The sequence below is a fragment of the Rattus norvegicus genome, chromosome 10 (genome assembly GCF_021556685.1).
Source record: "Rattus norvegicus strain SHRSP/BbbUtx chromosome 10, alternate assembly SHRSP_T2T, whole genome shotgun sequence".
NCBI lineage: Eukaryota > Metazoa > Chordata > Mammalia > Rodentia > Muridae > Rattus > Rattus norvegicus.
The window spans coordinates 40,349,234-40,489,661 of NC_141543.1; the positions used below are offsets into that span (position 1 = coordinate 40,349,234).

The 140,428-nt window shown below is 48.9% G+C and overlaps 6 protein-coding genes and 2 long non-coding RNA genes across 32 annotated transcripts in view; 4 read left to right on the forward strand and 4 right to left on the reverse strand.

Annotated features, from left to right (window-relative positions):
- Positions 1-26,767, forward strand: part of Rnf130 (ring finger protein 130) — a 113,571-nt gene extending 86,804 nt beyond the window's left edge. For 3 of the 5 annotated variants that reach the window (XR_015630997.1, XR_015630998.1, XM_087574225.1), the window contains one exon: positions 4,113-4,317. Coding sequence is in view for 3 of the 5 variants with exons in the window: in XM_087574225.1 (XP_087430351.1) it covers positions 4,113-4,117 (5 nt within the window). In the remaining 2 variants the exon portion in view is untranslated. 5 annotated transcript variants of the gene reach the window in all.
- A 3,862-nt stretch (positions 26,768-30,629) lies between these two features.
- Positions 30,630-67,734, forward strand: Tbc1d9b (TBC1 domain family member 9B). Of its 11 annotated transcripts, none has more exons than NM_001394243.1 (22): positions 30,630-30,840; positions 35,160-35,270; positions 40,148-40,266; positions 44,106-44,334; positions 45,143-45,401; positions 46,585-46,792; positions 48,258-48,470; positions 49,804-49,965; positions 50,404-50,554; positions 51,071-51,285; positions 53,484-53,601; positions 54,751-55,036; positions 56,461-56,590; positions 56,681-56,779; positions 57,490-57,558; positions 59,271-59,511; positions 59,872-59,937; positions 61,513-61,584; positions 61,850-61,900; positions 64,020-64,076; positions 64,481-64,587; positions 66,416-67,734. In NM_001394243.1, exons 1-22 carry the CDS (start codon positions 30,723-30,725, stop codon positions 67,124-67,126), a joined length of 3,792 nt encoding a protein of 1,263 aa, NP_001381172.1. In that variant the 5' UTR covers positions 30,630-30,722; the 3' UTR covers positions 67,127-67,734. The 11 variants fall into 11 exon arrangements, with proteins under 11 accessions (NP_001381172.1, NP_001381173.1, XP_087428989.1 ...); XM_087572863.1 differs by having other exon boundaries at positions 30,652-30,840; positions 64,023-64,076; XM_087572865.1 differs by having other exon boundaries at positions 30,652-30,840; positions 49,909-49,965.
- A 4,148-nt stretch (positions 67,735-71,882) lies between these two features.
- On the forward strand, positions 71,883-96,061 carry Mrnip (MRN complex interacting protein). Its single transcript, NM_001109030.2, has 7 exons — positions 71,883-71,955; positions 74,073-74,132; positions 80,658-80,746; positions 90,122-90,197; positions 92,891-93,048; positions 93,594-93,678; positions 95,457-96,061. The coding sequence occupies exons 1-7, from the start codon at positions 71,890-71,892 to the stop codon at positions 95,952-95,954; spliced, it is 1,032 nt and encodes a 343-aa protein (NP_001102500.2). The 5' UTR covers positions 71,883-71,889; the 3' UTR covers positions 95,955-96,061.
- Positions 75,111-77,769, reverse strand: LOC120095090 (uncharacterized). The gene is made up of 2 exons (XR_015631566.1): positions 77,448-77,769; positions 75,111-76,370 (listed from the first exon to the last, which is right to left on the reverse strand). It is a non-coding gene; the product is annotated as an uncharacterized LOC120095090 (long non-coding RNA).
- A 42-nt stretch (positions 96,062-96,103) lies between the features above and the next one.
- Sqstm1 (sequestosome 1) lies at positions 96,104-107,265 on the reverse strand. 5 transcript variants are annotated; one of them, NM_001393885.1, is given in 8 exon segments: positions 96,104-96,898; positions 98,438-98,519; positions 98,722-98,942; positions 102,940-103,020; positions 104,258-104,399; positions 104,502-104,728; positions 104,970-105,065; positions 107,033-107,265. In NM_001393885.1, coding segments are annotated over 8 exon segments (1,206 nt in total). In that variant the 5' UTR covers positions 107,232-107,265; the 3' UTR covers positions 96,104-96,740.
- Positions 107,266-119,961: 12,696 nt separating this feature from the next.
- Mgat4b (alpha-1,3-mannosyl-glycoprotein 4-beta-N-acetylglucosaminyltransferase B) lies at positions 119,962-129,799 on the forward strand. 3 transcript variants are annotated; one of them, XM_087571640.1, is made up of 15 exons: positions 119,962-120,357; positions 125,355-125,540; positions 125,637-125,777; positions 125,867-126,000; positions 126,401-126,447; positions 126,709-126,822; positions 127,018-127,093; positions 127,267-127,381; positions 127,639-127,769; positions 127,964-128,071; positions 128,161-128,354; positions 128,681-128,843; positions 128,923-129,010; positions 129,092-129,204; positions 129,289-129,791. In XM_087571640.1, the coding sequence occupies exons 1-15, from the start codon at positions 120,261-120,263 to the stop codon at positions 129,310-129,312; spliced, it is 1,731 nt and encodes a 576-aa protein (XP_087427766.1). In that variant the 5' UTR covers positions 119,962-120,260; the 3' UTR covers positions 129,313-129,791.
- A 1,254-nt stretch (positions 129,800-131,053) lies between these two features.
- Positions 131,054-133,127, reverse strand: Ltc4s (leukotriene C4 synthase). 5 transcript variants are annotated; one of them, NM_053639.3, is given in 5 exon segments: positions 131,054-131,294; positions 131,595-131,676; positions 131,762-131,832; positions 131,909-132,008; positions 132,998-133,127. In NM_053639.3, coding segments are annotated over 5 exon segments (453 nt in total). In that variant the 5' UTR covers positions 133,056-133,127; the 3' UTR covers positions 131,054-131,152.
- A 753-nt stretch (positions 133,128-133,880) lies between these two features.
- LOC148002847 (uncharacterized) lies at positions 133,881-139,039 on the reverse strand. The gene is made up of 4 exons (XR_015631567.1): positions 138,721-139,039; positions 136,211-136,288; positions 135,834-135,952; positions 133,881-134,082 (listed from the first exon to the last, which is right to left on the reverse strand). It is a non-coding gene; the product is annotated as an uncharacterized LOC148002847 (long non-coding RNA).
- Between the last annotated feature and the right edge of the window lie 1,389 nt (positions 139,040-140,428).

Below are 140,428 nucleotides of genomic sequence, written 5' to 3' on the forward strand. Positions count from 1 at the left end.
CTAATCTTATCTGTTGACAAATACAGGAAATACCTTCTGGCACCCATGACCCCATACATATTGAGAGGCTGTTGTGGATCACTGACATTCTTCACCCTTTAGAGGACTGCTCTTCACCTATGTATTAGGTTGGTCAGCAGCTAGCTACCTCTGTTGATGCTACGTCAGTACATAGTGTCTTACTCTAGAGTCAGACACGTAGATTTGGTGTCACTCAGCTCCTCCTCTCCAGTTGTGAGACGGGCATTTAAATTTTCTGAAGATTATTTTAATCATCAAAATAAACAGATGATTAGTCTACATCATAGGGCTCTCGACTTAGTATAGTGCCTCATTCGTAATAAGTGCTCAATAAATGTTAACCAAATTTCACTGAGATTCTGCTATAGTTTTGTGTAAAAGATGGCCACCTGGGGCCAGTGGGAAGGCTCAGCAGGGAAGCCACTTGCTGCCAAGCCTGATGACCTGAGTTCAATCCAACTTCTACAAGTTCTCCTCTGACCAACACACATACATACAAACACCATCAGACACAGACACACACACACACACACAGAGAGAGAGACACACACACACACACACACACACACACACCATGCACACAAACAGACACACAGACAAAAATAGATAAATATAATTTAAAAATTAAGACACGACCATTTACCTTTATAAAGCCAATTAATTTAATTTTATCCATGAAATCAGATACAGAGCATAGGAACTCTGTGGGTGCCCATAATTTCAAAAACACTTTCATTTAAAGTGAAGTCATTGTTTGGTCTGTAGCCAATTGTCTTGCTTATTCCCAATCAAGCTAGATAATAATATAAGGCCAGTTCTTAAGATTTTACCAGTGAGGGGGCCGGTGAGATGATTCAGTGGGTAAAGGCGCTTGCTGCCAAGCCTGACTTGAGTTCACTCACAGAATCTACCTCATGGAAGAAACAAAAAGAAGGTTTCTGCAAGTTGTCCTCTCACCTCCACACACATGCCATTTTACACACACACACACACACACACACACACACACACACACACACACACGTACTTCTGCACATAAATCTAATTAAATATTTTAAAGAATTCAACTCTAAGTAACAACCTGTACAAGTAATAAGTAGATAGTGGTGCTCTGGGCACTTGTCTAGAATTACTAGACAATTCAGTAGTCCTCTCACTCAGAGTCTTCCCAGATGCTAGTCTGTACATCAGATACTTTAGAGGACACTGAAGGAGCCCAAGTCCCTGGTCATAAGCTTCAGTTGCATGCATAAACCTAAGTCACAGGTCTTCATAGCCATGTCTTAGTCAACCCTTCTCCCATTACCCTTTGTAGATGGGTGATTTGCAATGGTTCATTTGACTGTTACTTCTTTGCCTTCAAACCATCCTAAAGGACAGTGTTCATAATCCCATTTAGAGAAAAAATTGAATGAGTGTGTGTGTGCATGTGCACATGTGTGTACACACCTGAGGGTACATAAAAAGATAGTCACCAAAATACTGGTGGTGAGTACCTTAGGTTCTATGTTTAGGATAATATTTTACTCTCCGTTGTGAGCTTCTGTAACTTGAGGTTTGTTTTTGCAAGCATAAGCTACTTGGTTTTTTTGGGTTTTTTTTTTTTTAAGACCATTTATTGTCACTCTGCCAATGTCTTTCTAACAGGTTTGTTGAAATTTCTAAATGATTTTATTCCAGATAAAAGGTTTTTTTAAACAATTTTATAATTCATTTGTGATTTTTTTTTTAAATCTACATTCTCATTTTGCCTTTTTCTATAACTTTACAGCCAAGACGTGGACTGTATCACCACAGCCAAGTCATTAGGCTTCTGTTTGAAAAGAACATTGATAGATGAGCAGAGTGTTGATGTATAGAAGGCCCTGAGAATGGAGGCATTAGATGTCTTGCAGGGTCTCAAGGACTGGTAGAGAAGAGAAGGGTTGCTGTGGATGTGTGCCCCTCTGTGTGCACCGAGGTTTCACACTGTACAGCTAGTGAAGAAGAGGGCAGTGTTCACTATAGTTCTAGAGCCTTGAGACACCACATAGAAATGGATTTAGTGGAAGCAGATAACTTTGTATCAGGCAGAGCTGGACAACTGGTAAGCTAATGGATTTGCCAGTTGTTGCCTGGCGCTTCACCCAGAACCTACAGTCTAGGGCTTTAAGGCAGGTCAGTCACCCTTTGAGTCACATGCCGCTGGGCAGGATCAGCCTATGTGACAAGGATCAGGCTGCTTTCTAGTTCCCATTTACAAGACTGAATTTCAAAAGCAAAGTTACCAGACAACTTTTTTGCCGTCTCCCAGAGTGAAAGCTGTTTTACCTTGCGACCTAGTAGTACTCCCTCTTACATGACTAAAAACAAAAGTTCACAAAGGTGGCTTTTACTGCCTCCCACATCCTGTGATGTAAACTGTCTTGTGCTTTATTTCCCTGTCAATACAAGCTCTAAACTGACCTCAGGAGCAGTTTGAGAAACACTTGTCAAGAATTTTAGATGTCTACTTTTTCAGCCAAATGCTCTTGGTCAGACCAGCATCCATCTGTGTTTTTTATGTTACCGTGAATACCTTTCTTGTGAACACAAAGATTTAATGCTACTTTCTGAGGTGTGTGTGGGCAATAAGTCTTCTTGTCATATTGATTCTCTATAACCAATCTGAGTGTGAGGCTTTAACCACAGAGGAGGACAGTGGGATTCAGGCCTGTGCCTCTGATCCCAGCTCCTTTCTTTACACTACTTGGCCCTGACTGCTCCAAAGAACAGTGAGGGATGCAGTTGTGACCAGAGAAGAAAGTGTAGTTTCTGAGAAGATGGTTCAGAAGAAGAGTACGAAGAAAGCATTAGTTCTGTTGGTCTTTGGCAGTAGCCATTTTCCTTTTTCCCAGAGCGCCTACCTAATGTTGAGGTGTTCCTGAAAAGCCCTCCTGTATCATAAGGCCCAGTTTTTCTGAGATTACTACAAGGAAGATGTGGTACCCTCCGTGGGGCCTACGACAGATGAGCAGGGGCACTTATGACAAGTGACCATTGTTCACATCAGAGCCTTATCCAGAAAGCGTTGGCTAGCTCCCTTGCTCATTTCAATCCCACATCCCAGTGCACGCTAGGCACCAGCCTCATGGGATCAGGGGTGAGCTTAGAGACCTGGCCCTTTCTGCAGAGTTAGAAGTAAAGAAAGAAGCAGAAAGGAGCTAGGGAGGGGGCACTGTGCACTTTGGGGCACACCCAAGAGTGCTGCTGCCTTTGCAGAGGAGCCTCGCTGGAGGGAGGAGCAAAGTGAGGGGAGGCAAAGCAGGTTCAGGAGTGTGTGGTCTGATGCTTCCACTGGAGGTGGTAGTGCTTGGGAGTGTCTTAAGGCTTTCCATGGTGGCTGTAAATTTGAAGGTACATATGGAGGCTGAAAGATAAAGTGGGATCACAGTGGAGAAGAAATGAAGAGGCCCTGCAGAGTTGTATGACAGCCACAGGTCTAATGGTTTGAAGCATGGATCCTCAGCACAGGGGAAAGCTCAGATTTGGGACAGTACAAATGAGCCAGATATGGTGGCAGGGAGGCCTTGCTTAGGGAATAAGTCAAGTACAAAGGGCCAGGAAGCTAGATAGTGTCAGGGGCTGCAAAGGACAAACAGGGTCCTGGGGCACCAGGGAACTTCCAGAGGACTGCAGGCACTTTTCAGCTCCTGTTAATAGAGGCTCTAAGGTCATATGCCATGCACCAAAATCTGAGCAAGTCTGAAACAGCGCCACATATCCCTGCAGTCTGCTCTTTAGCTCTTCCAAATAAGCCATAGTAGTCCAGGGTGATAAGAGGAGCATGCTCAACCAAGGCAGCCACAAACCCAACGTGGATAGCACTATCCCTGTGTGAAAAACGGGCACTGTTAGCCCATCTTCTCCCTGTATTCACTCTGGGAATATCAAAACACTTTGAAAGAACAAGCTGCTTAACTACTAGTGAGAAACTACTGGTCTCTGACAAATACTAGGGACTGGGGACAGTCCCAGGCCATCCTGCAGTTAGGATCACATCTGTTGTTTTAGAATGTTGACAACCTCCCTTTAACTAATTAATGACCTCTGTTTTCCCTTTTATTCCATAGGGTAGAATGGTTTTGAAGAAGGAAAACACTGCTTTCTGACTGATTGCCTTGAAGGAAAAAAGAACCTATTTTTGTGCATCATTTACCAATCATGCCACACAAGCGTTTATTTTTAGTACATTTTATTTTTTCATAAAATTGCTAATGCCAAAGCTTTGTATTAAAATAAATAAATAATAAAATAAAAGTACCGTGTTGCTAAGTATCCTTCGCCAGTGTGTGTTTCAGAGGCTGATTTTGATACATGACTCCATAAGAGGGTAGGGACAGTATGGCTGATGGTCTTTACCATGGACTCCTTATGTGCCTGACTGGCATGGCAGAGCAGGGACATCCTGTGTGGCACTGCCCCTCAGTGCCCAGCTGATTTACTCTTTTATTTTCAAGGACGCCTATTCACCTGGTAACCTCTCCTTCCTTTGTCTGTGTTCCTAGGACATTAGCTTCAGAACCGAGAACGTTTAGGTGTATCTCCCACACACACCTGGGAGTGTGCTTTGTATGTAGTAAGTGCTCAATAAATTGTGGGATGAAGGAATGAGTTATTAGGACTGGCAAACCAAGATACTCCTTTCACTTAGTGTGTATAGTACATATTTTTAAAAAGTAAACACAAAAGAATTATCCAAGAGCCATTTTAACATGTGCAAATGAAATATTTTTGCCTTATTGAAGAAAAGGTTGGGCTATTTTGTCCTATTGCATGTTTGAAGTATGGTCAATATTTGTAAACTATAGAGTAGTCAATTCTTGGCCTTTTACATTAAGGTCTCTGAACTGTCATATTTCTGTGGGTCTTCACAGGTCTCTTAATTCCAAAAAAGTTCATCACTCCACAAGGAAACCTCACACCCACTGACAGAACCTCCCAGTCATGCCAGCCCTGGGAACTGTAAAACCCCGTGTTTCTCTGTACCCTCCTGAGCACTTCATATGCATATAGTCTTACAGTGTGCAGCCTTTTACATCTGTGTCGTATCATGTAGCAATTCTTCATTCCGATAGAAAGGTGATTTATCTTTGCAAGCCGTTTTTGCAGATTTGCTGAATTTAACTAATCTTTAGTGTCCTTTAGGACTTTGTATGTACAGGATCATGTCATTTGAGTAGAGAGGTCTTTTGTGTCTTTGGTAGTCTGTTACTTTCCTGCTTGTTCATCCGTGGGTGGACAGTGAACACAAAGGATGTGAACTGATTTTCATGTTGTGTTGCAATCTTGGTGGGAGAAGGGAGATTTCAGTTTGTCATCATCAGTGGAAAGTTAGCTATAGGATTTTATACTTACTGTCCATCAACTCGAAAAAGTAATATATCCCTAGGTTATGGGCTGTTTCTACCACGGGACTTTTAGATTGTGTCAACTTTTCCCTGTGACTACTGCAGTGATCTCGTGACAATTTGTCCTATATTAACGTAGTCTATGATGTTGGTTTTCTGAAACAGGATTTGGCTATGCAGTTCAGAATGACCTCAGACCTACAATTCTCCCAAGTGCTGTCCCCAGCCCATGCAAATCCCAACAATAACACTTTTTCCATCTACTGAACCAGCCCACAGTCCAGGAGCAATCTCACTCATGGAGTCATTTTAAGCTGCTGGACCCAGTTAGCTAGGATTTTCTGATACGAGTTCAGTTTATAAGAGATCGATGGCTAACATTTCCTCGTCTGTTTTTCCCCTACGTTGGCATCATTGGAACGCTGATGTTCTGACCTCTGTGTTTGGAAAGAGTGCAAGGGCGGATGTAATTCAGATGCTGAGAACCTGCATGGTCCAGGCTCTTCCTCCTAGAGAGTTTTGAGTTTCTCTAGTGTTCCCACAACAGTCGTGTGCTCCTACACTGGTTGGGGCCCACTTGCTCGCCCACCCACTTGACCTCTCACCCTCTCACGTGGCTCTGATCGTCCTGGCACTGTAAATGTGACCAGGCTGAACTCACACCTGCCTCTGCCTCCAAATGTTCAACTACAGATGTGCACCACACACCTGGCTTGTTTCCCTCGGTTAGAGTGAAAAATTAGGTTGTTGATCTGAAGTCTTCAGGGAGTTTTTGGTATTTTAGGTTTGTTGTTTTGTATGGAAACAGTCCGTATGTACCAGGCTAACCTAGAACTCACGAGCCCAGTAACCCTCACTCTCAGTGGCCTCCGTAGGCAGGATTGTGCATGTTTCACTTCTGTTTAAAGTATACAAGTTTGTAGCCAGACCCTCCAAGTTCTACTTCTCCTAACCATATTTATTTCTATTTGCGAATTTCTTCTTTCCCCTGCGATTTCTTTGACACACTGATTATTTAGCAGTTATATTCTTTAAACCCTGCATATTTATAGATTTTCCCAATCTGTTACAGATTTCCAGTTTCATTTCAAATTCTTCCAGATATGTTGGTGGGAGTAGGTGGACCTGTGACCTTTACCCTGCTTAATGTACCAAGGCTTCTTTACTCGAGCATCGCATCTGAGGCAGGGGGCGCTCAGTGCGCACCTGGGAGGATTCTGCTGTTACTAAGCACAGGGCTGTGTGGGTGTCTGTTGTGTCTAGTTAGTTAATGCTTCTCGTCTGTCTGTTCTGCCTGCTGCAGAAGGTGAGCATTGACTCTTCACCTACTGTTGTGAAATCCTCTGCTTCTCCCTTTGATCCGATTAGGTTTTACCCGTGCACATTGGGTTCTTCTGTCATGCATATGGAATTGGAGAAATGCTTCAGCCACACAGTTTGCTCTTTACGTTCCCACACAGTGAGCTTCGCTGGTTCAAGGGCCCTCTTGGTGGCACAGCTGTCAGCTGACCTTGTTCTCCAACAGAAGAGTTTGTGGACCTGCTGTCTTCCTCAGTACACTTTGGAGAGTTAGAAGTAGAGTCCCTGCCACCTCATTTTATCCCAGTGAAATCAAAGAGCCTCTGCCTCTGCTCTTTCTTCTCATTTGTGATCAGCTGTTTTCTTTCACAACAGTCGTCAGAAGATGGATGAGCTCAAACATCAGTGTCGCTGCTTCTGCTAGGTCGATGTATGTCCTCTCTGCACAGATTCTAAGTCTTTAGCATCCCATACTGCATCTCTAAAAATAAGTACTGTTAAATTTGCAAGAACTAAAAGATAAAAAGGAATAAATGTATAGGTTGAGACTGGAAATGCAGGTCATCAGTAACTGAGCTAAGAATGTGGTATTTTGTATCTTTGATATTTAAGTGACATCAGGTTTTCATGTTCTAACCACGATCTCAGTAACCAAGAAAGTAGTGGAGTGGGTGTGTGTGCGTGTGTGTGTGTGTGTTGTACATTGGGCACCGTACAGAATTAGCATCAGAATGAAATTGTTTACTTTTTGTCGACATGATATGCATGATATGATTTAGTTAATATATAAAATCGAATGCTTTTGTTCACTTAGTATTTTAAACCTTAGAATGTGAGCATATTTAGGCTAAGTCAGGTATTTCAGCTCTAAATCCTTGGGGAAGTTTTTGTAATAGGTAAAGCATACGTTTTTACTTTAGTCTTTTTTTGTTTTTTGTTTTTTTTTTTACAAAAAAATGAATGTTTGTAAGAATACTTTGTGTCGGGGTTGGGGATTTAGCTCAGTGGTAGAGCGCTTGCCTAGGAAGCGCAAGGCCCTGGGTTCGGTCCCCAGCTCCAAAAAAAAGAACCAAAAAAAAAAAAGAATACTTTGTGTCAGGGAAGCCCTGGCACCAGTGGACCCAGAGTTGGTAAGTGTGTCTTGGTAAGGCAGCTGCAGCCACGAAGCCTGGAGAAGCAAGCCTGTTTCCTTTTGGCCAGCAAAGTTCTAGCTTTAGGCTTTTTAAATAGCAGAGAAAAGATTCCAAAGTGTCCTTAACGTACTTCCTTACCAGTTGTTTGGGTTTGCTATAGTAAATTCCTTATCCAGAGTTTAAGAATTGAATTTAACAGCACCAGACAACTCAAACACTGAACCTGCCATTGTCTACTCCCTCCCTCTACTTACTCTTGCAAGTGCTGCAGCTCAGCTTTGGTCTGGGACCCTCTTTCATTTGGAAATAAGGACAAGCAACAGAAGCCTGTGGCATTAGGCTCGTGTCCAGGCAGGCTTAAGCTTTGGACAAAGTAAACGGAATCTTCACCGTCTGTCCTGAGAGTTTCACCTGGGCCTAAAGCTGACCTGTCTGTTTTATGTTGACTCGGTCTGCATTAGAATGTGTAGCAGACAAGCATGAGACCCTTGCCTGACTCACTGAGCTTCATCTAGCCTCAGTCTCCTCACCAATGAGTAAAGGTTACCGTAGCAGCATATAGGGCTTGGAAGATTTGAAAATTTGTGTTAGTGAAGGTGCCTGGCTTAGTAGTTTCTGCATTTCCTATCTTTATTTAAAAAAAAAAAAAAGAGCTGATCCTGCAAAGTCTTTCCTGGTATTGAAAAGGGGAAAGACTTGTCAGGCATATTCAGCCCAGGAAAGACTCTGGCCACTGAGGTCTTACAGCTCATCTTCATTTCCTTCCTTCCTGTTCACAAACTGAACAGTGGGTAGGCTGAGCTGTTCACCACGGAAGAACAAGAGGGCCCTCTTTCAGGGAGAATGCATAGCCAGTGCTTAGAAGGCTCACTCTCACCTCCCACTGCTTTATATGAGGAAAGGTTTCTGTGGAAATCCTAGCGGTGCTGCTTTCCACCCATGCAGTAACCATGAAGCCTAAGACACAGTGACAAAACAGCCTTCACCTATGATCATGAACCATCACCTGACCTGGAAATAGGGCCTGTACCAGTATCCAAGCCTTTTTAATGTGAGAATCAGAGCAGATTTTGAACATTGTTTATTTAGTTTTTTAAAATAATATTCAAGACAATAGATTTGTAAGCCACTGTTAAATTTTAGAACACAGGTTCCCACAGTGAAGAGTTTGAGGGCTGTTTTTGTTGTTTTAAGACAAGGCCTCCAGTAGTCCAAGTTAGCCTCAACTTTGACAGGTAGAGAAGGGTGAGCTTGAAGTCCTAAACTTCTTGTCCTCTTTCTCCCAGGGATGGTGCTCAAACCCAGGGCTTCGTGCATGCTAGTTCAGCACTTATCAACTGATTATACTCTCCAGCCTTTCCAAACTAATTCTTAAATTTTATCAAATCCGAGTTATTTAGTGGGCTTATTGGATACCGCTGGGCACCGCTGCCTTCACTTTGTGGTAGTTTTTTTGTCTGTTTGTTTGTTTGTTTGTTTTTTGTTTTTGTTTCATAAAAAGACAGGATAACAACCTTGGATCCACTTCATCTAAAGACCCTGGAAAGCTGTTGAAATGCAATTAAGTTTTTGATGGTCTCAGAAGTGATCGTTACTAGGTCACTAGACTTTCTAGTGTAGAAATAGTTATGACTTAGGCTGAGTTAGGCAAAGTGGAGTAGGGAACCAGCGTTTGGGAAGCTGAGGTAGGAGGATCCTTGGCTACATAGTTGAGACCTCATCAAAAACAGAATATCCTTACACATAAGGAAAATAATTACAAATAGAAATTCAGGAGAAAATAGAGAATAGAAAGGGTAATAGTGTGTAATTTTAAGTGATGATTAAAATACTAAAAATGTCTTAAAACCTGTATGATGCCCCTTTTTATGTTAGAAATCTATGACCCTGAGTTTAGAGAGGCTAGAAGCCAGTGCTCTAGGCATTTCTCTCAAGAACAGCAAACTGAACTCAATGAACTGTCAGGAATGGAGAAAAATGAACAAATCAAGCACAAAGGCATTCCTTTAAAAAGATAATGAAATTAATGCCATTTCCTGATCAAGGAGGCACCAATACCCAATACTAAGAATGAAAACATATGACTAGAGAGTGCGCACATTAGGAACTACAAAGAAACACCGGAGAGAGAACAGTGAGATCAGTCCTGGGGAGGGGAATGGAGAGCTGTTTGGTGGCTTTAGCATTTCAGGCTTGCAGGTTGAAAAGCCCTAGAGACGCCCTTCACAATAACATATGTGAAAGTGCTCAAGATGTACTAATGTTTCTAAACGATGAAGATACCAAATGCTGCTAGTACTTTTTGTCTCAAAATTTTAAAAGTAGCCATGGGGGCTGGAGCAGCAGCTAAAAGCACTTCCTGTTCATCCAGAGGACCTAAGTTCAGTTCCCAGTAACCATGTCAGGTGCCTCACAACTGCCTGTAACTCCAACTTCAGGAAGTCAGTGCCATCTCTCGCCTCTTTGGGCATCTGCACTCAATGTGGCATACACACATACAGACCCAAACACATTAGTACAAAATAAAAAATTTTAAAGTAATGATAAAAATACTAGAATTTTGTCAGTAAATGCTGAAGATTAAATGTTGATAAAATGTCTCCCAATTCAAAATTGCTATGAGAAATAGGAAATTAAATTCACCAACATCTAAGTAATGCATTAAACCTATAAGTTAAAATCATTCCTCAACACCCTAAGATCCAGAGTGGTGGTTCTCAACCTTCCTAATGCAAAACTTTACTGCAGTTCTTCAACCTTACATAAACTTGCTACTTCGTAACTAACTATGCTACTGTTATGAACTGTAACGTAAATATCTGTGTTTCCCAATGGTGGTAGGCAACCTCTGTGAAAGGCTCATTTGACCCCTCAAAGAGGTCACGAACCCCAGGTTGAGAATCATTAATCTAGGGGCTTCTACTGGAGAATTCTTTGTGACACTTAAGGAAGAGTAGAAAAGGTAGAAACTTCCTTTCTGTGATCCACATATCATCGGTACTAATTAACTACAGTTGAAAGGGAAAGAAAGGAGAGGTAGGTTATTTTGCAAATATAGATGTGAATATTTTGGTTTTGGTTTTGTTCTCTCTGCATATATATGGGTGCTTTGCCTGCATACCTGGTGCCCAAGTGGACAGAAGAAGCCATTGGATCCCCTAGAACTAAAGTTCTAGCTTGGAGTCCCAGCTCCAAAGATACAGGGGTTTTAAACAAAATACTAGGGGAAAGAATCTTGATAGCATGTAAGTAGGAAAACCTAAGAGTTTATTGGTGGGCTGGAGAGATGGCTCAGTGGTTAAGAGCACTGGCTGCTCTTCCGGAGGTCCTGAGTTCAAATCCCAGCAACCACATGGTGGCTCACAACCATCTGTAATGGGATCTTGGCATCCTCTTCTGGTGTGTCTGAAGACAGCTACAGGGTACTCACATATATAAAATAAATTAATTTTTAAAAAAACGAGTTTGTTGGTATGTGTGTGTGTGTGTAACTGCATGTGTGTCTAAGTGTGTATGTCTGTGTTTCTTCTGAGACAGGTTCTGTTGATATTCCTGGCTTGCTTTGAATTTAGGACATCCCTGTCTCAGCCTCCCAAGTGCTGTGATTACAGCCATGTACTACAGACCTGGCCCTGGCCATCTTTGGGTTTGTTTCTTTGAAAATGAGTATGTTTGAACTAATTGACGAGCAGGGGGAGGGGAGTGGAAGGTTGTGTTTTTATCTTAATAATTATAGGAGAAAAAAAATTGCTAGAATTCCATGCTGTTTCATAAAGAGAATGAACCACAAACCCATGACTTCCATTCCAAAAGAGTGTATAGGATATACAGGAAGACTGAGGGAAAGAAACAAGCAGTGTACATCAGAAAGACAGTAGAGTGTTAGATCTGACACTTCTACTGTCCAACAGGCTGACTGGAAAACCTAGGCACCAAAGAGTCCATCTGAGTGTCCAACCAATGAAGATGGTCCCAGGCAAAGTGTCCTCTCCTCCATGAGACTTTCAGTCAGTTCTTCCCACGTCTGGCGCTCTTGAATCCCGGGATAAACTGTAACTGAGTCTTATTCTTTGTGCTGGACAAGGGGGCGGGGTGTGTGGCAGCCCCACCTCCAGAGCCAGTTTTTCCCTGAGCTTACATAGCATATGGCAACTTACTCAGACAACGTCTATCACTGATGCCAGATCTTGACCACAAGCGTGGAAAGAAGCATACTGACTATGAAATCTACCACACCATCAGCAGTGTTAGCTACTACAACAAGGCAAGAAAAAGAAATGAAAGGTATAAGTAAAAAGTAAGAACTAAAACTACCACTGTCCACAGACAACTTAGAAAATCCTTGGAGCCTACAAACCAGCTCTTAAAATGAATAAGCAAATTTAGCAGAATCAGTCACACATTGCGGTATCAAGCCAGGCCCAGTGGCATGAACCAGCTACACAGGCTGAGGGGGGAGGGCCATCTGACCCGGCAGCTCTGGACCCAGTCAGCAAGATCCTGTCTTTTAAAAAAAACAACAAAAACAAAAACAAAACACCAACAATAAGCAATTAAAATTAAATTTTCAAAATGATACTGCTTACAAGAGTATCAAGTAGACAGCCTGTGAAGGAAAAACTCTGAAAGAGATGTGGGGCTTCTATACAGAGCGCTACCATGCACTGCTAAGACATTTGAGGTGATCTCATAAAAGGAATTTCACAAGTTGGAGGATGGATAAACTCAGTATTATCTCATATTAATCTACAGATCCCCTGAAGATTCTGTAATATTCTAGGAGGCAAGTGTGAAAAGGCATAATTTTTAAAATTTGCTAAATTCTAGAATTTATGTGGAAATGAAAAGGGCAAGAATAGCAAGACCGTAGGGGCAGATAGGCAGAAGACTTACAGAGACTGCATAAACCAAGAACAGTTAAGCCCATGCAGTGCTAACTCAAGGACAGACTAGGAGCATCACAGAGTTAACTCTCAAACACTGCATCTAGGGACACTTTGCAGAAAGAGGCGATGGCGAAGGACGGTACCATGTCTGCACAGGTGAAAAAAGAATCAAAAGTCCTGCCATACTTGAAAATTTGGGCCTAAATATGAAAGGCTAAATAAAAAATGAAGCTTCTGGAAAGTAAAATTGAGTATCTTCAAAACTTTGGCTTTTGGCAAAGAAGCAAAGAATTAATTGTGACTTTTTTTTTTAAACAAGGCACAAATTGAGTGCTGGAGAGATGGTTCAATGGTTAAAAGCACTGACTGCTCTTCCAGAGGTACTGAGTTCAATTCCCAGCAACCACATGGTGGCTCACAACCATCTGTGATGAGATTTAATACCCTCTTCTAGTGTGTCTGAAGACAGCTACAGTGTACTCATAAATATGAATCTTTTTTTTAAAACACGCACACACACACACACACACACACACACACACACACACACAAACCAAGACGGACATGGTAGTGAATGGCTTTAGTATACACATTCAGGAAGCAAAGGCAGACAGATCTCTGTAAGTTTGAGGCCAATCTGGTCTACACAGTAAAGTTCCAGGACAGTCAGGGCTATGTGGAAAGAGCCTGTCTCAAAAAAATAAATGAATAAAAATGTAAAAAAGGACACACCAAGTGATAGATAAGTTGATCCACACCACAATTAGAAAATTATCAGAATATACTATGTTGAGAAAAGATTCCTGAAATAAATATCCATCACTAAAGATTCACTCAGTATAAAGATGGCCAGGGCTAGCAGGGTATCCCTGTAAGATACAAGGAAGAGTCTGGACGTGGTCCTCCCCAAGGAGAAGGGAGAGGCGATCATGCTAGAGAGCCCCAAGAGGACTCGCAGGGCACTGGAACTTACAGTAGCATTCGGCTTCCGAGGCCAGGGGTGTGCCGTCTGTGGGAATTCAGAGATTCACACATTTCCTAATAATATCATGTAGCCAATAACAACAGCAGCAAAACCAAGAAAGGGTTCACGGACACTCTTTACTTCCTTGACAAAAGCAGCCTCATACCAAATGTGTGTGTGTGTGTGTGTGTGTGTGTGTGTGTGTGTGTGTGTGTGCTTTCAGTGAAGCTAGTTAACAGATACAGGTTAGTGAACGAATTGTGGACATTCTTAGTTTCTATTCTTATTTTTTTAGATGTATTCATTTATTTATTATGTGTACACTGTTGCTGTCTTCAGACACACCAGAAGAGGGCATTAAATCCCATCACAGATGGTTGTAAGCCACCATGTGGTTGCTGGGATTTGAACTCAGGACCTCTGGAAGAGCAGTCAGTGCTCTTAACCATTGAGCCATCTCTCCAGCCCCAAGTTTCTACTCTTACTAAGTGCTAAAGTTTGAACGCAGAGCTTTAGCATAATAATCTGGCGCTCTACCACTGAGCCCCATCCTGACCAGCCAGGGAGGTGGGCAGGTCAAATGGTCTCAGCTGATCCTAACGGAAAACATTGACTCATCCGAGCTTCTGATGGCTTTAGCTCTTCCTGCAGAACAGAAAGCGTTCAGACTTAGCACTTTGAAACGTGCTGTACTACTTAGTACTGTTAGATTATACAGGTTGAACTGGAAACCAAGATTCAGTTGTCAGAAAACATGTAACTCACTTTCTGTCTGGGACCTGATGCTAAGAGGGCCACTTTGTACAGTCAGTAAGTATCTTTGAATTTGGTCTGGTTTTTAAAATACGATATTTTTTTAATTTTATGTGTATGTGTAGTTCGCTTGCATCTGTGCCCCTGCACCGTGTGCATGCAGGTCCCAAAGAGGACAAAAGAGGGCACCCGGTCTCCTGCAGCTGGAGGTACCGGGTTGTGAGCTGCCGTTCTCTAAGCTGCTGAAGCATTTGTCAGCCGTGACAGTAAGACACTGTATATAAAATGGAACTTCAACCTTAATCCACTTCAAACATTATAAGATGTTGGATGTCTTTCTCAATGACATCATAGGGGAAGAATCTCAATAACCTTGAAATTGGTGAAGATTTCCTTAATCTGACACAAAAGTGCAGGCTAAGAAAGGGGGAAAAGACAAAAAGAAAGAGAGATAGACAGAGAGAAGGAAAGAAAGAAAGAAGGAAAGAAGGAAAGAAAGAGAGGAGGAAAAGTCAATAAATGGGATTTTACCAAAATTTGGAGCTTGCTCTTCAAAATTTATGTCATTAAAATGAAAAGCTTCTCTTGAAAACATTTCAGAACATTTCTGACGAAGGGCTTGGATCTCAATTCTTTTTTATGTAACTCAAAAAACAAGAGCAGATGGCTCATGCCAGCACTCAAGGCAGAAGCAGGCAGATCCCTGTGAGTCTGAGGCCAGCCTGGTCTGTGCAGCAGATTCCAGGCTAGTCAGGGCAACATAGATCTCCCCGTCAAGAAGGAGGAGACCTGAGGAGTGGCTACATGGTGGAGCTCTAGTCTCATGTGCTCAGTGCCCTGGGTTCAAGCCCCAGCACCCAGCCCTGAAAAAGAAATAGAATTGTTGACACAAGCATGGCAGAATGCCTGGCTTGGTTAATCACCAGCAAAGGCCAAGTCAAAGCTGCAAGGAGAGGGGCTAGAAGGATGGCTCCATAGGTAAGAGCACTCACTGCTCCTGCAGAGGATCTAGGTTCAGTTCACAGCACCTTCATGGTGACTCACAACCATCTATAACTACAATTCCAGGTCATCCAGTGCCTTGGTCTGATCTTTGTAGGTACCAGCACATACACACACACACACACACACACACACACACACACACACACACACACACACACACACAGGCAAAACACTCATACACAAGAAATGAAAATAGAATCTTAAAAGCTATGAGGAGAGTTGGGTGGGGCGGTACATACCTGTGAGTCCAGCATTTGGGAGGTATAGGCAGAATAATCCTGAGTTCAAGGTTATCCTCAGCTACACAGCCAGTTCCAGGCTAGCCTGGGCTACTGAGACGCTGTCTCAAAGGAAGTGAGAGAGGAAAGAAGGGAGGGGGGAGAGAAGAAGGGTAAGAAAACAAGAAGACACCACTCACACTCTTCTAAAGGACTAAGATTTACAAGACTGGCACAGGGGTGGTGAGGAGCACTGGTATTCTCATACAGTCCTCAGAGGACCGGAAAGCAGCACAAGCGCTTTGCATAAAACAACCTGGGAGCCCCTTAAAAAGTTAAGCACAGACACTCCCACCCAGGCTTTCCACTCCTAGGCATTTAACCCAGGAGACATGAAATCATATAATCACACATAGCTTGTACATAAATGTTCATAGCAACTTTCAAGGATTCAACATTCTAGAAAGATACAAGATAGCCTGTTTCCTTGGTGATGGAGTAGGCTGGTAAGAGAGGAAGGGATTACTAAAAGATTCCAGGAAATTTTGGCAGGTGTTGGACATGTTCATGTTTTATTGTCTGGCTGTGTTGGTAAGTATACGCATAAAGATCTCCATTTTTCTAGATTTATTGTATTCATTTGTGTGTGAGAGAATGTATACAAATATGTGCTGGCGGGCTTGTTTGTGCAGATGCAGAGGCCAGGAGAGACCATATGAGATAGCTTGGCTTGGATAGCTGGACATGAGAAGCTTGGCTTGCTGTGTGGGTACTGGGATCTGAACTCTGGTCCTCATGATTGTGCAGCACACTTGTAACCACTGAGCCATCTCTCTAGCCCCCTACAGAAGTCCTTGGTGTTGTAAATTCTAATCATGTTCATTTTACTTTATTTCCCTGTTGCCTCAATAAAACCACAGCAACAAAACGGAGCCATGCAGAAAACAGGAGCGTGGCTTAGTTCTCAGCAGCTCAGTCAAGTGTATAACACTAAATGTATGAAACTTTCAAAAAGTAATTAATTGGACCATGGTTTATGGGAGAAGGAGGGGACAAAGATAGGGCAAAAATCCTAATGTTCCTTAGTGGGAATTCAAGTGAGAATTGGCATCTCATACTGGTACCTCTAGGCTGGCAAGATGACTCAGAGGAAAAGGCACCTGCCACCAAACCTGACAGCCTGAGTTTCAGTTTCTAGAACTGCACCCCCCAAGGTGGAATCTACTCCCGAAAGTTGTCTTCTGACCTCCGCACATGCAGTCACCATCCCTGACACCCACACAAAATAAAATCTGTTTTGTTTCTTTTTAAAGACAGGGTCTCTCTATGTAACTCTGGCTGTCCTGGAACGCGCTCTGTAGGCCAGGCTGGCCCTGAACTCAGAGATCTGCCCAGGATCTTTCATACTCATGCTGGGACTAAAGCTGTGTGTCACCACCACCTGGCACAAAATAAATTTTAAAAGTGAAAAAAATCAAGTATGTTATTTAAAGCATAAATTCTACAAGAGCCACTAAAAATTGTACACCCTGAAGAAGTGAAGTGGGAGGCTGTGGCCCTGAGAACACGTAGTTCAGCTGGTTCTGTAGGTCTGTGCGCAGTCACAGAGGCAGAGGGAGTGCAAGTTCGAGGCTTCCCTGGAAAACTTAGTCAGACTCTGTCCCAAAGACAAGAAGAGTGACTGGGACAAATGGTAGGATGATGTCATCACGCAGGTGTCGGCAGGTACAAGGCCTGTCATTGGATGAGAAGGAAGGATGGCGGGAGAAAAGTTTTAGAGGAGGAGACTGGAGGAGGCAGGAGAAGCCACAGAGAGAACATGGAGGCTGACGTTAAGATTCCTCTCAGCACATTTACAGGTTGTTATGAATGTTCTTAAGGGATGGATGTGTACAGGGCTTTGTATGCTTAGGTGGGCAATTATATCTTATCAATTGTATCAGAGGTTATTGTGTTGTGTGTTCTTTCATGTGGCGATTTAAGCTTAAGAAAATATGCGGCAGCCAGAGACACTAAGCTGCCACGGAATTGGGATGTATATTTCTGGCATGGCAGCAGCCTCCCTTTGGAACTAGACGGGTAGAGAGATTGCTGCCAGGCTCAGAGAGAAGCCATCGGCAGTGTGATATGGGATGGAGCAGAGCGGGTGAGAGGCTTTGCTGACTGAGATGTAGGAGCCAGACCTAGTGCAGGGTAAAAGAAAGCTTTCTTACAATTTTACAGCAACACAAACCCTAGCTAGCACAGAGCCTTTACATCAATCCCTGGTACTGGGTAGCGAGGGGCCCCCTGGAATCCCTGCACTTGGGAAATGGAGCAAAAAGACTGTAGGCTCAGGAGCAGGAAAGGTGGCTCAGGGCTTAAGAGAATTTGCTGCCCTTCCTGAGTATCCCACTTCTGTTCCAAGCCTTCTTGTGATACCTCACATGCCTTGGTCTGATCTTCATAGGTACCATGCACATACATAATACACACACGTACATACAGCAAAACTCCTCCAGTTTCTGGGGATCATGTAGGCAAACGCACATATTCATAAATAAAATTAATTTTAAAGCCGCTGGTGATGGCACATGCCTTTAATCCCAACACTTGGGAGGCAGAGGCAAGCAGATCTCTGAGTTCGAGGCCAGCCTGGTCTACAGAACAAATTCCAGGACAGCCAGGACTGTACAGAGAAACCCTGACTTGAAAAAAACAAAAAAAAATTAATTAAAAAAATTAAAGATGATTGCAAGTTCAAGGCCAGCATGGTTACACTACATAATGATATACTGCCCCCCACAAACACAAAACTACCTCAGATTTCACTTGTGATTAACCAAACCATGTGAAGGTACAACTTTAATATAAATTAAGACTTTTTCATTTGTTTGGGGTGCTTGCATGCTTGTGTGGGCAGATGAATAGGAGAGTGTATGAGGAGGCCAAAGGTCAGCGAAGGCACTGTTCCTTTGTCATTTCTTAGTAGTCATCCGCCGTATTTTGACCTGGAGCTCGATTCTTAGGCTATACTGTCTGGCCAGGGAACCCCTGGGTCTGCTGGTCTGGGGAGTGTGTGTCTTCCCAGACCTAGGATTACACTCAGCCTTTTATGTTACTGTAGGTGTGGGACTAGGGCCCTTAGGCTCTGGAGCACTTTTGCCTACTGGGTCCTAAATTAAAATTTAATTTTAAAAACTGTTTTTATTAAATTTGACTTAGTCTATGTTTCCAAGCACATACCTGCTATAACACACATATAGAGTTCTGAGCAGAGCTTGCAGGAGTTCGTTTTCTGGGCCCACCGTGATGAGTCCCAGGGATCAAACTCAAGGCACCAGACTCGACATCACGCACTTTTACCATCTTCTTCTGTCTACAACTTTTAGATGTGTTATCAGCTCCTCAGGACTCACCACCCAGAATCCCCAGGGTCTCCCAGCGGCTGGAGTGCTTCTGCGTACTCGCGCCTGCAGGCTAGGCTAGGACAGATGTTCAGGGGGTGGGGGAGGATTGGAGTTCTTCACATGACTGTGTCCATAAGAAGTCTTCAGATTTATCTATGGACTCCTGTCAAGAGCACCTGCAGCTGTTGTGTGAAGAGACACAGTGATGCCTTCGGGGATCCTAACCGGGTATACATATCTTGGAAGGCTTTTAAAGAGATCTATTTTTGTTTTATGTGTATGAATGTTTGCATATGTGTATGTGTGCCATCTGCGTCCAACACCCGTGAAGGTCAGAAGAAGACATTGGATCCCCTGGAACTGGAGTTATAGACAGTTGAGTCCTGATGTGGGTCACAGGAACTGGACTCCAGACCTCTGCAGGAGCAGCAAGTGTTCCTAACTGTTGAGCCATTTCTCCATCCCTGGGAATGCATGCATTTAAAGGAGCCCACAATGGGCTGTGGATGTGACTCAGTTGGCAGAGTGCTTGCCTAGCGTGCACAGGGTCCCGGGTTTGTACATCTCATAAACTAGATGAGGTAACACATGCTTGTAACCCCAGGACTCAGGAAATAGAGACCAGAGGACCAGAAGTTCAAGGCCAGCTATAGTGAGTTCAAGGCTAATCTTGACTACATGAAGCCCTATCTCAAAAATAAATAAATAAATAAAAAGGCAAAATGGAAAACCAAGTCAATCATGCTTACAAGGCCCAGAGGCGGCTCAAAGGTGCAGAACTCCTCGAGCACGTCAGAGGCCCTGCGTTCCAGCCCCAGCTCTCAGGAACAGATCCCCCATATTATTTTCATTCTAGTGATGAGAGACAGCATTTCAAAGATACTCAATGTCCTCCTCCAAGGCCCTACTGACCCAGGCTAAGGCCATACTAAGTCTGTTTTCTTGTTCCTCCTTCAGGTGGGCACGTCTTTCACCGGAACTCCCTGTCGCCTCGTAGCCTGGTGTATGAAAGTGAATTCTCCACAATCGAACCTTCTTTGGACATGTATGATGAGAACAAAACCTGATTTTTTTAAAATGGGCTATTGGGGGTCTCTCCTTTTGAGATTTGATTTGTGGTCACCTTTCTTACTTTGTATTCCTCTGTCATCGTCCATCTGGGAAGAATGGCAGTACCTCTGGGCGCAAGTTGGGGTTCAGGGTTAAATTACAGAGTTCCCCCACGGTGAGGTTTGAGGGCAGCGCTATTGCCCAAGTGAACTTCATGGTACCACCCAGAGCTGATCACTGAGCATGGGCACCTCAGGAGCCTTGCTGTTTCCAGAGAAGAGGCGGGGCCAGGGGTGAATGATGCGTTTGTTGCAAATGTGTCTGTGTCCCCAAATAGTCGCACGCTGTCTGTGTTAGGGTGGCATGGGGGTTTTGTAAAATACGTTTTGTGATCCTCACATGCACAGGAAAGCCTGAAGACAAAACATCCCACTGATACAAGGTATGAATCATGGCTCCCCGACCTCCTCCCTTTGTCCTCTGTCCTTACTGTATTTTCTGGTAAAAGGCCTCTTCCCATAGGGAGTCCTTCAAGAGAAGCTTCATCTTCCTTTCCCCCTGTGAGACTCCGACCTCCTGTCGTCCTCCAGAGCTTGGAGGACACAGGCCATGGGGCCCAGAGTCTGCCGTCACAGGATCAGTCATCTGCTTTGTCATCTGTTTTCCAGCATCTGTGATGAGCATGACCTGTGATGACAAGTATTTACATAGGCACTGGACATGGGAGGCATTCGTCCCCACTGTCTGTAGTGTCTATGGGGAGGTGGCACCAGGAGCCTAGCACAATGACTGCAAGGGATAAGGTCAACAGTCATCAACACCAAAATGGTTCTGAATGTTTTATCGGGAAGTGCAAACTAACCTCCTACTATTAAATACCAAATGGGGGCTCCTCCTTCCCCATCTTGATTGTCCAATTCAGTGCCATCCTGCCAGCCTCAGCACCAACATGAAGAAACACTGGAGTACTGGCAGACAGACTTACAGAAGAGGATGCTATGGACACCATGGTGGACACTGGACATGTGCGATCTTCCCACACATCCAGAATGACATCAAGTTAACATATGAGGAACTTGTGGGACCAGGATCAGCAAAACACCTCCCTTCTGCAGAAGTTTGTGCCTCTTCACAACTTCTGAGAAGTTGCTTCTCTTCAGAGCTGCAAAGGTGTCCAGACCCTTGTTAGGAGAATGCAGCTCCATTGTCTCTAGCCATGCGCATGGCAACACAGACATCAGGGGACAGGCTCCTACCCTGACACTCTCATTGGCTCTATGGGTCGTAAGTTTGTGGCATGTACATGTCATTTTCACACATGTGGCTTCTTCTCTGTCACAGCATCTTGTAACATGTCCCTAAGATCCCTCAGAGGCCCCTGTGCCTGAAGCAGACCCTCAGAGAGCCTGAGTGCTGACAGCTGTAAGAACGTGGTGGCAGGGCAAGCCTCCGCACTTTGCTTGAATATGCAAGGCTGGAACAGGACCGACGTCCAAGGTCTAACCTGCTTTCACTTTTACTGCTTACCAAGGGCTTTTGTCTTTCTTTTTTATAGTCTTTGTACTATAAAAATATTTTTGATAAAGTTTCAATAGATTATCGTTCTGAAAGACAGGTTCTCAGTGAGAGCATTTCAGCAGGAGACTAGACTACGAGGGTCACAGGCTCAGACAGAAGTGTCTGGTGTGGTGGACCAGATGGATGCTGAAATTGTCATGTTTTCCGAAGCCTGGCCTTGTCTTCTCCACAACCAAACTCACATCCCATAGACTCGTTTTCTTCAGGTCTCACCTGTCTTATAAAGGCATATACATTAAGTCCCACTCTAGACAGTTTCTTTACTAAAAATAGAAATGGGACGTCTTGGGGGGAAATTTTAAATTGAGTCCTCTAGAATCTACTGAGACAGTGTTTGAATCCCTGGAAGAACTGGGGCATGTGGTCATTGTAGAACAGCCAGAAGGCAGTTCCTGTGACAGAGTTCACTCCGAATAGTGCTCCAGATACCAGGGCGGCCCCCTTTTCCTGAAAGTTGGGGCCACCTTCAACTCAGATCCAGATGCCCTGTCTTTGTCTGGAAGGTCTTTGGCTTCTTCGTTGAAGGCGTGTGCTCTGGGAATACAGAGGATAAGCACTTCCTACCAGGAGCCATGATGAGGGGACTTCCCATGAAGCCACCCTGGATGCCCAGGTGGAGCTGGGTGCACAGCCGTCACTGGCTATGCCATAGAGCACAGGCCCATCAGGATCTACAGCCACGGGTGGCATTAGCTGCGAAGGGGGCTGCAGCAGCCAGGATACGGAGGTTTAAGCTTTTGAGATACTTAGCTTCCCTGTGGAGGGGCCACTCTGGTCCTGTTACTTCAGGGAGAAAGGACAGCTGACTGGCCTGGACATCAGGTATAAAGTCCCCAGAGGGTCTCCAGAAGTTGAGTATGTCTATCCAGGGCCCCAACTTTGCTCCCCTCTTAGGAAAACAGGCTCTACCATCAACAGTTTAAAACCCCCAAGGCCCACTAAGCCTTTCTTTTGAATCAACCTCTCTCTCTCCTGGCTCCTCTAGTTGTTCCCTCATAGGACACGTCCCTGAATGCCAGTCCATCATGAAGCTGAACCTGTGCCTCCTTCCCATCTGCCCTGAGGCATGACAGCCTGGGATGCCAAAATGTGTAGTCGGAAAGGCATTAAACCACAGGCTGCTGAACCTTACTAACTGGCATGTCCCTCGGACTTTGTGAGCCTCCCTGGCTTTATTACCCCTCACCTCCATGGTCTCCCTCATCTATGCACTAAATGACACCAAACCGAGGGAAAGAAAGCCACTAGTTCCTTTGCTGTTCACCTTTGCTCTAAGGGTCCTCGACCTGCTGCAAAAAAAACAAAAAAAACAAAAAAAACAAAAACAAAAACAAAAACAAAAACAACAAAAAACAAAAACAAGATTTATTTCACATCAGGAGTCCTCCTGACAAGGGCTCATAAATGTCAAGAAAGAAAACTGCTGAATTTAAAACCATGGCACTTAGAAGGGAAAGGCAAGACCATACAGTTACTTTCGACAACCGCCCTTTTTGTCTTTTTCTTTTTCAGTTTTTCAAAACAGAGTTTATTTTTCTGTAGCTCTGGCTGTCCTAGGACTTACTCTGTAAACCAGGCTGGCCTGAAACTCAAGAGATCCACCTGCCTCTGCCTCCCGAGTGCTAGGGGTTTTTTTTTTCTCCCCCCTTCCCCACAGAGTGCTGGTTTTAAAGGCATGTGCCGCCATGCCTAGCCTATAGACAGACATTTTACAAAGTTCTCCCTGTGTACCTGACTTGTACACTGAGCGTTCGGGTGGAGTAGTGGTGAAGACTTGGGAGCCTCGGGGTGCACTCAGCGCTCAAGCACTTCAGTGGTTGTCCTGGAATCTGGCGTGTTAGCAACACTCTGCAGAGGGAGAGCATGTGACATGGGGGTGGGTCTCAAGGGGACAGTTCCCTAGACATAGGTGGAAAGGTAGAGTGCAGCTTGCTGAGTCTGGGTGGAGAAGGGTCATGAGGAGCAGCAGGAGTAAGGCAAGGTCCTTATGCTGGAGCCAGCATCTCCCCTTATTGGTCTGCTTGGGAAAAGAACACTGAGCTGTAGGCAGTGTGAGAGGCAGAGGGTAGACGGGCCCTCCTGGGGGCTGGCATCCTAGTGGCTGGCTTGGGACCAAGGGACCCCAGACTGAACTGACTAAATGTAGGAAACACAGGAGTGGGGACACTGTGAGAAAGAAATGGAAGGTAGATTTCTAACCTCAGTGATTGAGTGAATATTAGTGAGATGCAGGAGAACCCATAAAACTCAGCCCCAGAATGATGTCTCCATGATCCCAGGCATTGGGAGGCTCTGCTCTTCCTCTCCCCAACCCTGTGCAGAGGTGTGCGCACTGGGCACACATGCCCACCCTGACTGAGGTGGACACTCAGTACAGATGATGGTGCCAGCCAGAGAGACACTGGACTAGACAACGTTGATTGGGATGTACAGCACACAGAAAAGGCTATCAGAGAAACTGGTGTAGAGAAATGGTTGTGCGTGATTTCTCCACTCAAGAAAGGTGAGCCCGGCAGCTCCCATCCTCCAGTGTTCAGAACGGGAGGTCTGTGCCCTTAAGCTCAAAGGGAGTGTGAGGAGGTGAGAATAAGGGATCATTAACACAGGGCGACTGTCCGGATACCCACAGCTTAAAACAAGCGCCTTTCCATGCAGATCCAGAGGAGGCAGTGCTTGCAAACAGCGCATGGAGTTCTGCCGTGTTTGGGCCCTGTGGGTGCATCATTTTTAAGCTGTCTGGAAAGGGGGAACTGTAAGATGCTTGGATGTGGTTGAGATCACTGCCAGACTGGGGAAATGCTTTACAGGCTGTGATTACTGTGGACTGGAGGGAATGTTGGAATAAGACACCTATGTCTGTAGCCCAGGACCATGCTTGCCTGGTGGTCCAGCAAACAGCAGGAAAAGCAATTAGATGGGAAAGGCGCTCTTGCAGACAGACTCCTGGCTGGCCCCTTGGCTCTCTGCAGATTACAGTATTTACAGGTCACATCAGCCTCCTGAAGCCTGAGTATAGAGCTGAAGTTTGTGATTAGGAGGCCCCCTTGTAGCCAAGGAACTCCTTCGGGGCTCTGGCAGGGTTGAGAGGCTCCTCTCTTCTTTATGGGTATTCCCAGATGAGGACAGACCCAGTGGGCCCCAGCAGGCCTGGGATAATAACAGTCACCTGTGTTTTCCAGAGCTGTGACCCCCACCAATCTGTCTTGACCACAGAAGCAGAGAAAGCTGTCAGCCTCAGCTGCTAAAAGGGTGGCATTTCTACATTACAGACTGGCCCTGAGGGCCCTAAAACAGCCCTGTGGAAGCCGCCCCACCCCCTTGATTATCCTCCTAGGCTCAATACACTTTTCTCCCTGCTTTCTTCACTCTGACTTCGGGAAGGAAGAAGAAACAGATGGTGCAGGGCAGAAGGGCCTTTGAACTTTGTGCAACCGAAGTATTGAGATTCTGGGAGGATTCCTTGCTTCCAGAATAACTCAGGCCTCAGCCCTGGGATCCTTCAGTTTCTTCCTATTGACTCTTTAAGACAGGCTTGAGGTGGCCAGGACCCCACTCCACAACCTAAAAGTATGATCTTTCTCAGACGCACTGGTGGTGGCCAGAGCTCAAGGTGGAGCCCTCACTCAGCCGTTAGCGCCTTTATACTCATTCCCCTCCCAAGGAAAGGCTGAGCGCCAAGATCATCTCACACCTCTCCTATAGTGGACCCTGCATCCCCTCACCATCCACCGTCCCCAAAACATTTGATGCCATTGTGTGTCATTCCTCTCCTGTCCCCTCAACTCCATTCGCTGGGCGGGCACATGCATGGGGAAGGGGCCTATTGGCCACCCACAAGCCCACAGCTGCCATTAGACCCTCCTCCCTGTCAACAACCCTAGCCTGATTCTACCTACTGGCAACACTTAACACTGTACTGGGCTACATTTTCACAAATTTAACCCAACAGAAAGTAGGTTCTAACCTGCTTTTGGAATTACCCTTCATCCACAACTAAGTCTCGGTGTATTTACATTATATTAAAGGACTTTTCTAATGACTAGAAGGTACTAAACCAAGATATTTGTTCTTTTTTTTTTTTTTAATGTAGGAGGGTCTGATAAAATGAGACATCCAAAGTTATAGTTTCCCTTCAGGTTAAGCAAGCTGCACCTGCCGACTGTCACCCATGCTTTATGCCCCAATCACTAGATCTGTCCTGGTTCTACACCTAGACCTTTTAGGAGCAGCCACGACACACACTACCTCCCTGGCAGCCCTGGCTGGCTTGCCGACCCAGCTTGAATACAGCTCCCTTGGCTGTTGCCTGGGATGGAATCTGGTGCCTAGCATCTGGGCCTAGCATGGGAAGTAAGATGGACTCTTGAGTGGCCAAACCTCACCCAAGAAAACTACACCAGTGTCATTTACGGGGCAGAAAAGAGCTCAAGCTGGGAGGAGACATGGGCATCGCCTCATAGACATACGCCACCACCCCACCCCCGTAAAAGGAGAGGAACCAGTTTAAATTCTAGGCCCCATGTGTCCAGGTTGCTTCTGACCCTCTGTAGCTTTTACAAACACTCGTATAAACACTGAAGTCACCCCCTTCATATCTGGATCATTCAACAAGCCCCACTCCCTCCAGGTTCTTGCTGACTATGCACAACATTTCAGTGGATGGCGTATACAACTGTTTGTCTAACCTAAGCACTGGTAACTTGGGGTGGGAAAGCTCAGAACACACCTTAGGCAGATGGCAAGGCGGGGCACCTGGAGGGAAGCTATGCACCTGACTGTCTCTCACCAGTGGATGGTTTGTGCCAGAAAGAGCACACATCAAATGTTCAAATAGCAAGATTGCTCATCAACTGAATGTGGGACGTCACTGTAGGGGGGTTACCCTGTCAAGAATACAGACATCTGCAAGGACAATGTGATTTCTTGACAATCAAACCTGTCAACCCCTGGAAATGGGCAGCATAACTCCTAGGTCCACACGGTTGATGTAAGTATAATTAAGTAGTGAAATTGTCTGGCATGTATCTCTATGCCGATAGTGTACACCTGTATGTGTGGAACTTGCTAATATAACCGTTTCAATAAAACTCTATTGAAAAAGCTGTTCGTGTCACGTAGAATACTCTCTGCAGGTGACAAAAAAGCACAAGCTCCTTAAAGGGGACATGGTAGAAAATACAAGTCCAAACCACATTGACACCACTTCACACGCTCTAGAAACGGCTGGATGGGTGTTGAACCATAGCTTGAACTCCAACACACTGTAAGAATATCGGATGAGAAAAGCTGCTTTGAAAGAGACGTGTTTGCTCAGAAGCCTGGCTTCCAGGGCTAGGGAGATCACTGGCTGCTCTTCCAGAGAACTGGGTTCAATTCCTAGCACCCAGACGGTGGTTTACAGCCATCCGTAACTCCGGATTCAGGGGAACCAACTATTTCTTCTGCCTCCGAAGATACTAGGTACTCATATGACATACAGACATACATGCAGGCAAAATAGTCATACACATAAAGAAAAAATAAGTAAAGTCTAAACAGTTTTTAATTAAAAGAAAAAGTCAAGGCTCGGTACGGTGGTGTACACCTTTAATCCCTGTGCTCAGAAAAACAGAGGCAGGTCGATTTCTGCGAGTTCAAGACCAGCCTGGTCTACACAGGGAGTTCCAGGACAGCCAGTGCTCCATAAAAGACACTATCTCCAAGGGAGAAAGAGACAAAGAGACAGAGGCAGAGAGAGACAGAGAAGAGTATGGCTCTTAATTCTTAACATTATTATCTTATTGGATCTCATCATATCCAAACGAATTTAAAAAACACTTTCATTCAAGTTTATACACAGGGACTGGAGAGTCAGCTCAGCAGTAAGAGTATTTGCTGCTCCTGGGTATCTTTGAAGCCCAGACCCCATTTAACAAGCCAGACACACTGGGCACACTTGTACCCCCAGCTGGAGGGATCGGAGAACGAGAGGACTGATGGGGCTTCGGATTTCCAGCATAGCTGAGAAAACAGAAACCCTGGATTCAAGGGAAAAAACCTTTTCTCCATGAACATAAAGAGGTAAAAACCGTTTTAAAGATGTACACAGTGTTTATGATAATATTGTTAAGAGCCAAGAGGCTGAAATGTCCATCCATTGATGGACAACAAGATGCGGCATATCTCTTCACGAAATATTCAGTCATAGCATATAAGCCACAGTCATGCTGAGACATGGATGTACCTTGGACATGGGATGGTGAGTGAGGAAGCCAAGAACAACAGGACAGGTTATTTTGTTCACACTAAACACCCAGAACAGGCAGATCATAGGGGCAAAAGCAGATTGCTGGTTAATAGGGGCTGAGGAAGAGAAGGCTGGGCAGTAGTGGTGCTGTGGGCAGCATTTCCATTCCGGATAATGAAAAGGAGCTGAAGTATTAGATAATGTGGTTGACCGATATGTCCTGTGATGATGTCAAAGCCTGATTTTTGCATTTTATCAAGCAAATTTTATAAAACAAAATCACAAGACATAGGCCCAGCACATGTTGAGTGTTCAATAAATAGTATTGTCCTTATAAAGACGAGTCCTTACAGGTTGGTCTCTGGGTCAACTGCAGCACCTAGGAGCGTGTTAGCTATGCAGAGACATAGGCAATGCCAGCAGTCTATGTCTTGGCCTCAGATGTCCGAGGTCCGTCCATGTCTTAGCAAATCAGAGGCTAATATCTATGGCTGGGTGTTGCAGGGAGGGATTATCCCACTTTTGTTATCCATCAGTTAGTTGGTGGACATTTTTGTCTCTTGACTCTTGAGTACACTAAAGTATATTCAAATTTGACAATCCTTTGAGAGCAGGATAGACAATCCTTTACTGCACTGCAGGGTGGAGCAGATACTTCCAATTCTTAAAATACATTTAGTTAGTTTTTATTTTTATTTTATTTAGAAGTCAGAGGACAACTTGCAGGAGCTGTTTCTCTCCTACCATGTGGGTTCTGAGATCAAACTCAAGCCTCTCACTGCTTCTCGGGTATTTCCAGATGCTTTTTATGAAATTATTACGATTCTTCCAAATTAAATTTTTTGCAGATTTACTTTTATCTCTGTCTCTCCTCCCCCTCCTGTGTGTGTGTGTGTGCATACACAAGTGAGTGCTATTGCTGTTACTATCAGCAGCCAGAAGAGAATATCAGATCCCCTGGAGATGCATTCTCCATCTTTTGCTGAGCCATCCCTCCAACCCACTATTTCCAATTTTTTTTTGAGATGGAATCTCTCTACGCAGCCCTGGATGTCCTAGAACTTGCTAGGTAGACTATCTCGATTTCATAGGGATATGCCTGCCTCGGCCCCCCAAGTCCTGAGGTAAAGGCGTCTACCAAGATGCCCGGCTTACTTCCGAATTCCTGAGTGTAGAATTCTCCAGAGAGCACAGTGGCATTTTTTGTGCTCCCGAAGTCCTCTCTCAGGATTTACTATTAGAACGCACTAAGGCAATGGGCTGTGATTATGTGAAAGACGATTATTTATGTTTTCATATATGGATATCATACTCACTCCCCCATGTAGAAATATGATGGACAACCAGACCGACTGCTGTGTATTCTGTCAGGATAACCCGAGTATATTATACTTCAGAGTTTTCAAGAAAGCTGGTCTCCATATCTTGAAAGCGAAGTCACACACTGCATTTCAGAAGGTTGTATTTCGGGGCTGGAGAGATGGCTCAGAGGTTAAGAGTACTGACTGTTCTTCCAGAGGTCCTGAGTTCAAATCCCAGCAACCACATGGTGGCTCACAACCATCTGTAATAAGATCTGATGACCTCTTCTGGCTACGGTGTACTTATATATAATAAATAAACCTTAAAAAGGGGGGGAGGATTTGGGGATTTAGCTCAGTGGTAGTAAGTGCAAGGCCTGCAAGGCCCTGGGTTCGGTCCTCAGCTCCGGAAAAAAAAAAAAAAAGTTGTACTTCACTCTGGCTGTCACCCATTACCTCGAATGCCAGTAACAGAACCCAACTCAAGGGTCTGTGGATGCAGCCCAGAGTGCTTGCCTAGAATGTTGAAGTTCTCAGTTACATCCCGAGTACCACCACCTAGCAATGGGGATGGTTGAGGGAGGGGAATCAAAGAGTCTCAGATCATCCAGAAAGTTTGAGACTGGCCTGCAATACAGAAATATTAGAGACTCTGTTTCAAAAACCCTCCAACTAGCTCTCCAAATCCTCCCAGAATGATCTACCTCTCCTTCCTTTCACCCTTCTGCCCTATCCAGGTGACATGGGACATACAGCTGTCTCCCTTGCTTTTACCAAAATAAATATGGTTCACACCTGTTGTCCGGGCGGAGTCCATTGCGCCTTTGAACCAGAAACTGTCGTGTTCCTAATTGCTTCACCGGGCTCTAGTTCACAGAGCCAGCAGTGGCTAATTTTGCTTCATGGTTCCGTGGCAGAAGCCCTGGGCTGGGAGCTGAAGATGAATTTTTACTGTCAGAGACTGCCGCCTTCAGGCCAGGAGAGGTAAGAGCAGTGCACTGCACTTCCAGCTCATACTGCTGTCGGCTAATGCAAAAAAAAAAAAAAAAAAAATGAGGGCGGGGGGAAGGCTCATCTGTGACCCCAGCCTCAAGGCCACCCCACCCCAGTCCATCTGTCAGTAGGTGTGAGTATACTTATTTCAAAGGACACCAGCTGCCCTTCCTGACAACTGGGCTCTTAAGGTTTCCAACCTTAGACTTGAGTCAAAATTCCGAGACTGACCAGGAGCTGCTAACCCTTCTCCCGACGCTTTTTGTAACATTAACTCTCCTGGGCTGCACAGTAGGCGGAGAGCATGTGATCCCCTACACTCTGGAAAGCGGTGGCGAGGCTGGACAGGACTGCCAGGCCAGGAGAGGTCGAGGAGGGCGGCGTTGTGAGCCTGTGCGGCCGCTAGGGGGAGCCACCATCGGGCCGGCGTCTCGACCCCGCCCCGGCCTCTCGGCTCAGCTCGGCTAGACTCGGGCGCAGCGACCGCGGCGCGCGCTTCCGCCTCACGGGCTCTGGCCCGGTGTGAGCTGCCGCGGGATGTGGCTCGGCCCGGAGGAGGTGCTGGTGGCCAACGCGCTATGGGTGACGGAGCGGGCCAACCCCTTCTTCGTGCTGCAGCGGCGCCGAGGCCATGGCAAGGGTGGCGGCCTCACGGGTGAGCGGGGCGCGGGCGGCCGGGCCTGTGCGCAGCAGGCCTGGCGGGGCAGCAGGACGCGACCCGCGGGCACGCGCAGTGGCACAGGGGGGTCGGAACGCGGGTGAGGAGGACGGTCCTGGGGCGGGCAGCAGGGGAAGGACACTAGTGGCCCTCCGCCGGGACGTGTGCACCGTCCTGTAAAGTGACTTAACAGCCAGAAGCCAGCAGGGTCCCCCAGCTCGCCCTCTGCCTCAGTTTCCCCAGCTGCCTCTGAAGGACCAAGTGGTGTAAGCACACGTTTTCTTTTACCCCCTTTACTCCTAGTTCACTGAAGAATTGCCTCTTTGTGAAGACCAAAGATGCCCTGACCTCTGCTCCCCTTCCTCCTCCGGCTTCTTCTCACTTGATGCCATCCGAGTTCCCAGCCCAAAGCTTGTTTTTGCATATTTATCAGCATTTATGAAGTGTCCCTCTGAACTACCTCAGGTGCCTCTTAGGTATCTGGGCACTACCACTCACACAGAAGCAGCTGGAGTGGGTGCCTCTGACTTTGTGTGACATGTGGCACTGTAGGAATCTATTGAACAGAATTTGTTGGAAGCCCCTTAGGCTCCAGAGCCTGTCAAGTACCACAGATCTGGCCCTGCAGCAGTTCCAGTACGTGGACCCTTCTGGATGCCAGATCTTTCGATACAGAAAGTGAATTTTCTGTGAATGCCCTGATTTTTCAGTGTGGCAGCCGACAGTCCTGCCAGATGCAGTTGGAGGCCTCTCATAGGTGACATCAGCTGCCAGCATCTCATGAGCCACACTTCTTAATGTGGAAGGGACTGTACCTATTCCAAGAAAACTCAATGTTCTCTTCCACAATCAGGCTGCTTCTCAAAGGGCCTAGAGATGACTGGAGGTGGTGCTGGGCCTGCCTCTGGGGCCCAATGTTTATTGTGAGTTAGGAAACGGCCCTCCTGGACAGCCCAGTGACCAACCTTGGAAGCTACCATAAGCCCACTGAGGAACATAGGGCACGGTCATGGGACAAGTCCTTTTTGCTTTATCATTCATCTGTGTCCAAACCCCCCCACCCCTCGGCCCCCAAGGCTGAGCATCCAGACTACTGTGCCAGCCGTCCTGTAAATTCCAAATCCCAGTGAGCCAGGTTTGTGCAGTCTGCCACGGCTGTCCACAACCTCCTTAGCACTGTATCCCTAAGAGATTCATCAGTAATGCAGGTTTCTTCAAGCCTCTTTGCAAAACTGACCAACCTGGCCTGAGGAAGCAGCTCAGGGGTTAAGGACTGTAGGAGCCAGGTTCAAATACCACAGCCATCCGTAACTTTGGTTATAGAGGATCCAGTACCCTCTTCAGGCATCCATGGGCACCAGACACAAACACGGTGCAGAGATAAACATGCAGACACAACACCCGTACATGTTACTAAGAATGAGATAAGTCAGCCATGGTGGTACATGCAGAGGCAGGGGGATCTCTTGAGTTTGAGGCCAGCCTGGTCTAGTGTGAGTTCCAGGACAGACAGGGTTACACAGAGAAATGCTGTGCTGTCTTTAAAAAAAAAAAAAACAAAAAAAGGAAACAATTAAGATAATAATTAATATTAATAATAGCTTGTTAACTTGAACATCTAATTAAAGAGTGGGTGTGAGGAGAGGGTCAGTAAGTTAAAAAGATTTCAGGTCCTGCAATATGGCTAAGCCAGTAGTTTATACAGAAACTCTAAAAGAGTGTTCCCAAGACCAAGCGGAAAACCTCAACGTGAACATTCCGAAGTTGACTGCGAACCATATAGTAAGGCTCGGACGTGCCTTTTTTCTTTTGTTGTGGTTGTGGTCTCACTATTTAGCTTTGGCAGGCCTGGAACTCATTACATAGACTAGGCTAGTCTTAAACTCACAGAGACCAGCCAGCCCCGTGTGCATGCAGGAGCCCATGCCTGTATATGTGGAGGCCAGACGTTGGCACGAGTGTCTCCTATAGCTCTCCCCAACCTTGTGCTTCGAGATGCTGTTGGTCAGTGAACTCCAGAGATCCTGCACTCAGGTTACACGCCCAAGCAGCCACGCCCCTCGTTTTGTGGGCACATGGGATCCGAACTCCGATCCTCCTGCTTTCATGGTGGGCCTTTTATTAGCTGAGCCACTCTCCAGATTCCTAACTGCAATGTAAAGTGACTGGACTTTTTTTTTTTTTTAACAATTTAGTAAAACAAACAAGAAATTGTTTAAATCTATTCTGTAACTGCTCGCTGCGCTTATTAAAGATGGGGGGGTGTCAGATGAAAAGTGGTAGGTTAGCAAAGAGTATTAAAAGTGAATAATAGAGAGAAATGGTTTTGTAAGCCAAGAAGACAGCAGCAGCAGATTTCCAGATCTCCCCAGAGGCAGCACTTCCTCGAAAAGGAAGGAATACGTTTCAAACAGGAAAAACAGGCAGGGCCTTTCGATTATGTCACTGTTTAAGTAATCAAGAGGAGTGGATCAGGCAGACAGTGGCAGAAGATAGGGGTTTCCTGCCGATTTGCCAGGAAATGATGATATTGACAAAGAACACTGCCACAAACTGTCATCAGGCCAGAGGGTAAGTGGAGTGGGTAAGGAGGACTTGAAATGCCCTAAAATGCTTCAGTTCCAAGGGGGGAAAAAAAAGTTTTTCAAAAATCTGATGATTCTAAAAGATGTTTCCTTGTCCTTTTCAGCCATGACTTTGAAGGCCGCCCAAACTTTCCAGAACTGCAGTGTGCAGAATCGCACGTGCAGTTTAAAAAGTCTGCGTTGCCTTCCTGGGTTTGATATGGAGGGCATTAAGAAGTCCTCGCTCTCTGAGGAACCAAAGTTCTGAGCCAGCAGTGCCGGAAGGAGGGGGACATTCTTAAGAGATGCATCTGGCAGTTACTTAAAAACGACTCGGAGAGTAAAGGGGCCTGAAGACCAAGTTCAGTCCCCAGGTCCAGTAGTGGAAGGAGGAAAACACTCCTGGGAGTTGTCCTCGGACCTCCTCGTGTGTGTCACACCATGATGAAAACAAATAATTATAGAAGATAAAGTGTGTAAGTTAGGTATGGTGACCCACTGTGATCCCACCTCATAAAACAGAGGCAGGGGGATCATGAGTTCAAGGCTTGCCTGGGTGACATAGACCCTGTCTTTAAAAAAAGAAAAAGGCACTGTGCTGTTTTATTATTTTAATTTATAACATTTTCTCACTGTAAAGAAAATATTTGGCGATCTTTTCCTCTCTGCCTTTGGATCAAGATAGAGAATTTTTGGCTCCTCCAGCCCCATGGACACTGCCATGCCCCTGCCTTAATGATAATGGATTGAGCCTCTGATCCTGATCCAAGAACACCAGCCCAGGGATGGCACCATCCACAATGAGCTGTGCCCTCCCCCATCAATTACTAATTAAGAGGATACCTTATAGGCTTGCTTACAACCTGACATTTATGGAGGCATTTTCTTGGTTGAAGTTGCAGATGACTTTAGCCTGTGTCAAGTTGGTATAAAACTGTCCAGCGTGGCATGTATAAATCTTCCTTTTTTTTAAAACAATTTTCATCTTTAAAAAAAAAAAAAGAAAATATTTAGCCAGGGGTGTAGGTCTGCCAGGATGCCTGCCTAACTTGTATAAACCCTGGGTTCGATACATACATGTTAAAGGGATGTTCATCTTAACCTAATTTGGGGGCTGAGGATACAGCTCTGTTGGTAGAGTGCTTGTCTAGCACACAGACAAGCTCATGTCTCATCCCCAACACCATGTAAATCAGGTATAGTGGCACATTTGACTGATGCCAACACCAGGGAAGGGTACCGCAGGAGGATTAGCCCAGTCATCCAAACTTAACTACAGAGTTTGAGGCCAGCCCAGGATTCTTGAGACCCTGTCTATAAATAAATAAAACCTACTTTTGATTTTTCTGCAAAAGAGCCTCCCAGAATTGTTTGAGCTTTGAGTTAACATTAAACATCTACTGCGGCCAGGCACGGTGACACAAACCTTTAACCCCGGCACTCAGGAAACAGAGGTAGACAGATCTTTATGTGTTCAAGGCCAGCCTGATCTACTTAAGTTCCAGGCCACCTAAGGCTACATAGTGAGGGCCTGTGTCAGAAGTCCTCTACTGTGTTTCAGAGCCAAGAAAATAGATGCTTCTAGAAGAAACAGGAAGAGTAGTTTTGAGAGACCCTGGCAGGAAGCCTGAGAGTAGTGAAAAGTCTGGCTGTTTAACCTTACCTGGCCTTCCTGATGTACTGTGTGAGCTGACTCAGGCTAGGCTTGGCCCCCAGGGCTCTCACCTTCCACCTCTCTCTGCCCACCCATAGGTCTTCTTGTGGGCACCCTGGATGTGGTGCTGGACTCCAGTGCCCGTGTGGCCCCCTACCGCATCCTGCACCAGACCCAGGACTCACAGGTCTACTGGACGGTGGCATGTGGTAAGTGCCCTGAATCATGAAGTCACACTAGGAGGGAAGGGACAGGAAATGCATTCTGAATGGGGTGATGTCTACCAAGAACCCCATGATGTCCCTCAAGGGAAGTGGAGCAGCTCCTGGAGACTTAGGCCTGGACTTCACCAGAACCTGTGTTCTTGAAATCCCCCTTGTCTCAAGGGAGGTGCAGTTGGACCTCAGAGGTCCATTCAATTTCTTGCTCATATTTACCTGTAGACCCCTCATTTACGCCCAGCATTGAATACTCTTACACACATGGTAAGAAATCTGGTTCATGTGCCGGCCTGGGTCTCCAGTGGAAGTGGGTCAAGGCAGCTCTTGGCTTTCTTATTTTGGCTCTCTACTAGAAACAAGGTCCTTTTTAATCAATGGGGTGACATATTTTCCCATCTTTCTGCTCTGGTGATTTCACTGATGAGGATGGGCTCCATGGAGAGTGCTCGAGAGCTGCCTTCCCCCCTGGGTATAGGAAGACTGGGGTGCCCCTCATAGAAAGAGGACATCAGAGAAGCTTGTGGTACTCTAGAAAAGGGGCCTTGAAGAAGCATTGTGAGACAGGGTGTGCCTCACAGAAAAAGGACCTCCGAGAAGCATGTGTAAGACAGGGTGCACCCCACAGAAAGAGGGCCTTGAAGAAGGATGTGTAAGACAGAGTGCACCCCACAGAAAGAGGGCCTTGAAGAAGCATGTGTAAGACAGGGTGTGCCTCACAGAAAGAAGGCCTCAGAGAAGCTCACTCTGAAATGAACCTCAGTGCTGTCCATCCCATTCCGTGCAAAGCATCATTAAATAGAAAAGCTCATGAGAGAAAGTCATACACGGATGAGTGGCTAGAACATTGAGACCTTCACCTTGCTTGTACTGGTCCTGGGATAAGGGTTGAGTAGTCTCTAAGTCAGTGTTTGAGGGACCTTGTAGCATATGTCTGCCATGAGCGACAGGAGTCTACTGTAGCTGCTGTTTTTAGATGAGGTGAGCCCATCTACGCCAGAGCAGGAGGACGGTCAATGTGTGTCAGTCAGGCTGAAGTGACTCAGTGTCCAGACAGCACTTCCTGTATCAGCTGCTCACCTGAACCTCCACACAGGTATTTCAGCCCCCTCTGTTTTGAAGATGAGTAAAGCCATGGCCCAGAGCAATCAAGTGACCTGTCTAGCATTACACTGAGTCGGTGACCCAAGGTAAGATGACAGGTCTCTAGAGTTTGATAACTCAGCCAGCCATGGTTGTGTTTGCCTATAATCTCAGGCTGAGGTATGAGGATCATGAATTTGAGACCAGCTGGGGAGACTTAGCCTCTGTCTCAAAATAAATAAGTAGGAGCTAAGGGCGAGGCTTGGTGGAGTGGTTGTCTAGCATCACAGATCCCTGCATTCGCTCCCTAGCAGCACATAAACTGGGCATGCTGGTGCATACCTATAATCCCAGCACTTGAGAGGTTCAGGAAGAAGGGATCAGAAGTCTGTCATCCTTGGTCCTGTGGCAAGTTCAAGGCCAGCCTGGGCAACATGAGACCTTATTTTTAAAAAAAAGATAAAAGAGAAGGAAAAAAAACAGGCAGTGGTGGGTTGGGGATTTAGCTCAGTGGTAGAGCGCTTGCCTAGCAAGCACAAGGCCCTGGGTTCGGTCCTTAGCTCCGAAAAAAAAACAAAAAACAAAAAACAGGCAGTGGTGGTGACACCTTTTTTTTTTTTTTTTTTTTTTTTCCCGGAGCTGGGGACCGAACGCAGGGCCTTGCGCTTGCTAGGCAAGCACTCTACCACTGAGCTAAATTCCCAACCCCGGTGGTGTCACCTTTTATCTTGGGATGGAGATGCAGGCAGGTCTCTGAGTTCAAGGCCAGCCTGGTCTACAGAGTTTCAGGACAGCCAGGACTACATAGAAACCCTCAAAAAACCAATAAATAACATCATATAAATGACTAGAGGTGTAGCTATGTGGTACAATGCTTGCCTAGCATGTGTGAGACACTGGGAGGCTCAGTACAGAAGTATGTAGGCCTTGCAGTTGGACCTGGCTTCAGGGTGGAGGCTAGACGGTCAAGGGATTGAAAGCATAGGCAGGTGGTAACCTAGAAATGGACACTGTGCCCTAGGTGCTATATTCTTCCTCCTTGGCACCCTTAACAGTAATGACCTTTGTCTCTGTAGACAAGTAAACAGGTCAGTATGCCAAGGCCAAGTTGAGAAGCCCAGCAGGACCCCAGATCTCCTGGTTTTCAGACCCACAGAGGTTACTGGGGAGCTACAAGAATTACTTCAGGAGATAAGGGTTCTCTGAAAGGTTTGGGAACTTTATGAACCTTGGTCCCACGGAGGCAAGTGACTTTAAAAAATAATTGTTTCAGAGTGTGTGTGTGTGTGTGTGTGTGTGTGTGTGTGTGTGTGTGTGTGTGTGTGTTTGATGGGTGGTAGCCCCAGGATAGAGGAGAGAGAGACAGAGAGAGGAGAGAGGAGAGAGAGAGAGGGGTGACGGGTGGTAACCCCATGGTAGGGGAGAGTGGGGGAGGATGACACATGGTAGCCCATTCACTGGCCATGGTTCCTTTACTTCCCTATTTCCTTTCCTCCTGCACCGGATGCCATCCCTGCCCTAGCCTTGTCTGTGCCTACCTCCCCAATAGTTGGGGCTCAGACTCAGAAGCAGCTTGCCAACAGCAAATGTCTTACAGGAATGCTCTGGGGTAAATCCCAGTCTCTCACCTTGGCATTCCGGATATCCAAGATCTGCCCACCTCCACCCTAGACTCCTCCATAGCTGTGTCCTGGTGTTTGTGACTTCCCACCAGCCTCTGCTGCTTTCTGTGCAGTGTCCCTTCTGCTCTGTTAATGCTCATCAGATGTCACCTCCCCAGATTCCTCAGACACACACATCCACCTCCCACTTTCTTCCTCCCCTGGGAGTGACTTGGCTGCCCCATGAGACGGACAGGAACTCCTGAGGATGAGAGCAGGCTACTCCAGGCAGCTGGGCTAGCATTCTCACTTGTCACTTCCTTGCTAGGCGGCTTTGGATAACTGCCTGAACTTCTCTGTACCCTGGTGTCATCCTGTGGTACTTGACGTGTCCTGGATGAAGGGAGCTCTGTAGACAATTCTGAATTTACAGAAATTACACTCAGTAATTTAATTAGCTACTACATTTCTTTTTATCCCCAGTACCTGACAGAGATGATATAGTTTGTGTCCTCAATATTAAATGAATGACTTTTTTTTAAGGTTTATTTATTTTATGTATGCGAATACACTGTAGCTGTTTTCAGACACACCGGAAGAGGAAGTCAGATCTCATCACAGATGGTTGTGAGCCATGTGGTTGCTGGGAATTGAACTCAGGACCTCTCTGGAAGAGCAGTCTAGTGCTCTTAACCACTGAGCCATCTCTCCAGCCCTGAATGACTTACTTTTAACTAAGAGGTGGACACATAAACATTTATAATCGAAATACAAACAGGTACAGACAGACAGAATGACAATTTTATCTATGGCTGCTGGGAATATGCTTATAAAAGAGAATGGCCCTGGGGACTGGAGAGTAGTTTAGTGGTTAGAGCACTTGCCAACTTGTAGAAGACCCAGGTCTGGTTCCCTGAACCTGTGGTGATCCATAACCAGTCCCAGATGATCTAACCCCCTCTTCTGACTTGTGAGGGCACACAAGTGGTGCACAGACATGCAAAGTAAAACATTTGTACACATAAATCTAAGTTTTTGAAAGATGAAATAATACTGAGAGTTGCATCATATGTCAGTTCAACTTCTGAAGTGTGATTGTGGTTTCTGGCCAGAAGGGAGTCCCTTCCTACTAACCACACCTCTGTGTACCAGGAGAAGGAGACCATTAGAGAAAAGCACAAAGAAAAGCCGGGGGTGGGGGGAAATGGGTGGCCGAAGGGGCTTACAGGGCGACAGTGAGACTGTGAGGCTCACTGACTTACCTAGTACTTCCGGCGCATGTCTTCCCGTGGCTGTCCTCCCCCAGGCCTGTCATCAGAGAGGCTCCATGCTATGAAGTTGCTTGTCTGGTGAGCTGCTTGCAAACAAACCATCCCTAATGAAGGCACACCAGGCTGCAGCACAGCCATGAGCAGAGCCATGGGTGGGAGCAGGTGGTGGGGACCACCGGGCCTAGCCAGGAAGGGGTCAGGATCACGAGCACAGCTGGTACAAGAGTGTTGCCAATCAGAGAAAGGTGTCGCCCTCGGGGCTGGAGGTGTGGCTCCCTAGCGAAGCATTTTCCCAAACACCCTGTGTTCTGACCTGGTTCATAGTTAATAGTGTGTGGGCCGGGCTGTGACACGTGGCTGCTTTTCCTGCCAGGACCCATGAACTGCCCCACCCTGGCCCAACTGAGGAGAATACAACTTGCTCTCTCCTCCTGTCCTTTTGGGCATCCATTCTGAAAGGTTTTCCAGTGTAGGGTTTTTGCTTTACCTCCCAGGGCTGCACTTCTAGACTCTTGACGGAAGCAGACAATCCCCTGGCCTGTTGGAACAGCACTATACTGCCTTTTCTACCCTGCTTGCAATGCTCAGACAGATGCTGGGGGATAGGGAAGGCTAGCAGGAGATAGTAGCTGTTTGGTTGCCCTGCAGGGAATCTGTCAACTGGACAAAGAAACTTGATGAGCCCACCAGCATAGGGCCATATAGATTGTCTCCAGAAGAACGGGAATCCAGAGCCAGAAGTTGCCCTTGGTAGAGGAGGGAGGGAGAGAGGGAGGATTCTGTTGTGATAGAGAGTGTAAGCAGGAAAGGTTCATCTGTGCCTTGGAAGGCAGTGGTCACGTGAACAGAGCACTGGGGACCTCTCTGCTGTGAGTCTGAGTTCTCCCGATCTCATCCACCCTCACTGAACTAGGTTCTTCCCGCAAAGAGATCACCAAACACTGGGAGTGGCTGGAAAACAACTTACTTCAGACGCTGTCCATCTTCGACAACGAGGAGGACATCACTACCTTCGTCAAGGGCAAGATACACGTAAGGCCCATGTCCTACTACCAACCAACCCTGTTCCCTTTGTGGAGTGCTAGCAGCCACACAGTTGGTGGTGTGTATCTGTGGGAGACAATGAATTCCATAGTCAACCAACCGTGTGTCAGTAAGATTTGGGGGACGGATGGTATCTTTACTGAACACTGTCAGAGAGCAGAGCATTCCTGCTGTGATGCATGTTGTGAGAAGAGCTGAAGGACTCAGGAGGGGTGGGCTCAGGCTATCAGCAAACTCTTTATAGAAGAGACTTGAACCTCTGTAGATTCGTGTATCTCTGGGGTCCTGGAGCCACTGCCCTGCAGACTCCAAGAATTAAGCTGTCCTACCTCATCTTTAAACAGCCTGGAGTAGGCTTTGTACCCATTTCACAGGGTGAACACTGAAGTCTTTTCTCATTTTCTGATGGTTGAAAGGACTGTGACTGTGATTGTCCCTTGTTCTAGTTGGGATCTTGAATATCCCCCAAAGGCCCATGGTTGGTTCTCAGCCATTGGAAGATGCTGGGCCCGTTAGCGGGTGGGAACTTATGTAAGACAATTAGGTGGATGGAGATGTGTCCTTGAATGGGGACGTTGGGACCCTGGTCCCTTCTACATTCTTTGCATTTTGGCCACCGCAAGGTGGGAAGGCCTCTATGGCCATACACTTTCCACCATGATGTGCCATGCCATCACAGACTCAAAGCAACGAGAGGCTGCAGCTGTGGAGTGAAAACTTTGGATCCATCTGACCAAATAAAGGAAGGCAGGTTCTTCCTTTTACACTGATTTTTCAGGCTAACAAAGCTGACCCACACACCTGCAGAGCCCCTGCCTTTGCTGGCCTCTGGAGTCTGAAGGTTAGCCTGGGGTGTGTATTCCTTCTGAAGTGCTCTATACATAGGCACGTATGTATTTGTGTTTGCCAGGGCCTTGACCAATGGGAAAAGACACTGGAAATCTTTTTCTTGGTGTAATTTTACTTGTTTGTTTGTTTGTTTGTTTGTTTGAAACAAGGTCTCTCTATATAACCCTGGTGTGAAAGTCCCTATTTAGACTGTGTAGATCAGGCTGACCTTGAATTCACAGAGCTCTGCCTGCCCCCCTCAAGTACTAGGATTAAAGGTATGTACCACCATGCCCAACTTCCTGGGGTTTTTTGAGATGCAAGCTTAGGTAGTTCATGTTCACCCAGAACTTACTATGTAGTCAAGGCTAGCCTTGAACTCTTGACCTAAGTGCTGGCATCAAGACATGCACCTCTATACTCAGACCAAGTAACAAAAGATCTTACAAGTTAAAAGGTTTATACCTTTTTATGCAGCGATTCTCGGGGGTATGCCCTGTGGTGTATTAATAGATGCAGAGTGACTGACATGTGTTACTACTGTGCTCCCTAGAGCCTTGATTACCCCAAACACCACAAGCAGTGCCTCCCAGCCCCATAAGAGGGAAACACTTTTCCTTCCTCTGTAGTAAGAGAACAATAATCTTTTTCGGAGCTGGGGACCGAACCCCGGGCCTTGCGCTTGCTAGGCAAGCGCTCTACCACTGAGCTAAATCCCCAACCCCTGAGAACAATAATCTTACTCGAGTTCTCCAGTACTTTCTAAGTCCTTATTTTGATATGTGCGTTATCTTTGGGGAGTTATTAAGTCATGTGTAGTAAACTTAATGGAATATTTTATAGCCAAATAATGATTATGAAGCCAAGCATAATAGCACACACCTGTGATCCCCACACTCAGGAGGTAAGCAGAGGCTTGTGAGCTCCAGACAGCCTGGGCTACATTGAGATTCCCGGGAGAGCCTATGCTGTGCAGAGTTTTACCATGCAGTTTCTCTCAGCAAGCCATGAGAATTCACTATGTTGGACACCGTAGACTGGCGGACCGGACTGAGTTCCTTAGCTCTTCTTTGCACACACTGGAGCTCAAGGCAGGACCTGCGCTGTCTTCTAGCTCCAGGGAAACAGGGCAAGCCCAGCTGGTACTCTCCTGTTGGGTAGTAGTAGTAAGAGCAGCCTTATCACGGATCTCCTAAATGCTAAATGCTAGCCCTAACAAACACTCCAGCAGAACACTGAAGCTCAGGATGGCTCGGTGGTCAGTGGACACTAGTTCACTTTCTGTCACTTAACAGGTATCTTGGATAATCAGCTTATAAAGCAAAAAGGGGGTTTCGGATTCACGGTCCTGGTGGGTTTCTCCCTGTTAACCTATGTTGGCACATCATGGTCCAAGTCTGTGACAGAGCAAACTCACAGCCAAGACATGGAAGAGAAGTGAAGGAATTGGGGTGTCTGTTCTCATTTTTATTTAAAACACAGGATCTCATGATGTAATCCTGACTAGCCTGGAACTCACTGTGTAGACCATACTAGCTTCAAACTCATAGCCTGCCTTGCCTCCTGAGTGCCACCATGCCCAGTTGCCTAGTGTCCTCTTAAATGTCCCCAGTGACAGAAAGACCTCCGAATTGGTCCCACCTCTTACAGTAATGCTGTGATGAGGATGAGGCCTAAACCTCTCGGGATCACAAGATAGCCCATGGAAATTAGGACGCATAAAACTGACTAAGGGCTGGGAGTTGGCTGAGCAGATAAAACACTCACCTCACAAGCACTAGGACGGAAGTTCAGATCCCCAGTACCCATGTAAATGCCGAGCGGCTTGCGGCAGTCTGCAGCAGCCCGCTCCACTGCAACACTAGAAAGTGGAGCAGCCTGGGAGACTAGCCAGTCACTGGTTCTGGGCCCAAGTCACGGACCCAGTCTTGATATGTAAAGTGGAAAGCAATCAGGAAAGACACCTGGCCGTAGCCTCCTGCCTCCACACATGTGCAGACCAGTACACGCTCACAGCTGTGCACATACAACAGGAAAAACCTACTGAATGATGGTTGAAATGCTACACCTTGGAACTGGTGCAAGACAGCAGCGGTTCACAGACAGGACTTTTAAGTGTTAGGAAAGAAGGAAAGGTGATATTAATGGGTGTCCCATTTAGTAAATTAGAAACTCCAGAAAAACCAGGAAATTAGACAAAAAGTAGAGATTTTTTTAGGCCAAAGCTAATTTCTTAGAAAACAAGAGTTGGAACGGTAGAGAGAGTAGTGGATCCAGAAGCAGGCGGGCCCCAAGGCAAGGAGCCATGGAGCCCGTGGAGACCAAAGCAGAGCCCGCTGGGAAGAGGGAAGGGCAGAGACAGCCTTGGGAGGCTCTTGGGAGGCATTGTCTGGCCTGCCCTCTGATGTACTTTACTTGAGACTGGAAAAGAAAAGGAGGCTTAGGTCCTGTGAGAAGAAGCATCTGGGAAAGGCACTTGCTGTGTGAGTCCCACAGAGTTCTGTTCTGAGAACCCACATAGGGGGAAGAACCAGCTTCTCACAAAGTTGCTCTTATATGTGCATGCGTGCACAAATGCAAAATTCACCTGCGATGCTGACAGGTAAGGGCACTGGAAAACTATCAACAGCACTGGGCTGGTGGGGGACAGAGGGCGGCAGATGCAGCTGATTTTGAAACTTAATTGAGGGTCAGGGTGTAGCTCAGCTGTTAGAGTACATGCTGGATGTGCCTGAGGCTCTGGGTTTGAGCTTAGCACCATCTAAACCACAGATGTGGCAGCAAGTGCCTGTAACCTCAGCACTGGGGCAGTCAGACAAAAGTCAGGTTTGGCTACATAGAATCTAAAGTCAGCCCAGGGTATAGGAGACTCCTAGCTCCTCCCTCATTATTTTTTTTTTTAATTAAAGAAGTCCTAGATTCTGGGTTCCTGGCTTCTCTGCTCCTTTCTGGGACTGCTCCGATATGCTCAGTGGCCCAAACCCTGCTGTCCTCTCTAGGGCATCATCGCAGAAGAGAACAAGAACCTGCAGCCCCAGGGGGACGAGGACCCAGGGAAATTCAAGGAGGCAGAGCTAAAGATGCGGAAGCAGTTCGGCATGCCAGAGGGAGAGAAGCTGGTCAACTACTACTCCTGTAGCTTCTGGAAGGGCCGAGTGCCTCGGCAGGGCTGGCTCTACCTGACCGTCAACCACCTGTGTTTCTACTCCTTCTTGCTGGGGAAGGAAGGTGAGGTGGGCCAGAAGGCACCCCTTACATCATGCTCAGCTCCCCAATGCCCTCGCCTCCCTGACCTCTCTGCACCCACATTCCTAGTGCATATCCCACGCCTCTGCACCTAGATATTTTGTCTCCTCAAACACAGATGCCACCTTAACTCCCTATGGTGGGAGTACCCAGGCAACACCCATATTGTAGCTTTCATAGTAGCTGGAGCCTCCAGTGTTGTGCACAGTGACACATCTTCCTGCAGTACCTACCGCTGTCACCTACTCATGACCTCAGGAGGCAAGCCTCACTCCCAGCATAACCGGCAGCTCCCTCTGCTGCTGTCACTGTCACCCCAAAAGGAACTTCCTATAGCTGACCCAGTTGGCAGGTATCAACACTCGTTCCTGAGCCCACTTCCCTCCGGGCCCTCCTCCTCCTCCCCTTACTGTTTACCTGTCAGACCGCAATGGCCAGTTACCGACTCTGAGGAGGTTGGTATCCTGTTGTGTGCCAGATCTACTGTATTGACTTGGTCCATACCCCAGTGGGGCTCCCAGGGTCTTAGCTAGTTCTCCGCCTGTCTGCTCCTTTCAGTTTTTATCCACTCAGGTAAGGCATTCACGAGTAAAGTTGGGCACAGAGCAGCAGTGAGCCCAATGCACTGTGCCTCCTCATGGATCATGTCATAATGTGACTAGGCTCAGACATGGAGGGGCGGAAGTAAACAGTGTCCTTAGGGAACAATCCGAGGGAGGTTTTGAGGGTGAATGGCAGTTCTCACCTTGCCAACTCCTAATGGATGGTGTGTCTGTCCCTGTGTTATCAGTGAGCCTGGTGGTACAGTGGGTGGACGTTACACGCTTGGAGAAGAATGCCACTTTACTCTTCCCCGAGAGCATCCGTGTGGACACGCGGGACCAGGAGCTATTCTTCTCCATGTTCCTAAACATTGGTGAGACCTTCAAGCTCATGGAACAGCTGGCCAACCTGGCCATGCGACAACTGCTGGACAGCGAGGGCTTCCTGGAGGACAAGGCCCTGCCCAGGCCTATCCGGCCACATAAGAACATCTCAGCTCTAAAGCGGTATGCCACCCTCCCGAGGGCGGGAGATCCCACAGCAGTGAGGATGGTCCTTGGGCCAGGTCCACAAACCCAGGCAGGCATCCAGCACATGCCCTCACAGGCCTACTACTTGGGATGCTGGGTGACAGAGCAGTCCCTCACTAAGAAGCAGTGGAGAAAAGAGCTAGAATAACTGAGGCAGAGTATGCTGAGGTCCCAGGAGGCTGCATGACTTAGGCAAATGAGTCCTAGAGTTGCTGGCTTTAGTGTCATGGGTCTGAGCCCTCAGGCCCAAAGCTAGCAAAAGAGACAGAGCTGAGGTCATGGCCATCTTGTCTGCAGTTGTGGCTGGAGAATGCATCAAGGTGGTCAGCGCAGCAGTTCACCTCTGTTTGGGCCTCAGCTTTCAGGACATGCATTCACTTGAGATTGCAGATGTTTCCTGGGCTCCAGAGCCAGGGTGAGCACTGCTGGACTCAGCATGGGTATGTTTGGAGTCCGATTATTTCATGGCTGCACCCATTCACCAGGGTGCAGGCCCACGGTGCGCCTTCTAAATCAGGATGTTGTTGTACAAGGATGTTACTCTCTTGATGGGACTGACAGCATGACCGGGCAGAAAGATAGGAAGCAATACTGGGACATGGCAGGCAGTGTCCAAAGCTGTAAGTCTGGGTCCATGCTCAGGCCCTGGTGCCAGCCACTCAAGGCACATGAGAAGCTCTTGGGAGCTAGGAAGCTATGTCTGTGTGGTCATAGACCCAGAACAGGCACGATCAGGCTGCCACCCAGCCAGCAGACTGCACTCCTCTACAGCAGGAACCGTGTGAGCTTCACGGTTTGATTTAGTCCCACTGCTCCCTGCCAGGGCATTTTGTCTGGGTTTCAAGGTGGGGTGGCTCTTCCCTGTATGGGGAAGGACCTCAGGCCCCGTGTCATGCTGCTCCTGCTCCAGGCAGGACACAAGCAAATCTGAGGACTGCCTGTCCTTCAGTACCAAGTGGCAGAGCCTCTAGGTGTCCTTTCAAAGCATCCAGCCTCAAGGGAACATTACGTTCTGTCTCTAATGTTTGGTGTAAAAAATCCATCTCTTTTCTTGAGTTCCCAGGCATGAGTTGCTTACTAGAAGACCCCAAGGATCTGGAATCCAGTGTGGAAACAGAAAATTCTTACCCTACCTTGAATTTCCATTTCGTTTCCTCAGAGACCTGGATGCCCGAGCTAAGAACGAGTGCTACAGGGCCACGTTCCGGCTCCCAAAAGATGAACGGCTGGATGGACACACAGGTTGCACCCTGTGGACACCATTTAACAAGCTACACATCCCCGGCCAGATGTTCATCTCCTATAACTACATCTGCTTTGCCAGCAAAGAGGAAGATGCGTGCCGCCTCATCATACCCCTGAGGGAGGTGAGCATCTCGGCTCTAGCCGCTCTTGCGGCAGAACTCTGAGGCAGAATAACCTCCAGGAGGCTGCATGACAGCTGCTCAGGATGGAAGCTGGCCCATCCCCCACACCACAGCCAGGCGGCTCCAGGCCTTCTCACTCAGGATGGCTCCATGAACTGGTCTCTTGGGTCTCACTCCCAGACACATCCTTCATACCTTCCCTTTCCTAAGTGACAGTCCAGCATCCATTGCCCAGGTAGACCTGGAGTCATCCTTGATCTTGACTCTCCTGGTTATTGCATCCTAACCAGAGATGTCCTGACAGGATTCCCTCCAGAGTCTGTCCCTTCCTCTCCACAGCCACCAGAGAGGACACCACTGTCTCCAAGCCTCCTCAGGAAAGTCCTAACCACATCGAACCCCTTAGGGACGTATGCTCCCAGTGCAGCCAGCAGAACTGAATGAAGGTGGCAGGCAGAGTGTGGTACCTCGGATCATCCAGCATCTTCTCCCTGTGCACAGGAAGCCCCCAACTGACTCTTGAGCTCTATTGAGACCATCAGTACACCATCTGACCACCTGAGGCTTCCACACACAGACCGTGCACAGTGTCACACATACAACCACTCACACATACGCATGCACACAAACATCACATACACCACACACAGACCTGTTCCTACACATACACAAGTATCCACTACACACTCACATATACACTACACATACCTTCACATATATAAATATCACATATGTCCCACAGATGTGCAAACACCTATGCATGCAGGTGTACACACCCATATATTTATTCATCACACATAAATACAGGCACCCCACTTAGATCAAGATGCATCCTGCCCTGCTCAGTCTGCTTCAGTCCTGCAAACTCTTCCAGCCAGCTGCATGCACACCTCAGAGGGTTGTCTGTGCCCTCTGTCCTGTCCCTCGCCCAGCTCTTCACCTGGTAAGGCCAGGTCACAGCTCGGTCACTGCCCCCCCCCAGAGACTCCTTCAGTAACGAGTAGCCAGTGACTTCCTGGCCTTCCTTGTTGCCAGCTCTCACCCCTCATGACCAGGCCTAGCCTGTGTGCCTTCTTTTGTCCCCCACTGGAGCTGGGCTGCACCGGCTGAAGCCCGTGTCACTCTTCCTGCACGTTGCAGTCAGAGCCACGCTTTGGGGGGAGCTGCCCGAAACAGTTCCCTGGGAGCAGGAGCCTTGGGAGCCTTGCAGCTGAGGGACTGACTACTCACATGGTTTGGAGGTCACAGCTAACAGGCCATCTTTTGAAAAGCCAACAGGAGCAGCTGGGTGTACATTTTACATCATCTTCCCAGAGTCCACTCAGGGCCATTGCACTCACTCACCCCTCCCTGACACCAGCTGGGCCACTCAGTGCTTCACTGCCCTGTGCCCATGAGAGCCCACCCCAGCTCTGTCTACACCCTAAGATCACAAATATCCCACGGCGTTCTTTTGTCCCCTCAGGTGACCATTGTTGAGAAAGCTGACAGCTCCAGTGTCCTGCCCAGCCCTCTGTCTATCAGCACTAAGAGTAAAATGACCTTCTTGTTTGCCAACCTGAAAGACCGTGACTTCCTGGTTCAGAGGATCTCTGACTTCCTCCAGAAAACACCGTCCAAACAGACAGGCAGCATCGCTGGGGGAACAAAGGCCAGTGTTCCAGACCCAGCCCCAGAGGTGAGGAGGCCCGCTTAGGAACAATGGGGCCAAAGCCATCTGCTACCCCTGAGGGGGACCCTGTGGTGCATGCTGGAGGGTGACTCATGGCACCTGGTATACAGACCAGGGGTGCTACTATAAAGAATTACTAAGTCCACTATAGTGACATGTCTCTTCGATCCTAACACTTGACAGTCTGAGATAGGAGGGTTACAGGTTCAAGGCCAGCTCAGAGAACTGGTAAGACCCTGTCTGGAAAACCAAAGGCTAGGGATCTAGTGTGTACACAGCTCTGGCTTCCATTTCTGGCATCACTAAAAAGGAAGGAAGGGATGAGATAAGTGACACTGCCCACCCTCACCAGGCCCAGTGCCTCAATAACAGGCCTAGAGTCATGATGAAGCACTGCCTTTCCTGAACCCTGGCCATTGCTTTATCCAACATGTCATTTCTTTTGGACACAGCTGTCATCCAGGGACGGAGACTAGAATAATGAGCAGGTTAGACAAAACACATGTGGCAGTGGGTTAGTGATCCCAGAGCTAGGAAGGCAGACGCAAGAGGATCCCTAATGTTCAAGGCTAGCTTGAAATAGAAGCAAGTTCCAGAACAGATGTGGCTACCCGGGGAGACCCTGTCTCAAAAAGCAAAACTGAAGAGGGCTGGAGAGACATTCTGGAGTTAAGAGCTCTTCTGGAGGATCTGAGTGTGGTTCCCAGCACACATCGGGCAGCTCACAACCATTTGTAACTCCAGCTCCAGGTACCCACAGATACATGTATGTACATTAAATAAAAACTAAATTTAAAAATAGTTTAAAAGGCTAAAACCCAAAGAACTCATATGCTCGTGGGCTTTGTTATATTCTAGGGTTATTTACTGAAAAAAAAAACAAACAAAAGCAGGATCCCTTGTAAGAATTTAAGGGTATATTTTCTGTTTCTAAAAGGGCTCTCAGGGCTGGTGGGATGGCTCAGCAGGTAGCGTGCCTACTGCTAATAATCCTGGTGACCTGAGCTCAATCCTTGGAGTCCACATGGTGGAAGGAGAGGACCGACTCCCACAGGTTGTCCTCTGACCTGCACACAAGTGCTCTGGCACTGGCACACACAAAAGGTGTGGCCCGCACCTCCTGCATGCTTACTGCACCAGGACATGAATTTGAGAAGATCTGGGCAGCACCAGGAGGAGAGTTGCTTCCGAAAGGCACTAACTGGCTAACATAGGTGGCTTTGGTTTCAGCCAGCCAGAGAGGAAATGCAGACTGGGCCCCATCTGCAGCCTCGTACTTGGCCCCACTGACCCTTGGGCAGCTCCGTTAGGCACTTTCCCCTCTCGTTCTATTTTCTAGTCTCTCCCAACTCCTCAGGAGGCATCAGAGCCACCCACCAGCCCAACCTCTCCCCTAAGCAGCCCTCTGAGTTTCAGTACACAGGAGATTCCTACTACTTCCCAGGGCCTGCTCAAAGTCTTCCAGAAGAACTCACCCATGGAGGACCTCGGCGCCAAAGGGGTAAGCCCTGAGCACGCTCACTTCAGCTTGTGCCTGAGGTGAGACCTCAGGAAGAAGGCTGGAGCCACCTCTGGGCTGGGCCTTTGTGGCCAGCACCATCCCTCATGGCTTTGTGCCTGCTCTGTTGATCTGCACTGGGCAGTGTCAGGTGGGCGCGGCCGAGGCTTGGGGACAGACACTCAGCCCGGCCTGTGTTGGGGTTGCTTTTCATCAGGGGCCCTGGGACTCTAATGGAAGGCCCTCTGCTGCTAAGGAGCATGGGCCAGGCGAAGTCCTCACATCCTTCATAATTACGGCTCCGAGCCCTGAGCTTGCAGCCTCACTCCGTGGGTAATTTCCACAGCAGGCTACTAGCCTGGCCCAGAGAGGTGGAAGGCCTGCCACCAAGGCCCCAGCACCAAGACTCTTCAGCTTGGCGCTCCATGTTCCCTCTCTCAGGCCAAGGAGAAGATGAAGGAAGAGTCCTGGAACATCCACTTCTTTGAGTACGGGCGTGGCGTGTGCATGTACCGAACAGCCAAAACTCGGGAGCTGGTCCTGAAAGGCATCCCCGAGAGCCTCCGAGGGGAGCTTTGGCTCCTCTTCTCGGGTGAGTGTGCTCCTGTTACCCTCAGCCTTGGCTTGGCCCTCCCTCAAAGTTGTCTGTGTCAGATGCAGAGTGAGCATGTCCTGAACGTGTGTGAGGCCTTGGGTTCTATCCCTAATACCAAAAGAAAACTTGCCTCTGGTGAGTTCCTCTGGTCCCTGAGCCAGCCTCCTGAAGTCAGCCAGAGGAGGAGCTCTCTCAGGGAGTAAGGATGACAGCTATACAGGGCCCGGAGCAGCAGATGCTAGCACAGGTGTTGTCAGTGGGTGGCAGCACTGTCAAAGGCAAGAACACGCTCTGCCAGCATTCATACCTTTGGCCACTTGGAGCATTTCAAGAGACAACAGGCCTTTTGAATTTCTCAGAGGAGTCACCAGGGAAACTCGGCCTCACACCTTGTAACTGATCACAAAGTCCTCTCTCCTCCGTGGGGTATTTGTGTCTCCAGTTAGCCTTATCACTGTTGCCCAAGTCCCAGGAGGAAGAAGAGAAAGACAGCTGCCACCCGTGTCTCCTCAGGGGCCTGGAATGAGATGGTGACCCATCCTGGCTACTACGCTGAGCTAGTAGAGAAGTCCATGGGGAAGTACAGCTTGGCCACCGAAGAGATCGAGCGGGACCTCCATCGCTCCATGCCTGAGCACCCTGCCTTCCAGAACGAGCTGGGGATCGCTGCACTCCGGCGGGTGCTGACCGCCTACGCCTTCCGAAACCCGACTATTGGCTACTGCCAGGTAATGAAATGTAGCAGGGCCCCAAGGAATCCATCTCCTGCCATAGCCTCCTGGGGCAGGTGCTGTGATGGCCTAACACACACATGATCCTGTCCATACCCTGGAGGAAGAACCTGACCCCCCAAAAAGATGTAACTTAGCCATGAGTGATGGCTGTGCCGATAATCCTCACACTTAGGAGGCTGAGGCAAAAGGACTGCTGCTAGTTCAAGGTTTCTAGGCCTTGTCTCAAAAACCAGGACCTGGTGCCTGTACTCTCAGTACCTGGGGAAGGCCAGGCAGGAGGATCAGGTCACCAAAGCGACTCAGAAAATTTTGAGGCTAACCTGAACTACATGAAACCTTGACTTGCTTGCTTGCCTGCCTGCCAGCTTGGTTTTCAAGGGGCTGTAGAGATGGCTTGAGGTGAATTGTGTGCTGCTCTTCTAGAGAACCCGGAGCCCAACTCCCAGCACCCACATCCGACAGCCTATAACTGATGCCTTTGGCCTCTGCGGGCATGCCCACACACAGACACCCATACACAGAATCTTTAAAACAGATTGAGATAATGGTGACTGTTCCCCTCAGCCCCATGCTGTATAGTGAGTTGTCACCTGTGTGTTCCTTGCCTGAGACTGGGCAGAGGTTTCTTTTTCTGTATACATATAGTAAAGCATCATAATATAAAATTTACCATTTTATTGCTCTTAAGTGCGTGGCTCAGTGGCTTAAGTGCATATGTCAGGCAGCCATCTCTCCACGAAGACTGCACTAGCAAACAGACACCAGCTCCTCCATCCCACCTTCTCACCTCCCCATACCGTTCCCCGTCTGTCTCTGCATTTGATTGTTCTGAGTATCTCACGTAAGTGTAATTGTCTGAATGAAAATGGAGACAGACCTGTTCCCATACTGTGGAAGAGGGTATTTACTGTAGACGTGAGGGAGAGCACAGCCAGAGGCATCTGGAAGGGCCCAGACTGTACTGAGCCAGCAGAATAAACCTGGCCATGAGAGGAGAGAGAGCTGGGGAAGACTGAGAAAGGAAGGGGAGAGAGGGAGCCAAGAGAGGAGCTGAGGATGGAGAGATACCATGTAGCCAAATGGCTGAGGTGGGGAGGGAAGGAAATAAAGCCCAGCCCCTGGGCCGGAGAGGTTTAGTGTGTGGGCGGGGTGAGACGTGCTGAGAAAAGCCACAGGTACTGAGACTCGTCCCTGGTTTCTTTGAGACCATTATTTATCCCTTTGCATCTGTCTTTTTCACCTACTGTCCCCAAGAGCCATCATAATTGCAGCATGAATCAGAATTTTCTTTAGAATTTTTAAAGCTGGATAGCATTCTGCTGTAGCTATATGGTGTGTCTTTCTCCATGTCTTGATGGACACTTGGGTTACTTGCACCACTGGACTGTTGCACTAAGGCTGCTGTGAGCCTCAGTGTAAGAATGCCTGTTCAGTCTGCCTTCAGACCAGAGGTCAGACTGCTGGATCGTGAGCGATCTCTGTGTATCTTCTAAGGCACTTCCTCATTCCCACAGCAGCTGCCCCATGTGCCTTGTCTTCTGTAGGTCCCGAGGGTCCAGTTCCTCTTTAACACTTGCTGGTTTTATATACATGGGTGTGGTAGACTGTCTCACTAAGATTTTGATTTCCATTTCTGATGGCTTTTGTTCTTGAATCTAGGGGAGTTTTCCTAGCCAAGTCAAATGGTTTTCTGTTGACCTTAACTTGTATCTGGATTTCAAGGAAACTGGTTTTCTAAAACTTAGTTGTTCTAAGGCCAGTAGTGTTCTGCATGACTCTACAAGTCGATTGAGAAACTTGGCCAGCAGATTGGCCTGAAATAATTTTTAAAATAACTTGCCCTCTCCTATGTGTCTTTTTGTTATCAGCTAATTTTATGTATACCCTCCCCCACTGCAGGGCCCTGTCTACACACCCACACAGCAGCTTGACCAGCCCACTGAGTGGAAGTGTTGGCCGATGTCTTGTCGCTGTTTTCTGAATGCCTTCTGACCCACTTTGACAGAGCTGGCTGTCTGTCTCTGTCTCATTGATTTCTTGCAAATTGGCTTATTGGCAGATTTCCCAGGGCTGGTCAGGGGCTGTTTCTTGTTGCTGGATGCTGGACCTTTCTGGAGGGGCAGACCATTTTGCTCTGTGGCCAGCAGAGTGACAGACACACTGAGACACACTGTACTGTCTCTTCCTGGCAGGCAATGAACATCGTGACCTCGGTGCTCCTGCTCTATGGCAGTGAGGAAGAAGCCTTCTGGCTACTGGTGGCCCTGTGTGAGCGCATGCTGCCCGACTACTACAATACCAGAGTAGTGGGTGAGTGTCCGAAGGGATCCCTTGCCTGAGCCTCAACCTGCTCAGGAGATCCACATGGGCATGGCTGACCTTCCCCTAAGTAGTTCCCATTGAGACCTCACAGCCATCACGCAGGCTCCCAGCTTACAGACTAGAGGCTGAAAAAGGATCATGCCAAAAATGAGAAAAGCAAGCACAGACTCCCAGCCCTCTGCCTCCAGGGTCCAGCTCCCATCTAGACTTCGTGAGGATTCCCAAGACGACCAGACTGAGAGTCAGAGGACATCACACATTCAGTCGGTTTTAAAAGTCCACCTAGAGCCCAGATCTCCATCCAAGTTTCCTAAGTCTCTTTGCTTTAGACACTTCAAGTGCCAGAACTAGAGCTGCCCTCTGCCCCAGTGGTTTAGCATCTACTCTCAGGCACTCTTGTCCACTACAGCCCATGTCGTTAAGAGGAAGTGACTCACAGATCTGTGTCAGCACATCTGTTTAGCTCTCAGCTGTCCTCTGCTGTTTGGTGTCCAGGGTTCCCACTCATGGAGTCCTTTAGCTTCATATATGTTCAAAGCACTGAGAGAGGGGAGGGAAGCCACTGCTTTTACTTCTGTTGTTTCTAGGGGGTAAAGTCTTCATTTCCCAAAAGTCAGACATCTGTAGCCACAGGTTCTATGTCCATGGATTCAGCCAAGCACTGAATAGAAATGCACAGGAGAAACCCCATCTGTACTGAGCACACCCAGATTTGTCCCCCAGTTCTTCTCCAGACAGCACATAATAGCTGTATAGCCCTTTATAGCTTTACACCATAGTAGGTATTACGAGTCATCCAAAAGTAACTTACAGGGTACAGCAGTGTGCGTGCCTAGGTTCCGAGAAACTGTGTATCCTCACGGATGCCAAGGGACCACTGTATATTGAGCAAGCATTCCTCTTCACACAGTGGTATGGAAACTATGGAAAGAGCGATTACAGAGTAATTTGTTTCTTTCTGTTTTCTGTATGTGCATATACATATCTTATATCTGACCCTCGCTATAAGTAGAGATGGCAGGGTTGATGTTGGACAGGAACCACATAGTGTCCCTGTTCCCCAGGCCCGGGGATTCTGCCGGGGGTCTGCTCAGGCCCTTGGAGCAGTGCTCATATTTGGCTCCTGTCCCTCCTCAGGGGCCCTCGTAGACCAAGGTATCTTTGAAGAGCTCACAAGAGACGTCCTGCCCCGGCTCTCAGAGAAGATGCAGGAGCTGGGGGTGATCTCCAGCATCTCGCTGTCCTGGTTCCTGACCCTCTTCCTCAGCGTCATGCCCTTTGAGAGCGCAGTGGTTATTGTTGACTGCTTTTTCTACGAGGGCATCAAAGTGATACTGCAGGTGGCCTTGGCTGTGCTGGACGCCAACATGGAACAGCTGCTGGACTGCAGTGACGAGGGCGAGGCCATGACCGTGCTGGGCAGGTGACCATGCTGGGGGCTACTTCTGCTTCCAGGAATCTGGCAGCAGAGCCCCTCCCCTCCCCAGCCCTCAGTCACCATCCTGCGCTATGCCCCAAGGACAGTCTAGGCCAAGAGATGAGTCAGGAGCAGGAGACACTGTCCTGGTGGGATCTAAGATGCTGCTACAGTGATGAGAGCTGGGAACAGACAGAAGGCCATTGGGCCTGAGTGCACTGGACTGCAGGCTGCCACTCAGCTGTGTAGTCATGGGTAATTGACCCAGAGCAGACAGACGTCCAGTGGCGACACCCATGTTGATGTCTGGAGACAGCGGCACAGCAAGGCCTCTGACCTCTACCCAAGGTGGAGAAGCACTTGTTTCCCAAAGCTGTCCTGGTTATCTCCTCCAAGCTCAGCAGCACTGCTCAGTGCCCATCCCCCGGATAGAGCAGACCCACCCATGCTTGTGGAATGGCTGGATGAACCTGTCACCAAGTTCACACTTACCCTGGCCTTCTCGAACACTCATCCCACCCAGGTTCTCCCTGCACCCCTGCTGTCTCAATGCACAGCAAACCTTTCCTGCTAACCCAGGGCCTGCTTTAGGTGATCAGGTGGTCTCCACTCTGGTCTCTTCCATACCCCACAGGACACTCTGGTCAGAGCTGACCCTGCCCCTCCCCTAGGCATGTATAAATCCCCCCTCATAGTTTTCCTCTGCACAAAGGAGCGTCCCAAGTCCCCAGCCTGGCTGTCAGCTCACTCCCTACCTCACCCTGACACTTACCCTGAATTCCGTATAGCCCAACCTGGAACACTGCACTTGCCTGTTGAGCCAGCCCAGGGCTGGTGGGACCCTGCAGAACTGGCGAGGTTGTGGTCTCCCTCCTAGCTAAAATGACTCTTGATCCCCTGATGTTAAAGACACTCAGTTGTGACCATGGTTATGACCGGGTTTCATGTATATGTTCTGCAGTAGAGACACTGAGTGTCTCCTTAGGGATAAGCATCTGACCAGGGATGTCCACTTGGACGGGGTGGAACCAGAAAGCTTCTTCTGCCTTGAGTGTTAGGCTCATCCTGGAGAGCCTAGGAAGATAGGAAGGCCTGGTTGGCCCAAACTAGCCAGCCAAAGCAAGGTTCCCTAGAGAAACCATTCACTGCATGGTTCTTGGCCAGACCCTGGTGACCCAGCAGAGAAGAAGCACATTGTCCCTAAACTAGGTAGGCTCTGGAATCCACAGGCCCCTAGAAGACAGCCTGGCATCCTCAGAGTTAGTGCTCAGGGGTTGGGCAGCAAGATCTTTTCTCTGTTACTACCCTGATGGGAGCTCCCAGCCCAATAGGGCCCAGTGGACACACCACTACCTTCCTATCGGACTCTCAAGCCTGAGCACTGGCCCAGCACTTGTGGAGCCTATACTGCTGTCCCTTGATCTTTACAGGTACCTGGACAATGTGGTCAACAAGCAGAGCATTTCTCCACCTATCCCACACCTCCATGCTCTGCTGACCAGTGGAGATGACCCTCCTGCAGAGGTGGACATCTTTGACCTCCTGAAAGTGTCTTATGAGGTCAGCTTCCTTTAGAGTTAGCCTGGCCAGGATGAACACAGGGACTTTGCCCTCTGTCTTTGGTCTTACTGATTCTCCTTTGGCCTGTAGAAGTTCAGCAGCCTGAGGGCTGACGACATTGAACAGATGCGGTTTAAACAGAGGCTGAAGGTGATCCAGTCCTTGGAAGACACAGCCAAGAGAAGCGTGGTATGGTCACTGGTGAACGCAACTGTAACCTCTGACAGCAGGGGCTGCAGGGCTAGCCTGTGTGGATGGCTTTTCCCAGTACTCTCTCCAGCCCCACCCTTCCCTGAGTGGCCTCCTGGCCTGGTTTTGCTGTAAGCTTCATTTCTGTCCTAGACAGTGCCACTCCAGCCAGCCCATACCATATGTCCCTGCCTGAGGCCCATGTCTTTGTCTTTTCAGGAGATGGACCTTTTGCCATCCCATGCTCTGTTTAAACCCATTCTTGGTCACTGCCATTGGCCTCCCTATTCTCAACCCTCCCTTCAGGGTTACAGGGCATTTTGCTCACAAGGGAAAGACATGACCAACTCTGGCTAACTGAAGTAGAAAGTCCTGGCTGGCAAATTATAGGACCCCTTCCAGGTAGCTGGAGCTAAGAGGCCATCCATCACCCCATGTCCCTCAATGGGTCCTTCAGGAGAGAAAGAGCCCTCTGAGCTCCCACCCCAGGAAGAGTTCCAGGGAGTGGGCACTGACTGGCAGCTAGTGGTGAAGGACGCACACAGGTAACCCTCTCCTGAGTGGACCCACCCTCATGTGCTTGATGACAATAAAAGACAAGCCACACCCTTGCTACCCTTTGCCACTGTTTACAGGAGAAGTCTCCTGGAAGAAGCAACTTGGTAGAAACTCGGAGCCCTCCGCTACCAACATTTCATCTTTGCTTCTAGGTCCGGGCCATACCAGGGGACATTGGCTTCTCCATCGAAGAGCTGGAGGATCTTTACATGGTGTTTAAGGTGACAGTGAGTGCAGGGGCGGGTGGAGTCCCCACCTAGTCTGTTAAGTCTGTCCTCAAACAGCAGCTCCTAGCCAGGAAATCCCTTGTCCCCAGTTGCAATTCCTATGAATCATGTGTGGCAGAATTTAATCTTTCTTGGCAGTTAGTGACCTGTGCACATGAGCACCTCAGGAGTCACTCCTGGAGCATCCACCTTGCTTGTCGGGATAGGGTCTCAATGGCCAGGAGCTTACCTAGGAAGCTAGGCTGGCTGGCCAGTGAGCCCCCGTCCCCTGCTTCTACCTCACAGCATTGTGATTCTGAAGGCACACACACCACCACACGCACCCTTGTTGTTACTGTTGTTGTTGCTGTTTTGCGTTTGGAGACAGGGTTTCTTTGTGTAGCTTTGACTGTCCTGGAACTCACTCTGAAGACAGGCTGGCCTCTAACTCACAGAGATCTGCCTGCCTCTGCCTCCCAAGTGCTGGGATCAAAGGTCTGTGCCACACTGCTTGGTGCAGCCTTTTTTTTTTTTTATCTCATGGTTACATGTACTTATTTAGTGTGCACATGCACATGTGTGATCATGTGCCGTGGTGCATGTATAGAGATCAGAGGACAACTTGTGAGAGTAGGTTCTCTCCTTTTACTGTGTGTTCTCATGACATTCCATTTGGCCAAAAGCACCTTTATTCCCTGGGCTCTGTGGCCAGCTCCACACACCCAGCCTTTTCATGTTAGTTCTGGGGACCAAAGTTAGATTTTCATGTTTGCAAGGCAAGCAGTTTGCTGATTGAACCCCAATAGAGCACTCCTAAGTAGCAGGAAAAAGACAAAAACAACAAAAGTCACCTCAAGTCACACAGAAGTGGGAGGGAGCGCACCTTCTCGTTTAACTGAAAAGTTATGTAGCTTCCGGTGTGGCTGAGTCAAGGTACTAAAACTGGCCGTGACACTCCTCCATCCCTGTTAACCTCCGGGCTGCTTTTCCTGTAGGGCTGTCCTGAGCAGCTCCTCGTCAAGCTCTCAGGGACCCTGATGGAAACAGAATTTTCTTTCTAAGTAGTTTTAGCAAAAGACATAGATCAAGCTTTGGGATGACTCAGCCTAGGTGCTGTAGGGGTGGTTTGGGCTGCAATAAACCAGTGGTGGTGGATGACCCACAGCCTTGTAACCCATGTGCCAAAGGTGAGCCCGCACACAGATCTCAGGTGCAGCAAAAGGAGGAGGAAGGGTACCTGGAGTGGGGGCTGGGGGGAGTCAAAGACAAAGTTCATACTCCCTGTGTTTGGTTTGGGGTCGGTGGTGTGGGGTTGATTGGTTGACTGAGTGAGCAAGTGAGTAGCTGGGTATTTTGTTTGTTTGTTTTGTGCTGGGTTTTCTCTGCACTGCCTGGGCTTGCTTCCCACGAAACTCTGGGGGTCCAATGATCTTCCTGCCTCAATTTCTTGAGTACTGAGACTGTCAGTCTACATTGCCGGCTCCTGTGGTCTTGACCAGCTACCTTGGGTTCGGTTGCCCAGGTTCGGTTGGCCACACTGTCAGAACAGTCAAGTCCATGAGGCCTGTTCGGCTTCTCTGCTGTGCAGAGGATGAGGGTCCTATGAGAGCTGAGGTGTCTGACCAGAGCTCACTACCCTAAATATATGGACAGATGAGAGAAGGCACCCTGGTAATCCTAGGAGCCAGGGCCCCAAAGGCCATCTCACCAGCTGGTGTCCCCTGCAGGCCAAGCATCTGGCAAGCCAGTACTGGGGTGGTAACCGCTCAGCAGCCATCCACCGAGACCCCAGCCTGCCCTACCTGGAGCAGTACCGGATCGATGCCAGCCAGTTTCGGGAGCTCTTTGCCAGCCTGACGCCTTGGGCCTGTGGCTCTCACACGCCTGTCTTGGCAGGCCGCATGTTCCGCCTCCTGGACCAAAACAAGGACTCACTGATCAACTTCAAGGAGTTTGTGACAGGGATGAGTGAGTGTCTCACCCATCTTTCAAGCACCAGCCAGTGCAGCTGTCCCTCCTGAGGCCAGCAGAGGGCGGCTTTGAGCCCTTGCCTATGACAGACCTCAGCAGTTTCTTCTACAGTCCGTCCCTCTCCATCAGTTCGGGGCTCTGGCCCCAAAGAAGGCTAAGCTTTTCCATAGAGTCTTAGGGAGGCAGGCAACCCAGGGCTCATTTGATCTCTCCTAGAGACCTGGCTAGGGACAGCCAAGCCTCCCCAGAGTGTGGAGTCTCCATTAGAACCCACAGGAAGGGTATGGGGACATGGCCCACAGTGTGTCCCTGGAGCCTTCTTGCCAAGCATGTCCCCTCCTTGGCCTTGCTCCACAGGTGGGATGTACCATGGAGACCTCACAGAGAAGCTCAAAGCGCTCTACAAGCTGCACCTGCCCCCAGGTGAGTGACTTTAGACTTTCGGTTGTGAGCATCTCTGGTCACTGTTGTCCAGAGCTGGAGAAGTACTACTGAACTACCAACACACCATTGGATGGTTGTGGCCAAGAGAGCGAGTTAAGTGGAAGGGAGGGCCCAGTGTGGGTGAGGGTCTGGAACTGAGGACCACCCTGGTGGTCTGAGCACAGTCCCAGGATGGGGAAAGGGCGTGAGGCAAGATTCCAGTTGAGCTCCTCAGCCCATCAAGCAGGACAACATGATCTAGAATCCACATCAGGGCAGGAGGCTATGATGAAGGTGCCGGTGTGACACTGGGTCCTAAACTCTCTGTTCTTAAAGTGATTGTTACCCAAAAGTTCCTGTTTGTCCCGAGACAGCCTGGGACACTGCCTAGGCCCCCTCCCACCTGCGGGTCTTGTCACGTCCTCAGGGGCCCCACTTCCTTCCTCTCGGTGATGGAGGTATTGTCAGGATGGGATGTTTCCCATGGGCAGCTGGTGTGAGCCAAGTAGAGAGGCTTAATGAAGCTGGCCCACGCATGGCTCCGGCATCCTACATCTGTGGCCAGAGTTCAGGACAGCACCTAAGAAGGAGCTTCCCCTTAGAAGGAACCAGATCCAGAAAGATGACAGGGATGGCCAGGGCACCTTGCTTCCTCTGGTGGAAACACCCTAGGTTCCCAGTTATCTTGTCTAGGGCCTCCCCCTGAGCAATTCGCACACAGCATCTGCCTTCAGGATTGACCCAGAGTGAGTTTAGGGTTGTAAGGCTGTGATCACCACTCACTGCCATCCCTTTGTATCTCACTGTGTGCCGTAGTGCCCAGTTCATTAATCAGAGCTCCCCAGGGATGGTTCTCCTGGCAGAGCTGAGGGGGCTCTTGGTGCACAGCTCTCAAGTGAGGCTAGCTTGCCGCTGGTGAGAGCCACCAGGCCTGGGCTGCATCAGAGAACTGGGTCTGTGCCCACCTAAGCTACTCAGCCTGTTTCATCCAGGTACTAGGCTGCTCAGGTCCTACCACCTGTCTGTGCCTTGCCTGGTTAATCCTTCCCTGCTCCCCAAGCCCTACCACATCCCTGCCATACAGCAGGAACAGTAAGGTCTCATGGACACACAGCCCTGGGGATCTGAAACCTCATCAGGTCGCAGTCAGTCACTACCAACAAATGTAGTGTATGGGACAGGCTGGGATAGTGATGTAACACAGTTGCCATGCTATAAAGTAAAGTGAATCAAATGTGTGTGTGTGTGTGTGTGTGTGTGTGTGTGTGTGTGTGTGTGTGTGTGTGCACTCTCCCATAGGTATGTAAAATGTCCCAAAGGGATCTGCTGAGCTGTGTTATCCACTGTGTGTGGGAGGATAGCTGAGTTCGCCAGGCCCCTGGGCATGGATTATTTTCCTAGCCAGCACATGTGCTACATTCCCAGAACAGTTACCAACTCTACTAGAATTGTCAGGTGTTACAGTGAAATGTGTTCAGCCTGGTGGGACATGATCAGGGGAGGGTGGCCTTTTCTTCTTTGACTAGAAATCAAAATCTTCCCCTGTCCTCAACTCTTGCATCTCTCGGAACACAGCTCTGATCCCAGAGGAAGCGGAGTCAGCCCTGGAGGCCGCCCATTATTTCCCAGAGGATAGCTCCTCAGAAGGTGAGCCACAACTAAGACACCCGGCACCGCCAGCCATGGCTCTGCAGTTCTGTCTTTCCATGGGGCCTATGTAAGAAGCCAGCAGTCCCACTGTGGGCTCCCGGAGCATGCCACCCTGGGGTGCTCCCTGGGAGGGCCCTACAACACTTCCTGGGCCAAGTTGGCCCCTGTAGACGTTCTCAACTGTTGTTTCTCTTGCATCTCTGTCTCCCTGGACGTGGGCTTCTCCCTCTGCCCTCTACACATCCTCTGCTGTCCCTTCCAGCATCTCCTCTGGCCTCAGATCTGGATCTTTTCCTGCCTTGGGAGGCTCAAGGTCAGTCCCTGGAGGGCAGGGGTGACCCTTTTGCCTCTGGGCTTCATCTTCCTTTACTCTGAAGCCTAGAAGCTTTCATACCTCAGGGACTCCTTGGCACTTCATCCTGTGGGGATAAATTCTGAGAGCAACCAAGGACCAAGCTGCTTCTGGTGGGGGAAGTAGGTGGTTAATGATGAGAATGCGTGCATAGCGCACTGGACAAGGAGCAAGCCCAGGGCATCATCTCTGCACCCACATGCTGCACTCTCAGGTTTGTAGGGAAGGAGTGCACAATGCTGTCCTTGTGACTGTGAGATAGGTACGGGATGAAGGAGTGGAGGAGTGGAAGATGACCCCTTGGGAAACATCTTTATCACAGAGTGCCTGTCAGGACTCAGCCTCGGCTGCATGTAAAGCTCATGGGGACTGTCTGACAGGAGAAGGGCCCTCCCAGGCCTGGGACTTGGCAGTTGAGCTGGTCATGCGTAATGCAAAACAACTGACCGTAAGAGCTGGGAGAGCAGCTCGGGGTCTGAGCACTTGGTTTGCATGTGAGATCCTGGGTTCCGTCCTGCGGTGCTGGGAATGGAACCAGGGGGATAGTGGTGCATGCATGCCCTAATCCCAATACTCTGGAGGCCAAGGTGCCAAGAGAGACTTGAGCTCAAGGTCAGCCTAGCTACAAGGTGGTTTTTTTTTTTTTAATTGTCTGGAAAGAAGGCTCTGTGGGTAAAGGCAGACACTGTCACACCTCATGGCCAGAATTTGATCTCCAGTATCCGCATGGCAGAAGGAGAGCCAACCCTCACAATTACCTTGTGGCCTCCACACTTCATGGCCTGTGCACCCGTATGCACACACACAATGAATCTTAAGCCAGTGTGTAAAACCTCACACCTTTAGTCCAAGCATTAAGGAGGCAGAGGCAGGTGGGTCTTGTGAGTTGAAGACCAGCCTGGTCTACAGAGAGTTCCAGGCCAGCTAGAACTACATACTGAGATACTGTCTCAAAAGACAAAACAATAACAACAAAAGAATTAATCAATTTAATTAACTTTAACAGTAAGCCCTGGGGATGTCACTTGGTGGTAGAACTCTTGTCTAGGTTAGATAGTTCTGTCCCAAGTAATAAAGAAAAAGAAACCCACCAATCACCACCAACAAGAAACAACAAATCATTCTCCCAGGTGGGTGACACATCAGAAAGTGACACCGAAGGGACAATAAACAGGGTACCAAGTCACCACTGTCTGTAGACACAGACCTGTCCTCGGGCCCACAGAGCCCTGAGGCTTTGAACAGGGTTCCTGTTCCACACTAGAACCTGAACTGGAGATGCCTGTCCTTCATGAGGACCGTCCAGAGCTGGGTCTGCCTGATGTCATCGCTGGAGGTGCCCAGCAGCCGCACTGCCTCAGAACCACTGGCTTTTGGAGAGGTTCAGGTTCACAGTCACACACGCACAGCACGGTGTGCCAACTTCAGCAGTAGTGCTTTCTGAAGGAATGGGCTAAGAGGTCAGCAGAGGACTCAGCAGGAAAGGGTACTTGCTGCCAACCAGTCCCTAGGACCATGGTGGAAAGAAAGACCCCGTTCCCACAGTCATCCTCTGACTTCCATGTGTGTACTGTGGCATGTATACTCACACACAAAGAACTCATCAATTAATGTAGAGAGCAAACAAAACATGGGAGGCCGAACACAGGGTCCTATACGAAAACTCCCTCTGCCAGAGTGAGCCTCAGAAAGGAGGGATCACTCCCTTAAGTCTGACCTTTCTGTGCAGCAGGACTCATTGATTGTCATGTTTGCTCCACAATGTGTGTCATCTTCAGGGGGAAGCAGCGTTGAGTCTTGTTTTCTTTTGAAAATGAGAAAGTACCCCTTCGTGTGTGGTGCTGGGGATGGAGCCCAGGGCCTACAACTTGTTCACCATGGATCTACCACTGAGTTAATTGTAGCCAAGTGAAGACATGACCAGTTCTCCCTTGCCACAGTGTTATAGAGCTGGGACCAGCCAAGCAGGAGGGCAGCATGGGGCTTAGGGGCAGGTTCTGCAGAAACACAGGTGTGGCCTGTAAGGACTCATGATTTGGAGTCAAAAGAATGTTCTCTGCTTTTCTCTGGTGTGTGGAAGCAGGACTGCAGGAGCAGCAGGAAGGAAGAGGAAGTGAGGACATCCAGGAAAGGAGAGGTATGAGCCATTCCTATTGGCCGTCCCAGCCAGTGCGACCTCGTGCCCTTGCTCGTTACTGTCCCAGTCACTGGAACAGCACATGTGTGCTCTGACAGGGGTTGGCACCTCAGTGCATAGCCTGGCTAGTCTGCTGCCCGCAGAGTGTGCAACCAGGGCTCCATTCTCACAGCAGCCTCTCTCCAGTCTCGGAGAAGACAGGTTTGGGCTTTTCATCAGCGTAGGCCCAGCCTACTTCCACTAACATGGAGAAACCGATGAGACTTTGGGGATGATTCTAACCACTCCCTAAATGCCAGACCATTTTGTAAAAGTACCCAAGTAACCTCAGCCACCCTGCCATCAGCCACAGCCCATTTTCTCTCGTTTGTCAGGTGGAGATTAATCTTTCTTTCATCTTGCAGAGGAGAAGGAGACCAGCCCCCCTGACTACCGACACTACCTTCGAATATGGGCTAAGGAGAAAGAGGCTCAGAAGGAAACCATCAAGGACCTTCCCAAGATGAACCAGGTAGACCCGATCAGGATCCGTGCACATGCTGCTATAGGATACGGCCCATGTCTGGGTCTAGATAGCTTCGTGCTACTCACGCTCCAGCAGCTTTCTTTGGGTGGGAATTTTCTTCCCCCTCTCCAGAGCCTCTTAGTCTTGAATGACCATTAGTGATGATTCCAGAAAGATGAAAAGCTACTTCGTAGACAGGATGGTGCTTCCATGGTAACTACCTGCTTGGCTTGAATCAGTATCCATAAAGCACAGAAGCACTGGGGAAGGTTAATCTCCAGTAGCCAGAGATACTCACAACCTTTGAGAAGAGTACATTCGCAGCACTCCAGCTCCTCCTGGGCCCCACGCAGCCACCATGTTCTCACAAACACCCAACCAACTCTCAAATGGTGCCTTACCCTAGCTGTGCCCAGAGAAGGCCCTGGATCCCAAGTACTTTTCCACATAGGCATTAAGAGTGGGCCCAGGGAACAGGACTTTATCTTGGGCTCCCCAAACCTACACCCAACTGACCCAGCATGTGCTTATCTTAACATCACCCTCTGGAGCCCCAGGGGAACAGGCAAAGTTACTTCTGTTACTGTTATTTAAAAAACTGGGCAGGGAGATGGCTAAGGGTAAAGGTACTTGCAGTACAAGCCAGGTGACTCGAGCACGAACGCTGGAACCTGTATGTTGTTGTCAGGGTTTCATTGCTATGAAGAGACACCATGACCCAGGCATCTCTTATAAAGGGAAACATTTAATTGGAACTGGCCTACAGTTTCAGAGGTTCAATACATCATTATAGTGGGGATCACAGGAGTATCGAGGCAGAGATGGTGCTGGGGGAGCCAAGAGTTCTACATCTTGATCTGAAGGATGCAGAAGAGGACTCTGAAATTTCACACTGGGCAGAAGTTGAGCATAGAGACCAACCCTCTCAGTGATACTCTTCTCCCAACAAGGCCACACTTCCTAATAGTATGACTTCTTGTGGGCCAAGCATTCAAACACCTGACTCTACACACACCTTTAATCCAAGCACTCAGGAGACAGAGGAAGGGCGGATCTCTGTGAGTTCCAGGCCAGCCCAGTCTACCTAGTGTTAAAACAGCCAGGGATATGTGAGAGACCCTTTCTCAAAAACCATAACTAAATAAGACAAAAAATGACAGCATTCCCAGTACCTAGAACATCATGGACTAGCTAGTCAAAAAAAGCAAGAGACCACCCAAAAACAAATTGCTAAGGCAGTCATTGACTTCCAAGAGTTATCCTTTGACCTCCACATGTGTGTGTGCCTTGTACACACACTTTGTCTATCTCTCATGTACACACACGCACACAAACACACACACGTGCATGTGCACACACACATGCACTCACACTCTTTTTCTTGCTCTTATAAAAAGCCAAAGGTAGTAGGTGTGAGGGCCCCATCTTTATTCCCAACACCTGGAAGGGAACGGCAGGTGGATTTCCGTAGGTTCAGAAGTCAGCCTGGTCCACATAGGGAGTTCCAGGCCAGCCAGGCATACATAATGGCATCCTGTCTCCAGAAATAGATATGTAGGTAGATGAATGGGTGGGTAGGTGGGTGGGAAGGTAGATAGATAAATAGAGCAGCCAGCAAGAAAGACTTTCAAAGGACTGTGTGACATTGGACTTATAGTCCCCTTCCAAAACCTCAGTTTCCTAGCATGGAAATGATATGGCACAGGTTTGTGGCATCAAAATCCCAACACCACTTAGAATGGCCTGTATCTTCCATTGGCTATAGGAGAGCGTACCTCTAACCACCTCCGTGGTTTTTTTGTTTTGTTTTTTTTTTTCTTGCTTTTTCCCTAAGGAGCAATTCATTGAGCTGTGTAAAACACTTTACAACATGTTTAGCGAAGACCCTTTGGAACAGGACTTGTACCATGCCATCGCCACTGTGGCCAGCCTTCTCCTCCGCATTGGTGAGGTGGGGAAGAAGTTTTCGGCCCTGACCACCAAGAAGCCCAGGGATGGTGCCCACAGTGGGGATCACAACAGTGCCACAGAAGAGGATGAGCCACCCATATCCAAACTCCATCAGGACCCAGCACGGGAATGCCAGCCACCAGCTGCAGGGGATCCGCAGGCCAAAGCCAGTGGCGACATGCATCTTGGGAAAGCATTGCAGGACAGTCACGTGATAGTGGAGGGAGGCAGCGGCGAGGGGCAGGGCTCTCCTTCCCTGCTTTTGTCTGATGATGAAACCAAAGATGACATGTCCATGTCCTCCTACTCAGTAGTCAGCACGGGGTCCCTGCCGTGCGAGGACCTCACAGAAGACACAGTGCTGGTGGGAGGAGAAGCCTGCAGCCCCACTGCCACCTCACGGATGGGAGGCACCGTGGACATGGATTGGTGCATTTCCTTCGAGCAGATCCTGGCCTCCATCCTGACAGAGTCTGTGCTAGTGAACTTCTTTGAGAAGAGGGTAGACATTGGACTCAAGATCAAAGACCAGAAGAAAGTCGAAAGGCAGTTCAGCACCTCCAGTGACCATGAGCCCCCTGGGGTCTTGGGCTGAGCTGTGAAATGGAAGTTGGTCTCTGTCTCCTTCCTTTATCCCTTGCTGTGTTCTCCTCACAGATACACCTGTTCTTGAAGCAGGGTGTCACAGAAGCAAATGTCAGGTCAATGCAGACCCAGTTGCCTTACAGGGATTCCCTAGGCCAGGGCAACCTCTTCCTCCCTGCACTTGGTTACCTGGAGGACCTGCCTCCTGTACCCATAGCATTAGAGCCTTTTGGGTCTGCCCCTGCCTGCTTCTTGCTCCTGCACTCTGTGCTGTGCACACACTACATCAGTTGCTCTATCTATGGAAAGACCTACAGCCATGTGGCCTGGCCACCAGTTGTCATTTTGCCATGTGCTTGGGCTCCAAAGGATGCAACCTTCTAGACACCCTCTGAAGTTCTTCAGCCTGAATCTAAGTCTTAGGACTGAGGAAGCAGGAGAATGTCTGTTGCATGGGTAGGAGCACCGCACTCCTAACTTATGAGGTCTCCATTCCTCTGCATCATTAACTTTAAAAGCACATCCCTCAGGTCCTCCTCTCTTCCCTTGCCCTCATTTTAGTTGGCTAAAAACCACACTGTGCTCAATGCCTTAATAAATCCCTGAAAGAAAGAAAAAGCACACTGTGTGCAGTGCTTTTGTGTGGCCCTACCACTGCTTCAGTTTTCTTCCCAAATCGGATGTGTGGCCCAGAAAACATGGGAGTTCAGGACACTTGGCTGCACATAGTAGGCAGGGGAATTGCTAGACTTTCCATGGTACATGGTAATTGGCCAGAAGTCTTAGGCTTAGTGTCAATTGTGTGTCCTCAGGCCTGAGCCATACCAAGTTGTCCTTTGATTTGAGAAGCAGACACACATGGCCAGAGCAGGACTCAGCCATGGGTACCCCTGGCTGTTTAGCAGGAGCAGAAGTGCATCGTAAGTATCCATTTGCCTAGGAGCTGCTTTTGCTTCTACTATCAAATGGATCCTGGGACTCTTTATAACGCCAAGTGAGGTGGCACATCTGTAATCTTGTTCTTGAGGATGAAGCAAGACAATTGTTTGAGGCCAGCCTAGGCTACATGTTGAGATTCTGTCTCAAAAAGCCAAGATAAATGACATTAGGTATTATTTAAAAAAATAAAATTTGCTGATTCCCAGCACCCATGTAAAAGCTGGGCATAGCCATGCCCACCTGTACCCCGGTGCTGGTGATCAGAGATGGACAGCTGTCTTAGTTAGGGTTTTATTGCTGTGAACAGACACCATGATCAATGCAAGTTTTTTTCTTTTTCTTTTTTTTTTTTTTTCCAGAGCTGGGGACCGAACCCAGGGCCTTGCGCTCGCTAGGCAAGCGCTCTACCACTGAGCTAAATCCCCAACCCCCTCAATGCAAGTTTTTTAAAGGACAACATTTAATTGGGGCTGCCTTACAGGTTCAGAAGTTCAGTCCATTACCATCAAGGCGGGAGCATGGCAGCATCCAGGCAGGCATGGTGCAGGAGGAGCTGAGTTCTACATCTTCATCTGAAGGAAGCCAGGAACCAACTAGCATCCTCAGGCTGCTAGGAGGAGGGGCTCCAAGCCCACTCCACGGTGACACACTTCCTCCATGGCCACACCTTCTAATAGTACCACTCCCTGGGCCAAGCATAGGCAAACCATCACAGCGGCCTAACAATAACCAGCCTCAGGTTCAGTGAGAGACTCTGCCTCAAGGGAATAACGTAGAGTGGTGAAACAGACATGCTGGCCTCTACCCACACCACCATACACATACTAAATAAAATTTTTAAAAAATATTTTGTTTGTTTAAAGTACAAAACAGTGATTTCTAGGAAACTTGCCGAGTTACCATCTCAACACAATTCTGGATCATCTCCATCTGCCCAGGGGACCCCTTAGATCCATTTACAGGAAATTCTTGCTCCCATCCCCAGTGCCACCACTAATCTATTGTTTTTAAAACAACATCCCAAACGTTTGATTTTACCAAATGAAGACTTGGGAGCCAGACACAGGTGGTGAAAGCCCGCCAGCTCAAAAAAGGAAGAAAGAGCATGCAGCTGACCTTCCTCAAACCATATCCCAGAAGGAAAAAACAAACAAAAACAAAAAAACAAAACAAAAAACAAAACAAAAAAAAAACAACAAAAAAACATTCTTTCTCCACAGTCTTAAAAACCTTTCCAACTGAATGCCCCTCCTTTCAATTTCCTATGTGTCTCTCTCTCCTTCCTCCTGACTTCCTCTCACTCTCTCTGGTTTTTTTCCTAAGTTCACTCACCATCAACTGCTTGTTTTGTTCAGCCTCTTTACGTACGCTTGACTTTGTTCAGTCTTATTTGATAACAGAAAACTCCTCATGGATTGAAGGTGTGTGCAAGGGCTGAACCACACCAGCACTAGGAACAGATTTTTTTCCAGTACACAATCTCATAGTGTGATCGACTATCCCGCAACACTCTTGGATTAACGCTGCGAACTAGGGCTAAGCCACACTACAACTAGAGACAGGTTTTTCCAGGCTACACGCTAAGGCTTCACAGTGTGATCTACTATCCTGCAACACCAACCTAGTAAAATCTGTGGTTTTTAAAATACCAATTAAGCCAGGTGGTGGTGAGCATGTTCAGGTGTCAGAATTAGGGAGATCTCTGTGGGTTTGAGGCCAGCCTGGTCTACAGAGGGAATTCCAGATTGGCCAGGGCTACACAGAGGGAACAAAAAGAAAAAGGAAAAAGAGGCAGGCCTGTGGGTATGCTTTAATCTCAGGGGTCAGGAGGCAGAGACAGGACTCTTGTGACTTAACCACTAAGCTCTAGAATGACTTTGTTTATTTTTGAAATATTTACTTATGAGTGTTTGCCTAGCACCCATGAAGGCCAGAAAAGTATATCAGATCACCTAGAACTGGAATTACAGATGTTTGTGAGCTGCCATGGGGGTGCTGGGAGCTGAATGCAGGTCTCTGCAGGAGCAGTTAAGTTTAAAGCCAGTTAGCAACAGCTACACAGTAAGATCCTGTCTCTAAAAGAAATGTCTCTAATTTATACATCTGTGTAAGTGTATTCCATATGTGGGGTGCCCAAGGGCCAGAAAAGGGTGTCAGATTCCCTGGAGCTGAAGCCATGGGTGTTTTGAAAGGGCCGGACATGGGTGCTAGAAAGCCAATCCCAGTCCTTTGCAAGAGCAGCAGCAAGTACTCTTTTTTTTTTTTCATTCTTTTTTTTTTTTTTTTTTGGTTCTTTTTTTCGGAGCTGGGGACCGAACCTAGGGCCTTGTGCTTCCTAGGTAAGCACTCTACCACTGAGCTAAATATAGGTACATTGTAGCTGTCTTCAGACACACCAGAAGAGGGCATCAGCTCTCATTACAGATGGTTGTGAGCCACCGTGTGGTTGCTGGGAATTGAACTCAGGACCTCTGGAAGAGCAGTCAGTGCTCTTAACCACTGAGCCATCTCTCCAACCCAGCAGCAAGTACTCTTAACTGCTAAGCTATCTCTCCAACCCTAGAATGATTTGATATAGTTTTGTTGTTGTTTTTGTTTGGTTTCTTTTGGCTTTATCAAGACAGGGTCTCTGTGCAGCCTTGGCTGTCTCAAACTCAGAGATCGACCTGCCTCAGCTTCCCAAGTGCTGGGATTAAAGGTGTGCCCCACCACATTCCACTGATTTGATATAGCAGAAAACAAAAATATATAAAGGGGGAATTCCACATTATGAAATCCCTCCCCACAAAACAAAACAAAAATCAGTTTCTAAGTGGGTCAGAATGGCGATTTAGCGATTAGTCACGTTCCGTTCAGTTCAGGAATAGGCATCCGAATTAAAGAGAAAGTCCAGCTTCACAATGACTGCCTCAAAAACATGACACACGGAGGAAATATTTGGAATATAAAAATGGTTATTTCTACTTCAATACTCATTGAGTTCACACATCCACCACAAAAAAGGAAATATATATAACTGGGTTGAAACTAGGGGAAATAGCTCTACATCCTTTCACAAACTCACATCCTGTCAACAACATTCCATCCTGCATCATCGCCTAAAATTACTCTTAGTCTCCTTTCTGAAGTTAGATTATATTCAACAATTACACCTGTTTTACACATATTATAGGCACATATATTGATGTATGCAGGAGAACATGAAGGGTTCTGTCTTTTGTGAAGTTGGGTCACCTCACTTAATCTTACACTTTCCGGATCCATCCATTTTTCTACAATGTTGATTGTCTAATATCTATCCCAGACTGGCCTCAGACTCTGGAGGGGAAGAGGACCTTTAACTTGTCATTTTCCTGCCGCCGCCTTGTAAGGGCTGAGATTACAGTCAAACGACAGCTTTAATTCAAAACCAAACCAAACCAAGATAGTTTCTAATGTCTGGCATGCATAGATGTCCTGGCTGCCTGGTGGACTGCTTTAGAAAAGCACCGTCCCTGCTCAGAGTCAGAGAGCCAAAGCGATGGACGAGAGGGCTCAAACATATAGGAACACCAACCAGTTAGCGGTTTTGTTTTGTTTTTTGTTTTTTATGCTTGGTAGGGGGTAGGGGGCGGGGTTGGGAGGCGGGAAGGGCGAGCAGTGACCACCGAGACGGTGGGCTAGAACGACTCAAAAGCTTGCAAGGGCGGTGCTGACGCGGCCAGAGAAAAGCTGAGAGACGCACCAGGGCATGCGAAGCAGTGTTGTGCCTAGAGGGGCCGGAACCATCGTAGGGTGGGCGGGGCCTGGGCGGGAACGTGGAGCGCGAGCTCTCGGCGGGAGACTGAGGCCTGAATGGCGCCGGCTCAGCAGTCTCGGGTTCTACGGTGCTGCAGCTGCCACATCTTTCAGGCACATCAGGTGTGGTGGGCGTCAGCCTCACCCTCTTGCTTCGCAGGATGGTGGGCAAGATATGGCGGGCCGTGTCTCGTATGGCCATGGGAAATGACACTGACGAGGCTGAAGGCTGTGCTTCATTGCAGTCACTTCACAACATGCCTCTGGCCATTTTGTTTGTGTTTGTTGTTGCTGCTGAGGGTTCTGCTCAGGGCTGCGGGCGCGCTCTTCCACCGAGCTACCACCCAGCCCGGTGTGTACGTATTTTTGCATGGTCGTTGTAGAATCCACAGTAGTCGTTTCTTCTGAGGCGGCTTCCAGTCCATTCTAGCAGAATGGTCAGGAACCCAGGTTAAGGAGTGGCGTCCCCTGTGCAGAACCTAGCCCATCATCACACTCAGTGTCTCTTCTCAGTTTTTTTACAGTGAACGGAGAGCTTTTAAAACCCTACGGTTGGGTGTTTGCCTAATATTCACACAGCCTAAAAATAGGCTAGGCATGTCAATGAATGACTAAAGGGAGGAGGGCTTAGCGAGTTTGAGGCCAACCTGGGAGACTAGAGACCCTGTCTCAAAACAAAACTGAATAAGGTATAAGCAGTTTGGACTCCTTTTTGACATTTCCCTGGGTGGACCCGGATGCCACTTGGTGCCTCCACCTGCGGCTTTATCGGCTTGGTAATAGTTACCCATCCCTACCCCCAGTCCCACTCCCGTGCTCATTAGAGCCAGCACAACCCATAACTGGTTAGACGGGATAAGGGTTGGTGTTTGTTTGAGAGGCTTTGTTTCATATCTCAAGCTGGTTCCAGGCTCTAGCTCCTCCTGCCTCAACCTCTAGGCATCTTCTGAGTCGTATCCCCAACCCAAATCATAGTCTTGGTGGTAGTGGTTCTGTTGTTTTACGGGGTGGAATTTGGCTTGGTTTTGAGGGTGTTTCCAAGAAATAATTTCATTATTTACCTTAGATTGATCTCTAATTCCTAATGCCTGTCCATCTTCCTAAGTACTTAAGAGCGTATATCTTTAATGCCAGAAGCTTTATGAATCAACCCAGATATCTTTGTATAGTTAAGCATCATATTTCATGACATTTCTTCAAGCAACGTTTGTATCTATATAAGAAATTATTTTCGTTTTATGTGTATGAACATATGCTTGCATGTATGTCTGCACCCCATGCAACCTTGTACCCACAGAAGTCAGAAGAGGGTCTTAGATCTTCTGGACTTAGAGTTACAGTTGTGAGTTGCCACACTGGTGCTAGGAACAGAACTTAGGTTCTTTAGAAGAGCAGTCAGTTTCTTTCTTTCTTTCTTTCTTTTTTTTAACTTTTATTTTATTTTATGTATATGGGTACACTGTAGTTGTCTTCAGACACACCAGAAGAGGAAATCAGATCCCATTACAGATGGTTGTGACCACCATGTGGTTGCTAGGAATTGAACTCAGGACTTCTGGAACCGCAGTCAGTGCTCTTAACCACTGAGCCATCTACCTGATATACCAGCTAGCACTGAGACATATCCCCAGGTCTGGAGAGCCCTCTCCTTCTCCTCCCCTTCAACCTCCCCATGTCTCTGTGTGTGTGTGTGTGTGTGTGTGTGTGTGTGTGTGTGTGTGTGTGTGTGTGTGTGTGTCTTGTCTGTTATATGCATGCTTGTATGCAGATGAGTACATGGAGGCCAGAAGGGAACATTAGTTCTGCTTTGTCATTCCACCTTATTTCTCTGGAACAGGGTCTGTCACTGAACCTGGAGCCAGACTGGCAGCCAGCAATCCCCACTGATCCGGTTTCTACCTCCAACAGTCCTGTGAACACAGACTCACATGGCTACTGAGATCTGACCCCAGGCCCTCACTTGGCTCAGCAAATAAGCTTTTACCCACTGAAATATCTCTCTCTCTCCTTCCTGCCTGCCTTCCTTCCTTTTTTGGACCCTGGAATGGCAAAAACTCCAACTGGATTTTGTCCCATACAAATGACCAGTCTTCCCAGCACCCAACTATTAAATAATACATTCCTTCCTCACCTAAAATGCTACCTTCGGGGCTGGAGGTATAGCGAAGTTATACCTCAGATTCAGATCCGCCTGTCATACGAAGTTGTTTGAACTATAATTTCTAAAATTTCATTTGTAGGTGAAGAAGAGTCTCAAGTGGACATGCAAGGCTTGTGGAGAGAAGCAGTCTTTCGTGCGGGTAAGTACTGAGGAGAAGTAATGGGCCCAGCCTCTCTCTTCAGCCAGGACCCTTCTCTCTCACAGTCCACCCTAGAGAACTGCTGCACCCTGAGTTCCTCCCCCTCCTGGATCTTCAGTGGGTGGAGCAGTGCCTGCACGGGTTCATCAAGTGTTTCTCTAGTACCTTCTGCATGTCGGGCACAGGGAGACAACAGGAAGTAGGAACATTGTAAGTGCTGGGCTTACAGATGTGCTTCTGTGGGAGGAGAAATCATTCACATGTGCACACATACACACGTTGAAAACTAGACGTGCATCTTGAAAACACGGGCAAGTAACAGGGAGAGTGGAGTGCCCAGAGAGCTTTGTAGGTGCAGTGATTAGGAATGCTTGCTGCTCTTGCAGAGGTCCAGGGTTTGCTTCTCAGCATCCACCCACACGGGGCAGTTCACAACCATCTGTAGTCACAGAATGCCAAACCTAACTAAGGGTGGGCAGCTGTGTGTTGGTGGAGGCAGAGGCGAGGTGTATGGGAGGGAGCGGCCTCAGAAGTAGAGGCCATGGGAGCACTTTGCTTTCATGTAGCCAGCAGCACATTTCTTCAGCTCTCTACATACTGACCGACCTAAGGGGTTGATAGCACACATTGCCCAAATCCTGTCCTTTCTGGGGTCCTTCACTTGCTCCCCTCTAGTACTGCATTTCTCACCTCCCATCGTCCCCCTCTCCTGCAGCCACAGGGACTTCCTTTCTGCCCTTGAAACAAATCCTCTCCTCCTAGGAACCTGTGCTCAGTGTTGGGGCCCAACTCAGTTCCCTGGTGGAAGTTGAGCATCCACATGGGTGTTGTCCAGCCCACTCTAAGAGCACCAGAGGAACAGAAGCCTTCCTTGTTTTAGGTACTGATGGGCCTTCAACGCCCAGAGCACTGCCCTGTTCACAGTGAGAGCTCAGCATCAGCTTCTATTAGACGAGTAGACAGATAACCAGTCCCACGTTGATGAGAGGAGATTGTCATTTTTATTGCGATTTACAACTCTGCAGTCAAAGTTTTCATTTACTTTTTCTTTAGTGCTGGGGATGAACCCAGGGCCTCATGAATGCTAGGCTAGCACTCTGCCACCAAGCTGTATGTAGAGGAATTTTAATTCAGCAACATCGAAAGACCTTTTTTAAGTCTCTGTGATCTGGCCAGAATGCAGACATTAATCCCAAACAATGAAGGTAAAGTCGATTTGTAGAAGGAAGCACCCATGTTTGAAAGTGAAATTAATTCAGAGGCAAAGTGGTGAATCAGAGAAAGATTCGACAGAACAGGATCTGCCCAACTCTTACAAGAAGAGAGGGGAAAGAGAGACAACACAAGAGGGAACAGCACAGGGATAGAGGGAGAAGGCAGTCTTACTAAAGTTGTACAGAGACAGGTTGCAGAGAGAGAACAAGCTAGACACAGGTGAAGACAGAAGACTAGTACAGATTGCCAAAGTTATTATGAGGCCAAGTAGAGTAAATTCAGTCAGAAGCTGAGAGAATCCAGTTTGAATCATTCAGCTTGGAGAGGCGTTTGAGCCTGAGCAGCTGAGTTGAATCAGCCAGAGCTCAAGAACAAGAACAAGAAAGGGTGAGTTTTTTCAGCAGGAAGTCTCAGAGGCTGAAAGCATTCTAGGCCTTGATTAGACTGTATGGAGGCTAGCAGCTTCCAGGACTAGGCCTAGGTTATCAGACAGAGGCAGTACGCCTCGGAGACATATACTGCAGAAGGATAAAAGTTACGTTTACAGCTATTCCCTTGCACCTGCAGGGAACTGCCTCTTTGCTCACTTGGCCAACTACGTACTATTTCCTTAGGACGGAGTCCTAAGTGTGCATCACTGTTTTAAAGGGCTTCTTTGCAGGAAGATTCACTTTCCGGGAAGTGACAGGCAGAAGCACTTTGGGAGCTGAGGATATAACAGTGTTCATCTAGCATGCACGGGGCCCTGAGCACAGTCGTCAAACAGTTGAAAAACTGGATGTGCTGGTGCACACCTGTCGTCCCAGCACTTAGAAGGCAAGAGTTTAGGATGGAGGGGCAGCCAAGATGGCGCTGCAGTTGCGAGCACTTGCTTTTCTTACAGAGAACCCAGGTTTGGTTCCCAGTGCCCACATGGTGAATCACAGTCATAACTGCAGTCCCAGGGGATCCGATGCCTTCTGACCTCTGACAGCACCAGGCACATATGTGGTACATAGACACACATCCAGGCAAAACATTCACCTGTGAAACACGACGAATAAATTTAATTTTAGGGGGGAAAGTTCAGGGTCATTCCCCACTACATAGAAAGTTCCAGGTTATCCTGGGCTACATGAGACCTTGTTTCAAGACAAAAAAGGGAGAGGGGGAAGAGAGAGATGGGAGAAAAAGGGAAAAATTTGTTGTTGTTGTCGTCATCGTTGTTCATTTAGAATGACTTCAGCAGAGTTAAAATGATTGGATTTCTGTGAGTTTGAAGCCAGCCTGGTCTACTGAGTGAGTTCCAAACAGACAGGAAACCCCGTCTTGAAAAACAAACAAAAAGAACGTGCCAGCACGGTGATGCCTGTCAGGAAAAACAGAACTTTGCCTAGTCCTTGAACAGTGGCTCTGTAATTGAGAATCCAGCCAGACACAATGACACATGTCTGCCATCCTGCATTCAGGACACTAAAGCACATTAGTAAGTTCAAGACCTACTGTTTATGCTAACTGCCTGCCCCCACCCCACCCCCCAAAATCCTGCTATCACCCTGTCCCAGCTCTCAGGGCTTCTGTTGGCCTTTCCTGTTTCAACACACAGAACCACATCCTGAGCCAGTTCCATCGTGCTGGGAGAAGCAATGTGGTTAACACATACCCATTTCTGTGCCAGTCAGCTGAGACTCAAGTCCCAGATAGGAGCTGCCTAGCTGGGGGGGGGGGGGGGGGGGGTGTGTCTGAGTGCCGAGTAAGGATTGCTACCACATGCCTAAGTTCCTCAGGGAGGCAGGCTTCCCCTGTGGTGAAGTGGAGTGGTGCTTGCCTATGGTTGTCAGGCAACTTAACCCCAGGAAGTTGTTTCTGTCCTCTCCACTGAGAAGTGTAAGGGGAGCTACTGACATTCTATTATTCTGTAAGGTTTATCCAACTGCCTCTAGCCAAAGGAGCAAGAACATTGAGGAGCTCCCAGGAGGCTTCTAGGGCCAGGCTCAGAGGTAGCTGACATTGCAATAGACAGCTAGTGTCAAACCCTCACTTAGCCCAGACCAGAGACTGAAGTCTAGTTTTGTGTCTCCACAGAGGAAGATGTGCCTCAGTGTGCAGCAGAGAGCTTACCTCCACTGTTAAAGCAGATGCAGGTTATCAGTCTTCTTTAATCTTGCCGTCGTCCCCTGTGCCCAACTCCTGTCTACCCTCACTTGAACACACAGCAGACAGGACCACACTCTACTAGGCCTTGACTGCTGTGGCCAGTCAGTGACCTCCATGTTGCCAAACAGGTGAGTTCACGGTCCTCACATGACAACTGATTGCCAATAAGATTAGATCCAGAGGGTGGCCTCATCCAACCTCACTGGCTGAGTCAACCTCTTCCTATACTGTTAGCAGTAGCTTCCTAACTCACCCACCTATTTCTGTCATCAGGTCACTTCCCAACACTGTAACCGAAGGGATCCTCCTTAAAAAGGACACAGTGGCATCCAACTGCATTCTGGTGCTCAGGAGGTGGGGAAAAGAGGGTCCCCCTCGGCCAGGAGAAGGTCAAAGCCAGCCTAGAATACACGAGTCTGTTTCAGAATAGAGAAAGTTACAAAGGAAAGCTGCTGGGCTGTAGCACTGCCCTGTCAGAGCCTGCCAGGTGGCCTACGGTTCTTAGTTGTGAGACGTGCAGACTGAAAATATGGAGTCTCTTGTTCAATCGGCAGGAGAAGAAACCACTACAGGTTTTTCTTTCCTGAGGGAATGGAGTCCTAGAAAATGAAGCCAGGGTCTTGCACATACTGCCCATGTTTCACCCTGAACTAGCACTCAGCCTTAAGCCTTGTCTTTAAGTTTAATGTCTTTTCTTCTTAAGGCAACAATTCATATCACTTGTCGCAAGGTATTTGGTCACACTGTGAATCCCAAGATTGTATTATTTACTGGAAAAAAAAAAACCAAAAACTGTTTCTAAAGGTGGTCTGGGTCAGTCCTTAACACAGACCTATAAAGCTGGAATACAGCAAGGCCCTGGGTTCGGTCCCCAGCTCCGAAAAAAAGAACCAAAAAAAAAAAAAAAGCTGGAATACAGACACACCCTTAGTATACACCTTTAATCGCAAACAATGAAGATAGAGTTAGTTTGTAGAAGGTGGCACCCATGTTTGAAAGTGGCAGACAGGTGTTGGGGATTTAGCTCAGCGGTAGAGCACTTGCCTAGCAAGCACAAGGCCCTGGGTTCGGTCCCCAGCTCCAAAAAAAAGAAAAGAAAAAAAAAAAAAAAAAAAAAAAAGAAAGTGGCAGACAAAGGGACAGATCAGAGGAAGATTTGACAGAATGAGATCTGCCCAACTCTCACAAGAACAGAGAAAAAAGGGAGCTACTTGAGAGCAGTGTAGAGGCAGTTTTACCAGGAGAATTGTACAGAGACAGGTTGAAGAGAGAACAAGCTAGACACAGGTGAAGGCAGAAGTTTAAGGTCAGATCAGTTCAGGAGAAACTGAGAGAAGCCAGATTGAACCAGTCAGGCTGGAGAGGAGTTTGAGCCAGATCAGCTGACCAGCCAGCCACATGTCAGTAAGAACAGGAAAGGGTGAGCGTATTCAGCAGAAGGTATCAGAGGCTGAGAACATTCTAGGCCTAGATTAGATTGTATGGAGGCTAGAAACTTCCAGGACTAGACCTAGATTCGCAGGCAGAGGCAGAGAGCTTCAGAAACAACAATTACATCAGGCAGAGAAAAATTACTTTCACAATGAATAGCATGAATTTTGCTGTTTGCCTTTCTGTTTTGCAGTGCCAATTTCAAACAAATGAGAACACAGTACATACACATCATCAAAATGCACAATTCATCATTCACAACCCATCTGTGCTGAGTAGTGGACAGGCGAAATAGATAAAACTCAGCTGTTTGGGTTTTTTAGTTTGGTTTTGTTTGAGACTACATAGCTGCTATGTAGTCCAGGCTACCCTCAGACCTGCAGCAGTCCTCCCGTCTCTCTCGGATTCTGAGTGGTGGAGTTAAAATCATGTGCCACCATGTTCTGTTTGCATTCAGCCATTCTTACCTTACCTCCTTGGTTCCTGGTCCAGACAGAACACCTGGCTTCCTGGACTGCAGTGCCACGCACCTTGCAGTGTGCACATCACACACAAAGTACACGTGGCCACTCTGCTCTGTCATACACCAGGAGTCCACAGGAGTTCTCAGCCCAGCATGCACTGGGAACTGTCTGCAGATATGGTGGCAGGGAACAGTAAACGCTTAGAGAACATCTCCTCTGCTCTCTTGTCCTGTTGGACTTCATCTGTCAACCAAGAGTTCAGCACTCAAGTCCCAGCCAGCCCTCGGTAACCATGGAGACCCCTCTATGGAATGTCACATAACCTCTGCATATCCTGCAGCGTGTTTTCTTGAGCTGTGATGACTGGGATTATTATATTATCCAGTTGGTGCTCATGCTATCCTCCTGCCTCAGCTTCCCAAGTAATTGAGACTTACAGATACATTCTACTGCCTTTTGTATACTGGTTTGTTTGTTTGGACACACGGTCTCTACATATCCTTGGCTGTCCTGGATCTCACAGAGATCCACCTGCCTCTGCCTCTGCCTCCCAGATGCTGGCTTTAAAGGCTTGTGCTGCCACTCCCAGATCCTCTAGCATAGTTTAAATCACCTCTTGGTGCCTTGTAATAGCTCACTGTACATGTTGTGTACAGTACTGTGCTGCTTTGGGGAATAGTGACAAACAAACAAATGATGTTCATCACTGACACAGACCTTCTTACTAGTGTCTTTCCATCTGCAGTTGCTTGGATTCCCAATGCAGGCTGAGTTTGGCTTTAGTAAATTCTGCATGATAGTGGGATGGTCAGAAATGCCAGTGCCATTTGCTTATGAATCTTTCCAGGACACAGAGTTCTCTTTGTAGCCTTGGCTGTTCTGGAACTCCCTTTGTAGACCAGGCTGCCCTGGAACTCAGGGAGCCACTTGTCACTACCTCCAGAGTTCTGGGATTAAAGGTGTTCAACAACACCACTTGGCTAGACCTGCGTATTCTTTTTTTTTTTTTTTTTTAACGTATTTATTATATATAAGTATGCTGTAGCTGTCTTCAGACACCAGAAGAGGGCATCAGATCTCATTACAGATAGTTGTGAGCCACCATGTGGTTGCTGGGATTTGAACTCAGGACCTCTGGAAGAGCAGTCAGTGCTCTTAACTGCTGAGCCATCTCTCCAGCCCAAGACCTGCATATTCTTAACACCACTTCAAGCTTTGCGAGTGTTGTCCTAAGTGTTTCTCACCATTCTGCTAACACTTTAATTTTTTTTTTCCTCAGGCTTATGGCGAAGGCTCTGGTGCTGACTGTAGACGCCATGTCCAAAAGCTAAATCTGCTTCAAGGACAAGCGTCAGAGCTGTCACTCAGGTATAGTGTTCTGAAAGGAATGGAGAATTTTTACCTTGTTGCATGTTGATTAGGGGATGGGAGTTTGCGATGGATAAATTCCTTACAAGTCCACGTGCAACACAGAACGGATTAAACACCCTGAGCCGTACTCTCAGTGAAAATAACTAATTTTTTTACTGAATTGAAGTTTTAAATGCATTATTTACTACTATTGTGTCTGTGTGTATGTGCAAATCAGAGGACAACTTTGTAAAGTTGATTCTACCATTGTGTCGGTTCTAAAGATCACTCAGGTCACCTGGCTTGTGTGGCGAGTGCCTTTACCTGCTGAGTCATGTCACCAGCCTGTGGCTGTAATAGTTTACATGCAAACCTGGCCAGCAAGAAAATAAGGTCCCTTAAGAGGTCAAGAATGAAGTGAAAGTCAAAATCCACACAGACACCTAGGCTGCAGAGCGCCTGGGACTGTACTCAAGATCACAGGTTGATGTCTGAGGGGCACAGGAAACTGCAGGCAGAACTGCGTTGATTCAGTAAGGGACTGCCCTACTTATATTTAGAGATGGAGTGTCAATTTGTGGTCCTCTGTGTGTGTGGGTTCAGTGCCTCTTCTTGCCTTATTGAGACTGGCCTCAGACTCTAGCTCCTCTTTCCTCTGCCTGTGGGCACTGAAGTGACAGGTGTGCCACTCTGCCTGGCTCTGAGTGGCTTGTAAGCAGCTGAGTGTCCAGAGGCTTATGCCCCATTATACAGTGAGCCACAGAAAGCCCCACTGTGCAGCAGGATGCTTGCCCCATACTGACCTTGAACTGAAGAAATTCCTCTGACACTGACACACGGGGAAGCCTTCCGATGGGCTTCAGCCTTTGCTCTCACCCTGAGAGCCATGCTTAGAGTTTGTTTCCACTTAGCCCAGGAGGTGGAGGTCAGGGCAGCTTTTCTCTGCAGCAGCCTAGCTCCAACCTGCCCTTAAGAACCCCAGCAGACAAAGGTCAAGGAGTGAATGTGCAGACTTTAAAGCCTGTGGAGTGCCCGCCAGGATGGAGCTTGAGCAGCAGGCAAGGCCCTGGACCCACAAAACTTAAAGTGTGTGGTATGTGTTTGCTGTGCTCAACCACAAACAAGGCAGGGAGGGCAGGGCTGGCAATTTGAGACTTAGAGACAGCCAAAAGGACCTGGGTGTAGTAGGAGCACCTTTAATCCCAACACTCAGAAGGCAGAGTTTAAGGCCAGCCTGGTCTACAAAGCTAGGCAGCCAAGGCTACCCAAAGAAACCCTATCTCAAGGGGGCGGGGGAAGCCAAGTGGAAGCTGGGTATGATCTGGATGCCTATAATCCCAGCACTGAGGAGATGGAGCCTGGAGGATCATAAATTTAAGGTTACCCTTGACTGCATAGTGAGTTCAGAGCTAGCCTGAACTACATGAGACCCTGTCTCAAAATAAAGCACCCATATGGACAGGCGCACGGGGAGGCCTGGGAGGCTCTCAAGTGGCTGGAGTTTCTGTTCCCCTGGTGCTAGAGTGTGCCACCCTCCTGGCACAGCATGAGTTCTCATTGCCTGCCTCCCTGGTCCTGGGAGCTCTCTGAACCCCGCCTGCCTTCTGGGTTTTTATGTAGATGGACATGATTGCTGATATACCGTCAGGAAAGCCCAGAGCAGCCTGTCAGCTCTGACATTCTTGGCCTTTGTGTAGCACTCCTTCTTCCAGTGAGTACTCTTCATTCTTCTAGAACGAAGAGGTCCTGGGACCTATGAGATAAGGGTAGAACAAAGAATTTATTGATACTCTATAACCAGAAAGACAAGCCAGGGTTGAGTCTCTGTGACCCACCTTGGGAAAGGTACATTCTGGTTTAAATGGTCTGTATGGGACTGACAGTGGCCCTGGAAACAGGATATGCTTCTCTACCCTCCTGACTGCAGCCCTGAGTTGGCCCAGAGATCGCTCTACTCAGGCAAAAATAGGATTCCTTTTTGGTTTTGCTCTTTTGAGACAGGGTCTCTCTTTATAGCCCGGGCTGTCCTTGAATTCACTATGTAGACCAGAATGGCCTTGAACTCATAGAGAGCCACCTTCCTCTGCCACCCAAATGTCAGGATTAAAGGCGTGTGTCACCGTGTGTCACCATGTGCACTGAAGGTAGAGCCTTGCCTCAGAAGGCTCTCAGGACAACTCAGTATGAAGTTTTGAACTTATTTTTTAAAGTTTTAGCCAGGTGGTAGCTCACACCTTTAATCCCAGCCCTTGGGAGGCAGAGGCAGTTGAGTTTGAGGCTACCTGATCTACATCATGAGTTCTGGGACAGCCTTTCTCAGCATCCTTCGTCTAGCTGGCCCACCCTCACCCCCATCCCACCCCCACCCCCACCCCCAGCCCCTGCAAGAAACCCTAGCTGTGCTAGGCTACAGGGACTGTTTGTTTGAACAGAGCCTCTGTGTATAGCCCTGGCTAGCCTGGAACTCAGAAAGATAGGCCTCTGCATCTATGGTGTTCAGTAAGAGGTTAGACCAGCATGCCAGACTTAAGGCGTGTGTTTACTGTAGACAAAGTTCATACTCTTGTTTGTCCAAGTCACAGAAAGTTACAGGTTTACAGCCTGAACTTTACAGGAAATGAGTAAACTCAAAGGTACACTTTGCTCTTGAGATTTTGTTTGTCTGTATTGCTTTGTTTTGTTGTTCTTTTGGTTTGGTTTGGGGTTTGTTTGTTTATTTGGGTTTTTTTTTTTTGTTGTTGTTGTTGTTGTTTTGGGACAGACTATCACTGTATAGCCTAGGTAGCTTGAAATTCACCAAGTAGACCAGGCTAGTCTCGAGCTCACAAAGTTCACCTGCATATTGAGATTAAAGGTGGGCCGCCACACCTTGCAACATTCTAGTTTGACATTTCTATAAAATCAAATGTTTTATCAGGCAGTATCCAGTGAATTTTGCTAGTTAGCTGTTGAGAGAATTCAGACGACTTGGATGAGGGCTTCTTCCTCTTTTCTTGTTCCTTAATGCTCTCTTTCGTTCTTGATGTGGGACTGTATTTGGAAGTTTGGTGGTGTTGGAGGTAAAAGAATTTACCAAAATAGACAAGGAGAGAACTCACTGCAATGCACTGAAGTAGAGCGTTGGTTTTGGGGTGGGATCGTGGGACTGAAAGGGAGCTGACATTCGTTATAGCAATTGAGAGGACAGTTGTGTGAGAGTTTTCTAAGTAGGTGGACAGGCACAGTATCTTGTTATTTTACCAAGCAGTAAATTTTACTGTGGAAGAGGTCAGGCTCCAGGTATTCCTGTAAACTCTATGGGCCACTAAGGATCAGCCTTCAGATGATCGTTACTGTATTCATAAAAGTGGGAATTTTACTTTTACTTTTGGTCTTTCGTGTCTACATTTCCTTCCTGACAGATGAACAAGGTCATACAGAACAGGCTCCTGGATCTTCAGAGAGGTGTGGGCCAGAGATGCCTCTTAGCTTTGCTGACTCATGCCAGGGTCCCAAGATCTTAGGATGTGGACACTTGAGAGGCATTGCAGAGAGGAGTGTCCATCACAAGGTTAGAGTATGACATCATTGGAGACCTAGAGGCTCTCTGTGGCAGGAGACAGGCATCGATGGCGTGACTAATCGTTAATGTCTCTGTGACAATACCATCTGGAACTTGATGACCTGAAAAATTCCAGAAGGTTGAAGTAAGGTTCAAACCATAAAGCAGAGTACAAACTAAAACGGTGATGGAACAGGAGGGCGGTGGTGACACAGGCCTCTAGTCCCAGCACTCGGGAGGCAGAGGCAGGCTGTCTCAGAGTTCCAGGACAGCCAGAGCTACACAGAGAAACTCTGTCTCAAAAAACAATAAACAAACAAATAAGAGAGACAAGACAAGGGTTGAGGATTTAGCTCAGTGGTAGAGCGCTTGCCTAGCAAGCACAAGGTCCTGGGTTCAGTCCCCAGCTCCTAAAAAAATAAATTAAAAAAAAAAAAAGAAGAAGAAGAAGAAGAGAGACAAGACAGTAGAGCCAAATGCAGGCAGCAGAGTTCCCAGGAGGATTCCCGAAGAGTTACCCAAGGGGTTATTGGATTTTGCAAAAAACAAATATGGATAGGTGTTGAGAGCGTCGAAGAACACAACAAGGAGTCCTGTGAGAGGGCAGGCAGGATGGCTCAGAATATAAGGTGTTTGCTGTGTGAGCGCTCACACCTGAAGCCACAGGGAGGTCAAAGGAGAGAGGCTGATTCCATCTGAGCCTCCCCCGTCATGCACACATCTTAAAAAAAAAACAAAAAAATTTTTTTAAAGAAATCTTAGTAGAGGGGTAAGAAAGACCAACCACAGCCCTGTCTATTCAAACCATGAAAGCCAACAGTGAAGAAGGAAGAAACATGGACTGAAGGGGAAGCCCACGCAGTAGAGAGCAGGAAGGCAAGAGGCTGCTGTTCAACAGGAGGCAGAAAATCGGGGTTGAATCTTACTTTCCTGTCAGCCCCTACAATGGAGAGAATGGAGACGATAGGAGATGCAGGCAAATACCATCAGTAAATGCGTCCTGGGCCCAGGGGTGCCCCAGAGCTCCTTCGTGCCTGAGACTCACAGGAGAGGCTAAGTGGAGACTGAGATGAGCAGCACAGGCTCAGCTGTGTGGAGGCCTTGTTGGTTGATTGGCTTTGATTTTGGTTGTTTTACAATAACAGAAGAAGCACAGAGGTGGGCTTTTTTTTTTTTTTTTAAGATTTATCTTATTCATATGAGTACACTGTAGCTGTCTTCAGACACACCAGAAGAGGGCATCAGATCTCATTACAGATGGTCGTGAGCCATCATGTGGTTGCTGAGAATTGAACTCAAGACCTCAGGAAGAGCAGTCAGTGCTCTTTACCACTGAGCCATCTCTCCAGCCCCTCTAAGGGTCGACTTCCACAGTCTTTCTAAGTGTAGCTAAGTTTTTGTTCTTATTGTTATTCTTCATTCTGAAAAACTGTTATTTTACTTTAGGACAAAATCTTCTTTTACTAAGCGAAAAATCCTTCTTTAATCCCCAAATTACTTTCATGCTTACATTCTGTATACTGTACACCATTTTCTCTTATTTACTGGTTTTTTGTTCACTTTCTTCCTTATGTACTAAAATACTTCATGTTGAAGATCTAGTTAGGAGGCAAAGCAGCATGACATATAAACTTACCAGTATCCTAAAAGAACTAGACTGTGTACGGCATAATGTAATAATTGAAGGTTATCTGTTTGCGCGTTGTTCTTGACTAGGGTAGTTCTTAAGCAGATTTCATTGCCATTTTGAATGTAAAAGAAATTATAAACATTTTTTTCTTGGTCAAACAAAAGTCCAAGAATTACAGAGTGTTACATTCCAGCAAAAGCCAGCCAAGATGACAAAAGTTCCACATTGAATGACCTTCAGTTAATGAAATTATCTTAGGAGAAAAGTCAGAAGGAGGCAGAGCACACAGAGCCAAAGAACAGATTTTTAAACATTAACCCTGTGTTACCATTTGTAGTCACAAAGGCATCATCAGTTCTGAAGAACTGGGAGATAGTAAATGGTGGCTTTTGCTGAGTCTGGTGACAGCAGGCTGGACCAAGAGCACTTGTATCTTTACAGAATTTTCTTCTTTCACAGAAGCTAGTTAATGGTGATGAAGGGCCTATGAAGCTGTGGCCCTGAGAACCAGGTCTTTCTCGGGATTTAAGATGCTGCTGTGTGGTCCTCTAGACTTAACTGTAGTCTGTTTTCTCCTTTAGTGGTCCCATTGTTCTGCCAGAATGGTCGTGTTTTTCTTTTGAAAAAAACAAAAAAACAAAAAAAACAGGAGTTGGGGATTTAGCTCAGTGGTAGAGCGCTTGCCTAGTAAGCGCAAGGCCCTGGGTTCGGTTCTCAGCTCCGAAAAAAAAGAAAAAAAAAAAACCAAGAAAACACTGTTATACATTTATTTGTGTGGTCACCAAAGAGTGATGACCAGGGCCCACCTATGAAACTGAAGTGTGGTTGCCTTTAGCTTATGCCCACAGTACACATGCAGGGGTCAGAGGTGACAGCACGAGCTGTTTCTCTCCTTCCATGCTGTAGAGCCTGGGGGATCCGACTCAGGTTGTCAGGCTTGGCAGCAGGTGCCTCGGCCCTCTGAGCCAGCTCACCAGCCTTGTACCCTTTTTAGCAGGAATTAATAAGACAAGCGTACTAGAGAGAGAGAGAGAGAGAGAGAGAGAGAGAGAGAGAGAGAGAGAGAGAGAGAGAGAGAGAGAGAGAACGAACGCGAGCGAGCTTGGTCTTGACAGTCCCCTAAGGGGAAAAGACAGGGTATTTTTGAGAGTCTGACTAAGTGTGACTATTTGAAGCACAGAAAATGCTTCTGCTTTATCTGCTTACATCCCAAGCATAAACCAACCAAAGTCTTCATATTTTGCAAAAACACTTGAGCATCAGGCGGTTTTCAAGGCCCCACCGCTAGTCCCAGAAATGTGGGGTACAGAGATTACACAGGGCGCTAGGCACTAGCAGAGAAGGAGAGCCTCCCTAAAGACAGGGGTCCCACAGCAGTGGCGGTGGCCACAGAGTGTTAGATAGAACGGGAGTGCAAGACAACATGGACCCTATGAAGGGGCAGCCACACTTCACCCCTAGAATCCTGAGCTAATCCCGTAGCTGTGGACCCCACAGAGCACCCTACACACTTATGAAAGTAAAGCTTGGGTTCACTTTGTAGCCACCCTTTCGTCTGGAGTCAGAGAATATTCGGGCTCAGCTGACCTCACAGGGTCTCACAGCCTAAAACTTGGCCACAGATCAGTCATGAAATGATGAGATGTGGAGAAACAAAAGCCTGGTCATCTATGTGACTGTCACGTCGTCAGGAGGGGAGCAGGGAGCCTGCACTGCCTCACATTCTGCTTCCTCCCACTCCGGAGAACAATGGTAGCAAATAGCAGAGAGAGGAAGACAGGGAGGAGAAAGTGTGAGGATGAGAATAGGCCCCTGCCCATATGGAGCACAACATGGTGGCCCTCCTTTTCCAGTACTAGTTAGGAGTTCGTTTCCAGGAGTTTTTATGAGACACGTCATTAGAGGTCAGGCTTGCAATGACTGGGGCCTGACTGATGAAGTTTCTATATTTAATCTTGCTTTGGGAATATAAACAAATGAACAAGGGTTAAAAAAAATAAAAAAACAGGTTGGGGATTTAGCTCAGTGGTAGAGCGCTTGCCTAGCAAGGGCAAGGCCCTGGGTTCGGTCCTCAGCTCCGAAAAAAAGAAAAAAAGAAAAAAGAAAAGAAAAGAAAAAAAAAACAAAAAAAACCCCAAATAAATCGACCCCAGTGCTGCAAGAGATTAAATGCAGCTGAGGAGAATTAGTGGGATGGGGGCCATAACCCAGTGGTCTTGTGTATCAGGAGAAAGGCCCTAAGTTCAGTCCTGAGTACTGTGTGCCTGCGTGCGTGTGTGCATGTGTAGTATACGAAATGATAAGAGAGAGCATTTTACAAAATCAAAGAGCTAACATTCTTAGGAAACACAGTAAACCCTAAACATGGATCCATTGTTCTGTCTACAAACAGGGAAATTCTGTCTGTGGGAAATCCTTCAAGACTACCAAACCCAACTAGTTCACCACTATCACAGAGACGCAGTCAGCATACAAAGTGAAATCGTGTTTCTGTGTGGCTTCTGTGGACACTTGGGTAAATGATCTTTTAAACCAAGTACCAGGACCGGTGAGATGGTGCAGGGGGTAAAGGCACCTGACAACCCATGTCTCGATCCCTGGGAGTTGTCTTTTGACCTTCCCCATTTCTTTCATGCCAGCATGTATACACACGCACGCACGCACACACACACAAAGAGATAACTGTAAAAATACTTTAAATAAGAAACAGAATTATCGATTTGATTTGGCTCTGGGATGTAGTTTCATGGTTGTACACTTATCTATGGTGCAGGAGGCCTTCTTCATTCCCAACACTGAAAAAAAAAGTCTCTTTTCTTTCTAAAACTGATCCTGAAACTTACATAGGAATGCAAAGGACAGCACATCACCAAAGTAAATTTCATAGAAGGAAGCTGAAAGTCTTCTCCAGTCTGGCTTCAAGATGTGCTATACTACTTACTGTGCTCGGGACAGGGTAGGTAGTCTCGGCGAAAGCCATACCTCAAACTACTTCTGGTGCCAGACATGCTGGGGACATGGTCAGAGAGTAGGTTCACTCCTCACCAATTCTAAACGAAAAGCTGGGAGACCAGAAAGTTAATAAAGGAAACCCAGTTTATTGCAACTTCGACCTGGCCAAACTAGGAAGAGAGAAAACAAACCTAATTTCTCCGTCTCTTTTGATATAACAGAGAAGATAAAGCAAAGGCAAGAACAGGACACAGGTGGTTTTAGTCGCAGAACTAGGAGAGCAGCCCTTCCTGTACTGAAACCCCAGGCTGCCTCATGCTCCACGTGGAAAGTCTCTGCAGTTACATCAGTAGGCAAATGGCAACTTTTAAAACCACAGTAGACATTGACTAGGAATTCTTTAACGGATTAGCTGTGTTCCCAATAAAAATACTCCCAAGCAGATTAAAGCATCCCCTTGGGCGAGGCTTCCTTCCAAGTAAAAAGAACAAATAACAAGGGGACTTGATTGAAACAGATGTCTTACAACATCCGAAAAATAAGATGGCTTACAAACACCCAGCAGACAGCAGCTGAGGAAGGAGGAGGATCTGGAGATTTTGCTGGCACCAAGGACCCTTGCTGACGGTGTCACCAGTGAGGGTGTAGGAGCAGACCCCGGTCTCCCGGTACATGCTCTTAACCAGGACACATGGAGACAAACCATCTCCACAGCCACCTTCTCCCTGAGTTTAAATAGTACACAGCAGTCGTCAATGTAATGTCCATTGCAACAGCACAGGGCCCCAGCACTGGGGAGGCAGAGTCAAAAGGATCTCTGAGTTTGAGGCCAGCCTGGTCTACGTAATGAGTTCCAGGATAGCCAAAGCTACATAGTGAGACCTGGTACCACCACAGAGCAACAGAACTCAGCTAGGTTTATTAAGTATAAATATTATATCCCGATTAGTTAATTTTAAAAGTTTTAAAAGTAAAGACTTAAGTTTTATTTAGATTTATTTCGTGTGTTTGAGTGTTCTTGCTTGTATGCATGTACACTAGGTGTGTCTGTGAACATTGGGGATTGAACCCAGGACTCTGCAAAACCAACAGTGCTCTTCCCCACCTGAAGTGCTGAGAAATGAGTACCTCCCATGAGGACAGCAGGGATATGGCTGTGACGCCCCACGACAGCCCCAGCCTTGCCAGTTCTTGTACCCACTTGCTTCACCCTCCCTGTTCTACATCTTCCTGTGGCTTCACAGGGTCATATTTGACATCTTTCCTTAAGGTCTGTGGAGGAAGCTGTAAATGCCAGTGAAGAGGAAAATGCAGGCCCTCAGCAGGCTAAGGATGGAAGTCAGCAGGTAAACTAAAGCTACTGCCCCACCCTGTCCCCTGGGCTGCTATGTGTGCGAAGGTTCCACTCAACTATTGCCAAAGGACAGCATTACAAGGCAGTTAAAGATCTCAGTCAGCTCTGTTTGCCTGTTAAGAGTCAGGCAGGACCTTCAGTCCACAAAACAGAATGAGCATTCCAGTGAGATGAATAGACGCTTGATGACTACACAGGGGTGAGAGGAAGAAACTGAACAGAAAGTAAACTGACACCTCAGGTGACTTCCTGTGTGAGCTGACAGGGGGCAGAACCAGGGAAGTGACTGATGGGCTCAGTTCAGCCTCCTTTTGAGACTAAGCATCATCTTAGTCACTGAATTCCTGTCCGTAGGCACCGGCCTGTTTAGGACACTGGGCCACGCCTCTCCTGCTCTCCTGGAATTCAGTTCCAAGTTAGCACACATGACTCAGTTTTTCACTTGAGTCTGGCATGTGGGATATTGAGCAGAAGTTTAGCCCAGAACTAAGTCTTAACAGTATGCCTTACTCACTTGTTTGCCTTGTACTCCCGAGCCTGGGGAATCTACCCAACAACAAAGTCACTGCTTCAGCAAATGCTTACTGATGCATCCACATGGCAGGCACCGGTGTGATACTGCAGGAAACACAATGGGGAGAGAGCCTGCCCCTTTGCAGAGGTGCATATATCATGACCTGGACGTTCCTCGTCTGCTTGCAGAGCTCCCCGGACCTCAGTGCTTTCCCCTTGCAGCATCCACCCTCTTCCCTCCCTTGCTGCAGACTGGGCACTCCTCAAGGGCAGGAATGGCGTGCAGTGTTCTCTGCCCCTAGAGCCTGAAAGAAAGCTTACAAAATAGGTGTTCAGCCAGTCAGCCACTGTTGGGTGGGTAGTGACTGGCTTCTTTTTTTGTTTTGTTTTGTGAGACAGAGTTTCTCTGTGTAAAGACCTGGCTTTCCTGGAACTCACTTTGTAGATAAGACTGGCCTCAAATTCACAGAGATCTGCCTGCCTCTGCCTTCTGAATGCTGGAATTACAGTGTGCACCACCACACCTAGCTAGTGACTGATTTACCTGACACAGTATTAAACCAGGATGCTGCACTGTGACTACCTGTGTGGTGCATGGAAACTCCTGCGACCCATCTGCAGCTGTGACCCTACTCTGCTCATGACTTACACTGGCCACCTTCTCTCTGCACTTTGCTTTCATATTTTAAACAAAGGAAGTGCTTGTAAGCACACAAACAGCCCTTCTGACTGTGTGTGTGTGTGTGTGTGTGTGTGTGTGTGTGTGTGTGTGTGTGTGTGTGTGTGTGTGTGTGTGTGTGCGCGCGCGCGCGTCCATGTATACATTTCCTTTTCAGTCCCTTTTCTCAGTCCCGAATTTCTTTCTTTCTCTCTTTCTCTCCCTCCCCCTCTCCCTCCCCCTCTCCCTCTCCCTCTCCCTCTCCCTCTCCCTCTCCCTCTCCCTTTTTCTTTTGAGGCAGGGTTTCTCTATGTAGCCCTGGCTGTCCTGGAACTCCCTCTGTAGACCAGGCTGGCCTCATACTCAAATAGATGTGCCTGAGTGCTGGGACTAAAGGTGTGCACCACCACACCTGGCCCTGTTTGGCCCTTTTACAAAGATTATTTCATGCCATTCTTACTATAAGTAATACCTGGGGCTAGGGATTGGGATGCAGCCTAGGGTAGGCCACTTGCCTGACGCGTGTGTAGTCCCAGGTTTGAGCACCAGTGCTTCCTCCTCTCTGGAACTGTATGGTCTTCAGGAATTTTCATGTTTGAGGATTGTAGAGTGTCAGCAGGCAGTGGTGGCACATGACTTTAGTCCCAGCATTCAGGAGACAGAGGCCACCAGATCTCTGAGTTGTGGCGCACGCCTTTAGTTCCAGCACTCAGGCAGGTCTATTTGAGTATGAGGCCAGCCTGGTCTACAGAGGGAGTTCCATGACAGCCAGGGAGACACAGAGAAACCCTAAAAGAAAACAAAAACAAACAAAAATCTAGAGTGTCTTGGAGCACCAATTTGTTGTCTTAAGTGTTGGCTTTTTGCAAACCCCTCATCACTGTGCCTCTGCTCATCATGGTTGAACATGTGTTGGAGAGTGTTGACCTTGGGAAGGTGTGTGACAAGTTATGCCCTGCTAGGCCTGTGTACACCAGCCTGCTAGAGCACTGGTTTTCAACCTGTAGGTTGAGACACATTTGGGGATAAACAACCATTTCATAGGGGTCACATATCACATGTACTGCATATCAGATACCTATATTACAGTTCATAAGAGTACCAAAATTACAGTTATGAAGTAGTAATGAAAATAATTTTATGGTTGGGGTCACCAGGGCATGAGGAGCTGTACTAAAGGGTCACACGCAGCATTAGGAAGGCTGAGAACCATTGTTCTAGAGTCTCACTCAGGGCAGTTGTGTCCACATTTTGCCCTACTAAAAGTCCTTCCTAGTAATGAGAGAGACACGGGTTCTAGGAACTTTGGCCTACGTGTTATAGGGTGGGCTTAGGCTGCTTTAAGACTCTGAGACTTGGGGTTGGGGATTTAGCTCAGTGGTAGAGCGCTTACCTAGGAAGCGCAAGGCCCTGGGTTCGGTCCCCAGCTCCGAAAAAAAGAACCAAAAACAAAACAAAACAAACAAAAAACAAAAAAAAAAACTCTGAGACTTGCCTTCTCTTCTGACACTTAGGCATTGTCTGAGCCCCTCGAGTCCCGTTGGCTGAAGTATCTGGACCAGGACTGTGAGGGCCAGGAGCTGGACAGAGGAAGACCAGCTCTTAAGACACAGCTCTCAGCCAGTGCTAAGTGGCCAAATCTGCCCTGCAGTCCAGCCCGACCCAGGAAGAGGTACCAAACTGGTCTCATCCAGCTATCCCCATGCTCACACTGACTCCTGAAGGGGGCTAGTGAGCAGCTCGTAGGGGTCACTAATGGGACTCTCATGTTGTAGTCCAGTGGGTGGGCAATGTCAGCAGGCATCACTGCTAATCCTCAGTGTGTGCCACCTGGCGGAGGGGAGGAGAAGGCTAGCTCGGCCACCGGCCTGGATGCCTACAGCTCCATTCCTGAGGACACTGAAGTAGGAGCACCGTGAGTTCGAGGATGGCCATGGAAGTGTGGCTAAAGTAATCAGTGGGCCTGGAAGTTTCTCCAGATTTCCTTGTGTCTTAGTAAGTTTCCAGAGTAGCTCTGTTAAGCTCAGGATGCTGCATGACTTTCAAAGGGCAAAAGAAATTGAGATTACAATTCAAGTAAGAATAGCCCGACCCCACTGCTCTGGAGGTCGTGTGGGGACCTGTAGGGGATGAAAAGGCCATGTCAGCCCAGATGACCACCTCGTTGCTGTCTGTGAGATCACTGTGTAAGAGCTTAGTGAGTTATTTCTTCTCCAGGAAATGGGATCAGAGCACAGGGCAGCCTGCACACAGCCCGCGTGTCCAGGGTGTGGACAGTGGTGAGGACAACTTTCAACACCAGGTCAGTGACCGTGGAGCCAACATAGGAGTGCATGCACGTCCGCATCCACGTGAACACACATGTGCAGTGTTAGGGCTTTCAGCCAGGGCCTTGTGTGTGATAAGTATGAACATTACTGTTACGCTACGCTCCACTCCCAGCCCCATGGAATTTGTTTGGTTTTCGTTCTTAGAGAAGACATGGCCTTGCCACATTGCCTAGGCTGGCCTCAAACTTTTAGGCCCAGGTTATAATACCTTCTCTGTGCCTCATGAGCACTAAGACTGCACACACGAAACTTAGATATGTTCGATTTCTTCACAGTTGATGAAGAGATGTGTATACTAGAAAGTCCAACTCTAACATGAGATTTGTGTCTTTTCTGCTTAGAGTTACGTCCTAGGGCTAAGCATGGTGGCACATACCTTTAATCTCTGCACTTAGGGGACTTAGATGTACATTCAAAGCCAGTCTAGTTTACCTAGCAAGTTCCAAGGTACATAGTAGACAGTTTCCTCCCCATCCCTCCAAAAAGGCCAACTCCTGAGCCAGTTGGAATACACCCATAACCCCAGTTTTCAGGAGGCTGAGGCAGGAAGAGCTGAATTCAAGGGCATTCAGACGTACAGCAAGATATCATCATGGTCATCACCCCATGCAGTTATCTCACAGCCAAGAGGGCATCTTGAGGCCTTGGTTAACTGAGGTTGGCAAGAGACAACTGTTTGATCCTGCAGAGTGGAAGAACTTTGTCAGCCTGGTCACATTAGGAGATAGCCCTGGGCTCTCATCCAGGGAAATGCACTGCTCACATGATAGTGTGCTGATGCGCAGACCTAGCAGGCCCACTGTACACTCAACACAGCTGAGGGTAGCTTTTGCTTTGCAGGGCTATGAAAGCCCTAGGAATGAGAGCTCTTGCTCTCTTTTACTTCCTCTGCCTCTAAGAAGTGAAGGCCTACCCAGCTCAGCTCAGCCTCAGATTGCACGCTGAGCAGGGCACAGCACCAGAGACAAGAGTTCAATTGTTGATGTTTCATGAACTACCTAGTGATTCCGGTAGGTATAGTCCCATTGTATAGATTCAAAATCATGGTAGTAAGTTACAGAGACTTTGCCATGGACCACATCCTAGACAAAACACTATAACTGAGTCAGTGTCCAATCTTACCAGTCTGCTGTTTTAGAGGAACTAAGACTTTTGAGGCGTCTGAGTTAACAGCAAGTTCAGTGGCAGAGCCAACGTCAGCGGCCAGTCAGTCTTCAGCATTATCTGGGCATGCATTATGCAAAGATCCAGTGTTACTGTCAAACCCCTTTGTAAGCAGTGATACTGTTTCCTTTGCATCTTTGGTTTCTGAGCTGGGAAAAGCCAGGCCTAGCACCTTGTCACATCCCAGAGACCTCAGTGTGGCCACCTGGGCTCCTGACCACAGTCCAGTGTTGAAGAGATGTTCTGGCCCAGCTGGGAATGTACAAGTGGTATTGACTTCGGCTTTCTAGGTGGTAGGTGTCTAGGCCCCTTCCTGCTCACATCTCCTCATGGGGTCTGCTGATCTGACCCAAAGCTTCCAGTAGATTGTTCACTCAGTGACAGATGTCTTCTTTATAGAGAGATGTGGTCATAGGATTTATCGGGTTGGGGTAAGGCTGGGGCATTTATGAACTTGATTTGCTAAACCTCACAATGGCAGCATGTTCTTGGTCTGCAGAGATTAGCCAGAAGCTATGCAGAGCAGGAGGGTGAGAGCTGCGCGTCCTGCCAGGCTGAATGGGGCTCTTTCTCTGGTTACTTCCAGGACTCCACTGGCCTGTCTGGGACAGAGCAGCAAGGCATTAGCCCTGCCCTCAGTACCACAAACCACATCAGGGAGCTCGGTTTTCCTAGGTGGAAACTACCAAGTCCTGTCACGCAAGTTAATGCCCCATCTTCTAAATGGGCACGGTTTCTCCTATCGCCTGAGAACAGTCCACAAGTGGATGGGAAACCAACAAGTCCTTTGCAGGAGGGCACCAGGCGATCTGGCCTAGCACAAATTGAGCAAGGGACTCTTGAGACCAAGACTCCAGGAGAAGGCCACTTCATCAGAGACCCTGCCACCATCCGGCCGCCTCTAACCATTCACACTACCACTCCACAGCCAGACAAGCCTGACAGGAAGACCCCAGAGCAGCCATGGGCCACGGGGACTCCTCAAGCAGATGGTGGGCTTTTGGCTCAAGGGACACAGAAGGCTCCATCCATGCAACTGCACAACCTCTTTACAACCGGAGAGGACTTTGAGGATGACCTGTAGCCTTCACTCTGATCATATGTTACATGATCCCTCAATGCCAGTCCTCCATGTCACAGATGGGGGTGCTTTGGAACAAATAACCCAACAATAAACACACCTGTCAAACAGATTGTTTCTCTTGCTACCACTAGTAAGGATCACACGGCTGGTTAAAGTGCATATGCCACTTTATTACAGGTTACTTAAAAATCAAGTCAGAGGAAGCTACATAGGGGGTTTGTACTTTAAGCATTAACATTAGACACAAAAACTAAACTGGCCATTAAAAGGGGGCACAGTGAATGATAAGATCTTTCAGTTGGCTTCACCTAAGTTCTCCATCACCCAGGAGCCGTAGGCCCCGGTAGCCTGCCACCTTTCACTCACTGAGGACAGTCCCCCTCTAAACATAATGGCTTTATTTGTTGAAAATAACTATCAGTTGTACTAATCCCTTTTAATAAAGAAAACACAGAAGGTTATCAGGCAGGAATGATGGACTGCAGGTGCAATGCTGGCGGCAAGAGCAAGTGGAGTGCAGCATGACTCCACAGCTCCCTGGCAAAGGCCAGGCCGAGGGAAAGCAGCGGAAGCCCAGCCACAGCTGCTTGGATCTGTGCTCAGGGGTCAGCATGTGCACACTCAGACTCTCTTCTCATGCACTTTCCTACTGCCTAAGAAGGCCTCACAGTCCCACCTGAAGGTTCTAGAAGAATGCCAAGACACTGGGCCTTAGAAGCCCTGCTACTCTACATGATGCAACTAGAAGACAAGGGAGGTGGGTTGTGGGACTTGGCCACAGCACTGTCACAATGGTGGAGGGTGCTTTGAATACTGGATCGTGTCCAGAGCAGCCCCGATGTCATAATTCTTGGTCTGTAGGAGCCTGGTGAGCCAGCCGCCTTCATCCGAGAAACCCATGGACAGCATCTGAGAGAGTGACTCAATCAGCCGGGGATCAGCCTCTGCCAAAGCAAGACAGGAAAGTAAGGAGCCCCGCAGCACTGAGAACAGAGCAGCTCCACCTGCCATGGAGACCCCTCTGCTTCAGCCTTACAGGAACCCTCACAGGCTGAAGGGACAAACAGCTTGCTTTGCAGACTTTCCAGTCTTGTCACAACTGTTGGTCCTGCCATTGAAGCATAAAACAGCCAGGAGCTATGTAGACAAAACAGTGCAGTTAATTCTGCTCAAGCCTGTAATCCCAACACTCGAGCTGGAAGCAGGCAACAAGACACCATCTCAAAACTAACCCTTTACAGATGATGAAATGTCCATCTCTAACTGCCTCTCTGACTCCTCCCTCTATTATTTGGCATATGTAGCATGTGTACTCATATTCATTCCCATGTGGGTGCACATGTATGTGTGAAAGTGTGGAGGCCCAGAGCCGAAGTAAGGCTCTTCCTCTATTGCTCTGTACTTGATCGAGTTAGGGTGTCTGAACCCATAGCTTACCCAATCACATAGCCAACTTGTAATGGGAGTCTGCCTGCCTCCTAAGGGCTGGGACTATAGACAGCTGACACAAATGCTCACCTTTAGCTTTTTACACGAGTTATGGGAACCCAAATTCTGGGCCTTCCTGCATGTACTTTACCCAATGAGCCAGTTCTATAGCTCCCATAACCCTGCCTTGTTTTTGTTTTGTTTTTAAACCAGGCTGTGACTCCATCCCAGAGCCTTGCACATTTAAGCTAAGCAGTCTGTCATGGGGGTACAGAGGGTGGCCTTGAACCCATGACAGAGTACCTCCCCCAGACTTACCCATGCAACGGTTTGCTGCCTCTGCTCTTTGCAAAGAAAATACTCTTTGAAGCCCAAACACCAGATGTGGCCCAGAGATGAACCACCCACTTAAACCCTGTTGCTCTGGGGTAGCCAGCTGCCTCTTCCACGGGGCATCCACTTGGGACTGCCCATCCCTGTCCAGCACTTTACACAAACTTCAGTCTGGCTTCCACTGGGGCCTTGGCTGTGGTACCTGCCAGTAAGGTTTACAACCCCCACCCCCGAGGAAAGGGTGTACAGAGTCTGAGTCCACTTCATAGCTGGTAGCCACGCAAAGCCAGCGTTGCCTTCCCTGTCCCATGTGCCTTCTCAGAACCCCTGGGCACTGACATCTAGGAATTCCTAAAAATGAGATGAGGTTACTGCTGCTTGATGCCGATGGAGTATGAACCACGTTCTAGTTTTCTCTAATGTCAGCTGGCAGTGACAGCTGTCACTGCAGGTCATGTCCTGAAGACAAGCCACCTGGAGCACTCAAAGACTAGGGCACCACCTTAACCCCCAAGCCAGGCTACCTCTTTTGTGTTGACAGGACAGGACAGGACAGGACAGGACACTGAACGCAAAGAAGGAAAAGGAAACCTCTGGTGACCACATGCCTGGTGGGAGATGTGGGTACAGGGCAGCTTCCTTCAGCCCTGTGGGGCCTTCCTGTGAGGGGTCTAGAGAGCTTGGCCCTTCCGATTCTGGCATCTGTAGAGACTGGAGTTCACCTGTGGATGGGTCCACTTCTTTAGAAGACAAATGCGTCCAGTCGTCATCCCCTCCTGAGCAGTTATCCGACTCCATCAGTTCCTGGAATACAACCTGCTGTGAGCGGCAGGGCCTGAGCCACTGACAAGTCCCAGCAAAGTGTGGCCCATTCCAGGCACTGGAGAGCTGCCTGCATAAGACCTGGGACCTCATACATGTCAGGTAAGGCTCAGGGTGCTGAAGACACACACCACAGAGACAGCAGGAGGGACAGGACCCCTCAGGCTGACGCTAGCAGACCTACCTCTGGCTGTCCCACCGACTCCAAGGCTATCTTCTTCATCTGCTCTGTCAGAGACTGAGCAGGGCCCTCCCCGGCCCCGTCAGGTTTGCTGACTTCCGAAGAGCAGCTGCTTGGCTGAGTACCACTCTTATCTTCTGTGCCTGTGCTGGAACTTTCTGCAGAGGTGGGTGTCAGGCGGCTTCTCTTCCCTCCATGTTCCACATCAATGTCAACCTCGATGCCTAGAGAGAAGGAATCAAGCTGTCAAATCCAGAGGCCTTCCTGCATCTATCTCTGGGATCTGGGATCTGTGGGCTGAGGAAGTGCTTTCAGACTCCGTCCCCAACAAAGCATACGGACTAGGGCACAAGCAGCCAGCACAAGGATAGCCACATAGCTCTAGATATGACCAGATAACTAGGTGACATGACAGACCATGTGCCAACCCCACAGACCAGAAACAAAGAGCTGAGCTTCTCCCAATCCCAGCCTTGGTAACTAACACACCATGCATCACTTTAGCCCTTTCCCTTCCTCCAAACCAGTGCCCCCAGGAGGAACCTGTTTCTCCCAACCCAATAGGAAAGCAGGCTGCAGAGGCCAGGCCAGTACTATACATGGGCAGAATGCCTAGCCATGACTGCTGGAGGCCACGACACACAAGGCCTCATGAAGTGACAATTACACCCGGACTCCAATGTTTAGCTCAGTGTGTGGCCCTGAGGCTAGAGAGCACCCAGCCAGTCTAGCAGCAGGCACATGTTTGTGGTGAGGGCTTAGGGACACAGGTTCACTTGTGCTGCTTTTCTAATAAATGAACCAAAGGACAGCACCCCACAGCTTCACCAGTTCCTTCCCAACCACACACCAACCCACCTGAGTCCCACTGTGGGCCTTTCAACCCCCACAGTCCTAGTCCCCCTGGTTCAAGTTCACATTTGTTTATTTCCTACCCTGTCAATATTTACCTTCCTTTCCCTGTCCTTTTAAGAGACAACCTTTGGCTTAAAACAAATAAAAAACTATGTAACACTATGTAAATGTGTGGATGTTGCTTGCACTGGGCTTTTGTCTTCTCTCTACTGTCAAGGCTATATCTCCCCTTCTGTATCACAGCTTCCTGAGTCTTCTCCAGAGGCTTTTACATTTTTTGTGGTTCATGGCTGTCAGGCGCCGATCAGGTCTGGCTGTTCCTTGGAGAGCATACTCAGTGGTCAGCCCTCCCCAAGGCACATGGGACTTACCCATAACATTTTCTAGCAAAGGTTCCTGACTACTCAAAGGTGGAGTTCCCAGAGGGCTGACCCTGTGAGATAGTGGTCCACGGCTTCTGATCCTAAAGACACCAGCAAGACACTGTTGGCAGGACCAGGACCATTGTCAGCTTCCAGAGGCAGGCACCAAGAAAACCCAGCTACCAGGAGCTGGTGTTCTTTGTTAGAGCATTTGGCCTCCCCTCAGCAAGGATTCTTCAGCTGTTGTCAGGCCAGTGAGGCTGAAATGCTGGGCCACTTGTCCCTTTGCTCGTTCCTGATGCCCATTTCCAGGTTGGTGCCTTAGCTTGTGTAGCAGAAAGGTCAGGTGCATCACGTACTGGACATGAAAGCCATCAGCTGGCTGAGTGGGGGCCTGGAGCTCTCTAACCAACTCTTTCTGTTGTTTTCCAGGACAGAATTTGTGTATGTGTAACCCTGGCTGCTCTGGAGCTCACTCATGTCCTAAGTACAGGTTGTGTATGTGTAACCCTGGCTGTTCTGAAACTCACTCAGGTTGGCCTCTAACTCACAGAGATCTGACTGCCTCTGCCTTTCAACTGCATGGTCCACCACAGCCCAGCTCTAACAAACTCTTATGAAAGGTTTTCTAGCTGCTTGCTCTCTTGTCCCTTGGCCTGTCACTCCCATCCTTCCTTCACAGTAGCAGGTGGAGGTCTTGCCATGGGTTTTTGTTTTTTTGACACAGGTTCTCGTTGCATAGCTCCCGGTGGCCTGGAATTCTCTATGTAGACTAGGTAGGCCTCAAATTCAGAGCTCTACCTATTTTCCTGGTGCTGGAACTAAAGGCAGGTGCCATCGTACCCAGCAGGGTCTTGCTTCTTATAAAGGTTACCTAGGTTACCTGAACTACTTCTTTTCTTCGTCTTCTTCTTCCTCCTCCTCCACTACCACCACCACCACCACCACCACCAACACCACCACCACCACCACCATCATTTATGTGCATGTGGAGGTCAGAGGAGAACCTACAGGATCCAGGTTTTCCCTACCATGTGGGTGAAATGTTGCTCAGCGATGGGGTGCCTGTCTACCATACAGCTCTGGGTTCAATCTCCAGAGCTCTTAAAATGTTCAAGCCAATAAAAATGTCTCTCGAGCTGGTCCCCAACACCCACACCCAGTTTTCTAAGTACATGCAGAGCAGGAGCACGAGGGTTGTAGATTAGGGATTTCTCAAATAATAAATCCCTAAGACTGCAGAGCTTAGGAAAATTGTTTGACAGTCTGTGACCTGTTGTCCCCAAAGCCTAAGGTTTTCAAAGAACCAGTGAAGGAAGGCCCTGTGTCCCAGTGATCACAGCCTCCGAGCCACACAGTGCCCACATGCCAGTTCTTCCTTGGCTGGTTCTCATACCACCTACCAATCAATAACAGGCCCTAGCTCTGGCTCACCCAACCTCTGCCTTCTGGGAGTGCGTGCCAACTCCTTCCCCTCTAAAGTGAGCCCTGATTCTCTCCCAGCTACCACCCAATTGAAACTGCCACTTCAACCTCCTTGGACAACAATGAAAACCTGGTTCTCTCAAGAGCTTCTTCCTCTAGTGTCAAGGCCATGTGGTGTAACCAAACGAACTGCTTTGTCTGTTTTTTGTTGTTGTTGTTGTTTTTTTTTGTTTGTTTGTTTTGTTTTGGTTTTTTTTTTTTTTTTTTTGATGCTGGGAATTGAACACAGGGTTGTAACGCTCTATGACAGCTACAGCAAGCACGTCTCATCCTCAGCTGTTCAACTTAACTGCAAGGCCAGTATGTTCCTGTCGTCTCAAAGCTGCACCTGGGGAAGCATGAGCGATGGCCTCAGCCTGCAGCAAGTGGTGGTCATGCCTGTGCACAACAAGCTGGAGCGGAGATTGGTGGGGCTTGCACACCCCTTTCATCCGCATTGCTTTAAATACTGGACACAGCCTTTGCACAGTGGCCCCTGTGGCCACCTATGAACACTGCAAGTGTAGTAACCGGATGTGTGTGGGCAAACACCTTCTAAACCACACCAGTGTACCCGATAGCCAGAGCCTAGGATCACAGTATAGAGAGGTGACTCAGGGCCCCCCACCTCAGCAGACCTCAGCTGTGTGGACCCAGGCATGGCCCAGAGCACTTGCCTTTAGCACCTTCTCCCTGCTCTCGCAAAGGTTTGAGGTTCTCAAATGAGGAAAAGAAACCCTAACACGTGGTAGACCAAGGAAGAATTACATACATTCAAGGTCAGCCTGGGCTAAAGTGAAGACTTCCCTAAAGAAAAAAAGAACAAATCAATTGCCTGCTTTCAAGTCTACACAAATACAACTCACTTGGCTCAGAAAAAGCAGGCTGCTGTTACCCCAAGCTGGGATAAGCTCCCCCATCTGCTAATCCATCTCCCTCCCTACTGGTTCTAGATGCTTTGTGAAGAAAGTTCAAGAATCAGCCAGGAGCTCAACCTTCCTTCAGGCGCCCATGCCAGTCTGCAGCAAGGCTAATTTTACAGGACAAAACCCTGATGGTGCCCAGCACACATATCTGGCCCAGCCTCTGCAGCAGGTCAGGGAAGCTGCCAAAGGCCATTTGCACTGAATCACAGTGCAACCTGATTCTCTCCCAGCTACAGCCCCCGTGGTTTGAATAAGAATGGCCCCACAGGCCCATAGGGAACAGCACTATTAGGAGGTGTGGCCTTGTCGGAGGAGGTGTGTCACTAGGGTGGGCTTTGAGGGGGTCAGACTCTCAAGCCAGTTCATATCCTGCTGCCTACCCATCCAGATTAGAACTCTCAGCTCCTCTCCAGCACCATGTCTGCCTGCTTGCTGCTACACTTCCTGTCATAGCAATAATGGGTTAAACCTCTGAAACTGTAAGCCAGTCCCAGAGAAATGTCTTTTTAAGAGTTGCTGAGGCCAGGGTGTCTCTTCACAGCAATAGAAACCCAAACTAAGACAGTCACCAAGCCACTAGGGTGTCTCACAGGATGGCAAGGAAGCTCACTCACCTAGAGGGCTGAGGGCAGCTGCCACGCTCTCCCCCACATTCTTCAGGAAATTGACATTGGGATCCTCTGATGGAGCAGAAGCTGTTGATTTTTACAAGAAGAAAGATGACCTCTAATTCTGTGACCCTGCCGCCTACCACTGTCCCAGGACTTGGGTGCCAAGGTTCCTGTCATCTGGGCAATCCCTGGCTTGGGACTGCCTGACCACACTTGGTGTTTCCTCCTCTTTGCAAGCTTGGTCCCCTAGTGGGTCACATGTTGGGCCTCTCTGGCTTCTGTACCAGAGGCTCAGTGCAGCTAACGTATAAATACTAACCTTGTCCTAGATGTGCAGTTTACTTAAATCATGTGCTGGCACAAGTCTATAAGCTAAGCCTCCAGAGGCTGAGGAAGGAGAAGCTCAAATTTAAGGCCATCTTGGGCTACATAGTGAGTTCTAGGATACCCAGAGTTACAGAGAGACTCAAGAGGGATAAATAAATAAATAAATAAATAATCAATCAATCAATCAATCAATGGTTGGAGAGGTGGCTCAGAGGTTAAGAGCACTGACTGCTCTTCCAGAGGTCCTGAGTTCAATTCCCAGCAACCACATGGTGGTCACAACCATCGTAATGAGAATCTGATGCCCTCTTCTGGTGTGTCTGAAGATAGTGACAGTGTACCCACACACATGAAATAAATAAATCTTAAAAAAAAAAAAAAATCAAAAGACAGAATCCCCAAATCTAGAATGTGGGCCTACTTGTGAGCTCTTTGCTTTCAGGTTTTTGAGACAGGATCTTATGCCAAGGTTGGCCCTGAATTCCTGATCCTCCAGCCTCCTCTTCCTGAGATTATAGAGTATGTATGTGCTGCCACACCTGGCTTTGTGACCATGGGTTTTTTGTTTTGTTTTGTTTTTGTTTAAAGATTTGAGCAACTTTGGCTCTGCTATTTCCAAGTTAACCCAAAACAAAAGAAAACACGTTCTAGAAATCCAGCCACCTACCCATACCTCAGGGCAGCCTAGAAGGGCAGGGTGGGCCATTTAGGGAAATTAATGGACTTAGGCACTTATAAAACAGGGGTGCTTTGTCTCTGCGGGGTTAAGAGGATTTGATGCCATGGATGAGGACAGAGTGTAGCACAACAAAGGAGCCCTTATTTATTATGTGCAAGGCCCTAGGTTCAACCTCCATACCCCCAAAGACCAAAAAAATTAAACGGATGTGTAATGTACAGCTGATTGTAGGAACTTCTGGACTTTAGGCCAAGGGTCCACCTGAACAAGCTGGCTACTTATGACACTTAAAGCCAGTGCAAACACCAGCCTTACCCGACTCAGCTGTGGGGCAAGGGCGACCATCCCCTGCGCGAGGAGGACGTGGGCTCCAGTTCCCTGGTGGGCCCATCTCCCAGCCAGGCCAGCCAAAGTGCCCATGTTTCAGCTTCCGAAGCCAGCGGCTATGAGAGAAGCTCTGGGTAGGAGGAGAAAGCAAGGCAGGGCAGTGAGGGGTCAGGGTTTCCAGCTCCCACCACCCTGTCCGACACCGCCCCAGGACTGCAGAGAACCAGCTCACATCAGAGAGGTGGCCAAAGGGGTTGGGAAAGATGAGCTTGCTGTGCTCCCTGTGCAGGCCCTTCCCCTCGCAGACGCTGCACAGGTCGTAGTCGGGGCACACACTGCACTTATAGCGAGTTCCCACCACAGGCCCATTGCAACCATCACAAATCACGTTGGGGTGCACCATGCTTCGTGCCTCCTGAGCACATGGGGGGCGATGTTCCCGCCGGCACTCCTTCTTCTCTGCAGGGAGAGTCCAAGAGTCCAATTTAGTTGCAGGTAAACCACTTAGGAGGCCAAGAGGTACCAAGCCCTGCTCTGTTCAACACCCATGGCCCACACAGCAGGACCTTTGTACCTCTGACACCTCCCAACCCCCCTATATCCACCCCAAGGCATCAGAACTCATCTCTGTCCTAGAGACAACTCAGACCCCTGAGCCTTAGAGGAAGTCCGATGGGAAGTACCTGGATGCAGTCTTTACCTTTAATGTAGATGCGGAAGATGTCATCTTTCACATAGGACATGGCCATTGTCAGTTCCTCATCACTGGAGAAGGCGACCAAGTCCCCATCCTCATCTAGATTGTTTAGGAAACAACATATCAGAGCCAGGGACACAGCTCATTGGTGGAGCGTGCAGAAGACTTAGGTGCCATTCCCAGAACTAGAAGCCGAAAGGGCAGCACAGGTACCCAGCATCTGCTGGATGCCCACTGCTATGTACAGGGAGCCCAATGGTAAGGGACATCTACAGAGGCTCTAGACGCAATCTGAGTGCTGGAGCAAGCAGCCAGATGGCCACTCATTCTGATATGGCGTGAGTACATGTTCTAACCCAAGTCCTAGATCCGGTACATGCACAAGGCAGAGCATATGTCATGTGTGTAAGGGTCCAGCTTCCTGCCACAAACCACTGGGCCATTTGTGCCCTCAGGCCACACGTAAGTAGGCCAGGTCCATTTTCACCTGGGAGATTCCAGCCAGTACCCTGTCCTGATGGTCCAGCCCTTCAAAGGCCTCAGGCTTCAGAAGGAAAGGAGGTAAGCCCATCTGTCCCCTCCCTTCAACTACGTGACCAGAAACCACTGTGCATTCAGACGCTGTCTAAGTTGTTCTGAGGTTGAGGTTGCTCTGTTGGTTTTGTTTTTGTCAATTCTAGGTTTTCTGCGCCCTGCCTGGCCTGAGACTGCTTAGAACAGGACAGCCTCCAACTTGTGTAGGTGAGCCTCCTTAGTGCTGGGATCACAAACATATGCAACCAAGCTGCCAAGTGGTTTGGATTTTTTTGGGTTTTTTTTCTTTTTTGCCTTTTGATATTTACTTTTACATATGTATGTACGCACTTGAACACACAGACACACACACACACATACACACATGCACACTTATATGTATGCATGTGCCACGAAGGCCATAAGAGGGTGTGGGATCCCCAGGAGCTGCAGTTGATATGAGCGCTAGGAACAGAACTTGGGTCCTCTGGAAGAGCAGCAAAGGCTTTAACCACTGAGTCATTTCTCAAACCCATCTGCTTTCATTTTTACATTAGCACACAGGTACTGGGAGCGCAGCCATATATTTCTATGTCAGTACAAACAGTCTTCAACCACCTCATACAGGACAAACCACACATCTGCAGGCTAGGATATATATATATATACATATATGTGTGTGTGTGTGTGTGTGTGTGTGTGTGTGTGTATCAGGCTAGGCTATACACACACACACGTAAAATTTATAAAAAAAAAAAAAGATTCTAAACCGAATGTGATAATAGTTATATAACTCACTTTTTAAAAAATGCAAGGAGTTTGGGGGGCGGGGGCGGGGTGGTAGCTCAGTCAGTCGAGAGCCTAACATACATGAGGCCCTAGCACAAAGATGACTCGGAAGGACATTAAGACCTGGGTGAATTGTACTGGACCTAGGTTAAAACTCACTTACACTGAACATTTTTTGTCCAGAATAATCCCTATGATTCCTGCACTGGAAAGCTGAGACAAGAGGATTGAAGTGAGGCCAGCCTAAACCACTCGTAAATTCAAGGCGAATCAGGCTACGTGGCTTTATCTCAGAAAAGAGACAGACTGATCAACCAACCTGGCCTACCCACAGTCCTCCATAAAGAGATCTCAATCTTATCCCCTCCCAGGGGGAGGGCCTTGTCCACTAGTCTCTTGTCAACAACTTCTAGCTCCACCCCATGCAGCCATCAACCACTGCAACGCAAGAGACGGAGCTAGTTCCGGGGTCCCCTACCTCCCTTCCCACGGGCTGCCCCACCCCGCCCCCGCCGCTTATTTACCCGCGTCACTGCTCTCCACCCCTCCTCCACATCTGCCCGGTCCCAGCTCTTCCGGGCCTTTAACTGAACCCATCACCTGATGATACGAGGAGCAAGCGAACCGCGGGATGTCAGCTGTAACCTGAGCGGCCGCCTGACCACCCTGTCCCCGCGGGCAGCCAGAGGACACGCCATCGCGTCCTCGCCCAGACCTGATACTCCGCGGCGGGGGAGGATGGCTTCCCCGCCCCGAGCCCTTACCGCGGTAGTGCGCCTGAAAGCCTCCAGGCCGCAGCGCGGGGAACAGCACAGCCACCCGGCTCAGCAGCCTCTCGCAGGGCCCCGGGCCAGCCGCGGCTTCCGCCTCCGGCTCCGGGCTGAAGCAGAAGCTGAAGCGGCGGATCTCGCGGGCCGCCTCCTCCTTGCCCAGTAGATAGGCCTTCACCGTGAGCGAAGCCATAACCGCACACTAGGTACGGAGGAAACAGCTGGGCAGCGGCGGCTCCGAGAGCCCAGCTTTTATAGGATACGGGGGGAGCCCCGCCTCGTGGGGGGCGGAACCTCTCTGAGCTCCGCCCCTCCCCGCTGTCCGGGCGGCCGCTCGAGGGCCCTTGATAGGACCCCTGACAGGTATGGGGGCGAGACGCCCCCACCGCCTCCTCTTTTTCTTTCCCTCCGAATGCATGGGTGACCCCAAGAGACCAGCCTCAGTCTCAGTTCGATGGGAAAAGGGCCGGTAAGTATCCGAGCCTAGGCTCCTCCCAGGTTTGGGCCTGCTTATGACTCAGCAGTGTAGTCCCCAAGCCAAGGGGGATGGATGCCCCAGCACAGAGGCTCAGACGACACAGATGCCTACTGTCAGGTAGCCATTCCTTGGCCAAACAAGCTGTTTCACGGGATACTGTTCCAACCCTCCCAAACTTAGTGTCCCCCGTAGTAGCCCTCCACCCTACTCTCTCTTCAGGCATCCACCATGACCAGCCCCTCACTGAATAAAGGGACATCATCCATATGTTAGGCCTGATCCAATTTGACAAAGACTGGGTGTTGGACTAGCACTGGTGACTTCTCACAAACCCACCCTGTAGGAGGGGTAGCCAGGGCTCCAGAAACTGCAATAGTCACCACTACTAAGACTGAGATTCCTCACAACAACCCACATAATACACACACACACACACACACACACACACACACACACCACAGCACACAGGCTCTAAGGGCGGAGGGGAAGGAGCATGTATCTCAGGCCTTAGTGGCTTCAAAGAGCACAAAGGAATCAGACCACTTGCCCTCCAACTAGGAACTAAAATACAGGCTTTAGCCAGTCCTGTGACACAGGCTTGTTATCCCAGCTGTTTGAGATGCTGAGGCAAGAGAATACCAAGTTCAGGGTCTGCCTGAGCAGCTTGGTGAAGCTGTTTCAAACTAGAAAGTGATCTGAGTACTTGGGAGGCCAGAGGTTCCGGAGTTCAAAGCCAGCCTTGGCTACAAGAAGCCTCTCAAAAAAAGGGGGGGGGGGGGGCAAAATAAAGAGGCTGTCTATGCAGTTTAGTTAGGATACAACTCATGGGGATTTAGCTTAGCATGGATATACTCAGGGAGATTTAGCTTAGTAGGGATACAGGTCATGGGAATTTAGCTTAGCATGGATATACCCAGGGGGATTTTAGCTTAGTAGGGACACAGTTCATGAGGATTTAGCTTAGCATGGATATACCCAGGGGGACACCACTAATGGGGATTTGGTGCATAAGGATTTGGTGCTCAGTGACAGAGTACCTGCCTGGTATATGTCACATCTTAGGTTCAACCCTCAGCACGAAGGCCAAAACCAGGAAATGCTGCTTTCTGTGGCAAAAGTGACCTGTTAGCTAGCATGATGACACACATCTGTAATCCCAGCACTTGGGAAGCTGAGTCAGGAGGAATTCAAATTGAAGGCTAGGCCCAGGCTTGCATAGTAAGTCCTACTCTCAAAACACAAATTAAATGAACAAAAAGTAAAAAGAGCTCTTAGCAGGAATCCAGTCGTCATGGGAAGGTTAGAGGCCACAGGGGAATGTCACCCTGTAAGGCCTTCCAGGCATGGTCCTGTCAGTAAGACTCAGACCTGCTGAGTCAAACTCATGGGGGAAGGTCATGCTGGGCAGAATTGGAGCTCTACTCCTCTCCCTGAGGCAGGGTCTCCAGACCAGCTTCCTAGGGCCCATGTCCCAGTTCTCATGTTCTCCCTGGACCTCTCTTGGAGTTGGTTTTGTGGGAACAGAAAAACCTGAAATTTTAGTAAGACTCAGTGATAGACGGTGATTTGCCACACACGTGTGACTGCTATTTCCCTGGTGGCTGGAAGGTTCACACCTATTGCCCAGGAGGGCAATCCCATTTTAGGCTTGCCCCTGCAGCAGTTGATAGCCCAGGAAAAGGCCCCTGATCCTGCAGAACCCTGCCCCCCACACACATACCCCCCAAGGCAGAGGACAGTGGGGTGGGGGCTCAGAGGCTGCATCCTAATGGCAGCTGCTGGCCAAGCATGACTCAGCAGCCTAGTGGCCTGACAGCCTTAAAGCTTCAAGCAGGCCAAACGTCCTATGGAACATCTGAGCCAGTGGGGAATCGTGAGGAACTCCTTTACTTTTGTCACCAGTGGGAAAAAGAGAAATGTCAGGAAATGGGGCCCTGGGGCAGTTGGCCTAGAGACTCCTGCCTCTGGGAGGTGCCCTGGGTTCCAGGCCAGCTGTCTATAGCAACTCAGGCTCTCTCCTCAGTGCACAGGCCAGACAGGGAGGTAAACAAGGCGGTGGCTGGGGAACCCCCTAGCAGGGCCCTCTCTGCTTGCTGTGGTCAGGTGGCCTGGGCAGCTATGAGTCAGAGCCCCGTGACTATGGTCATAACAGGGGGATCCCAAGCTGCTGCTGACAGACAGAATGGAGGAGAAGGGTCTTGGGAGGGGTCTCTGGAGAACCCTACAGCAGAGTGAGCTTTCAAAGGACAAGGTGGCCAGGATAAGTCAAACCAGGCATCTTGCCAATGTTTGATATCTTTTTCATGAATCCACCTGTCCCTCACCCACTGAAGCATAGACTAGAGGAAAGGAGAAAGCTAGGCCCCTGAATCAAGACAGTACTTTTGGCCATCTTTGGGCAGGTGACTAGCCTTGTCTTTGAAATGGGTCAGGAGTGGGAGGACCTGAGCCCCTCCCTAGGGGATTCCCCACAGGTGTGCTAATAGAAGCTACTAATGAAGTAAATGTAAGTGGGTTGAGGTGGGTGAGTGGGGAACACAGGCGAGACCTGAGTTAAGAGGTAGGTTCTGTGACAGGAGCAGGAGTGGCCCAGGACCTCTGTTGTCTGTCTCCTTGGGTTCCCCCAAGGCTAGGCAGTGGTTTCCTCACTGAGGCTAGCTTCAGACACATTAGAAGAGGCCATCAGATCCCATTACAGATGGTTGTGAGCCACCATGTGGTTGCTGGGAACTGAACTCAGGACCTCTGGAAGATCAGTCAGTGTGCTTCGCTTAACCCCTGAGCCATCTCTTGATTTGTATTGTTAAGTCTCGTGTGGTCCATATGTCCAGAAATGAGCTCAAGCTGGACTACAGAAGGATTTCTGGTGGTTAAGTAAAAGCCAGCCTTCCTCAGGAACTTATAAAATGGGTTTTACCCCCAAAAGCAGTCATGGCTGAAGGATCATGGTTTTTCCATCGACATATGTCTATATCAAAGCCCTTCATGGCCTCCAGGCTCCCTAATCACAAGTACTTGTTAGACATTTCAGAGACCCCATTCTGGCCCATCTCACCTCCCCAGGGCTCCTTTCCCCAGATACCTGTTTGTGTCTGTACAACAGTAAGGTTGGGCTGGAGAGATGGCTCAGTGGTTAAGAGCACTGACCGCTCTTCCAGAGGTCCTGAGTTCAATTCCCAGCAACCACATGGTGGCTCACAACCATCTGTAATGGGATCCAATGCCCTCTTCTGGTGTGTCTGAAGACAGCAACAGTGTACTTATATACATAAATATATAATTCTTAAAAAATACAAAAAACAGCCAGGTTTCCCCTGCCCACTTCCCCAATATCTCTTGTTATCTCTGGCCACCTCACTGTCCTCTCCCGCTCTCCTGCCTCCCCAGCCCTGGCCATGTCAACTCTGCTTCAGGTTTTCTCTGCCCTGAACTCTTCCAGATGCCTGGATATTCTCTCCCTCTCCTTTACAATAAAAACTTCTCCTAAGAATGGAGCAGTCACATGGCAGTTTCTTTACCTCACTGCCTAGCTTATTGAGTTGTGGGAAGAGGAGTCCCTGTGAGGAGTCCTGGTCAACTGAAGCCAAGGCTGCTGAGGATTCAGGCCGAGATGCTCAGACCATTCTTAAAGAGACTGGGAATCACAGGAGCACAGCGCCTGTTGATCCCCACTGAATCCAGGCCCAGGGAGAAGAGTTTCTCTGTGAGAATGCTCATCTATGGCTGGGCAAGGGCCGTCATTCTCCTCCCCTCACTGATACTGAGTAGCACACCCCAAGTTTCCAGATATGCCCAGCTCATTCTTGCTGGTACTTCTCCCAGACTCTCACCCAGTCCGGATCCTTTTCTCCCCATCTGTCTGGTGGTTTGTCTCCTCAGGAGTGCCTTCCCTGTCCACCCCTAGGAGCACCTCCAAGTACTGGTCATCATGTCGTCACTTCCTTCTCCAGTTCCTACGTGGCCTTGCAATGCTTTTCTCAAGTCTGGTTGATATTCTTTGGGCTGTGGATTCAAGAGTCCAGATGAGTACCCTTCAGCTTTAGGCCCTGCATTTCTTGGAAGTATCGGGAACAAAACCCAGGGCCTCTCCTCATGCATATTAGGCAAGCACTCTGCATCCCCAGCCTCTCCTTTTACAGAAGCACAATCGTGAGGTGTCTGGCTCTGCAGCAGGGAGGGGGACACATCCCAAAGGCTTTTTAGATTATTGTAATAGAAAACCTGTGGAGGGAGTTACTTAATGCCAAGTTGTCAGGGGCGATGGAATCTAGGGACCCTTCGGTTCCTCTGGAGTTGGACCACCCACTATGATGAAAGAGGTCCACCATGAGGCCGGGATTTAACTCTAGAATGAATGCACACTGAGGGTGAGGGAGCAAGAGGAGGGAGAAGGAGGGAGGCTGGACCTAGAGGATAACACACAGGCTTGGTGGAAACGCTGTTAGCTATACCCAGACGGGAAGGGAGGCAGAACAAGGCCCAAGATGAGTAGTACATAGACACAAGGCCTGGTACCCCACGTTAACAGAAAACTCCCTGTTAACTTGTCACTCTGGGAGCCAACCCCCAAAGGACAGAGGAGGAGCCCCAGAGGGAGGGCTGCAAACCCCCTGGGGGGAAGCTGCTCTCCACTGTTCCCTAGGGTATGTGCTTGTGTCCCCAGGTTTGGGAGGTCTCCTTTACAACTGAAAATACCAGCTGACTTGTTTTCAGTCTGTTTATTCCAAGCAAGGCCACCATTCTGCCTCCTTTCTGATGCTGAAGTGGAACCTGTGCACTGCCCTCTCCTGGGTGCTGCACCCCTAGGTACAGTGTCTGAGCCTCAGAAAAGCATAGGCAAAGGGGGCTGATGACTTTATTCCCTTTCTGGATTTTTTTTCAAACTGAGATTTCGCCCTTGTGATTGAGGCTCCCAAAGCTGGGAGCAGACTACATGTTGAGAAAGATTCTAGAAAGATAAAGGCAGAGCTGGGGTGGAGGAGCTGTGAGGAGATCAGAAACCTCTGTCTTAGGCAGCTCAATAGAGCCTGGAGAGGCACCTGTGAAACACTGTTCAAGGACAGATGGGGGCTGGGCAGTTAAGGATGGGAGAGCGGTCAATGTCTCCCTAGCTAGGGAAATCTCAGAGCAATGACATGATGTCCCAAGGGGTAGCACTGTCATCTCAGGACTTTCAGTTACCTGTGCTGCACGCAGCGTTTTGGGGACTATCTTCTCTCCTGAGCTCTGGCACTCAGATTGTCCCTCACCTAACTCCTCCCTGTTTGGCCTCCAGAGATACGCAGTGCCTCCATGCTCTTGTGTCCCTGTCTCACTCTAGTTGTGGACACCCCTTTGCTTGACCAATGCTCCCAAGGGAACCTTTACCAGTATTTGTGAAGTGCCTGGATGTTTAGCTAATGTTACGCCAATTAAATAAAAAAAAAAAAAAATCAAAGCTGCAGTTAGGCATCATAGTGTAATCCTAGCTACTCATGAGGCTGAGGCAGGAGGATCAGAATTTCACCGTCTTAGTGAAATTCTTTTTCAAAATTAAAAAGTAAACGAAAGTCTTAGGGTATAACTCAATGGTAGAGTACTTGCCTAGCATACAGGAGGATCTGGATATAATCCTCAGTAACACACACACACACACACACGTAAAATTACAGAAGGTATCATGGTAGCCAATGTTTTAGACTAGGTTCTTCCACCAGGCCCAATAGACTAGATGAAAAATCAAAATGGAATCAATTGGACGGGAGAGATGGCTCAGTGGTTAAGAGCACTGACTGCTCTTCCAGAGGTCTTGAGTTCAATTCCCAGCAACCACATGGTGGCTCACAACCATCTGTCATGGAATCCGATGCCCTCTTCTGGTGTGTCTGAGGATAGCAACAGTGTACTCATATACATTAATAAATATATCTTTTTAAAAAATGGAATCAATCAGCTCCCTGTGGAGGGTCAGAAGATGTGGGAATAGGGACCAGGGAGTTGGGGGTAAATAGAGACAGAGTCCACGAGATTCAGACTCCTGAGACCAGCATCAGAGTGCAGATCTAACTTTATTTTTTTTTGTAAAGATTTATTTATTATATATGAGTGCTCTGTAGTAGCTGTCTTCAGACACACCAGAAGAGGGCACCAGATCCCATTACAGATGGCGGTGAGCCACCATGTGGTTGCTGGGAATTGAACTCAGGACCTCTGGAAGAACAGTCAGTGCTCTTAACCACTGAGCCATCTCTCCAGCCCCGGATCTAACTTTATTATTACAGGAGCTTATATATAACTTTTTAGCCAATTGGGATATGTTATGTGTTCAAGGGCAAATTAAGGTGAAGCCTGTGTTGCTTAGCAGAATCTGAGCTGCCTGTCTTTGAGCCTGTAGGGGAGGGTCCAGTTCCCCGTGGAGATTTCCAAGCAAACAAGAGAAGCTACCCAGCCCTGGCCTCAGGTCCTTTATGGTCTCACCCGGTGTGCTGGAAGCCACGTCTGACACCGTGTGCAGTGGATCAGGACTCTTCAAGGAGCTGCAGGAGCCTGTGGCTCTTTCCCCTCTGTCCCACTTCTTCCTCCACTAGGTTTCTCTCCACATCCCCTACAAGAAGACAGCTTTCAGGAGTCAGTTCTTTCCTACCATGCAGGTCTCTGGGGTACAACTCAGGGCATCAGGCTTGGTGACAAGTGTGACACACTGAGTCATCTCACCAGCTTTTTTTTTTTTTAAAGATGGAATCTTGCTGTGTTGCCCTATCTGGCCAGTCATTTCCGTATAGACCAGGCTGGCCTCAAGCTTTCAATAATCCTCCTGCTCCTGTTTCCTGAATGCTGTGAGTTACAGGTGTGGGATGCCTTAGCTGATCCGGGTTTCCTTTGGATCAATTGTATCCAAGAGTACTGAGCTGCCATCTTCCCAGACCCCAGGCCTACGCCAGAGTTCCAGAGAAAGCTGTTGTGATAATAGCTAGAAGCCCGTGACCACACCCTGTCCCTCAAACCACCAGCAATTTCTGTTGATTGTCATTCCTAATAGCAACGGTAATAACTTCATGTGTCTTTCATGCCAGGAAGCCACATTTTATATATCTATAAAATCAGCCCGCTCTCTTAATGTGAGACCATGTGATTGGTTCTGGCCAAGGACCGGACAGTAAAAGCCACAGACCATTGACAAGGCAACGCCAAAGCTTCTAGAGCTTTCTTTCCTCTGCCAGGAAAGCATTATCTCAGTAGCCATCCCTGAAGCCTGGGTAGGAACTGAAGTGCACAGAGCTCTCAGAGTCAGTCCCTGATGGACAGGCAGCGTTGATGAGCGTGCTTTCATTAAATCCCCTCCACCCACCCATTCCGGACCCATTCCATTTCCCTGGGTGCTATTCAGGGACCTCTGCCCTCCCATGTCTATTCAGGAGAACTGTGAAATTAAAGAAAAGTTAATCTGCATGTACTTACTTCGTATCTGTATATGCGTGTACAAATTTTTGTGCCATGCTGTGTGAATGTGGAGATCGGAGGGCAACTTGCAGGAGTCTTTATCTCCTAAAGCCATGTAGGTCTGGGGGAATCAAAATGAGGTCCTCAGGCTTGGCCGCCAATGACTGTACCCACTGAACCATCTAGCCAGTCCTGGTGGTGGCTGTTGTTGTTTGAAATAAGAGTACAGAACGGTGAGCTTCTGCTGGACATTTCACATGTACATGTCATCATAGACCTGTGAATTAAGCCTATAAGTCCAGCATGTGGGAGGCAGAGGCAAAGGGATCCTGAGTTGGAGGCCAGTGGTAAGAACTTGACAACAAAACCCCAGAAAAAAAAAATTAAGGGTAGGAGAGATGGCCCAGTGGTTAAGAGCATTGAGTGCTCTTCCAGAGGTCCTGAGTTCAAATCCCAGCAACCACATGGTGGCTCACAACCATCTGCAATGGGATCTGATGCCCTCTTCTGGTGTGTGTGAAGACAGCCACAGTATACTCATATAAATAAAAATTAAGAAAGATTCCTTTGTGTTTGTTGATGGCAGTTAGACCCTACCTCCTCTCCCCTGTATCTTCCTGATCATCTTTCTCTGTGGACCTCGTCTCTGTGGCCTTGGACAAGGTGGACAGGTTCTAACAGGGCAGTGGCCGGATCAACATCAAAGCATTCATGTTTGTATTCTTTGTTTGGTTTGATTTCTGTTTCTCGAGACAGCGTTTAATTCTGTAGTCCAGGTAGACTAGGATGCACTATACAGTCCAACCTGGGTTTGAACTTGAAGCAATCCTCCTGCCTCAGTCTGCCTGGGATTGGGATTATGAGTATAAGCCACCATTTAAAAATATTTTATCTATTCCTTTTTTTTTTTGTATGTTTGTTTGTTTTTTCAAGGCAGGGTTTCTCTGGGTAGCCCAGGCTGTCCTAGAACTCACTCTGTAAACCAGGCTGACCATGAACTCCAAGATCTGCCTGCCTTATATAAAATAAATAAATCTTTAAAAAAAAAGGGGGGGGGGCTGGAGAGATGGCTCAGTGGTTAAGAGCACCGACTGCTCGCTCTTCCAGAGGTTCTGAGTTCAGTTCCCAGTAACCACATGGTGGCTCACAACCATCTGTAATGGGATCTGATGCCCTCTTCTGGTGTGTCTGAAGACAATGACAGGGTATTCACATATATAAAATAAATACATCTTTAAGATCTGCCTGCCTCTGCATCCGGAATGCTGGGATTAGGGGCGCGTGCTGCCACTGCCCTGCTCTTTCAGGCTCGTTCACTTATTTGTGGGCAACTTCGTGTGTGTTTTGTATGTAGAGACTCTCATGTAGCTGAGACTGGCCCTGAACTGCCTTTGTAGTCGAGGATGAACCTGAACTGTCTTTTATTTTTTTTATCCTAAAAAAAAAAAGAATTTGGGTGTTTTGCTTGAGTGAATGTTTGTGTGCAGTGCTCTCGGAGGCCAGAATCAGCAGCCGATTCCTTGTGAGCCTCCAGTGGGTGTTGGGAGTCAAACCCTTTTCCTCTTGCTCTCAACAGTTGAGCTATTTACTCTTTCCAGGACTCTTAATCAATTCTCCTGCTTTCTGCTGTCAACCCCATCATACATCACAGACCCATGTCTTAGAAGGCAATGCCTGGGGGGCTGGAGAGATGGCTCAGTGGTTAAGAGCCCCCGACTGCTCTTCCAGAGGTCCTGAGTTCAATTCCCAGCAACCACATGGTGGCTCACAACCATCTGTAAAGAGATCTGATGCCCTCTTCTGGTGTGTCTGAAGACAGCTACAGTGTACTCATATATAATAAATGAATAAATCTTTAAAAAAAAAAGGCGATGCCTTCTGAACAACTGAAATGCAAATTTAGAAAAACATTTCCTAAAACCTGCAAATACCCGTGATTCTCCTTAATTTGTAATATCTAGAAGCAGGACTAATATCATAAATATGATGTCACCAACATGAGTGTAACTATCCTTTTGAAGTGCCCTGCCACGAGTCTAGTTAAGGTAGATGAAATTCCTGACATCTGTTGTGACAGTCACACAGACTGGGAAATCTACAGGACGCTGTTCCCATTCTTAACTGAAGAACACACCAAGTTTCACTCAAAGGCTGGTGAATCCATGTGTGGCTTTTCTATTTTTCTTAGCTCTATTCTTGACTCCCCCAGGGCTGGACCCCTAGACTACTTCCAAAGGCTGTCCTAGAACATGGCCTGAGGGCTGTGATCATAACAGCTGGATGTCTCCAGTCTTTTAATCCCAACGCTGAGCTGCACAGTGACTTACAGGCCAGCCAGGGTTTCACAGTGAGTCACTGACTCCGAAAAAGGAAGGGGTGTGTGTGTGTGTGTGTGTGTGTGTGTGTGTGTGTGTGAGAGAGAGAGAGAGAGAGAGAGAGAGAGAGAGAGAGAGAGAAAGAGAGAGAGAGGCTGTTTTCACTATGTGAAAAGCTAGGAGAACAAAGGAGGAAAAGCCCAGAGCTGGGCTTTTGAAAGGAAAGCAGGTTTTTCTGGGCCCCTGTGGCTCCGTTCTCCCTGAGTAGGACCTGAAGCTGAACCTCAGGTAAAGGTGTGTTGCCAGCTACAAGGCAGCGTGCAGAGCCAGGAAATGTCCGGAGGGACTTTAGGTGGCAAGCAGGCCCCAGATTAATTAATTACTACAAAGGCAAAGATGGTGGAAAATAGGACACGTGCCAGACAATGCTGCCATTTTCAGAGGACAAGGCTGTAAGGTAGACAGGCTGCTGTGAGGTCCTACTCCTTAGACATGGGCCCTACCTAACCCCATGTCCTGTTTCTCCAGAGGGCCCTCCTCCAGAGGGACATCAGGGACCTTCTCGCATTCCTGTTCCCCTACTCCAAGGTAGTAATGGGATGGAGGAGATCAAAGGTGATCACCTGCAGCCCATCTCCTTCACACCCACTGGCTTAATAATTATAGCATTTTCCTTAAATCATCCACGTAAAACCTAGATGCGCTTTTGTTGTTTAGTTGATGCCGGTATTGAGTGCATTACCCCTCAGCTCCATCTCCAGCTCTAATATTCTAATATACCTTCATTGCTTGGGTTTTAGATGTGTGTGTGTGTGTGTGTGTGTGTGTGTGTGTGTGTGTGTGTGCAGTAGTTGTTGTGAGCCCCCTGATAAAGCTGCTGGGAACCTAACTGGGGTCCTCTGGAAGAGCAAGAAGTCACATAAGTACGTTTAACTTTAACTACTGAGCTATCCCTCCAGCCTTCTTGTTTGTTTCTAGGATAGTTACACCATATAGTATAGCTCTACTTGACTCAGAATTTCGAATTTTCTATGTATTTCAAGCTAGTCTCAAACTGTTTGGGGGTGGGGGAGACAACATGGGCTCATGCAATGGCCTCCGCTGCCTGGGTGCTGGGATCGGAGGCATGTGACACACTATACTGACCCCACTGTTGTCTTTTAAACAAAATTAAGATTTTATATGACTAAAATGAAGACTTGCTATTCTTTGCCACCCAGAGAAGAGCCCTATGAAAACAGGAAAACGAACCAGGGTACTTCTCTTCAGAAAGCTCCAACAAGATCAGGTGTGGAAATCAGGCTGTACCCTGCTCTAAGTCACTCCAAACTGTACAACATTGGCTTTGGGCTGTGCCTTGCCTTCTGTTGCTCCCCACCCTAATGTTGCCCCCAGGATCTTACTATGCAGCCTTCACTAGCCAAGAATTCTAAATGTAGACCAAGCCTTCCTTGAACTCATAAGGATCCTCCTGCCTCCTGGGTATAGGCCACTGCACTGTGCATACATATATACATATTCATATATATGTGTGTGTGTGTGATCGCCACTGTAGCTTCTGCTTTACTGAGACCATCGCCCACCCCGCCGTGTGTGATCACACCTCCCCTCCCCAACCCCCGCGCACGCACGTCACCATTCCAAGCAAGGTCCTTCGGGACATCCATCATACACATATATGTGGGTGGCACTGTCGTGCCATAGGGACCATACGGAGATCGGAGAACAAATTGCAGGAGTCGCTTCACTCCTCCCACCCTGTGGAACCTGAGCAATGGAACTCAGGCTTGGTAGCCGTCATCCCTCTGGTCTTAGGTAGTAGCTGCATGCTACAAAGTAGCATTTAGTTCCATTTTGAATGGCGATGAGACTGGAGAAGGGAAGTAGACTTAGCGCTTCCAAAATGCATGCCCCTAGGCTGCCTTGGCTCAGCGAGTCCTTTCGTTCTGTGTCCAGTTCCTGATTCCGCAGAGGCCTGGAGGGAAGTCTGTAATAAGTTCTTATATGAAGGTGCCGGAAGAGACGGCAATAAAGTCTGAGGCGCCGCTGTACAAACAGGAGCCAGAGCCCGCGTCACCCTGCGGACCCGTGCCCTTCTAAACTACAGGGTGAGCCTGACACCCGCCCACGGCACGCTTGGCACCGGGAAGCTAGCTGGCTGGGCTCCGGAGGGTGCTCCACACCTACAAACAACTGCTCTGTTACTCCGGAGAGCGGCCCATTGTCATTGTTCCATAGAGTAGGAGCGCCTCCCCCGGTCCGTAGCATACTATCCGAGACACAGCAGAGAATGCCTTGAGAACGAAGTACTAGTGGGCGCAAAAATGGGCAGCGAGCACTTGTGGCCAGCCTTCTAGCTAGAGACAACCTCAGCTCGGCTACAACGGGCCCCTCCCAAGCCAGACCCTCTCCGTGGGGAGGAGGGTTTGAGAGTCTAGATGTGGGGACTTGCTCGTGGGATCTTCCTGAAAGGAGTCTTATGGGGGACAGGCGCCTTCTCCGGCTGTCCCTGCTGCACAATAGCTGACCCTCATTCATCACCACTGTAGCCACGACTTTCCTGGGGGCTGCTATTCCACGCGCGTGCCACGATCCCTAGGCGGGCCCGCCGGGATCCCAGGAGCTGGCCTCCTACCCCGCCCCCTCCCGGTGCTCCCAGCGGCATCGAGTGATGCGGCCCCTTTAAATCCCGGCCGCCCCGCCCTTCGCCCGTCGACTCGGCGGCGGTCCCGGATCCAGCCGGGCCGCGGCTCTTGCCGCCTTGCCCCAACCCTGCTCTGCCCGGGCCCAGCCTCAGATCGAGGCCGCCAGCGCCGTGCACCGCGGAGGAGCAGCCCGCACGCATCCCCCACCTCCACCCCGGTTCCCGCCCTGCCCGTAGCGGTCTCTCCCGGGCCCGCAGTTCCTCCGGGGCCGGGGCCCCCGCCGCCTCCGGGCCCCCGTGCCCGGGCCCCGGTCCCCCGGGCCATGCGGCCTCGGCCCCGCCGGCGCCCGCCGCGCACTGGGGGAGATGAGGCTCCGCAATGGCACCTTCCTGACGCTGCTGCTCTTCTGCTTGTGCGCCTTCCTCTCTCTCTCCTGGTACGCAGCGCTCAGCGGCCAGAAAGGTGAGCCCCCACCCCGCCGCCGCCCGCTCAGGCCCGCACCGGGAGCACCTGAGCCTCTCCCATCCTCGCCCCACTTGTTTGCTTTTGGCATAACGAAATTCCCTGGTCAGGCCTGGCGGAGGGGGGCGAGTGGTTACCAGATCCCCGCCTCCGTGTGGCGCTCAGAACTGGCCTCTGCCTGCGGTTATCCCATGCCAGGGGCGGGCGCTCCCACTGGCAAGTTAAGGACCTATGGAGTTCCCACAGAGGGGCTGAGACACAAGGTCACAGAGGTAGTTGTAGTCAGGTGTACCCAGAGAACCTGGCGCAGGCTCTTGGACAAGCAGGCACAGTATTGTTGAGACAGGTGAGGAGATATAGCCAAGGCATCCATACCCCTGCCCCATCCACTGCTGTGCTCTGCAGCAGCTCTGCTCCCGTGGGTGCTGCTCCCTGGGGGCCTTCAGCCTCCTCCATGGCATCGGGTCCCAGGGTTTCTCTGTAGGGCCTCCTGAACAGCTAGCCCAGAAACCCTGATATGTGATCACTTTGTGGGATTTCCTTGGCCCTCCCTGATGCAGCTTCGAAGCTTGGGTTCCCAGCCTGGCCAGCTGCCTTGGGAGTAAAACGACACAGGCCCTAGCACTGCTAGGAAACCTTCTGAGCTAGGTTTGAACTGAGTGGAAGCTGAGCATTTCAGAGACCATGATCTACCCAGTCTGGACTCAGGAGGCTGGGAGCTGCTTCCTTCCTTCCTGCCTTCTGCTCTTCCTGTCATATCAGGCTGAGGTGGGCTAGCTCTCTCCCTCCCTCAGGCAGGCTTTCTGTTCCCCAGGGTTATGCTAAATGAGTCAGGGGGTCCAGGGAGGAAGCTTGTGGCAAGTCCACTCCTGGCACCAGGCTCCTCCTGCCTGTCCAGCCCAGTCTCCTCTAGGACTTTCCCTGTTTTGGTTGGAGGTCTGGACTGGTCTTGAGAGAATCATAAGCCAAGAACTCTGAGGAGAGATTTGCTAGGGCCTGGCACAGAGAGAGTGTGGGGTGGGATGGCTAGGGGATGGCTCTCTGAAGGTAGGGCGTGGCACCCAGAAGGGTACATTTTGAGCCCTTGAGAGAATAGCCATGAAAGGCTATGATGGCTGTAGTGGAGCAATGTCTGAAGAACTGGAATCAGGTTGTCCCACTGTGGTAGGACCATTAGACTGTGTCTCATCCTCATTTGGTAGTGATTCCCGTGTGCTTACTGTAGCAGTCACTTGTCCCCATCTGATGTTAGGATACCTCCTAAGGGAGCAAGCCAGGAGACTAGCATTCTGAGGGCATGGCGAACAAGAGAATCAGAGCAGTATAGGACTCAGATACAGAGTTCTTCCTCTTGAGGCACAAGTCTGTAGGCATGGAGAGAGTAGTGACAGAGTCCACCTTGTCTGAGGGCTGTACTGTTTCCATGGGTATCCAGCAAGGCCAGCTGTCTAGAAGTCAGGAGTCTGTGGACTGTGTGAACCTTTCTCATTCTTCCATGCAGATAACTCAGTATCAAACTCAGCCAGTCAGCCACCAGATTGAAGCTGGTTTCCAGTTTGTAGCAGATATAGGGCTCAGGAGAGGAGGGTCCAGTACTTAGGGGAAGAGCAAAAGAACCAGAAGGGAGGATGTAGGCAGGGATCCAGAGAGAGTCACCCTAGAGCCTGGGTTAAGAATGGGAAAGATGGGGCTGGGGATTTAGCTCAGTGGTAGAGCGCTTACCTAGGAAGCACAAGGCCCTGGGTTCGGTCCCCAGCTCCGAAAAAGAGAACCAAAAAAAAAAAAAAAAAAAAAAAAAGAATGGGAAAGACTGGGGTTGGGGATTTAGCTCAGTGGTAGAGCGCTTGCCTAGGAAGTGCAAGGCCCTGGGTTCGGTCCCCAGCTCCGAAAAAAAAAAGAACCAAAAAAAAAAAAAAAAAAAAAAAAGAATGGGAAAGACTCAGACTTGGCCAGATGCACCTAGGGTTCAGGACTCAAGTTCAAATCCAACCTTGGCTATATCTGTTGAAGCAGCCAGACTTTCAGGGATCAAACTAGAGCCCCAGCCAAATAGTTGCTGAGCTTGCACCTCAGAGAGAGATCCACACAGCCCTTCTCAGGGTCCAGCCCATCCTCTCACTGGACCCTTGCTCTCCTAGAGTCCTTGGAGACTGCACAACCTGGAGACAGAGTGGACACCTGCCACTCTCCACCTCTACCCCACCCCCTTCCCTCTTGCAGGTCCATGGCAAATCTTTGGCTGGGTTTGCCATCTTCCTGTGGTCCTGAGCCTATTGCCCCTTCCCTAAGGACAATGTGCAAAGTTTATACCCCAGCTTGGCTCCGAAGTCTGTTTTCTCTGCCAAGAGAGAGCCAGGTGGAACATTGTGGTTCGTAGCCCTCAGGGCAATGTTAATTATCCTGCTTGTAGGGCATCACAGGTTCCACACTCGCTAGAGTCTCTTATGGTATGGTCACTGCTGCAGTTCTTACCCGGGGCTAGGTCCATCCTGCTTTCCTGGGATAGGAAGGTATGGATGGAAGCCAAAAGTCCTCTGCTTCAGAGGAAGGCCTATCCTGATGTGCTCCAGATACCCAGAGAGACCAAAGAATCCCCAAGCCCTTACCACTGACCTACCTCACTATCCAGCCCACTAGAGATGTGGGGTACCAGTGTGGTCCAGCTTTAAGAACAACCCATGATTGTGTGGTGGTGGTGGTGCAAGCCTTTAATCCCGGCACACGGGAGGTAGAGGCAGGTGGATCTCTAAGTTTGAGGCCAGCCTGATCTTCAGCATGAGTTCCTGGACAACCAAGTCAGTAGACTTGGGAATAAGATCACTGGGCTGTTACAGCAAGCAGCAGCAGGCAGAACAGGGCCAGGAGAGTATGGTGTACTGCTGCTAAGGGAAAGGGCCTTCCTGGTTCTGAGAAACAACGGCAGAATTGGTGTGTGGGTGGTAGCTAGGCCCAAGAACCCAAGGGGCCCATTACCTGCTAGTAAACAGCACAGGACTGAGAGGGAGGGGGGTCAGGACAAGGATCCAGCTGTGCCCAAGCCTGGATGCTCAAGATGATTCAGGGACCTGCTGCTCACCACAACCTACCCAGGGCAGTTTAACGCCGACTGGGGCTTACTTCCAGAGCAGACTAGGTCTGTTGGAAACATACACTCTTGTTAGGCCAGTGTTACTTCCCCTGTTCCCTTCCATGGCCTCATCTCAGGGCCGCTTGGGATCCTGCCAGTGGCACAGGCTACCCGTTAGCTTCACTATGAGGAGAGAGCAGGGACTTCCCATCCAAGCTGTGGAAGGCACCTGTCTGTCTGTGCCATTGTGAACTACTTCCCTGGCTGGCTCTGGTGGCCTGTGCACCTCAAGCCCTCAACCCCTTCTGCTGTGGGCAAGCTTCGGGGTGGGCTCTCTGTGTTCAAGGAGTCAGGTTTCCAGGGTAACTTGGCCCCTGAGCCCAGCTCTGAGTCTCACAGACCCTGTAACTTGATTCCCTCTTCTTCCCACTTTGGGGCTGTCCCTAAACCTGGGTGTGGCCTGGAACCCTGGAACCTTAGCCTTGAGTAGGGCAGGGCATAGGATTAGGGTGGGTATCGCTGCTCAGGTAAGGGATGCCTCAACTGAATCCACTTGGCTCATCTGTCTCCAAGCTTCTCTTCCTCTGAGCTCCTTGCTTGTGACTTAAGTAACACTTAGACCCCTGTCTTGGTTGCTTACAGGAGTAAAGTGTCCTGAAGTGACTCACCTTGCCTTGAGCTTCACTTTTGGTTTGCAGACACTAGGGACAGCTCAACCCAAGGCCTTTCTGGGGATGTTTTGCCCACCAAGGATTTGGTGTCTGGGGATGGGGTGGGAGTTGGAAAGGCTTCCTAGACTCAGAGACGAGGCCTTGAAGGCTAGGTCAGACGATGTGGAATTCAGACAAAAGAGACAGCTTGTGCAGAAGCTAGACACTTGACAAAGGAGAGGGAGGTGTATGTGATAGCAAATAAAGAAAGCAGAAGCCAGACAGCCGGCCGGCCAAAGGCCTTGAGCGCCCAGGCTGGCAGGAGCTGCTGGCCCCTCGCCACCAAAATACTGTTTGTTCCTCTTGCTCTTGATCCCTGCCAGACCAATGAGGCCAGGTGCTTCTCACCCTGGGGGCTCTTCTCACCCTCACAGCTCCACTCAGGGTCCCAGGGACTTCTGCATCACTCGTATGGGGGCATAGTTACTACCAGCTCTGGAGTCATTTAAGGTTGGGGCACCTGCTAGTTAGGGGCTCCTGGGCCAGTCAGCCTCATCTGTTGATCTGAGCATGCCCAAGGACTGGGCTAGGGGTACGTGTGAGATGGGAAGGACTCTGTGAATGAGCGGTTAGTGACAACCATGGTGGAGGAGCAGCCCCACCCCCACCTTCCTGCTGGAACACATAGTCACAGGTTCTATGCCCAGGTTCAGTCCTTAGGGCCAGAGTCTGGGGAGGCTGACTGTGCCCATGGGGCCTTAAGAATGGGGTTGTCTGTTCTCCACACCTCGAAGGAGGGCAGGAGAGGAGTAGAAGGCTGGAGTTTAGATGCTCCTTGAGGAAGGATTGTGTCCTTGTACCCTGGATGTGACTCTGGATGTCTGACTCCCAGCAAGGGGCACAGGCTGCAAAAGCCAGAGGGGGTTTTGGGAGCCAGTGGGCGGAGAGGATTCAGCCAGGCTGTTTCAGCCTGTGCTTAGCACTGGGAGGAGATCATACCCCCTTCCCAACTTGTCCAAGGTATCCTTATTCCTACCCTATCTGAATTAAAGGGCGAGATAACTGGGTGCAGGGAGTGCTAATTCTCTTGCTGGGGACTTTTCAACCCCAGGCTGAGGATCAGTGTAACTTCACATGAACCTATATATGCCTCAAGGTAGTTGGGGTGTGGCAGGCATACCCTTACATGTTTGCTGTTGCACAGACAGGTGTTCAGTGATGACAGGGAGGGCTGTTTCCTGGTATTAGCCTGTGTGTACCACCTCCCTATTCTCCAACAGGTGACGTGGTGGACATTTACCAGCGCGAGTTCCTGGCACTGAGAGACCGTTTGCACGCGGCTGAGCAAGAGAGCCTGAAGCGCTCCAAGGAGCTAAACCTGGTGCTGGAAGAAATCAAGAGGGCAGTGTCCGAGAGGCAGGCGCTGCGGGACGGAGAAGGCAATCGCACTTGGGGCCGCCTAACAGGTGAGCTTCAGCGGGATAGGGTGGATGGAGGTCTGCAGAGCGGGGCTGTTTTCAGACCCAGCAAAAATCTGACCTGTGCCTCTCTCATCCACCCAGAGGATCCGCGACTGAAGCCGTGGAACGTCTCGCACAGGCACGTACTTCATCTGCCCACCGTCTTCCACCATCTGCCGCACCTGCTGGCTAAGGAAAGCAGTCTGCAGCCCGCAGTGCGAGTGGGCCAGGGCCGCACCGGAGGTATGGGCGTGGCCCGGGAGGGGCGAGTGGCGGGCAGAGAGGCTGTCCCCCGGAGCCCTGTCCAGTGTCACCCCTCCGCGCCCCTGCAGTGTCCGTGGTGATGGGCATTCCGAGCGTGCGGCGCGAGGTGCACTCGTACTTGACTGACACATTGCACTCGCTCATCTCGGAGCTGAGCCCGCAGGAGAAGGAAGACTCGGTCATCGTGGTGCTGATCGCCGAGGCGAGTGGCCCAGGACCTGGGGATAAAAGAATAAGAAACAAACAGAACGATATAGGGGGAGCGGGAGAGGGAGTCGCGGGGTGGGGAGATTACAACCAGAATTGTAGTCATAAGTTTCATGCACAAATGGATCAAGACAAAGTTAAAAAGAAAGATGCATCTTTGCGCCCTCTTGTGGAGAAACTGGTTCCCTTCAACACCTGCCTGTATCTCAGTAGGCTGCTTTCTGAGGTAACCGTGACCACAGCTAGGCCCAGCACCCACCCCCAACCCCCTGGGCACTTAGGACAGGGAGCCTCACACCTGTATGTGGGGACATCTGAAGCCCGCACTCCTGCCCAACCCCTTTCCAGACCATTTGGGATGCTAACTAAGCTAAATGTACTCGGTCTTCCCACAGACTGATACACAGTACACGTCGGCAGTGACAGAGAACATCAAAGCCTTGTGAGTACAGGCAACTGGGGAAGGTGGCTGGACGGAGGATGGTCTGCTTTGTGTGTGGGAGAATGGTCGGCCTTGTGTGGGGAGGGGCTTCCCATCTCTGTTAAAAGAGGGAAAGTATGTGAGAGCCTTGCCCTTTCTGGAGCCCCGGTGCCTAAGTAGGCTAGTGGAAGAGGGACATCTGCTTAGAGGCAGGTCTGGAGAGCTCCCACCTTCCTTTACCCTTGGAGGCTGCACACCCACTGGGTCTTCCCCCACACCTAGGTTCCCCACAGAGATCCATTCTGGGCTCCTGGAAGTCATCTCCCCTTCCCCTCACTTCTATCCTGACTTCTCCCGCCTTCGAGAGTCCTTTGGGGATCCCAAGGAGAGAGTCAGGTACTTATACTCTGTGCCCTCAAGAGGCTGTTGGTGCTTGGCCACCATCCTTGTCTCCTCGGAGGATCCTTCGTGATGGGCGGGGTGGGGAGTGGGCAGAGTGGGTCCTCCCTGCCTCAGTGGGCTCTCTGTAGTAGGCCACTGGAAGTGGAATTGTCTCTCCTCTGAGGCTCCTACTCCTTCCTGGTCTAACAGGTGGAGGACCAAACAGAACCTCGATTACTGCTTCCTCATGATGTATGCACAGTCCAAAGGCATCTACTACGTGCAGGTCAGCCTGTGGCTTTTCTCCTGCCCACCCTGAACCCTGTCTGACCTGAGTAGTGAGCCTTGACCTGCTGGTCACCCTTGCCTCCTCTGCACACGGTCACACTGGGGCGAGGGATCTGCTAATGTCCTTTGCCCGCCTCGAGTCCCAGCTCCCTTCTGTCCCTCTCTGTGCAGCTGGAGGATGACATTGTAGCCAAGCCCAACTACTTGAGCACTATGAAGAACTTTGCCCTCCAGCAGCCCTCTGAGGACTGGATGATCCTGGAGTTCTCGCAGCTGGGCTTCATTGGTAAGCTACTCCTCTGCCGACCCCACCCGTGCCCTGTCTCCCATCTCTCAGCCCCGGTACCTTGCTACTGAGCCTTGCTGGAAGTGCCCTCTGTGTGAGGACGTGCCAGGGTCCCCAGCCCTGCCCTGTCCTCTTGGGTCCACACATGCCCAAAGGTTTGCCATGAGGTATTATTCCACATGGTCCCCACAGGGGTGAAGAAAAATAGGGCCAGCAGTACCCCCCACTCAGAGCCTTTCCCCGACTTCTACCATCAGGGAAGATGTTCAAGTCACTGGATCTGAGCCTGATTGTGGAATTCATCCTTATGTTCTACCGAGACAAGCCCATCGACTGGCTCCTGGACCACATCCTGTGGGTGAAAGTCTGCAACCCTGAGAAGGATGCGGTGAGCAGGGCATATTTAGAATCAGTCCAGGGAAGGAGGGTCCTTGGCTGCCAGCTCACACTGTGTTCCTGGCTATGGCTCTATAGCAAGGAGAGGACACTGCTGGCTGAGGAAATCCCTTGGTTATCCTAACGAAAGTCCCACATCCTTGACTGTGGGCTGAGCTGAACCCTAAGGCGCCAATCTGTTCACAGAAACATTGTGATCGGCAGAAGGCCAACCTTCGGATCCGCTTCAAGCCGTCCCTCTTCCAGCACGTGGGCACTCACTCATCCCTGGCGGGCAAAATCCAGAAACTGAAGGTGGGGCGTGGCCCACAGTGTGGACGGAACACGGTGGAGGCAGGACTGGAGGGTGGCACTCATGCCTGCTGTACCTCCCTGCCCCCCAGGATAAAGACTTTGGAAAGCATGCTCTACGGAAGGAGCACGTGAACCCACCGGCGGAGGTGAGCACAAGCCTGAAGACGTACCAGCATTTCACCCTGGAGAAGGCCTACTTGCGAGAGGATTTCTTCTGGGCCTTCACACCTGCTGCCGGAGACTTCATCCGGTTCCGCTTCTTCCAGCCACTGCGCCTCGAGCGGTCAGTGCTCCCCGGGAAAGAGGCCAGGGTGAACACCAATTAGAGGCCTCGGCCTATATTTCTGGGTCTTTAGGTAACTCCTTCTATAATCCCCCGAGGTAACTATTTGCCCCATCTAACCCCACCATGCCTCAGTTTCCTTATTGAAACTATCCATAATAGTACTTCCTACCTTGTAAGGACTAAGGCAGGTAAATCTAGTTCTTAGTGACTCCTGTCGCCAGTCTCAGGGTAAGGTTCTGGCTTCCTTGCACAGCCCAGGGAACTGTCCAAGATGGTGCCCTAACCTCTCCCAGCACCTGGACACCCATCTAATATATTTCTAGCCCAGGCATGGCCTTCTCTCTGCTGGGCCTGGACAGGGGTTCCTGGGCAGTACTTCGGCTCACTGGCCCGCTTGGCGTCTGTAGGTTCTTTTTCCGAAGCGGGAACATTGAGCACCCAGAAGATAAGCTCTTCAACACTTCTGTGGAGGTGCTGCCCTTCGATGTGAGTATGGCGGGTGTGGGTGGGAGCTGACAGCGCCCCCTTCTGGCCAGACACTCAAGCCCTGCTGCTTTGCCCTTAGAACCCCCAGTCAGAGAAGGAGGCCCTTCAGGAGGGCCGCTCAGCCACTCTCCGGTACCCTCGGAGCCCTGATGGCTACCTCCAGATTGGTGAGTAGGGCAGGGCCTGTGTGGGCTGGGCTTTTGGGTGTTGTTGTTGGGTGTTTACATCTAGGCACTGCGCTCCCACAGGCTCCTTCTACAAGGGTGTAGCTGAAGGAGAAGTGGATCCTGCCTTTGGCCCCCTGGAAGCACTGCGTCTCTCCATTCAGACTGACTCCCCGGTGTGGGTCATTTTGAGTGAGGTGAGATAGACTGGGATGGGACTAACTAGCTAGGACCATAAGAAGTCCCAAGTCTCCTGCTCATTCTGAGCCTGACTCTTCCAGATCTTTCTGAAAAAGGCCGACTAAGTAGAAGGCTTCCAAGGGTCCTCTGTGGCCGGCTCTGGAGCCCACGGTTCTGAGGGTGTCGCTGCTACTGCTGCTGCTGCCCCAGAGGACCAGGCATATCCACCCCACCTGGAGGGTTCTGCCTGGCAGGCGGCTCGGGCTGGCCTGGGGTTCACCGCTGGCCCGGAGGCCCCAGAAGCTGGTGCTGCTCCTGCCCGCCGGGCCGCGGGAGAGGCAGGCGGCCCCCACACTGTGCCTGAGGGCCGGCCTGCTGCCGCCCAAAAAGAACTGAACCGAACCGTTTGCCCCGGCCAGTGGTCATGAGCCAGGCCATTAGAAGAGCTTTTTCTTGGGTGCCCGCTGTGTGCGGCGCGGAACACTGGAATGCATACACTACTTTATGTGCTGTGTTTTTTATTCTTGGATACATTTGATTTTTTCACGTAAGTTCGCATATACTTCTATAAGAGCGTGACTTGTAATAAAGGGTTAATGAAGTATCTCTCTCATAGGTGACTTTTCCCGGTTCTGGCATTTGTACGGTGCCTGCCTGTATTTGGCCTATCATCTTGGGCTCCCAAAACTTGCTGGTGGTGGGGAGCGGGAGGGGGAAGGCTGGCTCACCCGTGCTGGAAGACTACTGTCCAATATTGACTGGTTACTTGATCAAAGGTGACTTTGATCTCTGTCATACCAAGGACTAAGTCCCAGACCCTCCTTTACCATGTCAAATTTCTGTTGGCATACCTCAGCGGTAACCTCATCTTTACTTAGCAGGAAAGTCGTGACCACTGAGTCAGTAACTGGGGGTTTCATGCACCTATCCTGTAGGAATCCCTGTCCAATGTGTTCTCAGAGCATCCTGGTCTGGCAACATTACCCAGCCCAACTACTGCACAGACCTGAGCGCCTCGGGATGGGGAGTGTTTGCCAATCCCCTCCCCCCACACACACACTTAGTCCTTAGTCTCGTGCTCCCTGCTTCTCTCCTTGTCTCATATAATAGGATCTTGGTGTGGACAGGGGATTGAGACAGTCAGGGAGTGCTGGAACTCACTGTAACCCAAGCTGGCCATGAATTTATGCCTCCACTTCCTAAGTACTAAGATTACAACTATACCACAACTCCTAGCTTATACTGTGGTCATTTCTAAAATAAACGGCCCATCTCCACCCACACATTGTTAGGCCTGTTTGAGAAGCATTTTTGCTGGCCAGGTAGGTTAAAAGTCATTTAGAGGTGTATTGTCAGTAGGCATACCCAAGTCTTTTCAAGCATCCTGAGGTCCACTTGAGAACCTATCACTGACTACATTTTTGGTCATGCTCACTGCTGTGTGGGCCTTTGTAGGGGTGTCCTGAACACCTACACTAATCTCTATTTGGAGATCTAGCGCTGATCCAAAACAGGGACCCAGATCTCACTCGGGGAAAGACTGGTTCTAGTTGTGACGTCGGGTGGGTGTAGGGGACAAGAAGGCATACAAGGAAGAATCCAATGACTGAGGCTCAGCCTGAGAGGAAGATGAACCCCAAGTACAGAAAGGTGGGTGAAGGGAGGCTATCTCTGGAAATAAATGTCAAGGCAGAAGTAGCTGCTCAGGCAAGATGTTGTCTAGAAGACAGTACTATGAGAAGGATGAAACCAAGCTTGCCTATGCTACCTCCCAAAGCCCGGCTGCATCTGTCCGGGGTTGGGGCCCTCCAGGCTTCGCAGCCTGCGGTATGCGACCCTCCTCAGACCAAGAAAATGCAGACGGGATCTTCGTGGAAACTTTAATTAGAAATTGGGATTCGGAGGTGGGCGCCCCAGCGTTTAGTTCGAAGATCTCCAGTTCTGCTGACTTGGAGGTCCTTCGCCTCAGGCCATCGGCAGGAGCACCTGGAGCCATCTGAAGAGCGCAGCCCGTAGTGTGCCAGGGAGGAAGTGGACTAGCAAGCCCAGTGCAGCCATTGCCACTAGCAGCCAGAGCGCGCGCGCGCTCGCGTACAGGGGATCCAGCCTGCGGGCGGCGCTCAGCGGGAGCAGAGCCAAGGCCCCGCCCCCCAAAGCTCCGCCTCCTTTGTGCTAGGACTGCCCCCCTAGGTTTAGGCCCTACCCCTCCAGACTAGGCCCGCCCCTCAGGCTCAGGCCCCTCCCACGCCGGGTTAGACCGGCTCTCTTGGGCTACGACCGCCCACCCGCCGACCCCAGATCTCTTTCCATGGGTCCCCTGCGGCCGATCGCCGCCTCCTACCCTTAGAGTCGCGTCCAGGAGCGACCCACCCCTGCAGTGTTTTCCCGGAAGTCCGGCCCGAGTTACCTGTGCTGTGCGGAGCGCGCGTATCCCTGGAAGTAGCGGAGCCGCGCGAACAGGTAGAACAGCCCGCACAGGGCTGCGGCGCCTGCAAGAGGCGAGGCGGTGCGGTGAGCACGCGTTCCCGCCATTCGGTGACCACCCCCCGAGTATGCCCCCACGATATCCCGCACCTTCGTGGAAGAAGATGCCGGCGACCCAGAGCGTGGCGAGGAACAGCGGAAAGTACTCGCTGCAATTTACCCTGCGTGGGGTGGGCTGGGTGAGCGCGCGGCCCGCATGGGCTGACACCCGAACCCGCCCGTACCCGCTGCGCTCACTGGGCTCGGAAGACGCGCTCGAACTCGGGAGGGCCAGAGGTGAGCGGCGGCGACACGTGGAAAGTTCTTCGCGCAGAGATCACCTGTAGGGAGAAGTAGGCTGCGGCCGTGGGGGTGTGGGAGTCAGGTGTGGTGCCCCACAGACCTGGGGCGGGGTCGGTACCCCAGTTCCCTTCTCCTTGCCCTCGCTGAGCGACTCCCTTCTAACGCCCTTCTCCCACCTGCCCCAAAGTGGTGTTCAATGGAGAGAGGCCCAGTAGGCCTGAGGGTTGATTGACTAGGGTGATGCACACCTGAAACACCTGTCGGTGGGAGGAACCTTAGAAGACTCTAACTCCTGAACGATTTGACTTGCAAAGCCCAGGCAAATCCCAGCTCCTATTCTGCAGGTCGGACTCCAGTCTTTTTAGCCCCTGAATAGGCAGTGACCCAGGACAAAATTGGTTGTATTCCTTAAGGAACAAGGAAGCACACATCCTGTGGCTAAGGGACTCTGGTCTTCCTTCTACATACTCAGCCAGAAGGGACCCTGCCTCAGGACAGAGTCCCTCAAGTTTGGGTCCCATTATCACCACACAATGGCATGAATTCTTGTCTTAGTTTCTCTGTTTAGATATCATGGACCCAGCCCTAAATCTGGCAGATACTGTGCTCCGGACACCTGTAGTTAGGACTCTCCCAACCTGAGCCCGTAGCTATTCCACTAGTCCTTGTATTCCTAAGCAGAAACTGGCTCCCACCACAAGGCAGGCGCCTTAGTGGTCCCTCAGCAATATGGCCATCCTTTACCTGGTCCTCCTCGGTTGACCCATGCACAGTTTCCTCTGCTCCCCTGTACACACTCCTTGGGGGCTTCATCCTCACTCTAGGGAAGTATGGGCTCCTTGGATGGGGCTTAGGGACTCCAGCACCCAAGACTCCAGTAGTTCTTGAAGAGCTTGGTACCAGGAGCCTAGGCTAGAAGCTCCTGTCCTTCACCTGAGCCTAGGCCTGCCAGCACCCCAATTCCCTACCCCAAGGGGCTGAAGGACGGAGAGCAGGCTGCGTAGGTCTAAGATCCACCCATCCCCCAGACAGGAGCCAGCCCACCTTGCAGCAGAACTCCCAGGAGGGTGACGGTCGCCAGGAGAGCTGTTTCTTCCTTCATGTTGCCTGCCACAGGCAGAGTTCGCCTAAGTTCTTATCACCCAGTGTGCTGCTCCAATGCTGGCCCAGAGAGGGAGGGCCTCAGCACTCCCCACCCCTTTGCAGTAGAGATAGGGAGGGAGGGATGGGGACATGACTGTTTCCACAGAGGCAGGGAGCCTGGCCAGACTGGGGAGGTAGAAACCAGGGCTGTGGGCAGCTTGGCCACTTCCCTCCAGTTGTTCTTGGCCCTTCTGTGCTTAGTCCTGTGATGGCAGAGCTCAAGCTGCTCACCCAGGCCCCCTCTGGCTACTCACCCAGGACCTCTCTAGCCTTGTGTTTCCAGCTACCATGTCACCTAGGCCCTGCCCCCTTGGTAGTTTCCCACTGGCCTTACAGACCTCTCCTTCATCCAGGGTTTGCCCTAGGCTCTGGGCTCCTGGACTCCTTGCCCTGACTTCCCCTACCCCAGTGATTACTTAACCTGGATCTGTACCTACCCCCCATCCAGGGCTACTCTGTAATGTCTAGTGCTGACAAACCCTTCCCAACTCCCTCTGGCTTTATAATGTGGTTGTCCAGGTGTCCTCAGTCACAATGGACCTACCCACATTCTTGTTCCTTATAGGCATCCTGAGGCCTACCACCCTCAGAGCCCCACAGGCTCATGAGTAATACCTTTTATCTCTGGGCTATGGGGACATATTTGCTAGTGTGTTTGCCCAGCATCCCACTTGGCTCCAGACACTGATACTTCTCTTCCTTAGCCTAGTCCTTCTCACCCCAGACTAAGCTGCCAAACTTGTGGTGTAGACATGTGTGCCAAGGCTGACAGAAGAAAGAGAGACCCAGTTCTGGAAACTTCATTAGCCGTCTGGGAAAGGAAGCTTAAGAGTACGGAAGCTGGGAACTTGTGGTGTTGAGCCCCAGGGGCCACCTTGTCTGGTATGTGCTCCTGGATTGTTCTTCCTTATGAAATGGCCACTTCTCATTTCCGATGAAGTTAGTGTGAGGTAAATTTGGCCAGTAGTGGCAAAATCCAGATTGATCTAGAAGAAATGGACAGAACCACAGGTAAAGGGAGTAAATCAGCACAGGACAGGAGAGGGCACGTACTGGGGAACTAACTGCCTAATTTCCAAGCCCTAGCCCATAGTTGTCCCTGCAGCCAGCTTGGCCATATCATGGGAGTCTTAAGACATCAGAGTCATCCTCAGGAGCTGTTCTGCTGCCACACAGCCAGCCTTCATCCTTGTTGCCCTCACGCCCGAGGGCCAGCCCGCTGCCTTGGTCCCTATGGGCTCCCCCAGAACTCCTTCCGTCTTTTTTGCTCAACACTGCCCTCAGAAGATAAGACCTCCCAGATGGGGCTCTGCAGGATTCTCAAGGACAGAGTTGGGTCAATACCGGTCCTTGCTTTTTACCAAAGTGTAATAGCTGGTGCTCCGTGAGAGAGGAATGGATCAAGACACAGGGCAAGATGAGCTGTCTCTTTATGTTCCGCCTTACTTTTCTATGCCCTCCCTCCCGAAGCTGCCCTGTCTGCAGCCTCCTGATCTGTCTCCCCTCCAGTACCATCTGGAAATTCCTGAAGTTTAGAACCCAGGCATTGACATGGTGCTGGCAGGCTATGCTCCTGTATGCCCATCTGTCTGCGTGCCTGTCAACAAGCAAACATATCTATGTGTCTCTGCTTGTGAGTGTGGGTGCCCAGGGGTGCAGGCTACAAGCAAGCCTACGTCTTGTGTTACTTCAGGCTCTGCTCTGCCGACCTCACATTTCCTCCAAGGCCCTCATGTCCTCCCAACCAAGTTCATTCTCTCCGGCCTGGCAACAGGAAACAGAGGCTTGACATCAGCAACTTCTCAGGAAGTCTCTGAGCAGATGTTCAGGGCAGAGACAAGGGGCTTGGTCTCTCTCTGACCTCTCCCTGCATCCTTTGGTTCTCTGCCTTGTACTCAGTTTGCCTAGCTTCTGAGGGCTCTACTGGGCCTGCCCACCCTCTGACCAAAGAGCCTGTCCTGCAGGCACCAGCATCTTCTTCCCTGAGCTCTGCATGGTGTACCCTTCCTGACTCAGTCCTTAAATGGCCCTGAGGAGTCTTCAGGATTGATGAGGTCATGAGTAACCTCTGACAGGTGGAAAGGCCAGCGGACCATGAGGGTAGAAAGAAATCATTGTTACTGTACTGGAAATCAGCCACAGTGCACAGTCAGGCCCTTGTGCATGGTGCCCATGTTCCCTGCACTTAGGAGGCTGAGGCAGGAAGATGGAGAGTCTTAGGCCAGCCTGGGCAACATCAGAGTCCTGCTTCTCTTTGGGAAGAATTCTCACATGGCCAGGTAGTGGTGACACAGGCCTTTAATCCCAGCACTCAGAAGGTGGAGGCAGTCAGAGCTCTGAGATCAATGCCAGCCTGGCTTACAGAACAAGTTCCAGGACAGCCAGGGCTACACAGAGAAACCCTGTCTCAAAAACAGACAAACAAACCCCCCAAAAAACCAAATAAAACATTTCCCACATGCCAATCCCCAGCTTCTTCCAGCATTAAAGGATTATCTTGTGTAACCAGAATGTGGGCCTGCAAACCCGCACGTTAGCATGGGTAGATCACCAGCCGGCCATTTTACAGGTCTCATTCATCCTCTGATTGTCCCCTCAAATAATACCAAGTGCTCAGAAAGGATGCTGAATTGTGTGGGACACACAAAACCACATACCGTTTGTTCTGTAAATATGAAGTGGCCAGAAAAGGCAACTTATACTATAGAGGGTGGGGAAAAATGCATTCTGTGATTACCTGGGGCTGAGAGCATGGGGCAACTCCATATTCAGTGAGTGTGAGATGCCGGAGATTGAATTTGGGGCTTTACACATCCTTAGCAGGCGTTTTACTGCTGAGCTATGTCCCCAGGCCATCTTTAAAAAAAAAAAAGATTTTATTTATGTTTTTATGAGTACACTGTAGCTGTCTTCAGACACACCAGAAGAGAGCATTGGGTCCCATCACAGATGGTTGTGAGCCACCATGTGGTTGCTGGGAATTGAACTCAGGACCTCTGGAAGAGCAGCCAGTGCTCTTAACCTCGGAGCCATCTCTTCAGCCACCCCCCTCCCCGGCCACTTTTTATCTTACATTTTTACAGGATCTCACTGTTTCCCAGACCATAAACTCACTCCATCTCAGACAAGACCTGGAACTGCTTTTTCACCTCAGCTGTGATTATTGTCTTGCACCAAAAAGCCTGTGACCACCTAAAAAGATCAAGGGAGGCATAGTAGTTACACTCCTTCAATCCCAGCACTTGTTGAGTAGAGGCAGGCAGAGTTCTGTGAGTTCGAGGTCACCCTGGTCCGCACAGTGAATTCCCGGCCAGCTAAAAAAGTCTTCATTACTTCCTAAAACATTTTGAAGTATTTACTCATTTGTGTATGAGTGTGTACATGTGTGGGTGGCTGGGATATGCAGGCTCAAAAGAGGGCTTCTGGGGGTTGTGGATTTAGCTCAGTAGTAGAGCGCTTGCCTAGCAACCACAAGGCCCTGGGTTCGGTCCCCAGCTCCGAAAAAAAAAAAAAAAAAAAAAAAAAAAGAGGGCTTCTGGTCTCCTTGATCAGTCTCTGTTTCCCTTTGAGGCAGGGTCTCTCCCTGAACCTAGGACTCACTTTTTCTCAGGCTAAAACTTAGCAAGCTCTGACTTGAAGCTGGGATTACAGCATGCACTGAACTCCTACCTTGTAATATGAGTGTTGGGATCCAAACTCTGGGCCTCGTGATTACACAGCAGTCACTCGTTACTCTGAGCCGTCTGTCTCCAGTTCCCAGAACGTTTTTAAAGTGGTTTGTGAACACTTCCTGGCCTTTGGCTAAGGTCAAGTGTAAGAGTGACTTATGGTATTGTTTACACATATAGGTAAACACTAAAAATAATTTAATTGTATGTTTATAAAGTTGTTTTTTTATTTTTTTTAAGATTTATTTTATGTATATGAGTACACTGTAGCTATCTTCAAACACTCCAGAAGAGGGCATGAGATTCCATTACAGATGGTTGTGAGCCACCATGTGGTTGCTGGGAATTGAATCAGGACCTCTGGAGGAGCAGTCAGTGCTCCTAACCACTGAGCCATCTCTCTAGCCCTATAAAGTTGTTTTTAAAAGCCGTACAAGCCATTTGTGGTGGGTCAGACTCGTAATCCCAGTATTCAGGCAACCAAGAGAAAATTTTGGAGTTTGAGATCACTTTGGTCTGCATTGTGAGTTCTAGGGCATTCTGCATTCCAGATTAAGACTTCTCAAGAAATTAAACAAACTGGTTAATCAATTGATCGATCGATTGATTGATTAGTTAACATACTACGGGGCTGGGGATTTAGCTCAGTGGTAGAGCGCTTACCTAGGAAGCGCAAAGCCTTGGGTTCGGTCCCCAGCTCCGAAAAAAAGAAAAAAAAAAAGTTAACATACTACAAGGATTCTTTTCTCCCAGGTCTTCTTCTCTAAATACCACCTTTAAGAAAATTATGCAGTTATCAGCCAGACACATACCTTTAATTCCAGCACTCAGGAGGCAGAGGTAGGTGGAGTTTGAGGCCAGCTTGGTCTACAGAATTTCAGGGAAACCAGGGCTACACAAAGAAACCGTGTCTTGAAAAACCAAACCAAACAAAACAAAAAAAAAACCCAGTAAATTAACATGGATGGATGTTAGCCTGTTCACTAATCTGTACATTGCTAGTTTTCATTACTAGAGGCAAACTATATAGAACAGAGGTTTTGTTAGGGACACAAAGTCCAAATAGCAGGCTGCTGTCCAGGGACTGTGTGTCTAGACCACCGTGCGTGGGGGCATGTGTCTGTATATTCAAAGTTCATGGAGGAACATGGACTATATTCAGAATTCCATAGTCATCCCAGAATGTCGCTTTCAGGTCCATTGTATTTAGCTGAAATGTATGTTTACTTTCCTCCTAAGTAAAACACAATTCCATTCCTCAGTCTGGCTGTTTGCTTGTTTTAGTTCAGTTTGTAGGGTTACTTTGTAGCCCCGGCTGGCCCGGAACTTGTGTAAACCAGCTTGTCCTTGAAGGCATAGAGATCTGTTTGCCAATTAAGTGCTGGGATTACAGATGTGCATCACCATACCTGCCCTTTGTTTTTCATGATTTTAACACTGTATAGTGTCTTTGCAATCAATAATGTATATTGGGTGAAGGGGGATAAGGCAAGGTCTCATATATTAATGTAGCCTAGGCTGACCCCATACTAAGGATGACTTAAACTTCTGACCCTCCTGCTTCCACCATCCAAACATTGGGATTACAGGCATTTGTTACAGTGCCTGGCTATATACATTGGTTTGGTTTATTTTATTTATTTATTTATTATTTATTTAATAATGTTAAACCAACTTTCCTTTCTTGTTGTAGTTGCTATTTGGTCATGGTGTATAATTATTTTGTATACCTCCAGACTTCATTTATTAGTCTTTGTTGAAGATTACCAACACTTTAATTTCAATCTTTAAAGTGTATTTTATGCCATCATCATTAAAATAAAGTCACTATTGAATTGGGCATGGAGTGTACACCTAAAGTCCTGGCACTTGGGACAAAGGCAGGAGGACCACAAATCCAAAGTCTGTAACTTAGTGAAACCCTGTTTCAAAACACAAAGAAAGAAGCCAACTTGCCATGCTTGCCTGGTGTGCACAGTGGGAGGAAGAAAGGGCTCTCACTTTGTGGACCACCGTGGCTTCACACCCTCTTGAAGGAACTCAGTCATGGCTGAATCTTGTTGTATCCCAGCTGAGAATTGATACCTAATAAAAGGTGATTTACTGGTGCCAAACAAACCAAACTCCACAGTTTTGTAATCTGTGATGATGTCACATGTCTAGACATAGTGTTCACAGTTGACAAGCTCTGAAGGAAGGCTTTCACCCTGGGACTCTGAGTTTCCGGTTCATGTGGCCCTGGACACAAACTTCCCCTTTCTGACCCTTAGCTGCTTCTTCAGAATCTATTTTTGGTAGTGTGTGCTGTTGTTATGGCAACCCTTTGTCTTCGTTATTCTCTCTGGTCTCTCTGTAGGGACCCACCCCTGGCTTTACTTGTGTGTGTGTGTGTGTGTGTGTGTGTGTGTGTGTATTTCTTCCTCTCCCTCTTCCCCCCCTCTCTCTTTTTCTGTGCCCCCTCCTTCCCAGCACCCTTTCTCTTCTGGATAGGGTCTTCCAGGCTGAAATTCACTTTGTAATCAAGGATGACTTTGAACTCTTGGTCTTTTGGCCGCTACCTTCTAAGTGTTGGCATTACAGGGGTTCCCATTGTGCCTGGTTTTTATTTGATGCTGGAGATTGAACCCTGGGTTTCATGCAATTATGCTTCCGAATGAGCGACATCTCTAGCCCATGCCATCATTTCACCATGAGTCATAACTTGAGCTGAGCATTCTCTGCCAGGTATGGGCTAGGGTCTCCCTGATCCAGGCAGAATCCCACTTTGGTTCCTTGACTTTCAGACTAAGAGGTATCAGAGGAAGACAGTCAAATAGGATTTGAACTGCTACTTGGTATAGAGTTTGAGCATTCCTAGGAATACACCAGGGACTGATTCCAGGACACCCTTGCATGCTGAAATCTGGAAATATTTAATCTTATATAAAACAGGGCTGTGTTTACATATAACTTACACACACCCTCCCATGTCTTTCAGCCATGTCTAGATGGCTTATAATTCTTAATATGCAACACCAACATTATGTAAATACTTTTACTGTTTGGGGGAAATAATGACCAGGGAAAGAGCTCTGTATGAATCTGATACAGATGCAAGTTTCTTTTTCTGAATGGCTGTCATTCAAGATTGGTTGGATTCTCAGATCTGGAACCTGTGTGGACAGAAAGTAGTTTCAAAAGTCATATTGTAAGCAGGATGTGGGTGAAGGCAAGAGGATCATGGGTTCAAGGCCAGCTTGGGTTACATGGTGAGACCTTGTTAATGGCAGAGCTCTGGATTAGCACACACAGGTCCTGGTTTTGATCTTCAGTGCCATTAAAAAAAATCAACAAAACAAGACAAAACCCCTGAAACATTATTGTATCATTATTGTATCCAGGAACTTACAATCACCCTTGAAGGATGTAGGGGATGGGTGGTTCCCAGTATGATTTTGCTTGAAGGATGCAGGGGATGGGCGGTTCCCAGTATGACCTTATTTCTTTCACCATCTGGCCCCTGTAAGAAAGAAGAAGGCCCTTATTAGGAGTGGGTTACTGCAGACTCAGCCAAGTGGATGCCAGCTGCAGGGCTGTGTGTTTATTTTTTTTTTTTTTTTTGGTTCTTTTTTTCGGAGCTGGGGACCGAACCCAGGGCCTTGCGCTTCCTAGGTAAGCGCTCTAC

Coding starts and splice junctions, on each gene's coding strand:
- Mgat4b (XM_087571640.1), top strand. CDS start 120,261: ATGAGGCTCCGCAATGGCACCTTCCTGACGCTGCTGCTCTTCTGCTTG. Junction 127,382..127,638: donor CTCGCAGCTGGGCTTCATTG/GTAAGCTACTCC, acceptor TTCTACCATCAG/GGAAGATGTTCAAGTCACTG. Junction 128,355..128,680: donor CAGCCACTGCGCCTCGAGCG/GTCAGTGCTCCC, acceptor ATATATTTCTAG/CCCAGGCATGGCCTTCTCTC.
- Ltc4s (XM_087569300.1), bottom strand. CDS start 133,055: ATGAAGGAAGAAACAGCTCTCCTGGCGACCGTCACCCTCCTGGGAGTT. Junction 131,833..131,908: donor GAGCGCGTCTTCCGAGCCCA/GTGAGCGCAGCG, acceptor CACCCCACGCAG/GGTAAATTGCAGCGAGTACT. Junction 131,677..131,761: donor CGGCATCTTCTTCCACGAAG/GTGCGGGATATC, acceptor CGCCTCTTGCAG/GCGCCGCAGCCCTGTGCGGG.
- Tbc1d9b (NM_001394243.1), top strand. CDS start 30,723: ATGTGGCTCGGCCCGGAGGAGGTGCTGGTGGCCAACGCGCTATGGGTG. Junction 46,793..48,257: donor TCATCATACCCCTGAGGGAG/GTGAGCATCTCG, acceptor TTGTCCCCTCAG/GTGACCATTGTTGAGAAAGC. Junction 55,037..56,460: donor GCCATGACCGTGCTGGGCAG/GTGACCATGCTG, acceptor TGATCTTTACAG/GTACCTGGACAATGTGGTCA.
- Mrnip (NM_001109030.2), top strand. CDS start 71,890: ATGGCGCCGGCTCAGCAGTCTCGGGTTCTACGGTGCTGCAGCTGCCAC. Junction 80,747..90,121: donor GCGTCAGAGCTGTCACTCAG/GTATAGTGTTCT, acceptor TCTTTCCTTAAG/GTCTGTGGAGGAAGCTGTAA. Junction 93,679..95,456: donor AGGACAACTTTCAACACCAG/GTCAGTGACCGT, acceptor GGTTACTTCCAG/GACTCCACTGGCCTGTCTGG.